The 127,095-nt window shown below is 48.1% G+C and overlaps 1 protein-coding gene across 3 annotated transcripts; it reads right to left on the bottom strand.

Moving 5' to 3' along the window:
• Positions 1–19,418: 19,418 nt before the first annotated feature.
• Positions 19,419–121,604, bottom strand: alpk3a (alpha-kinase 3a). Of its 3 annotated transcripts, XM_072553154.1 has the most exons (13): positions 121,322–121,604; positions 111,471–111,592; positions 96,974–97,091; positions 75,148–76,687; positions 50,504–52,598; positions 46,202–46,349; positions 44,557–44,684; positions 43,558–43,593; positions 43,189–43,463; positions 41,395–41,483; positions 41,085–41,293; positions 24,507–24,555; positions 19,419–20,034 (listed from the first exon to the last, which is right to left on the bottom strand). In XM_072553154.1, exons 1-13 carry the CDS (start codon positions 121,453–121,455, stop codon positions 19,632–19,634), a joined length of 5,346 nt encoding a protein of 1,781 aa, XP_072409255.1. In that variant the 5' UTR covers positions 121,456–121,604; the 3' UTR covers positions 19,419–19,631. The 3 variants fall into 3 exon arrangements, with proteins under 3 accessions (XP_072409255.1, XP_072409258.1, XP_072409256.1); XM_072553157.1 differs by lacking the exons at positions 96,974–97,091; positions 111,471–111,592; positions 121,322–121,604 and adding an exon at positions 79,750–80,522; XM_072553155.1 differs by lacking the exons at positions 96,974–97,091; positions 111,471–111,592; positions 121,322–121,604 and adding an exon at positions 76,828–76,893.
• Positions 121,605–127,095: the final 5,491 nt, after the last annotated feature.

The following is a 127,095-nucleotide window of genomic DNA, read 5'->3' on the forward strand; positions in this document are numbered from 1 at the left end:
GATGCCTCCTTTATTTTCAGAGGTGCTGAAGTTGTATGCTATTGAGCATACATATTAATTAATGTTAATTAATTAATACATGCATGTTAATTATATTGAGACAGTAATTGATTCTCAGCTATTCCAGTTGAATCTTTCATAGTTTGTGACTTTCAAGATTATCATAAATTTAGCTCCAGGTTTTTCTGATTTAAAACATAGATGTCTTAAACACTTGCTGTGTGGGTGGGAACATTAGGGATTCCTGAGAATAAAGGTCGAATTTTACCCTGACCAAGGCCTACAGTTAGTGGTCTCTGACTCTCTAGAGATGGAAGAGCCAACTGCTCTGACAGTGCAATGTCCCGGTGCAGAACTGCATTGAAAAGACGCCTAACTTGTCATATTCTTCCCTTGATGAAAATGGTGGAGAATATTGGAGGAGGGACAAGAGGGCAGAAGAGGGGGTCGCCCGCAGTCAGCTAACAAAGAACCTGGCTGCTTCAGAAGTGAGGTAATAGGATATTCTGGACATCTGAAAGCCTGACACACAGGCAATTGGAAACAGTAGCCCCATTATAAACTGAACATCTCTGCTGATCTGTCCCCTCCAGCTAATCGCTGCAGGTTTGGTTTCGGCTGGTGCAGGAACAATATCCCATTTTGTTTTTTTTCTTGTCTAGGTAGACAATTCTTGGAGAAATCCCAGCAGCCATTAATCCGTGAGCAACCAGCCAGAAAAATGAGACAGACGTTCAAACAGAGAGTGCCGGAGAGACTGAGCACGTCTGGCAGTCTCTGTGGAGATGTCTCCAGTCTGGTATGACTCACCTTGAGTAGACAGGCAGGAGGCTGGGAGAACACATCAAGCCAGGCAGCATCAGGAGGTGGAGAAGTCAATTAGATTAGATTAGATTACTTACAGTGTGGAAACAGGCCCTTCGGCCCAACAAGTCCACACCGCCCCGCCGAAGCGCAACCCACCCATACCCCTACATCTACCCCTTACCTAACACTACGGGCAATTTAGCATGGCCAATTCACCTAACCTGCACATCTTTGGACTGTGGGAGGAAACTGGAGCACCCGGAGGAAACCCACGCAGACACGGGGAGAACGTGCAAACTCCACACAGAGTCAATATTTCAGGTGTAACCCTCCTTCAGGACTCACCTTCACAACCCATTGTCTTTCAGACCTGCAGCGCCCGTCATATTTTGCTTTTCTTTATTAAAGACATGTCAGGAATGAACTGAGATGATAGTGAATTTTTTCAGACAGTGGTTACTCTGTGGATCATTGCCACAGAGGGGCTATGGAGGTCACATCATTGAGTGTCATTGACAGTGCTAAATAGGTTCTGTATTGGAGAGGGGATCAAGGGTTACGGGGAGAAGGCAAGAGAATGGGGTTGAGAAACACATCGGCCATGACCTAATGGCAGGGCAGACTCGATGGGCCGAATGGCATCATTCTGTTTCTATACCTTATGGTCAATGGGGAAATTAGCAACTGGATCATCGTGGTCAGTAAGGTGAGTGCAATCCTAAGGGGCCAAGTTGTTTGTGAAAGCTTGGCTGTGCTTCAGCCAATTGTCCCTACCCCACACATCCTTGGTCTGTCAGCCACAGCCACCGTCCGAACAGCCCTCCATCTCACTGGGATCAGCTTCCTCACTAGCTGATACTGTACCATGACTCACCAGTGCTGTGTGGTCAGGCTTGTGTCTGACTGACTCAGGATAAGTGTCCCCAGCGCTAGCTGCTTGACATGATTTACCTCATTGCTCTCAGTCTAAAGTACCGAGTGACCTATCAAACCAGACAGAACCCACACAAATCCCGAACCTTAGGGCTTTGAGTCAGAAAAGTCCTGAGACTCCATTCATGAGAAAAATTGCAAACAGCTCGATTAAAATTAATACAGTAATTATTACACAGTTGGTGGCACTCTCGCGACTGAGTGTGGATATTCTGTTTCACAACCTGGAACAACAGTAGGCCACTCAGCCCTTCGAACCTGCCCTGCTAGCTTAATACAATCATGGCAGATCTCACCCTGAGCCACAATTTCCAATTTACAGCCCACTTCCCCAGAAACCTGAGCACAAAGTCCGAGGCTGACCTTCCAGTGTGGGGTACTGAGGAAGAGCTGCTCTGTTGGAGACACCAACCTGCAGGTAAATAGCCTACTCTCGCAGGTGGAGAGGAAAAAAAATCCCACAGCACAGTTTTTAGATTAGATTCCCTACAGTATTGAAACAGGCCCTTCAGCCCAAAACAACCCCCCCGAAGAGTAATCCACCCAGTCCCATTCCCCTGGACACTTTTGGACAATTTAGCATGGCTAATTCACCTAACCTGCACGTCTTTGGATTGTGGGAGGAAACCCACACAGACATGGGGAGAATGCACAAACTCCACACAGATAGGAATCGAACCCAGACCCTTGCACTTTGAGGCAACAGTGCTAACCACTTAGCCATCATGCCGCCTCGTTTGGAAGAGCAGGGTTCTCCCCAGGGCTCTGGTCTCTCTATCAACATGAATAGTTCCCACTGCTAGAGCACCCACAGAAGTTGCCTGTCACATTTTGAGTCTGCACCAACTCTCTGGAGAGCATCTCACCCTAACCCCACATTTACCAAGGCATGGCTAGTCCACCTAAGCCGCAGGTCTTCGGACTGAGGGAGGGAACTCATGCAGACACGGGGAGAATGTGCAAATGCCACCTGGTCGCCTGAGGGTGGAATTGAACCCGAGTCCCTGATGCTGTGAGGCAGCAGTGCTAACCACGCCACCCTCTAGTCCAAAGATGTGCAGGTTAGGGTGTGGATTAGCCTTGTGGAATTGACCCGAGCATCCCGGGAAGTGCTCTTTGGAGGGTTGCTGTGGACTCAATGGGCTGAGTGGCCTGCTTCCACACTGTGGGGTGTTCTTAAAGTAATTTGAGGAGGGGGTCTGGTCTGGTTTGTTGTAAAGCACAGTGCAAGCAAGCATCTTCCTACTCCCAGTACATTAGAGAACAGCAATTTGGACCAACACTGATTTCCTTTGAATGCAGAGGAAAAATCCAGTCGATTGCAAATTCAGTTGGACAATATTTTATTTCTTTACTCTTACAGTTTAATACACAGTGAGGTGAATTTAAAAAGACTTGAGTTTCAGGGATGGTCACATTAAACTCAGTACCATAATTATTAACACAGTCGATGCAATGAAAATCAAACTTGTCAGAATGAAATGGTTACAGCGAAACGCCCTTTATAATGAATCTTTCTTTAGAACTTTACAGTAAAAGTCTCATTAGAATAAAGTTTCGTTTGTAGTATCAGATTGCTTGACAATTAAGCTCCCAAAGAGAGAAATATTTCAGAAGTCCCGGTGAAATGGATTAGTCATTTGATTAATTTCATGAAAGTGCTCTTAATAAGTCAGTGTTACAGTAATTGCGATATATAAAGGGAGTTCCGGTGTATTATACTTGCAGTTGAGCAGGAAGTGTTGAAACAGCATTAATGTACCATTCAGTTGTCTTATTCAGACAGCAGTCTACCTGTAATCAGCCCAATACGAACTGTTTTCTCTTGTTCCTGATTTTTAAACATTCTCAAACAATTTCAGAGTGACGGGAAACACAGGATTTTACCGGAGGAGGCCATTCAGCCCATCATGGCTGTGCCAGCTGTTTTGCAAGAGATGTCCAAGTTAGCCTGACTTTTAGCCCCTCACCTGGCAAATTTGTTCTTTCGAGCTCACAACTTGAGAGAATTCCAATGGAATCTGATCCCACCGTCCTTCCGGGTCGCGTTTTCTAAGTTGTCATAATCCTCTGTGTGAAGCCATCCCTGCTCTGGCTATTTTGCCGTTTGTTCCAAACCGATGAAGCTCCAGTCACCGGCCCGCTTTCCAGAGAAAACAGTTTCTTTCTTGATGTCTTTTTAAATCCGACCCCCTCCCCTCCGACCCCACTTCCACATGGTTCCGAGTGACTCCACTGGGTCTCCCCATGACCCCCCCCCTCTGCAACGAAAGCTCGAGGAAAATCAGGCCGAAAGTGTCCATGAGCTCATGGTGGAACCGAAAGCAGGGTTTTTTCTGAGCTTGGTTATGCTGGAGTGAACCATTTCCCACGAGATGGAGGAAAAGCTGAGTGTAATGTGCTTTTGTGTCTGGGTTCCTCCAACATGGAGGGGGAGGTGGAAGGGGGATGAGGTGATGGGGTGTGAGGGGCAAGGCTGGGGTAGGTTTTGGGAGGCAGTTGGGGGTTGGGAAGGCAATGCCTGATGTGTCCAGTCCACCAGAGGTTCCTCTTTTGAATTAGAACAAAGCTCAACAGTGGGGTTCCCCCTAGGTCTGTGACCGAGAATACAACAACGTGGTCTCACTCTCCCCTCTCTCCCTCCCATCAGTCAGCCTTTCGCCTGGCAACATCTTTCCTGTTGCCCTCAGCCCCACTCCTTCCCCCCTCAGAAGGATGTTATGAAACCTGAAAGGGTTCAGAAAAGACTTACAAGGATGTTGCCAGGGTTGGAGGGTTTGAACTATGGGGAGAGGCTGAATAGGCTGGGGCTGTTTTCCCTGGAGCGTCAGAGGCTGAGGGGTGACCTTTATAGAAATTTATAAAATCATGAGGGGCATGGATAGGATAAATAGACAGGGTCTTTTCCCTGGGGTCAGGGAGTCCAGAACTAGAGGGCATAGATTTAGGGTGAGAGGGGAAAGATACCAAAGGGACCTAAGGGGCAACTTTTTCATTCAGAGGGTGGTGTGTGTATGGAGTGAGCTGCCAGAGGAAGTGGTGGAGGCTGGTACAATTACAACATTTAAAAGGCATCTCGGTGGGTATATGAATAGGAAGGGTTTAGAGAGATATGGGTCAAGTGCTGGCAGTTGGGACTAGATTAGGTTGGGATATCTGGTCAGCATGGACAAGTTGGACCAAAGGGTCTGTTTCCATGCTGTACGTCTCTATGACTCTAAGTCTCATAGGAGTGCGATCTGACTCAACTCATCCCAGCAGCCCCCGTTACCCATCTTGTCCCTTCCAAAATGTCCGACCTCCAGATAAGCCTCTCACTGGCTTGTACTCTTCTCTCAGTAATTATGAATTAGATTTTTTTTATTCATTCACAGGATGAGGGCAGCACTAGTGAGATCATCATTTGTGACCTACCCTTAATTGCCCAGAGGGTATTTAAGAATCATCCATATTGCTGTGGGTCTGGAGTCACATAGGCCAGCACCAGGTGAGGATGGCAGCTTCTCTCTCTATAAAGGCATTAGTGAACCAGACGGGTTTTTGTCCCGACAACGGATTCACGGTCATTATTAGACCCTTAATTCCAGACTTCTCTATTGAATTCAAATTTCACCATCTGCCATGGCGGGATTTGAACCCGGGTCCCCAGAACTTTACCTGGGTCTCTGAATTAACAGTCCAATGATAATACCACTAGACCATCACCTTTTCTGTTTCTGAGCACAAAACACAAGCACTGATCTGCTGCTCTAAAGCAGTGTCCCCTCCTCCATAAAACAGAAACAAAGAGTGCTGGAGAAACTCAGTAGATCCGTCAGCGTCTGTGAAGAGAGAAACAGAGTTAATGTTTCGAGTTTAATATGACTCTTCTTCTGAATCTTCTTATTCTCCAGTTGTCAGTCTTCCCCTCCCAGCTTCCATGCTGAGCTTCGATTAATTCCAATCTTAACTTTCTCCCTCCTTCCCCGCAGATGTTTGGTCTCAGCCTTTAGAAACCCCTCGCGGGTGAATATTCCCATTTCCCAGTCTGATGGGCAGCAGCTGATTTTATACAATGTGAATAAAAATTGGCACATTCTCTGCCATACCATCACCTCCATTGAAACAAAACACAAGGGGAACTGCAAATAGACTGAGGCAGGTTACTGAGAAAAGAGAGACACAGGGACAGACAGAGGGGAGAAGCAAACCGCAGAAGAGAGATGGACTCACAATCAAAAGACTGGGCAGACACCCAGGACACAACATGTACACCAGGCCTCAGTGTGGACTCAAACTCCTCGTATACCTGACCGTGAGGTGAAGCCCAGCGTGGTCTGGGTTGGAAGGACTGCTATTTCTCTACTTTTCTAATTTATTCCTGAGCTTTTTAATCTCTTCATTTTTCTAATTTCTTTCCCCCGAAGAACTTGTATTTAAGAATCTGTACCTGGTTACCTTGGTACCTAAGATGGCACCATAAGGTGGAAACTTGTTAACTTTTCGCTGTACAGGTACACAATCCTTTATCCGAAATCCTTGCGGCCAGTTTTTTTTTGTAATTTGGAATTTTTCAGATTTTGGAATCAATGATATTTTCACAGTGAAATTTAAAACAAAACCTAACAGCAGACCTGTGTGGGAATAGTACACGCGCTGAGGCAGAATTGATGCCTGCTATAGTGCTGGGCCACACTGTCATGTCACCTGTTCGCACACCAAAATGACACTCCACACTCCACGATACATATTCGGTTTTCGGAGCTTTTCGGATTTCAGATAAAGGATTGTGTACCTGGACTCATGTGACAATGAAGCTAATTCTGATTCTAATGTACAGGCTCTAACACCTTGAAGGAGACACAGGGACACCACCCAAATGCAAGCTCTCCTCCAAACCCCCACACCATCCTGACTTGGATATATATCACTGTCCCTTCACTGTCACTGGGTCAAAATCCTGGAATTCCCTTCCAAACAGTGTTCAGGATGTCCTTAGACCCCAAGGACTGTCATGGTTCAAAATGGCAGCTCACTATCAGCTTCTCCAATGAAATGAGGGAATGGGTGTCAAATACTGGACGAGCCAGTGACTCCCACTTCCCATGAATAAACAGGAAAGCTGAGAAGGACAACTGATCCTCTGGGTATGCGAGAAAGACACTAGCCTGTCCTGGATCAGATGTCACACCTCAATGGACACACTCTACAGGTGACTGTACACCTTTGTGTCACTCGTGTCATTGAGTCATACAGCACAGAAACAGACGCCTTGGTCTAACCAGTCCACGCCGAACATAATCCCAAACTAAACTAGTCCCACCTGCCTGCACTCGGTCCATATCCTTCCAAACATTTGTTGTTCATGAGCTAACCCAAATGTCTTTTAAACATTGTAAGTGTACCCACGTCATCCACACACAAACCACTGTCTATAAAAAAAGTTGCTTCTCATGTCTTTTCAAAATCTTTCTCCTCTCACCTTAAAAATATGCACTGAATCGTGAAATCTCCAACCCTCGGGAAAAGACACCCGCCATTCACCTGATCCATACCCCTTGTGATTTTATAAACTTCAATAAGATCACCCCTTCAACCTCCTGTGCTCCAGTGTAAACTGCCCCAGTCTATCCAGCCTCTCCTTATCACTCAAACCCTCCAGCCCTGGCAACATCCTGGCGAATCTTTTCTGAACCGTCTCCAGTTTAATAATGTCCTTCCTATAACTGGACACAGTACTGGGCGGCATAGTGGCTCAGTGTTGGGTGGCTCAGTGGTTAGCGGTGGTGCTTCACAGCGCCAGGGATCCAGGTTCGATTCCAGCTTCAGGCAACTGTCTGTGTGCAGTTTGCACGCTCTCCCTGTGTCTGTGTGAGTTTCCTCGTACAGGTTAGGGTGAATTGCCCATGCTAAAGTGCCCTTAGTGTTCAGGGATGTGTAGGTTAGGTGCCTTAGTCAGGGGCAAATGTAGAGTAATAGGGTAGGGGGAATGGGTCTGAGTGGGCTACTCTTTGGAGGGTCGGTGTGGACTTGTTGGGCCAAAATGGCCTGTTTCCGCACTGTAAAGATTCTATGATACTCCAGAAGAAGTCTTACCAACATCCTGTACAACCTCAACATGACATCCCAACTCCCATACTCAAAAAGGTCCAGGCAAGGATGCTAAACGCCTTCTTAACCATCCTGTCCACATGCAATGCAAACTTCAAAGATGGACCACCTAGGTCTCTTTGTTCTACAGCACTACCCTACTTTTAATTGAATAGGTCCTGCCCTGGTTTGTTTTACCAAAATGCAATACCTGGCAGTTATCCAAAGTAAACTTCATCTGCCACTCCTCAGCCCACTGATCCACTTGCACTCAGGAAAGCGAGAGTCACAAAACAATGACACCTATCATAAACCAACAGGATTGGAACCTGCCATTCACTCCGGTAAAGACAGGGTCAGCTGGAAGTCAGTAATAACGGGGCAATCAATTAACGAGACCCGAATACCCTTCCAGTCAATATGGCTGGTGAACAGAGCACTGAGGTACAGTTTCTAACAACATTGGATAATGCCACAGGACTGGCTCTCTCTGAGGGATCCAGCACTCTACTGTCCACAAAGCTTTCCCTTTTCCAATCAGCCTGTTCAGAGATTGTCAATACAGAGGAGATGGGATCTGAACCCCGCTCTCCTGACCCAGAGGTAGGGACACTACCACTGTGCCACAAGATCCTTTAGCTGTCACTTTTGTTGGAGGGGTAACAAGGGACAGCAATCATGACTCATATAAACAGTGAACTTGCTCCAAAAGGGTGATTAATCAATTGCAGCTCTTAAACTGAATTGATCCACCGTGACCTCTGCCCCCTTTTTTTTAATGGTGTGAATGCTATTTTTGTAAGCGACCACTTACAAACTTTTCACTGAACTCATTTGAGTCCATGTGACAATAAAGCTAATTGAACTCAATTCAATTCAACTAATCGTCTCTAATACATGAATGTAAATGTTCTGCAAACAATTCACTGAGAAACTCCGGAATTCTTTGAGATTAGCCATTCGCAGTCATAGCAAAGCACACAGACTGTCAGCACTGAGAGACAGGAAGCAACGAGATGGTGGTTTAACATTATCAGGAATTTATCTTTACAAAACAGGCTGAAATCATGAACTTTGAACTTTACCTAAAATGAGGTGAGGTAACTTGGATAGGAAAAGCAATATAAGTAACTGCTGTCTGTTCAGTAGGTTGTTTACTTAGCAAGTACTGAAGGTTGCTCCTCGTAAATCAAAGTTCTCTGTGTATGCAAAAATCACACAACACCAGGTTAATAGTCCAACAGGTTTATTTGGAAGCACTAGCTTTCAGAGCACTCCTCCTTCATCAGGTGGTTGTGGAGTATAAGATTGTAAACCACAGAATTCATAGCAAAAGTTTACAGTTTGATGTAACTGAAAATGACCTGGATTGTTTGTTAAGTCTTTCATCTTTTAGAATGACAATTTTTAGAATAACCATGATTTGGAGATGCCGGTGTTGGACTGGGACGTACAAAGTTAAAAATCACACAACACCAGGTTATAGTCCAACAGGTTTAATTGGAAACACTAGCTTTCAGAGTGCCGCTCCTTAATCAGGTGGTACTACCATCTGATGAAGGAGCAGTGCTCTGAAAGCTAGTGCTTCCAATTAAACCTGTTGGACTATAACCTGGTGTTGTGTGATTTTTAACTTAGAATAACCATGACAGATCAAGTCTGTCTGTCTTAACCTCACACCTTGAATGCATTGTCTGAGCTGAGATGGCACCTATTGTTAGAAAAGCTGAAGCTATCCTGAGAATTTAACTTAAAAGACATTCTGGGGTTTACATATTAAAGAACTGAAACTAGCAAACCCCATTCTAAAAGATGAAAGGCTTAATCTAAAGTTGCTTAATATATCATTACAGCTCCATGACACCGTAGCCCTTTCGCTATACATTCTGTGTTCTATGGTCCTATACTCCATAACTACCTGATAAAGGAGCAGCGCTCCGAAAGCTAGTGCTGCCAAATAAACCTGCTTGACTATAACCTGGTGTTGTGTGATTTTTAACTTTGTCCACCTCAGTCCAACACCGGCACCACCAAATATCTGTAGATAGACACACTGACTCCTAGCTCCCCAAACACTTGATTTAAACTCCTCATTCACCTGTTCATATCGTACCAAGACCTCTCCCAAGCCTCAACCTCTGTAACCTACCTGCCCACAACCTTCTGCAACACTACCTTTCTCCATCGTAGAGACATCTTAACAGTCCTGAAAGGGTTCAGAGGAAACTTACTAGGATGTTGCTTGGTATGAAGGGAAGGCCTAATGAGGAAGGGCTGAGGTATTTGAGGCTGTTTTCATTACAGAAGAAGGTTGAGGGGTGACTTATTGTTACGTATAAGATAATCAGAGGGTTAGATAGGGTGGACAGTGAGAGCCTCTTTCCTTGGATGGTGATGGCTAGCACAAGGGGGCATAGCTTTAAATTGAGGGATGATAGATATAGGACAGATGTTAGAGGTAGTTTCTTTACTCAGTGAGTAGTAGGGGTGTGGAACGCACTGCCTGAAACAGTAGTAGACTCGCCAACTTTAAGGGCATTCAAATGGTCATTGGATAGACATATGGATGAAAATGGAATAGCGCAGGATGGATGGGCTTCAGATTGGTTCCACAGGTCAGCACAATATCGAGGGCCAAAGGGCCTGTACTGCGGTAATGTTCTATGTCCCTCCAGCCCTGTGGCTTCTTCCCAAATACCTCAGCAACATTACCTTTTTGTCCTCCATTTAGAAGCTGCTTACAGCCTGCCTCATTGGTCAACTTTGATTTATTTGCCCTGAAATGTACTCTTCGGCACTGTATCATCTTTGGTCTGCTTTACTTCTTATAAGTAACTGGATGTACCTCGCTACATTAAGAAGATTGTATTATTTGGTATTTGTTTGACTTAAGAGTTACTGACATTTATTGCCCAGCCCAGGGGGCAGTTAAGAGTCAGCCTCATTGGTGTGGGTTTGGAGTCACATGTAGGCCAGCCCAGCTAACACTGGCAGAGAACTCAGGGACAAAGAGCAGGAAGGAAGGAAATGATGACAGAATTATATCAAAATTCAAATACTGAACCAAAACTTTGCACTTATTTAAGCAGATTCCTTTGGCAACAGTAAGTACTATCACAAAGATGTTTCATGAAGGAAAAAAAACTAGTTTAATTTTAATAAAGAAAAGGTCACAACCCCCCGGCTGTGGAACAAAGGGGTTTCCAAACCCAAACAGGCCTTATCTGTGAAAATACTTAATTGCAGCTGGTAAATGGATGAGAATCGCTACAATGTGGACAAAGGCCATTAGGCCCAACAAGTCCACACCAACCCTCCGAAGAGAATCCCACCCAAATCCATTCCCCTAACCTACTACTCTACATTTACCTCCGACTAATGCCCCTAACCCACACATCCCTGAACACTACGGGCAATTTAGCATGGCCATTCACCTAACCTACACATTTTTGGATCGTGGGAGGAAACTGGAGCACCTGAAGGGAACCCACCCAGACACGGGGAGAATGTGCAAGCTCCACACAGACAGTCACCCGAGGCAGGAATCGAACCTGGGACCCTGGTGCTGTGAGGTAGCAGTAAGAACAATCTTCTGTTCTTACCTGGTCTGAACTACACGTGACTCCAGACCCACAACAATGTTGTGAACTCTTAACTGTCCCCTGAAATGGTCTCACAAGCCACTCAGATCAAGAGCAATTAGGGACTGGGTACAAATAGTCACCTTGATAGTGACACCCATGCATCAGGGAAGAATTTTTAAAAGTATTCTGGGTGGACTAACTAATTATTTAAATTGCAGAATAGTTGTAAAACATATTTTTATTGAAGTTCAATTTCCATCATATAGTAACTTTTTTCTCTATTATTTACTCATACTTAATTTTTTCAATAAGTGAGCAACGTCCCCAAAAATAAATTCCTATTGAATCTTCTACGTGGTGTATTTGATCCTTGCTTTCATTTTTCTTGGTCCACAAGTACTTCTGCTTTCACTAGATTATATTGGTTTGTTCAGTAATATCTGAAGTCATAAATCGTTCTCGTCAGCCTCACACGCTAATAAAGGGTTAAAGTTGTGTTTTGAGGAATTGAGTGGAGAGAGTTTTCATCCAGTTGATGATCAGCAGGAATACTGGAACTGAGAAATGACAGTGCAGCACAAACTCTCATCCTCTCTCTTCATTCAGAAAGAGTTTAGACTGACCGGGTTCCCCATTCTGATGGCTCACGGGGTTCGGGCTGATATATGATTGGCCAGTCTCCACTCGGTTTCAGTTGGGCCTGCGATTTGGCAGTATCGGTTCCAAATGGCTCAAGGAGATGGGACATAGGAAAGGTTCCCCATCCAAGGTGTTATTCAGTCACTAAGGCCCCAAACCCAGAGATCATCTGCTGCTGGACAACATTGTATATCTCCCTCAGCACCCTGTTCAGAGATGGTATGACATGTGTCTGGAGCAGGTGGGACTTGAACTGGCTTAGAGGTAGGGACACTACCATGCACCAGAACAGCCCTTCAGCGACATTGCAAATGCTTTTCCACAGAGGACTTGCTCAAGGGATTTTTGTTTTATTCAATCACGGGATGAGGGTGTCGCTAACATTTATTGCCCCACCCCAGACAGCAGTTAAGATTCAACCCCATTGTTGTGGGTTTGGAGTCACAAATAGGCCAGACCAGGTAAGGATGGCAGATTTCCTTCCCAACATGGCATGATATGGGTTTTTCCAAACAATTGACAAACGCCAGATTTTTATCGAATCCAAATTCCACCAAGTGCCATGGTTTCTGGAATATTATCCTGGATCCACTGATAATACCACTGGGCAATGTCCTGTCCTAATACAGTGCAGATAACAGTCACAAAGCACACATTTAAATGCTGGTCTCTGGCCCTACCCCATCTCCTTCACCTTCTGTTGGTCTGCTTTATGCCTAAATTATTCAGTTAGAGAATCATAGGATCTATACAGTGCGGAAGCAGGCCACTTGGCCCATCGAGTCCACACTGATCCACTGAAGAACTTCCCACCCAGACTCTCTTGCCCTACTGTCCCTGTAACCCTGGATTCTCCATGGCTAACCCACCCAGCCTGCACATCCCTGGACACTATGATTCATATTAGCATGGTCAGTCCACCCTAACCTGCACATCGATGGACTGTGGGAGGAAACCGGAGCACCCAGAGGAAACCCACGCAGACACGGGGAGAATGTGCAAACTCCACATAGACAGTCGCCCGAGGCTAGAATCGAACCTGGGTCCCTGGTGCTGTGAGGCAGCAGTGCTAACCAGTGAAATGGGTAACTAACTGGTGGTGATTAATAGATAAAATAAATGTCATGGTGGATTTGTAGATAGAAACAAAACATTCAGTTGTAAGAGTAATTCTGTTTAAAGGAAGGGCTGGTTTTCTTAACATTTGTGCCGGATGTCCTTACAGAGGGAGCACACCATGTCTACCAATACCCTCAATGTATTTGAGAAAGGGCGAAGGGACGCTCCAACTCCATTTTAACTTACTCTTCTTCCTCTCTCTCTCTCCCTTTCCATTTTGTTGTTGCTCTACCTCTGTTAGGATGAGCTTGTAAATGTCTTGTTTAATCAGAAACATGGGCGTTTTGGCTGGGTAAAGATAAACCATTCAGAGGTGTGTTATAGCCAGGCTGGAGGTAAAACGACACAGGAAAAGGCTGGTTTACCAAGTGGGCACTCTTAGAGTGCGCATTATTTATCCAGCTCCAACTCCATTTTAATTTAGACACCTCCTTCTCATCCTGCCCTCCCCTGGATTTGTTACTGATGCACTGCCTGTTCATGCCCATTGCTGGGTGTTTAACTGTATTAATTAATTAATTCAGTGGCAGGTGTACAGAAACAAAAAGGGAGTGCCTTACTGTGCAGTGGGAGTGTCCCTATCTTTGAGCCAGGAGAGCCAGGATCAAGTCCCACCTGCTCCAGCTGCAATAACATTGCTCAACGGGTTGTTTAAATAACAAATTACCAAAAATACAAGCTGATGTTTGTTCCACCCCCCCCAACCCAGGAAGGGGTTTTGGCTAACAAGAGGAGACAGCAGACTGGAGTTTGTACTGAACTGTGAAATGAAAAGAGATGGTTGTCAAGAATAGACTCACTCCTGTGTTTCCATGTTTGGGAAACGGATGATAAGAGTTTAACACTGCCTGTCCAGAACACCACTAACGTCCAGACAGAATGAACAGATCTAGAAACTACGAGAGGAAGTTGGAAAAAAATGGAACACAGACTTTGAAATGACAATCCAGCCATTATTACTGAGATCAGAAAGCACTTCATAGAGTTGAAGTGTTCGCTGTAAGGCTACTGATCTATGCTCTCTGTGCTTGATTCGCAGAGCCTGGGTGTGGACTCAGAGCCAAGCAGCCAAGAGCTAAGCTGTAAACATGAGTGCAGACATGAGTGTGACTGCAGGGGCATTTTAACACTTGCGAATAAACCTGTCGCACACGTGGGCACTAACGTCATCTCTGCATTTCATTGACACATGTAAAGTGTAAAAGATTGTCACACAATGGGCAGCAGAAACGTACTCCCTCAAATGTTCGCAAACGTTGGAACAATGAAAATGTTCGGGATTAAGATTGATGGATTCTCATTAGTTTCTAGTATCACAGGACGTGGAACAAAGTGTAGAGCTAGGATAGAGATCAGGCACGTGCTGACAGTATAAGAGAATGCCCTTGAGGGGCTGAATGGCCTCAAGCTGCAGAACTGTTTGATTTAGTGCAATGTCTGTGCCTGAAGCCCATGATGGATACAGAAGGTAACAGGCTAACACTTAAAGCTGTTTTACAAGTGAAATAGTTCAGGATTATAATGTTTACCAGTGTCTGTCACAGGGAGCTGAGTGTAGTTCATGTACAGCAGGGAATCACCTTAAATGAAAATGTGTGGGAAAATCAAACAGTCCAGCTACACAATCAGCAATTACCAGAGTATTCAGAATCTGTTTGGCTTTGCCTAACGCTGTGCTTGAGCAGTCAGTGTGATGGTGCAGACCAGGTTCATGAGGCAGTGGCACAATTCAGGAGGAGAGTGGTCCATCCACCTCGACACTGCAGTCAAGAAAACACATCTTCAGGAGGCTAAAGAAATTCAGCAAGTCCACAATGACTCTTATCAATTTTTATAGATGCCCTGTAGGAAGTATCCTATCAAGATGTATCACAGCTTGGTTCAGCAACTGCTCTGCCCGAGATCACGAGAAACTACAGAGAGTTGTGAACACATCCCAGTCCATCACACAAACCAACCTTCCATCCATCGACTCCATTTACACTTCCAGCTGCCTCAGGAAAGCAGCCGACATCATCAAAGACCCCTCCCACCCCAGTGATACTCTCTTCCACCCTCTTCCATTGGGCAGTAGATACAAAAGTTTGAAAAAGCATACCAACAGATTCAAGAACAGCTTCTTCCCTGTTGTTATCGGACTTATGAATGGACCTTTCTTATATTAGAGTTGATCTTTCTCTGCACCTCCTCTGTAGCTGTAGCACTATACTCTACATGCATGTTATATTATCTTGATGTATTTACATAAGGTATGATTTGTCTGGTTAGCACGCAAAACAATACTTTTCACTATATCTCAGTACATGACAATAATCAAATCAAAGTGGTTCCCAATCTGGGTTAATTACGATGGTGTTCACTTTGCCCACCTTCACCCACTTCTGATCTCTGTGGGTCTCACACCCAATCCATATCAGCGCCAGGCCAAACATTTCTAGGGAGCAATTTGCAGACTGACTGATAACCAAATCATGTCAGTCCAGACAGAGTACACCATGAGGGTATCCCAAATCCAAATTGGTAGGTGGCAATTTGCAATGCTTTGTTTCTTTAGGGAGAAATAAAAACCATTATCCTTGAGTAAACCTGCTGATTAAATAAACAAAGTTAATGTTTCATCCAGTATGTCTCTACTTCAGAACTATTAACTGCTATTGAAACGTTACCTCTCTCTCTCCACAGATGCTGCCAGAACTTGCTGAGTTTCTCCAGCATTCTCTGGACTTGTTTCAGATTTCCAGCATCCACGGTGTTTTGCTTTGGTAATGCGAGCTAAACACATCATGCAAGTAGACCGAACACAACATGACGTCATGATGCCCCTGGGTAGTAATGCCAATTCACCAGCAACCTGTCTGAATACTTAATGCACTCGTGTTAACTTCCTGTGTGTTAACATTACTTCGGCAAGAGTTAACCTGTGAACTTTGCCCGTCAGTACTCCTGCCTGCCTAATGACTTGGTCAGAATCACAGATTTGCTTTGGCACAGACGGAGGCCATTTTCCCATCATGCTATGTTCTCTCATGCCAATCTCCTCCACACTCCTATCTAAATAACCATCCATTGCCTCTGGAAGGCCTCACTTGAGTCCAGGCAGAACATTCCATACACTAACTACTCCCTGAGTCAAAAACTTTATTCTCACACCGATCCTTGCACATTAATTTAAGCCATTTGATGAGTTTCTTCCAATCGACTCAGCCTGCTCGTAATTTTGAAAACCTCTATCAAATTTCCTCTCGGCCTTCTCTCCAAGGAGAACGGTCCCAACGTCTTCCTTCTGTCCTCATCACTGAGGTTCCTCATGCCTGGAACTAGTTGAGCAAACCACTTCTGCACTCTCTCCAATGTGCTCACACCCCTCCTGTAATGTGGTGCACCGCAGTGCACACAGTACCCCAGCTGAGTCTAACTAATGTCTTGTACAAGGTCAACCTCGCTCAGTCCTGTTTCCATTGAGGTATTTTTTTCCGCTCAAATCCTTTGTTGCTGAGACGTGGAAGGTTTCCCAGCAGGGTTCCCTCTTCCCATGTGATGTCACACATCTTCCCAGCTCCTGAACCACATTGGCGTGGGTGAGGAATTATGGGAGAGGCGGGAGAGATCAGCAGTGAGCAGCCCCTCACTATCGAGAGTGAAGGAGCCCCATTTTCCAGTAGGAGCCAGGAATGGCGAGGTGAGGTTCCTGCCAGCGAGTGGTGAGACCCGTTGGCATGTGTGAATATCTCAGTCCGCCTCACTGACAACGTAGCACCCCGCTCTCCCAGACAGTCGTAGTGTCCTGTGTGAAACTCAGGGTGAGTGACTCCAGCTCACCGTCTGGCTCCTCCATCACCTCATGGGCACACAGTGCCAAGCAAATCTGTCCCTTTGTTGTCAGGCCCAAGCCCTGGACTCAGGACCAGCTGCAAGTGAAGGATTCATCAGGAACGTTGATCGTTGACGAACTCGAGTGAGAAATTGGCGTTGACATCTGCTGTGAAGTTGCTACATAACCCCTTCGGCTTCCAAAATGGCCTCCATGTTCCCTTACTGGGCTGGTCAGGACAGGCCTCTCACCAGTGAGGGTTTTAGCCGTGGGCAGGGACTGCGCACAGTTCTCCACCTCCCCCACCCCACCATCCTCCACATCCTCCTTGGCACAGTGAGTGCTAATCAACCTCTTTCTGAGATGTCATTTCCAATGAGATTGCCAGCTCATGCTCCCATGTCACAGCAACTCTCCGACTGCAACTCGAACCAGTGTTAGAAGCAACAAATACCTGCAGAGTGTAATACTCCACCTCTGGAGCTGGCGGGACTTGATCTTCTGATCCAGAGATGCAGACACTACCACAAAAACCCTATCAAATACTTGCAGAGTCAGGATAAGGGAAGTCGGAGCAAATTGATCAGCAATTGTCCAATTAGCAGTTGATGATCCCTTCAGGTTGTGTTGGTGGGGGATCTATTCTGTGGTTCGATGCAGCGCGAGTGGGTATTGGCTGCAGCACTGAGCTTCAAAGTGGCAACTGTGACAGCCAACGGGCACCACTCCCTAATGAGCTTCATAATCTGCCCAGTTTCCATGGCAGACACTCAATACTCACTGCTCTAACCCTCACTGGTGAGAGGCCTGGCTTGACCAGCCCAGTAAGGGAACATGGGCGCCATTTTGGAGGCCGAAGGTGTTATGTAGCCGCTTCACAGCAGACGTCAATTTCTCACCCGAGTTCATCAACGACCAACTTTCGTGATGAACCCTTCACTCCCAGCTGGTCCAGAGTGCAGGGCTTGGGCCTGACAACAAAGGGACAGATTTGATTGACACTGGATTCCTGAGCAGCAATGCCAAGAGGGGAAACTAACTGGACGGCAACACGGCCTGGTGGGCACAGCTTTCCTGATGGATCCCTCCTGATCTTCCTCATTTAAACATGGCTGCCGGTCAAGAGGGATCCACCACTCTATGGTGTACCTCCCCGGTTGAACTGCGCCTGGCAGCAAAATGGTGAAATCTGTTTGCATCACAAAGGATGGCAACATTACATCGAAACTTTAGGCCATTCAGCCCATCAAGCCTGTGCCATCATTTGATACGATCATGGCTGATCATCTATGATCAGAGAAAAGATGGGATTACTCATGTACATGTCCTGAAGTTTTTCAGTGTTGATTTTCTCGCAACCACGGACAGTAGAGAGTAATAGTCAGCTGGAATTTCACCACGACCAGTCTCGGTAAATTTCTTTGATACTTACACTTCAATTACTTGCTGAGGGCCATCTCTCAAGACAGCTGAGAGTTCCTCAGTCATTGCAAGCACAAACCAAACATACCCCAGCATTGCAAAGTGTCATCCTTAAAACGGTACAAAACTTGTGTCAATCTCCCAATAATGGTCCCAGCTAATGCTCCATCTAGCTAATTATAATACATACCGAATACAGGTAGAAGATCCTTTGTCCGAAATGCTCGGGACCAGTTGTTTCTCGGAATTCGGAATCTTTCAGTTTTCAGAATAAGTGACAGTCTGATGGTGAAATTGTTTTTTAAAAACTTACTGGAGGAGCAGCTATCTAAGTAAGAACTCATTTGGCCACGCCGGTATGTCACACCTGAGTGACACGCATCGAGTGGGTGTTGACTTAGGTTAGCTTTACTCGTCAAACAACCTTGTTAATGAGAAAACAACTTCACACAAAAAAAACTTTCAGATTTCGGAGCTTTTCGGCTTTTGGATATTCGGATAAGGGATCTTCGACCTGCAGTTTACTTACCCGTAAATCTGCTACCAGAAAGTACTTATAAAGTACCAAAGTACCTTTCATGAAACGCAATGTGCCTTTATAAGGTCTGAGTCACTGTTTTCTCTAGCCCCCCCTCAACATGCCTTCAGCAGAGCCCAATCCTTGCCACAATCTCAAAAGCTAACTGTTAAAAAGAAACACACACGCGCACACACACAAATAAACCATACGATAGGGTCTAGAATTCTGTCTCGGCTGCTGGGCTTCTTGGTATTTAATCCCACTGATTGCAGTGGGATTGAATATGAAGTGCTGATTTACAATCTGTGTTACACCACTACCTGGGACAAACTGCTACCCAAAATAAACTCGAGAGAACAGTCAGAAAAGCAAGGCCGCACGTCCGAGAGCAAACCTCAGGGCTTCCCCCCGACGCACATTGAATCACTTCAGGTTCACCGCACTCAAGTGATGCTTCTAACCCAGTGTCGCCCACCCTCCTCCCCTCCCCTCCCTCCCTTCCCTCTCTCCCCCCTTCCCATGTTTGACTCATCATTTCAAACCTACAAAGCTTCTTGCAGACATAAAGCACCCAGTGGACATTATTGCCAGTGACACTTCACTTCCATCGGGTTTATCGTATCCCTCATTTGACTCAAATCTTTTCCATGTTAAAAACAACCGCTCGCTGACATTTTAAAGAAAGTGCTTGGTAACCCCGTGATGATCCGACTGTTCCCACGCCATTTTACCGCAGTTTGACCGACTTGGGGATCTCCACAGTTTTGTGCCTCACTGCTGGTTCGTGACTGTCCTCGGTGTTGCCTGCTCTGCGAGAAACGCCGGGGCTGGTGGTGGTCTTCCGAGATGGCTGCGGGCTGGACGGGACTTTCCGTTGGGCCCGTGGACTGGACTGGGGGTCCTTCCTTTGGACCTGAGGGCTAGACTGACCCTTCCGCTGGATTTGAGGGCTTGACTGAGCAGAGTGCACCTTCCGAGTCGTCAGTGGGCTCTTGGATCCTTTTGGCTTGGCAGGCTGAAGGCTATCAATGGATTTTAGTCCCAGTGCCTCACAGTAATGGTTACACTGATGGGCGGTGACAAACTCTTCAATAGCCGACAAAGGACTGTTTCCTGTCAGACCCTGATACCTGCAAACAAACAAAGACAACTTCATTTTTTTAATCTCCAAAACTAGCAACATGAGGAATTCGGGCGGAAATTCCCAGAGCGGTGAACTCGGGAATGACGGGAGGTTGGCGCAGATCAATGAAACTGCTCAAAGGTGGAAGTCAAAACCAGGAATCATGGGAAGAGAAGTCACTAATCACCCAACAGGGAATTCAGACAAGATTCCCCAAACCAGAGAGTGCGCCATTTCACTCCCTAATCGCTCTGCCACTTCAGTTGGGGAGTCAGTCACGTTGCTGTGGTTCTGGATTCTCAGAATTCAGCAAGACATATGGTAAGATCCCGCATGGGAGACTGTTAATGAAGGTAAGGGTTCACGGGATACAAGGAAATTTGACAAATTGGATCCAGAATTAGCTGAGAGGCAAGAAGCAGAGGGTGATGGTTGAGGGGTGTTTTTCCGACTGGAAACAGTCGGATTCCATACGGATCATTGATGGGGCTTTTGCTGCCTCTGGTTTATGTACATTATTTAGACTTGAATGGAGCAGAGTTGATCAGAAAGCCCACAATTGATACAACAATTGGTGGAGTGGTAAGCAGTGTGTAGGACAACCTTACATTGCAGGAAGATATAGATGGGCTGGTCACTGGCAAATGGAATTCAATCCAAATAAGTGTGAGGGCAGGACAAACAAGGCAAGGGGACACATGCTGAACAGAAGCACCAAGGATCTGAGGGAACTTGATGTGTATGTTAACTGGTCCCTTAAGGCAGCAGGTGTAAGGTAGATAAAGTGGCTAAGAAGTAGATACTTAGATTAAATTAGACTTTCAGTGTGGAAACAGGCCCTTCGGCCCAACAAGTCCACACCGACCCGCCGAAGCGCAGCCCACCCATTCCCCTACATTTACCCCTTACCTAACACTACGGGAAATTTAGCATGGCCAATTCACCTGACCCTGCACATCTTTGGACTTTGGGAGGAAACCGGAGCACCTGGAGGAAACCCACGCAGACACGGGGAAAACGTGCAAACTCCACATAGTCATTCGCCCGAGGCGGGAACTGAACCCGGGTCTCTGACGCTGTGAGGCAGCAGTGCTAACCACTGTGCCACTTAGGAGGGGTGTAACAGCACCAGAGAGGGTGCAGAGATTTACCAGACTGTTTCCTGGGCCGGAGAGTTTCAGTTATGAATTGAGATTGAGCAGACTGGGATTGTTTTCCTTTGAGCAGAGGAGATTGAGAGGGAACATGATTGAGATGTAGAAAATTATGAGGCATAGACAGGATTAGACAGGAAGGAACCTTTCCCCTTGATGGAGGGAACAATGACCAGGGGGCATCAATTTAAGGAAAGGGGCAGAAAGTTTAGAGGAGGTATGAAGAATAGACCTTTTTCCCCCAGGGGATTCTGGAACACACCGACTGTGCGGGTGGGAGAGGCAGAAACCCTCATAACATTGAAGAAGCATTTAGACGAGCACTTGCAATGCTTAGGTTATTGGCCAAGTGCTGGGAAATGGGATTGGGATAGTGAGACGGTTGTTTTACACTAGCACAGACTCAATGGACTGTGGTGCCTTTTCTGTACCATCGACCTCCATGACCATATGGAGTCGCATGTAGGCCAGAGGAGATAAGGACAGCAGGTTGGAAAGGGCGTCAGCGAACCAGATGGATTCTTACAATCGATGATAATTTCATGATCACCATCACTGAGACATTTCTTTTTAGATTGGATTCCCCACAGTGTGGAAACAGGCCACTTGGCCCAACAAGTCCACACTGACCCTCCGCATAGTAACCCACCCAGACCCATTTGCCTACCCCTACAGTTACACCTGACTCATGCAACTAACACTCTGGGCAATTTAGCACAGCCAATTCACCAGGCCTCAGTTCCTGATGAAGGGCTTTTGCCCGAAACGTCAATTGTCCTGCTTTTCGGAAGCTGCCTGACCTGCAGTGCTTTTCCAGCACCGCTCTAATCTTGACTCTAATCTCCAGCATCTGCAGGACCCACTTCTGCCTAATTCGCCCTGACCTGCACATCTTTGGACTGTGGGAGGAAACCGGAGCACCTGGAGGAAACCCACGCCGACACAGGGAGAACGTGCAAACTCCACATAGACAGTCACCCAAGGGTAGAATCGAGCCTGGGTCCCAGGCACTGTGAGGCAGCAGTGCTAACCACTGAGCCACCATGTTTTCTTGCATTAGTGTCCCTATATCTGGGTCAGGAGGCTTGGGTTCAAGGTCCCATTTGCTCCAAAGCTGTGCCGTAGGAACCACTTTCCTTCTCAACCTGTCCCCTCACCTGAGGCAAGGTGACCCTCAGGTTAAACCACCCCCAGTCATCTCTCTCCCTAAAGAGGAAGCAGAGTTTATGGTCTGGTAGGAATATAGCAACGCTACCATTGTAATAGTCCCCTGAGCAGGTTAATTATCTACAGTTAATGAATCATCTCCATCAGCTGCTTTGCTGGGAGTTACTCGAAATCTCTGGACCATGCAGCTGGATGCTGGGATTACCATCCAATGGCAATCCCACAGGAACACCAAATCCTGTATCCACAATCCACTCACTGTCCAGTAACCGGGACACATTCACCACAGTCTGCCTCCAGGTACCCTCACACTAACCTCACCCTCACTACCTCACACTAACCTCACCCTCACTACCTCACACTAACCTCCCCCCCACTACCTCACACTAACCTCACCCTCACTATCTCACACTAACCCGTCCCTCACTACCTCACACTAACCTCCCCCCCACTACCTCACACTAACCTCACCCTCACTATCTCACACTAACCCGTCCCTCACTACCTCACACTAACCTCCCCCTCACTACCTCACACTAACCTCCCCTCACTACCTCACACTAACCTCCCCCTCACTACCTCACACTAACCTCCCCTCACTACCTCACACTAACCCCCCCTCACTACCTCACACTAACCTCCCCCTCACTACCTCACACTAACCACCCTCACTGCCTCACACTAACCTCCCCCTCACTACCTCACACTAACCTCCCCTCACTACCTCACACTAACCCCCCCTCACTACCTCACACTAACCTCCCCCTCACTACCTCACACTAACCTCCCCCTCACTACCTCACACTAACCACCCTTCACTCCCTCACACTAACCTCCCTCACTACCTCACACTAACCTCCCCCTCACTCCCTCACACTAACCACCCTCACTTCCTCACACTAACCACCCTCACTAACTCACACTAACCACCCTCACTACCTCACACTAACCCGCCCCTCACTACATCACACTAACCTCCCCCTCACTACCTCACACTAACCCCCCCTCACTACCTCACACTAACCCTCCCCTCACTACCTCACACTAACCCCCCCTCACTACCTCACACTAACCCACCCCTCACTACCTCACACTAACCTCCCCCTCACTACCTCACACTAACCCTCCCCTCACTACCTCACACTAACCTCCCCCTCACTACCTCACACTAACCCACCCCTCACTACCTCACACTAACCCACCCCTCACTACCTCACACTAACTCCCCCTCACTACCTCACACTAACCCTCCCCTCACTACCTCACACTAACCCACCCCTCACTACCTCACACTAACCTCCCCCTCACTACCTCACACTAACCCCCCTCACTACCTCACACTAACCTCACCCTCACTATCTCACACTAACTTCCCCTCACTACCTCACACTAACCTCCTTCTCACTACCTCACACTAACCTCCCACTCACTACCTCACACTAACCTCACCCTCACTACCTCACACTAATCTCCCCTCACTACCTCACACTAAACCCCCTCACTACCTCACACTAACCACCCTCACTACCTCACACTAACCCGCCCCTCACAACCTCACACTAACCTCCCCCTCACTACCTCACACTAACCTCCTCCTCACTACCTCACACTAACCTCCCCCTCACTACCTCACACTAACCCACCCCTCACTACCTCACACTAACCTCCCCCTCACTACCTCACACTAACCCACCCCTCACTACCTCACACTAACCCACCCCTCACTACCTCACACTAATCTCCCCCTCACTACCTCACACTAACCTGTCCCTTCCCCGCACTATCACACACTAACCTCCCTTTCACTCGGTCACAGTAAGGTACCTTTCACTACCCCACACTAACCTCCCTCTCAACACTAACCTCCTCCTCTCTACCTCAGCCTTACTCCTCGCCCCCCCCTCACTACCTCAACCTTATCTCCAGCCCCTTTGTGTGGCAGTCCCCTATTTCACTTTGTTTCTGATAATCCACAGCTGCTCCTATCTCTTTATCTGGCTCGCTCACAAACTCTAGGTGAAACTCTGTGAGACAATCCATGGTATTGAAGCCACCACCAAAGTTCAAGTTGTTGTTGTAGAGAGAGCACATTTTATACATTTTCACTCTGGTCTGGATTGCGATAGCATTTCCACAGATGCTCCCAAGGTTGACTTACCCTTTGGGAGTTGTTGCAATCTGCACATCGGTAAGATTCAGCCCCACTCCTGTACAGAGAAGCAGACAGAGAGAGAACACAAGGTGTATTTAGAGCTGTAACCTCTGCTGTAATAGAGACAGACCCACCCCCTCCCCCATCGCAATCCAGGCACCTTCACTGGGATCAACCTCCTCTGGCATGGTTATTACCACGGCGACCATCCCATTCACCGGGTCATGTTGGAATGGCATCACCAGATGGGTGCACCTCAATCGGCTCACCCTCACCCCCCCACAAAAATCAGCGACCACTGACAGAGCCCCATTAACTCCCTGAGTTGGGCAGGAAGGGACCTGCTGTGGAACCCCTTTCATCTCGCACTCATCAGGACAGATGCAAGAATGCCACAATTCAAAGGGAATAATAATTTACACTGCACAACGCAAGGGTACAGAATGATCGGCAAGTGAGCTGTACCGGTTAGAGGTGTTACCACGGAGATTGCACCAATTACTCCCCCTCCCCCGGTTTTATTTAATTCACAAAAGACTCAGTGTCAGGTCATGTTCTGTCAGTTCGCAGAAGGTGGCCCCTGTGTGTGAATATATTCAGCTTCGGGTTAGTGTAAGGGAGCCACACTGTGAGCCTGATCAATAACACTAACCTCCCCCACACTACCTCACACTAACCTCCCCTCACTACCTCACACTAACCTCCCCTCACTATCTCACACTAACCCGTCCCTCACTACCTCACACTAACCTCCCCTCACTACCTCACACTAACCTCCCCTCACTACCTCACACTAACCCGCCCCTCACTACCTCACACTAACCTCCCCCACACTACCGCACACTAACCTCCCCTCACTACCTCACACTAACCTCCCCTCACTACCTCACACTAACCTCCCCCTCACTACCTCACACTAACCTCCCCTCACTACCTCACACTAACCTCCCCTCACTACCTCACACTAACCTCCCCCTCAATACCTCACACTAACCTCCCCCTCACTTTCTCACACTAACCCCCCTCACTACCTCACACTAACCTCCCCCTCACTATCTCACACTAACCTCCCCTCACTACCTCACACTAACCCTCCCCTCACTACCTCACACTAACCTCCTTCACACTACCTCACACTAACCTCCCCCTCAGTAACTTACATTAACCTCCCCCTCACTACCTCACACGAACCCCCTCACTACCTCACACGAACCTCCCCCTCACTATCTCACACAAACCTCCCCCTCACTATCTCACACTAACCTCACCCTCACTATCTCACACTAACCTCCCCCTCACTACCTCACACTAACCTCACCCTCACTATCTCACACTAACCTCCCCCACACTACCTCACACTAACCTCCCCCTCACTACCTCACACTAACCTCACCCTCACTATCTCACACTAACCTCCCCCTCACTACCTCACACTAACCTCCCCCTCATTACCTCACACTAACCTCACCCTCACTATCTCACACTAACCTCCCCCTCACTACCTCACACTAACCTCACCCTCACTATCTCACACTAACCTCCCCCTCACTACCTCACACTAACCTCACCCTCACTATCTCACACTAACCCTCCCCTCACTACCTCACACGAACCCCCTCACTACCTCACACTAACCTCCCCCTCACTACCTCACACTAACCTCCCCCTCACTACCTCACACTAACCTCACCCTCACTATCTCACACTAACCCTCCCCTCACTACCTCACACTAACCTCCCCTCACTACCTCACACGAACCTTCCCCTCACTAACTTACACTAACCCCCTCACTACCTCACACTAACCCCTCACTACCTCACACTAACCCGCCCCTCACTACCTCACACTAACTCACGCTGGTCGACCACACACTAACCTCCCCCTCACTAGGGCACATAAAGTCTCCTCACTACCACACAATAACCTCCCCCTCACCTCCTCACACTAACTTGCCCCTCACTACCACACACTAACCTCCCCCTCACTGACTCACAATAACCACCCTCACTACCTCACTCTAACCTCTCGCTCATTACCTCACACTAACCTCACCTCACGAAGTCACACTAACCTCCCCCTCACTACTTAACACTAACCCCACTCATTACCTCACACTAACTTCCCTCACTACCTGACACTAACCCGTCTCTCACTACCTCACACTAACCTCCCCATCACTACCTCACACTAACCACACTCACTACCTCACTCTAACCTCTCGCTCATTACCTCACACTAACCTCACCTCACTACCTCACACTAACCCACCCTTCACTCCCTCACACTAAACCCCCACACTACCTCACACTAACCCCCCTCACTACCTCACACTAACCCCCCTCTACCTCACACTAACCCCCCTCACTACCTCACACTAATCACCCACACTACTTCACAATAATCCCCCTCACTACCTCACACTAACCCCCCTCACTACCTCACACTAACCTCCCCCTCACTACCTCACACTAATCCCCCTCACTACCTCACACTAACCCCCCTCACTACCTCACACTAACCCCCCTCTACCTCACACTAACCCCCCTCACTACCTCACACTAATCACCCACACTACCTCACACTAATCCCCCTCACTACCTCACACTAACCTCCCCCTCACTACCACACACTAACCTCCCCCTCACTATCTCACACTAACCTTCCCCTCACTTCCTCACACTAACCTCCTCACTGCCTCACACTAATCCCCCTCACTACCTCACACTAACCCCCCTCACTACCTCACACTAACCCCCCTCACTACCTCACACTAATCACCCACACTACCTCACACTAATCCCCCTCACTACCTCACACTAACCTCCCCCTCACTACCACACACTAACCTCCCCCTCACTTCCTCACACTAACCTCCTCACTGCCTCACACGAACCCCCTCACTGCCTCACACTAACCCCCCTCACTTCCTCACACTAACCTCTCCCTCACTACCTCACACTAACCTCCCCCTCACTACCTCACACTAACCTCACCCTCACTACCTCACACTAACCTCCCCTCACTACCTCACACTAACCCTCCCCTCACTACCTCACACTAACCCTCCCCTCACTACCTCACACTAACCTCCCCCTCACTACCTCACACTAACCTCCCCCTCACTGACTCACAATAACCACCCTCACTACCTCACTCTAACCTCTCGCTCATTACCTCACACTAACCTCACCTCACGAAGTCACACTAACCTCCCCCTCACTACTTAACACTAACCCCACTCATTACCTCACACTAACTTCCCTCACTACCTGACACTAACCCGTCTCTCACTACCTCACACTAACCTCCCCATCACTACCTCACACTAACCACACTCACTACCTCACTCTAACCTCTCGCTCATTACCTCACACTAACCTCACCTCACTACCTCACACTAACCCACCCTTCACTCCCTCACACTAAACCCCCACACTACCTCACACTAACCCCCCTCACTAACTCACACTAACCCCCCTCTACCTCACACTAACCCCCCTCACTACCTCACACTAATCACCCACACTACTTCACACTAATCCCCCTCACTACCTCACACTAACCCCCCTCACTACCTCACACTAACCTCCCCCTCACTACCTCACACTAATCCCCCTCACTACCTCACACTAACCCCCCTCACTACCTCACACTAACCCCCCTCTACCTCACACTAACCCCCCTCACTACCTCACACTAATCACCCACACTACCTCACACTAATCCCCCTCACTACCTCACACTAACCTCCCCCTCACTACCACACACTAACCTCCCCCTCACTACCTCACACTAACCTTCCCCTCACTACCTCACACTAACCTCCCCCTCACTACCACACACTAACCTCCCCCTCACTACCTCACACTAACCCTCCCCTCACTACCTCACACTAACCCTCCCCTCACTACCTCACACTAACCCTCCCCTCACTACCTCACACTAACCCTCCCCTCACTACCTCACACTAACCTCCCCCTCACTACCTCACACTAACCCTACCCTCACTACCTCACACTAACCCTCCCCTCACTACCTCACACTAACCTCCCCCTCACTACCACACACTAACCTCCCCCTCACGAGCGCACATAAACTCCCCTCACTACCACACAATAACCTCCCCCTCACTACCTCACACTAACTTGCCCCTCACTACCATAAACTAACCTCCCCTCACTACCTCACACTAACCTCCCTCACTACATCACATTAACCCGTCCCTCACGACCTCACACTAAACCCCCACTACCTCAAACGAACCTCCCCTCACTACCTCACACTCACCTCCCCTCATGAACTCACACTAACCTCCCCCTCACTGCCTCACACAAAACTCCCCTCACGAACTCACACTAACCTCCCCCTCACTACCTCACACTAACCTCACCCTCACTACCTCACACTAACCTCCCCTCACTACCTCACACTAACCTCCCCTCACGAAGTCACACTAACCTCCCCCTCACTACCTCACACTAAACCCCCTCACTACCTCACACTAACCCACCCTTCACTCCCTCACACTAAACCCTCACACTAACCCGCCCCTCACTACCTCACACTAAACCCCCACACTATCTCACACTAACCCGCCCCTCACTACCATACACTAACCTCCCCCTCACTACCTCACACTAACCTCACCCTCACTACCTCACACTAACCTCACCCTCACTACCTCACACTAACCAGCCCCCTCTACCTCACACTAACCCCCCTCACTACCTCACACTAACCCGCCCTTCTCTACCTCACACTAACCAGCCCCCACTACCTCACACTAAATCCCCTCACTATCTCACACTAACCCGCCCCTCACTACCTCACATTAACCTCCCCCTCACTACCTCACACTAAATCCCCTCACTATCTCACACTAACCCGCCCCTCACTACCTCGCACTAACCCGCCCCTCACTACCTCACACTAACCTCCCCCTCACTACCTCACACTAACCTCCCCCTCACTACCTCACACTGACCTGCCCCTCACTACCTCACACGAACCTCTCCCTCACTAACTCACACTAACCCGCCCCTCACTACCTCACACTAACCTGCCTCCACTACCTCACACTAACCTCCCCCTCACGACCTCACACTAACCCGCCCTTCAGTACCTCACACTAACCTCCCCCTCACGACCTCACACTAACCCCTCACACTAACCCGCCCCTCACTACCTCACACTCACCTCCCACTCATTACTCACACTAACCCGCCCCTCACTATCACACACCAACCTCCACCTCACTATCCCACATTAACCCCATCACTATCTCACACTAACCTTCCCCTCACTTCCTCACACTAACCTCCTCACTGCCTCACACGAACCCCCTCACTGCCTCACACTAACCCCCCTCACTTCCTCACACTAACCTCTCCCTCACTACCTCACACTAACCTCCCCCTCACTACCTCACACTAACCTCACCCTCACTACCTCACACTAACCTCCCCTCACTACCTCACACTAACCCTCCCCTCACTACCTCACACTAACCCTCCCCTCACTACCTCACACTAACCTCCCCCTCACTACCTCACACTAACCTCCCCTCACTACCTCACACTAACCCTCCCCTCACTACCTCACACTAACCCTCCCCTCACTACCTCACACTAACCTCCCCCTCACTACCTCACACTAACCTCCCCCTCACTACCTCACACTAACCTGCCCCTCACTACCTCACACTAACCTGCCCCTCACTACCTCACACTAACCTCCCCCTCACTACCTCACACTAACCTCCCCCTCACTACCTCACACTAACCTCCCCCTCACTACCTCACACGAACCCCCTCACTACCTCACACTAATCTCCCCATCACTAAATCACACTAACCCGCCCTCATTACCTCACATTAACCTCACCCTCACTACAGCAAACTAACCTCCCTCACTACCTCACACTAACCACCCTCACTACCTCACACTAACCTCCCTCACTACCTCACACTAACCACCCTCACTACCTCACACTAACCACCCTCACTACCTCACACTAACCTGCCCCTCACTACCTCACACTAACCTTCCCCTCACTACCTCACACTAACCTCCCCTTACAAACTCACACTAACCTCCCGCTCACTACCTCACAATAACCCGCCCCTCACTACCTCACACTTACCCTCCCCTCACTACCTCACACTAACCACCCCTCATGACCTCACACTAACCCGCCCCTCACTACCTCACACTAACCCGCCCCTCACTACCTCACACTAACCCACCCCTCACTACCTCACACTAAAGTCCCCCACACTAACCCCCCCCTCACGACCTCACACTAACCCGCCCCTCACTACCTCACAATAAATCCCCTCACTACCTCGCACTAACCTCCCCCTCACTACCTCACACTGAGCTCCTCCTCACTATCCCACATTAACCCCCCTCACTACCTCACACGAACTTCTCCCTCACTACCTCACACTATCCCACCCCTCACTACCTCACACTAACCTCCCCCTCACTACCTCACATTACCCGTCCCTCACTACCTCACATTAACCACCCTCACTACCTCACACTATCCCACCCCTCACTATCTCACACTAACCTCCCCCTCACTACCTCACACTAACCCCCCTCACTACCTCACACTAACCTCCCCCTCACGACTTCACATTACCAGTCCCTCACTACCTCACACTAACCTACCCCTCACTACCTCACACGAAACCCCCTCACTACCTCACACTAACCTCCCCCTCACTGCCTCACACGAACCACCCTCACTGCCTCACACGAACCACCCTCACTACCTCACACTAACCCCCCTCACTACTAAACACTAATCCACCCTCACTACCTCACACTAATCTCCCCCTCACTACCTTACACTAACCTCCCCTCACTACCTCACAATAACCCGCCCCTCACTACCTCACACTAATCTCCCCCTCACTAAATCACACTAACCCGAACTCATTACCTCAAACTAACCTCCCCCTCACTACCTCAAACTAACCTCCCTCACTACTTCACACTAACCACCCTCACTACCTCACACTAACCCACCCCTCACTACTACACACTAATCCACCCTCACTACCTCACACTAACGACCCCCGCACTACCTCACACTAACCTCCCCCTCACTACCTCACACTAACCCGCCTCTCACTACCTCACACTAATCCCCATCACTACTTCACACTAATCCACCCTCACTACTTCACATTAACTTCCCCCTCACTACCTCACACGAACCTCTCCTCACTCCCTCACACTAACCCACGCTGGTTTACCTCACACTAACCTCCCCCTCACTAGCGCACAATAACCTCTCCTCTCAACCACACACTAACCTCCCCCTCACTACCTCACACTAACCTCCCCCTCACTAGCGCACAATAACCTCTCCTCACTACCACACACTAACCTCCCCTCACAAACTCACACTAACCTCACCCTTACTACCTCACACTAACCTCCCCTCACAAACTTACACTAACCTCCCCGTCACTACCTCACAATACCCCGCCCCTCCCTACCTCACACGAACCTGCCCCTCACTACCTCAGCACTCACCTCCCCCTCCTCTTTATTGATTGTGAGTGTAATCTCAGCGCTCTCTGAGTTGTTTGGAACGTGTTGTCCAGTTGCAGAATGGGATTTATCATTATGTGTTACGTTCTGAGCTTCTTAGCGCAGTTTGCTTGATATTTCACAGAATCCCTCCAGTGTGGAAACAGGCCATTTGGCCCAAAAGGTCCATACTGACCTTCCAAAGAGTATCCCACCCAGACCAATTCCCGTACCCCATTGCTCTCCATTTGCCATGACCCAGTGCACCTAACCTACATATTCCCGTACACTACGGGTAATTTAGCATCTCTGGACTGTGGGAGGAAACCGGAGCACCCGGAAGGAACCCACACATACACGGGGAGAATGTGCAAACTCCACACAGACAGTCACCCGAGTCTGGAATCGAACCTGGGTACCTGGCACTGTGAGGCAGCAGTGCGAACTACTGAGCCATTTTGCCCCCCCCCCTTTTTCAGTAGCCCGCTGCCTGTGTGGAAAGATTCAAACAGCAGGGTTCTTTTAGTGCAGCCAGGGGATCCCCTTACTGTTTGAGAATTGCAACAAATAAGAGAGACGGGCTGTGGAGGTCAGGACAAATGTCACTGCCGCTAAAGGCCCTGTCCCTCCCTCATCCAATCTCGTTGACTCCAAAGTTAGGAAATCTCTGGCACAGGGAGCCCGTGCCCCATTTACCTTCAAATGGACAGATTCTGAAAATAAACCAGAAGGTGCTGGAAGAAACACAGCAAGTTCCTCCAGTGCTCCCAGCAGGAGGCGCAGGAGGCGCAGTGACCTGGCAGAAACAAATGGAAGGAAATTCAGCCCCGGGCAGCACACAACCAGGTTAATCTGGGCCAAGTTCGTAAGTAAAATCCAGGCAATAGCTGCAATTGATGTTGCTGATTCCTGGTGGGAACACCAGAAGAAGGTGGGGGCTTTGATCAGCCAAATCCTGTGGCTAATCAGACACCCCATGTCAGCACAGAAAGTGCCAGGGAAAGATCAAACAGGTATCCACGTTCATCACAAAACACTCAGGGCGTTCTGTCCATGTCAGTCCTTTGAAGGATTAGTTTCTCTCAATCCCCATCTCTTTTCCCCCTTGGTTCCTGGAAATATTTGCTGCTTCGGGTGTAAATCCTTTCGAGACTCATGCCAAAGCGTTCTCCCGTTGCCCTTGACTGCGGGATATTCAAGGCATTCAGTGAGGACTGAGACAAGGAGGGGGTTGCCAATGTCAGACAGGAGATGAGGAGGAATTTCTTCTCTCAAGAGCGGAGTGAATCTGTGGGACCTTTCACCACAGGGGCTGGGGGGTCATTAAGAGTACTCAAGGCTGAGACAGATTTTTAACCAATAATGGCACCAAGGGGTGTAGGGAAAAGGCAGGAAAGTGGAGTTGAGGATTATCAGATCAGCCATGATCTCATTGAATGATAGAACAGATGTGATGGGCTGAATGGCCTACTTCTGCTCCTAGCTAATAAATTACGAGATAAACATTTCTCATCAGGTTCATTTGTCAATAACATTAAAGCTACATAACTATCAATTTAGTGTAATCTTGTGCAAGGCTACTTCCCAATGCACTGTGTAAATATTGGCCAACAAACACTTCACACCATTTACACTGGTGGGCGGGCTCTGGCGCAATAAATTTGAAGTCTATAAATAGAGTATTCACACGTTCCCTGTTTATATTCAACTCACTGCTTCCTGGCCTTTCCTGAACCGGGCTCCGGTGGATTCAGTGAGTTCCCAGATATCATCATTGGGACTCACGGCACCGGGATCATGGCCACAGGTATATGGACACCACACTGTGAGGGAGGTCAGAGACCAGGTGTCCACAGACACAGCACGGATGCAGAAACCAGACACACGGCCATTGAAGACGGATGAACAAGCTACCAATAGTTTAATGCATGCCTCCAAAGACATTAAGATTGTCCATGCCTTAGAAAACATCAAGCTACTCTGGGACTTCATGAGGTGGGATACCGTGCACAGTTAATGGTCGGGTCCTGGGGAGTGTTACTGAACAAAGAGACCTTGGAGTGTAGGTGCATAGTCCCTTGAAAGTGGAGTTGCAGGTAGACAGGGTGGTGAAGAAGGCATTTGGCACACTTGTCTTTGTTGGTCAGGACACTGAGTTGGGAGGTCACGTTACGGCTGTGTAGGACATTGATAAGGCCACTGTTGCAACTTTGTGGACAATTCTGGTCGCCCTATTATAGGAAGGATGTTGTTAAACTTGAGAGGATGCAGAAAAGATTTACAAGGATGTTGGAGGGTTTGAGTTAGAGGGAGAGGCTGAATAGCTGGGGGCTGTTTTCCCTGGAGCATCGGAGGCTGAGGGGTGACCTTATAAAGGTTTATAAAATCATGACAGGCATAGATTGGGTGAATAGACAAAGTTGTTTCCCTGGGGTGGGGGAGTCCAGAACGAGAGGGCATAGGTTTAGGGTGAGAGGGGACAGATATAAAAGGGACCTGAAGGGTAATTTTTTCACGCAGTGGGTGGCACGTGTATGGAATGAGCTGCCAGAGGAAATGGTGGAATATAGTACAATTACAGCACTTAACAGGCACCTGGATGGGTACATGAATAGGAAGGGGTTACAGGGAGATGGGTCAAATGCTGGCAAATGGGACTAGGTCAGATTGGGATGTCTGGTCGGCACGGATGAATTGCAGTGAAAGGTCTGTTTCCATGCTGCACACCTCTATGACGCGAAGATATGGGAACAGAATTTGGCCATTTGGCCCATCGAAAATGGACTGCCATTCCATCAGGCTGATGTGTTTTTCAATCCCATTCTCCTGCCTTCCCTTGTCCCCCTTTACTAATCAAAAACCTCTCGACCACTGTCTTCAATACATTCAATGACTCCGCGGCAATGAGCTTCCCAGGGTCACCACCCTCTGGCTGAAGGAGCCCCACCCCATCTCAGTTCTCAAGGGTTGTCCCTTCACTCTGAACGTAACTCAAATCATAGCCTGCAATCACAAATGAATAGAAGTGGACTCAATAAAACACCAAACATTGTAGGGGAGTCTGAGGCAGTTCCAACTCCTTCAAACACCATCTTCCCTCAGATGGACAAGTGCATGATATCGTTACAGTAACAAGGTCAACCATCGAATATGAGTTCCCTGATTGGGGCCAATCAGGGAGCCCTGGCTGACAGATATAAACAAACAGGAGGGTCAGACATCCTGTTCACTCTGAGAGTTGGCTCTGGGGGAGGCTCAGTGTCAAGGACTCTTCACATGTAAATAAAGGGGGGCTTGGGGACACACATTACATCTATACCATCCAATACAGTCCAAAGATGTGCAGGTTAGGTGAATTGGCCATGCTAAATTGTTCAGGGATGTGTGGGTTAGGTGCATTAGTCAGGGGAAATGTAGAGTAATAGGGTAGGGGAATGGGTGGGTTACTCTTCAGAGGGCCATGTGGGGACTTGTTGAGCCAAGTGGGCCTGTTTCCACACTGTAGGGATTCTGTGATTGTATGAATACAGTCGATGGTCAGTGAGCTGAGAAATCCTTTGGGCATCCATTAAGGCCCAGGCATTTGAAATGGAACTTGACAATTTCCTACGACACACCAGTAAACGAAAGGATTGCTAAAGATGCAAAAGATCTGAAACTGAAACAGAAACTGCTGGAGAAACCAAATCTGAAGAAGGGTCAGAGGGGTGGAAACGTCCATTCTGCTCTCTCTCCATCAGTGCCACCAGACCTACTGAGTCTCTCCAACAATTTCTGTTTTTGTTCCAGTAGCCGGGTACGCTATCCCTTTGAACACTGTGTTGGTTGTATCACAGCCCAGACTGACAGGCATCTGCTAAGATTAGTTTAACAAGTATGCATGAGATATGTCAGAGAAACAAGAATACTCACTGTACACAGGATAGCTGTCAATATCCATCTCAGCTTGGTCTATTTCGGGGATCTGCTGTGTTCAGTTTGCTCTCAGAAATTCCCACAGATCATCAGTTTGCTCCACAGTTTCTCAAGGTGACTGTTCAGAAGCTAATCTGAGCTTTATTTCCCATCCTATCACTGTGGTGATGACAGCTTTACCCTACATCAGATAAAACAACCCAGGGCAGCAAGATTCCAAACTGAGGAACAATTTCATCTCCCTTACTTTGTCGAGAGAGATCTCTATCACTGCCAGTGATGGCAGGTACATTGTTATTTACAACGAGTGAGGGTTGTTCATGAATCAATAATTCCACCCATTGTTTAGTATCAATGGGAAACAGCAGTGAGATGTTACTCAGCATGGGATGTAGGCATCACTGGCTTGGCAAACATTTATCTCCAGTCCCTAACTGTCCTTGAGAAGGCTGCCTTCTTGAATCATTGCAGACAGTGCGCTGTAGGTGTGCTGTCTCACAGCGCCAGGGGCCTGGGTTCGATTCCTGCCTCGGGTCACTGTCTGTGTGGAGTTTGCACATTCTCCTCGTGTCTGCGTGGGTTTCCTCCGGGTGCTCCAGTTTCCTCCCACAATCCAAAGATGGGCAGGTCAGGTGGCTTGACCTTGCTAAATTGTCAACAGACTTCGGTGCATTAGTCAGGGGTAAATATAGGGGAATGGGTCTGGGTGGATTACTTTTCGGAGGGTCGGTGTGGACTTGTTGGGCCGAAGGGCCTGTTTCCATACTGTAGGGAATCTGATCTAATCTAGGTATTTCCCCAATGCAGTTAGGGAGATATCTCCAGGGCTATGAACCATTAACAGTGGAAGAACGGCAATATATTACCAAGTCAGGATGATTTATTGCTTGGAGGGGAACTTGCAGGGGGTGGTGTTCCTGGCCATATAGGGTCTTGATCTCTGTAGATGGGAGACATTGCAGCTTTGGAAGGTGCTGTCAAAGCAGCTTTGTCATTGTATATCTTACAGAGAGGACACACAACTGTTACTTGGTGAAAGTGAGGACTGCAGATGCTGGAGCTCGGAGTTAAGACTAGTGTGGTGCTGGAAAAGCACAGCAGGTCAGGCAGCATCCGAGGAGCAGGAAAATCGACATTTCAGGCAGGAGCCCTTCATCAGGAATGAGGCTGGGAGCCTCGGGGGATGGAGAGATAAATGGGGCTGGGGGAAGGTAGTTGGGAGTGCAATAGGTGGATGGAGGAAGGGGTAAAGGTGATAGGTCAGAGAGGAGGGTGGAGCGGATGGGTGGTAAGGAAGATTGACAGGTGGGACAGGTCATGAGGATGGTGCTGAGCTGGAAGTTTGGAACCGGGTAAGGTGGGGGGATGGGAGATGAGGAAACTGGTGAAATCCACATTGATGCCTGACTGTGACCGTGCATTAGTGGATGCTTGGGGATGCGGTGCCAATCAAGCAGGCTGCTTTGTCCTGAATGGTATTGAGCCTCTGGAGAGTTGTTGGAGTTACACCCATCCAGGCAAGCAGGGACATGAGGTCATCACAACGAGGTCAGCTATCTGGACCTCGTAGAATATGAGTTCTCTGGTTGGGGTTCTTAACCCGATCCAACAGGGAGCCCTTGCTGACAAGAGGCGTGTCAGATGTTCTGACACTGTGGGTGCTGGCTCTGAGGGAGACGGACTACTACCAAGGTCTTTCCAGGTGTAGATAATGGGTGACTTGGTGACAAGATACTGGCCTCTGTGGCATTATTTCAAACAAAGAACAAAGTAAATTACAGCCCAGGAACAGGCCCTTCGGCCCTCCAAGCCTGTGCTGATCTCTACCACACGGCTGTAAACCCTTATGCTGATTAAACCAAACACTCAGAAAAGTTCACCTCGTCTCGAAATCTGTTAAAATATGAGTGACAGAGAACTCCCCAAATTCTTCTATTGAAAGAAAAAATATCTACTCTTTAACTCTAAAAGTGAACATTAAGTAACAACTATTTACAACTCTAAACTCCCTTTCCCTTAAATGCTTGTAATCTATCTTTCACTCTATAACAATACACTGATCCAATAAATGTCCCTATTAAAACTACATCAACTTAATTTTCCAAAACCAGGCAGCAGCTCTCATTGTGGCTGTTGGTTTTCTGCTGTAGATCTCCCTGGGTCATCTTTGGTCTTTTGCTGCAAAGATGTTTCATATGAAAAAGGTCCCTTTGATAGAGTGGTTTTTGGGCAGTCTCTCAATGGCAGTTGGTGCGCATCCTCTGTGTCTCTCTCTGTCTCTCTCTCTCTCTCTCTGTCTCTCTTTGTTCTCTCTCTCTTTGCTCAGCTAAGATCCTTCTCTCCCTTCCTTTTAGATCCAGTCTAAACCTGTCGCCTATTTTCTAAGGATCTGTATCGTGCTGTTCCTTGCCGATTCACGTATCTGTCTAGATACATCTTAAATGACGCTATCGTGCCTGCCTCTACCATCTCCGCTAGCAACGTGTTCCAGGCACCCACCACCCTCTGCATAAAGAACTTTCCACGCATATCTCCCTTAAACCTTTCCCCTCTCACTTTGAACTCATGACTCCTAGTAACTGAGTTCCCCACTCTGGGAAAAAGCCTATTACTATCAGCCCTGTCTATACCTCTCATGATTGTGTCGACCTCAATCAGGTTCCCCCCTCAACTTCTGTCTTTCTAATGAAAATAATCCTAATCTGCTCACCGTCTCTTCATAGCTAGCACCCTCCATACCAGGCAACATCCTGGTGACTCTCCTCTGCACCCTCTCCAAAGCGCCCACATCCTTTTAGTAATATGGCAACCAGAAGTGCCCACAGTATTCCAAATGTGGCCCAACCAAAGTCCTATACAACTATAACATGACCTGCCAACTCCTGTACTCAATACACTGTCTGATGAAGGAGAGCATGCTGTATGCCTTCTGGACCACTCTACTGACCTGCATTGCCACCTTCAGGGAACAATGGAACTGAACACTCACATCTCTCTGTACATCAATTTTCCCCAGGACTTTTCCATTTATTATATAGTTCACTCTAGAATTGGATCTTCCAAAATGCATCACCTCACATTTGCCCGGATTGAACTCCATCTGCCATTTCTCCGCCCAACTCTCCAATCTGTCTATATTCTGCTGCATTCTCTGACAGTCCCCTTCACTATCTGCTACTCCACCAATCTTAGTGTCATCTGCAAACTTGCTAATCAGACCACCTATATCTTCCTCCAGATCATTTATATATACTTCAGGGAGTATTCCATCACACGCCTGATTTGTGCTTTGTAGATGTTGGACAAACTATGGGGAGTCAGGAGGTGACTTACTCACTGCAGGATTCCTACCCTCTGAGCTGCTCTTGTTGCCATTGTGTTTAAATGGCCAGTCCAGTTTAACATTTGATCAACGGTAATCCCCAGGATGTTGATAATGGGGGATTCAGTGATGCTAACAGTACTGAAGGCCAAGGGGCAGATTGTCTCTTGGTGGATATGGTTATTCCCTGGAAGTTATATGGTGCATTTGTTACTTGGCACATGTCAACCCAAGCCTGGATACTGTCTAGATCTTGTTGCATTTGGGCACAGACTGCTTCAGTATCTGAGGGGTTGTGAATGGGGCTGAACATTGAGCAATCATTGGTGAACATCCCCACTTATGATGGAGGGAAAGTCATTGATGAAGCAGCTGAAGATGGTTGGGCCTAGGACACTCCCCAGTGGAACTCTTGCAGAGATGTCCTGGAGCTGAGATGACTGACCTTCAACAACCACAACCATCTTCTGAAGAGTCCATCTGGACTTGGAATGTTAACTCTGTTCCACTTTCCACAGATGGTACCAGATCTACGGAGTTTCTCCAGAATCCCCTGTTTTTATCACATCCACCTTTCTTTGTGCTTGGTCAGATCCTAATCAGTGCAGAATTGTTTCCCTGATGCTCATTGATTCCAGTTGTGCCAGGGCTCCTTGATGCCACACTCGGTCGAATGCAGCCTTGACACCAAGGGCTGTCACTCTCTCCTCCCCTCTGGAATTCAGCTCTTTTGTCCATGCTTGAACTAAAGGTGCAGTGAGGTCAGGAGCTGAGAGACCCTAGCAGAATCCAAACTGGACGTCACTAAGCAGGTTATTGCTGAGTAGGTGCTGCTTGAGAGCACTGTTGATGACACCTTCCATCACTTTACTGATGACTGTGAGTAGATTGATGTGTGATTTTTATGGCACAGTATGGGCTGCCTCATTAATTAAGTCTATTTATACACTGTTGTAAAGCAGAAAGCAGTGATGACTGGTATTGTCCCTGCATCATGCAGATGTATGAATGATGAGACCAGATTTATATTTGTTGCATAACAGATGGCATGTAAATTACTTTGGATTTACACCATGGTACAGTAACAGTGTGTGATTACAGACCTTACACCTCGTTAGAAATTGGTCTGCGTGCATGTTTTCACCCGGTGAAGAGCTCAGACTGAGGTGAGGAAATATTTCTTCATTCGGAGGGTAATGAACAGGGGAATTCTCCACCACAGAAGGATATCGGTGAATTCAAGATGGCGACAGATAAATGTTTATAAAAGTATGCGTGGGTATGGGAAGTGGGAATATAGCATTGAGACAAAGGAACTGCCATAATCCTATTGAATAGCAGCACAGGTTTGACGGCCAATTGGCCTTACTCCTGCTTTCAACAGCTCTACCGTCAAGGAATCTAGTTAGCTTTGTATTTCCCGAGTTAGTGAATGCTGTCAAATCCAGGTTACTGGATAAGAGTATCATAGAATGGTAGAATCCCGACAGTGTGACGCAGACCATTTAGCCCATTGAGTCCATACCAATCCTTCAAAGAGTATCCCACCCAGACCCCAAACCCCTACCCTTTTCCTGTCACCCTGCATATCCCATGGTCAATCCACCTAGGCTGCACACTATGGGGCAATTCAGCATTGCCAATTCACCTAACCTGCACATCGTTGGACTATGGGAGGGTACCACAGCATGGGGAGAATGTACAAACTTCACACAGGCCCAAGGGTGGAATCAAACCTGGGTCCCTGGTGCTGTGAAGCAGCTGTGCTAACCACTGAGCCACTTGCACTCTATAACCATACCTTGTAAGTCAGTTATGAGCAAATTGCCGTTTGTCCACTGGTAGATCCAGTGTTGAAAGGTGTGACACTTCTGCCCAATCTCGGACTCTGAAAGGTTCTTGCCCTTGTCTTCCATGGAGTACCTCGTGAATTGTCCATTCAGATCTTTCTCGATGGTCGCATAAGGGATATTGTTGGCAGGGCGATACAATAGGTACAATGGAATTACCCTGGAAATGGAAAGCTGAGTGAAGGATGACTGACTGACAGGAAATCTTGCGTGAACAGCAAAAAGCAAATGCTGGAATGAACTGTGTAGTGTAACACTCACTCTGGTACTGGGCCAAAGGTTTCAACTGCACGAGTCTCAGCCGCAAATATTTTACTGTATTCTCTCGCTGTGTTCTGAAGCTTACATGCCTGAAGATTAGAAAGAAAAACCATCAGTCTCACAACTAACTGCATCAGCACATTCTTCACGGTTGCCATGGTAACAGCAATGAAGACCCACAACCAATGGCTAGTATCACATCACGGAGAATCAAAATGGATGGCCACCGTACCGGAACATTTCTTAAGTAATTGTTTACAAACTGCAAACAGGGGAAGATTGCATGCATTGTTAATGTGGTCATGGGCTTGTAGTCATGGGAGGATAGATCAAGGAAGTAGTCAGTGTGAGTGACTGGGGATAGTGAGGAAGGGGATTCTGGATTCGAGTGGTGCTGGAAATGCACAGCAGTTCAGACAGCATCCAAGGAGCAGGAAAATCGACGTTACGGGCAAAAGCCCTTCATCAGGAATGGCAATAGTGAGGAAGCTAAATTCAATAGTCACCCAGGAGTTTCACTAGGGTCTTCTTAACCACCAACGTAGCTATAGTTCCAGAGGAGCACACCAGTGTCATCTCATTAGACAGAGACAGTCTTATGTGAGAGTCACCCCACCTGAAGCAAGGGGAGAGGGTGAGATGGAGAGTCCTCCTCAGCCAGTGATGGGCACTGTACCCAACCTCCATCGCAATCCAGCCAACTGAACTAAGCTATGTCCTGTGAAACTTGAGAGGGTTCGGAAAAGATTTACAAGGATGTTGCCAGGGTTGGAGGGTTTGAGCTATAGGGAGAGGCTGAATAGGCTGGGACTGTTTTCCCTGGAGTGTTGGAGGCTGAGGGGTGACCTTATAGAAGTTTATATGAGGAGCATGGATAGGGTTAATCATAGTATTCCCTACAGGGTGAAAACAGACCATTAGGCCCAACAAGTCCGTTCTGGACCTCCAAACAGTAACCCAGCCATTCCCTAACTCTATTACTCTATATTTACCCCTAACTAATGCACCTAACCTATACGTCCCTGAACACTATGGGCAATTTCCCATGCCAATCCACCTAACCTGCACATCTCCGGACTGTGGGAGGAAACCGGAGCACCCAGAGGAAATCCACACAGACACGGGGAGAATGTGCAAACTCCACACAGACAGTCACTTGAATTTGGAATCAAACCTGGGTCCCTGACGCTGTGAGGCAGCAGTGCTAACCACTGAGCCACCATGCCACCCATAAGTAGACAAGGAATTTTCCCTGTGGTGGGAGTCCTAAACTGGAGGGCACAGGTTTAGGATGAAAGGGAAAAGAGTCAAAAGAGACCTAAAGGGCAACATTTTCACACAGAGAGTGGTGTGTATATGGAATGAGCTGCCAGAGGAAGTGGTGGAGGCTGGTACAATTACAACATTTAAAAGGCAGCTGGATGGGTATATGAATAGGAAGGGTTTGGAGGGATATGGGCCAAATGCTAACAAATGGGGCTAGATTGGGTTATGATATCTGGTTGGTATGGACGAGTTGGGCTGAAGGGTCTGTTTCCATCTGTACATCTCTATGACTCTATAAGTAAGTTGGAACTAGTGAAATCTCTGGGGACTCGTGCTAACTCGGAGTCAGAGACTTTTGCAGGAGAGTGGGGTATTTAAATGTGCCAATTCGCACATGGGTTGGGTTTGCCCATGGAATCCTGCCAATGACCGTGGGTCATCCACCCAGTGTCCAACAAACTGGAGGTGACAATTCCCACAGGAATTCCCAGACGCAGTTAACCGTTGTCACGGAGTGGGACTCCTTACCTGCATCGTGATGTCATGGTTTCTGGCAATAAGGCTGTTTTCCTTTTTGGTCCCATAAGAAATGCATTTCTGAACTTTGATAATGCACGTGGCACCGGACTCGAATATTGGCTCCAACCCGTAGATGACCTTCACCTGGTTGGCTTTATAGTGTACTCCACTGCCAAAGTGTGGCTCCTTCATCATAATTCTGCCAAAGAGCTTGTTGCCCAAGAACCCTGCATCAGTGAGACCCTTGGTGATCAACATAGGCGTCATCTCAATCTCTTCGCCCACTGTAAGAGAGAACCAGCCATATGGCATTATACACGATCACCGGGATCATGTTTATTGGCGAAATGTCACCAATTGAGGGGGTTTCTTCCTTACCTTCAATTTCCTCTCTTGGATTAAATCCCGACAACACTGCGGGGATAAACAAACCAGTTAGTTTTCACTCAAAACGCAGCAATACTTTACACAACAGGCACAGATAAACGAAACAAGACCCTCCTGTCATGTTCCCCAATCCCTGCCGGAAAAATGCCTGAGGGACAAGTCGATCACAGGAACACAGCAGCCCGATTTGCACACGGCAAGCTCCAGGTGGCCAAATAGCCTGGGCTCGTCGCTGTTTGGGAGCTGAGGATGCTGGGGCGAATTCCACTACTTTCTTGTGAAATAGATCTGAGGGTCATCTCATACCCCACCTGACTCCACAAACCCGCCTTTGTCCCACGTCCCCAAACACGTCCCCTTAGAAGAAGCTTGAGGAAGTGAGGCCTGGAGTTGAAAAGAATGACAGTTGACCTTATTAAGACACGAGATTCTTGGGGAGCTTGACAGGGTTAGGTGCTTCTGGGAGCGTCTAGGACCAGAGGGGCATCATCACAGAATAAAAGATCACCCATTCCAAACCGAGGTGAGGAGGAATAACTTCTCTCAGAAGGTTGTGAATCTGTGGAATTCTTTACCTCAGAGGGCCTTTGAAGATTTTTTTTTTAATAATAATTTGCAATAGTTTTGGGTCATTTGGCATATTCAAGGCTGAGAGAGATTTTTAATCAGTAAGGGGACCAAGGTTTTGGGGATAAGGCAGAAAGGTGGGGTTGAGGATTATCGAATCAGCCACGGTCGCATTGAGCAGACTCGACAGGCTGAATGGCCATCTTCTGCACCGCCATCAGAAATCTATCAGCGACGGATTTAAAATAAACAACTGATGGATAGAGTGCTCCAGCACCCTTCGTGGGCCCTGCAGCTGCGAAGCTCTGAGGGACGGTTTCAGAAGGCTGGTCCTCCCTCCCCCACCTCTCTCCCTGTTTCTGACGGTTCAGCAGGTGTCTCCCCACACCCCACCCACCCCCCCCCCCCACCCCCCTCACTCACCCTCACTGCTGAGGAGGAAATCAGTGGCGTCGGAGCCGTACTCGTTCTCCACGGCACACCTGTACAGCCCGTGGTCCTTCACTGAGGCCTGTACAATCGCCAGCGACACCTGGCTCTCATCCCCCGCACTGAAAAATACGTCATGAGCAAACCATGAGACAGCCCGGGCTGCAACTAGAAAGCAAGATCACTCACTAAAGCGGAGAAATTCTAGCCTAACTTTCTCTAGGACCCAACAAACTGCAAAGCGACTAAAAGCTTCAAGCTCCTCGTCCCTCAGTGGCGATCTTTTCATTAGGCCTCAACAGCTTGGAGGCTCCGCCCTTCTGAAGTCTTCAAAGCACCGACAACATGACCGAACCTGCAGCTCCACGTGAGGGCACAATGTGCGCATTATTGAGAGAACAAGCTGAGCTCGAAGGCCTTCCCCCACTCCCTCCTTTTCCAGAACTGTGAATGACTGTGCTACTGTAGAGGAGGGGGAGAGGCTCCCAATCACACAATCAGGAAGCTGGCTTTTCGGCCCATCAAGGCCACACCAACCCTCTGAAGAGCATCCCAATCCCGACCCTATCTCTGTAATTCCCATGGCCAATCCACCCTAACCTGCACATCTTTGGGACTGTAGGAGGAAACTGGATTCTAGATTAGAGTGGTGCTGGAAAAGTGCTCAGCACTGTCCCCATGACCTGTCCTACCTGCCTATCTTCCTTCATACCTATCCACTCCACCCTCCTCTCTGAGCTATCACCTCCATCCCCACCCCCATTCACCTATTGTACTCTATGCTACTTTCTCCCCAGCCCCCACCCCCCTCTCATTTATCTCTCCACCCTTCAGGCTCTCTGCCTCTATTCCTGATGAAGGGCTTTTGCCCGAAACGTTGATTTTCCTGCTCCTCGGATGCTGCCTGACCTGCTGTGCTTTTCCAGCACCACTCTAGAATCTGGTTTCCAGCGTCTGCAGTCATTGTTTTTACCCTGTGGGAGGAAACTGGACCACCCAGAGGAAACCCACTGGAAGAATGTGTAAACTCCACACAGACAGCTGCCTGAGGCTGGAATCGAACCCAGGTCTCTGGCGCTGGAGACAATAGTGCTAACCACTGAGCCACTGTCTTGCCCCACAGGATCAGATCAGTCCCCTTCTATTAAAATGTAGCCTCAGAATGGCAGGAAGCATTAATTACGAGATTTCCCCCTGTCTGCTGAGGCAAAGTATAGATGTAATATGGAGCTTGGCTGGCACTACATCTACAAGGACCCTCCACCACTGATGGTCAGTAGCTGCAGTGTGTACTACCTACAATATGCACTGCAGAAATTCACCAAAGATCCTCAGACAGCATCTTCCAAACCTCCGATCTTTGCTATTAGGACAAGGGCAGCAGGGTTCATGGGAAAAGTTCCCCTCCGAGCCACTCACCATCCTGACTTGGAAACATATCGCCGTTCTGTCGCTGGGTCAAAATCCCGGAATTCCCTCCCTAAGGGCATTGTGGGTCAACTCACAGCACATGGACTGCAGCGGTTCAAGAAGGCAGCTTACCCTGACCTTCTCAAGGGGCAACTAGGGACAGACTTTAAGCCTCTGCCTCCCTGCCACATTCTCCTAGACAATAGCAGCATCAGCTGATGGCTGTTACCTTTGATTCAGCTTGTCCAAGTGAACTCCATCTTTTTGCCACATTATGGTGGACTCACTCAAAATGTTAAAGAATTGGCACCAGAGTTTGAGATTCCCAGTGGCGTCAGAGTATTGCTCCACTCTGATCTTCCGGATCACCTGGGGAGCTACGGAAGACAAAATGCCTGGTCACTGACAGCCCTGACAAACAGGCCTTAGGAATACATGTCAATAACATTTAAGACTTTTTTGGCCAAGTGCTGGCAAATGGAGATGGGTAGAAGCAGGAGGGACGGACTGCTTCTTCTGCGCTGTACGACTCTTTCCATGAACCAGTGTTCATCGCAACGACAGGTCTGACAGTTCCGAGCTGAAAGAAAAACAGGGGGTGCTGGATAAACCCAGCTTCTGTGGTGAGAGAAACAGAGTAAACATTTTGAGTCCAGTATGGCTCTTCTGCAACTCGGAGGCTTTGAAACACTGTGTCTGCTGAGTTTCTCCAGTGTGTTACACAGCAAGGATCAATGCTGGGTCCACTGCTTTTCATCAATTATATAAATGATTTGGATGAGAATATAGGAGGTATAGTTAGTAAGATTGCAGACCACACCAAAATAGGCAGTGCAGTGGACAGCAAAGATGGCCAATGGGCTGAGGAGTGGCGGATTGGGCTCAATTTAGATAAATGTGCATTGCTGCATTTTGAAAAAGCAAATCAGGGCAGGACTTATGGACTTAACGGTAAGGTCCTAGGGAGTGTTGCTGAACAAAGAGACCTTGGAGTGCAGGTTCATAGCTCCTTGAAAGTGGAGTCGCAGGTAGATAGGATAGTGAAGAAGGCGTTTGGTATGCTTTCCTTTATTGGTCAGAGTATTGAGTACAGGAGTTGGGAGGTCATGTTGCGGCTGTACAGGACATTGGTTAGGCCACGTTTGGAATATAACATACAATTCTGGTCGCCCTTCGATAGGAAGGATATTGAGACAGTGCATAAAAGATTTACAAGCGTTGCCAGGATTGGAGGATTAGAGCTAAAGGGAGAGGTTGAACAGGCTGGGGCTGTTTTCCCTGGAGCGTTGGAGGTTGGAGGGGTGACCTTATAGAGGTTTATAAAACCATGAGGGGCATGGATAGGGTAAATAGACAAAGTCTTTTCCCTGGGGTGGGAAAGTCCAGAGCTAGACGGCATAGGGCATAAAACAGACTTAAGGGGCAACATTTTCATGCAGAGGGTGGTGTGTGTATGGATTGAGCTGCCAGAGGAAGTGGTGGAGGCTGGTACAATTTCAATATGTAAAAGACACTGGAAGGGTTTAGCAGGATATGGGCCAAATGCTGGCAAACGAGACTAGGTTATAGAACATAGAACAGCACAGTACAGGCCCTTCGGTCCTGGATGTGTGCTGGCCTTCTATCCTACTCCAAGATGAAACTAACCTACATACCCTACATTTTACTATCATCCATGTGCCGATCCAAGAGTCACTTAAATGTCCCTAATGTATCTGACTCTACTACCACCGCTGGAAGTGCATTCCACACACCCACCACTCTCTGTGTAAATAACCTACCTCTGACATCTCCCCTAAACCTTCCTCCAATCACCTTAAAATTATGCCCCCTTGTGATAGCCATTTCTGCCCTGGGAAATAGTCTTCTATCTCTGCCTCTCATCGCCTTGTACATCTCTATCTAGTCACCTCTCATCCTTCTTCACTCCAATGAGAAAAGCCCTAGCTCCCCCAAACTTTCGACATAAGACACACCCTCCAGTCCAGGCAGCATCCTGGTAAATCTCCTTTGCACCCTCTCTAAAGCTTCCACATCCTTCCTATAATGAGGCGACCAGAACTGAACACAATATTCCAAGTATGGTCTAATCGGGGCTTTATAGAGCTGCAGCATAACCTCATGGTTCTTAAACTCAATCCTGCTGCTAATAAAAGCCAACACACTATATGCCTTCTTAACAACCCTTTCAACTTGGGTGGCAATGTTTGAGGGATCTATGGACATGGACCCCAAGATCCCTCTGTTCCTCCACACTGCCAAGAATCCTGTCTTTAACCCTGTAATCTGCATTCAAATTCAACCTTTCAAAATGAATCACTTCACACTTTTCCAGGTTGAACTCCATCTGCTACTTCTCAGCCCAGCTCTGCATCCTGTCAATGTCCCGCTGCAACCTACAACAGCCCTCCAACACTATCCACAACTCCACCAACCTTCTGGTCATCGGCAAGCCCTTCCACTTCCTCATCCAAGTCATTTATAAAAATCACAAAGAGCAGAGGTGCTAGAACAGATCCCTGTAGAACACCGCTGGTCACCGAGCCCCAGGCTAAATACTTTCCATTTACCACCACCCTCTGTCTTCTGTGGGCCAGCCAATTCCGTATCCAGACAGTCAACTATCCCGTACCTCCTTATTTTCTGAATGAGCATACCAAGGGGAACCTTATTAAAAGCCTTGTTAAAATCCATGTACATCACACCCACTGCTCTCCTTCACCAATGTGTTTTGTCACATCCCCAATTCAATAAAGTTTGTGAGGCATGATCAGCCCCTCACAAAGCCGTGCGGACTATCTCTAACCAAACTATGGTTTTCCAAATAATCATAATCCTGTCTCTCAGAATCCTCTCCAATATTTTGACCCCCACCGATGTAAGACTGACTGGTCTGTAATTTCCAGGATTATCCCTATTCCCTTTCTTAAACAAGGGAATAACATTTACCACCCTCTGATCATCCAGTACTGCTCCAGTGGACAGTGAAGATGCAAAGATCATCACCAAAGGCAAAGCAATCTCTTCCCTCGCTTCCCATAGTAATCTTGGGTATATCCTGTCTGACCCAGGGGACTTATCTATCTTCATGTTTTTCAAAATTTCCAGCACATCCTCCTTAACGCCAACCTGTTCGAGTGTATCAACCTGTTTCACGCTGTCCTCATAAATGACAAGGTCCCTCTCACTAGTGAATACTGATGCAAAGTATTCATTAAGGACCTCCCCTACCTCCACGATTCCAGGCACAAGTTCTCTCCACTATCCCTGATCGGCCCTACCCTCTCTCTGATCATTCTCTTGATCCACACATAAGTGTAGAATGCCTTTGGGCTTTCCTTAATCCTTCCGGCCAAGGCTTTTTCATGCCCCCTTCTAGCTCTCCTAAGTCCGTTCTTCAGTTCCTTCCTGGCTAACTTGTAACCCTCTAGCGCCCTGTCTGACCCTTGCCTCCTCAACCTTAAGTAAGCTTCCTTCTTCCCCTTGACTAGATGTTCCACATGGCTCCTCCCTACCTTTTATCTTCGCCTGCTTGGCACACCCTCCTCATTCCTGAAGAAGGGCTTATGCCCAAAACGTCGATTCTCCTTCTCCTTTGATGCTGCCTGACCTGCTGCGCTTTTCCAGCAACACATTTTTAAGCTCTGATCCCCAGCATCTGCAGACTTCACTTTCTCCTAGATGTTCCACATCCCTTGTCACCCAAGGTTCCTTCACCCTACCATCCCTTCCTTGCCTCAGTGGGACAAACCTATCCAGCACTCGCAGCAAGTGCTCCCTAACAACCTCCACATTTCTGTCATGCATTGCCTAAGAATATCTGCTCCCAGTTTATGCTCCACAGTTCCTGCCTAATAGCATTGTAATTCTCCCTCCCCCAATTAAATAATTTCCCATACTGTATGCTCCTATCCCTCTCCATGACTATAGTAAAGGTCTGGGAGTTGTGATCACTATCACCGAAATGCTCTCCCACCGAAAGATCTGACACCTGACCTGGTTTGTTGCCAAGCACCAAATCCAATATGGCCTCCCCTCTCATCGGCCTGTCTGCATGTTGAATCAGGAATTCTTCCTGGACACATCTGACAAAATCTGCTCCAATCAAACTATTTGCACTAAGGAGGTTCCAAACAATATTAGGGAAGTTGAAGTCACCCATGACAGCAACCCTGTTAACATTTGCACCTTTTTAAGGTTAGTGTTAGGTTCAGGTTTAGGGTTAAGGTTAGCATTAGGATGAAGGTCAAGGTTAGTGTTAGGGTTAGTGTAATGCGTGAGTTCAGTCCCATTTGAAGATGCAGTCAAAGGAAGTGGAGGATTGTCAGATCAGCCATCATCTCATTGAATGGCAGAGCAGACTTGATGGGCTGAATGGCCTACCTCTGTTCCTATATCTTATGGTTTTATGGGAAATAAAGTCTGCTAACCCCCATAACACAGTCACTTCAGTTCATCAACCCAAACTCACTGACCACAGGTCCTTGTTACACACACCAAATTAATCTGGAGGTTTAATTCACCTCCTTACCTTTGAAGAGATTCTTTGTCAGTTTGCTCTCTTCGGTTTTCACTTCAGTTTTAACTGGGCCAGCTTTGGCATCTTTGGTCGTCACTCCTCTGGGCGTTGGGGAGCTTCCACTTTGATCCTCGGCTTCCCTGTGAGGCCTGGGCACCTCGAGGGTGGCCATCCTGCGCGGTGTGGTTGGCGATCGCCGCTCTGTCAGTGCTGCCTGCTGGGGGGCAGCAGGGGCCTGCAGGAGAGGCCCGCTCCTCCTGGGCGTCAGCAGGAACGGGCTGGGCCCTTCGTCCGGGTGGTCGGTGCCCGCCTGCTGGATTCTCTTCACCCCCTCCTCCTTCTTCGGCTGCGCTGGAGGAGTCAGAAGCGGAGTAGGGCCTCCCCCTTCAGCCTCTTCAGGCAGCCTGGAGCGGGGCAGGAAGATTTTGCGACGGGCACCAGCAGCTAGCTCTGCCGGAGTGGCTGATGGGATAGCGGGGGTGCTATCACTGACCGTCACCCGGGAACCCGAGGCTAGGAGAGGGGCCGCTGAGGTCATATCCTTCTGAAGGGCCTCCTCATCCTCAATCTTCGCTGCCACTACCTCGTCCTTAAACACCTTAGTGTCCACTACGATGGATGGCACTTGGCTAACCTCCGGCCCATGGGTAAGGGAGATGCTCTTTGGGACTTGTGAGTTGCTGGTTGATGGTATACCATCAGTCCTCGGTGTTACTGGTTCTGGAACGGGCATCACTTCACTATCCGGCGTGTGCAGCACTTCCAGAATATTATTCCCATGGCTGGGATCCCCCTCCACCACGCTCCTCTCTCCTGCCATCCCCTCCAGACATGGGGCTGTGTTCTTGGCCGGTTCACCTTCAGTGGATGATAAATCCGCCATGCCCTGACCTTCCCCAGCGTCGTGGAGTCTACTGACGTCTGGAAGAGCCGGCGTACCTGGGACTTCCGGCCCCTCGGTTAAATTCAGCTCCGTACGGAAAAGGCACGGGTCTTCCAGAGGCTCCTCTGCTGCTCCTCTACTTGGAGGTAGAGACAATGGTGTGCCCGGGGGGTGGTTGGATTCGGGAGTGCTTGGCGGGAGGACGGCAGCTAGGGCAGGACTAATGCCCGTCTCCAAGGACGACTCCACAGGGAGAGTTGATCCCGGACTGAAGTCTCCCTCAGTGCTGGGTACGGTGTGGCCACCATCTGCCTGAGGGGCAGCAGACAGCGGCCCTTCAGAAACCAGGCAACCCTCAGGTCCGACTGGCAGAGAACTGGCAAGGTCCTCCTCTAATGATGGCTGGGCCTTCTTTGAGGGGGTAACCCCCAGGGTTGCAAGGCCTTCTGCCTGTGAGCTGGGTTCCACAATCTCTGAGGCATTTGGCGTTGCCTCTGCTTTCCCAGCATCACCGGGAGGGGTCCTGTCGCCCAGCAGGAAGCTGGGAATCTTTAAATAGGAGAGGAATTTTTCCACCAAGTGGGCACCGAAACTGTCAGAGGGAACACTGCGTTGCGCGCGCTCCTCAGCTCCCGCTTCCTCTGCACGGTCAACCTTCAGAAACTCATCGTCACCCTCGGCAACGGTTTCCTCAGACACCTTACTGTCTGTAGACAAGATGGTATCCACAGCACTAGCCTGGACTAAAGGCAAGGCTAAATCGCTTAACATTCGTCCCATCAGTGCTGCAGGGATGTCTGGTTGGTTCTCTTCAGGGCTCACACTACCTTCAGGACTGGTAGGCTCAGACACATCCAGCACTGGGAGCTGATCACCTGCACGGCCAGCACCAGTGACCTCCATTGCCTCCGTTCCTGTCTCAAGGGCCAGAACGTCCTGGCAGATGGGCTGAAACAGCTGGTTTCTCCTCTCTGCGGTCAACTGGGTTTCCATGTTGCTCGGGGGCAGGAGCACATCCTCGTCGGTGGAATCTCTCAGCTCTGGCTGCGTGCCTTCCGACGTCGTGGTCTCGGGTGTACGGGGCTCGTCCGAGATATCTGTGGGCTCAGAGGTGCTCAGGAAATCTAATTTCTCCCACTCACTGTTCAAGGAACAAACACTGTTACCGGTACTCTCTGAGACGGGCGAGATGTCATATTGCGTCTGGTTCTTACCCTCCACAGCCTGAAGAAGGAAGAAAAAGGGATGAAATTCTAAACCAGGAACATTATTGCCACCATAACACTTACTAATACAGGATTAGGTAACTGAGGATACTCTCAGAGTAGGCCATTCAGCCTGCTGCATCCATTCTGTCCATGTCTGATCTACTATCTCATTGCTGCACTCCCACATTCTCCCCATACCCCTTGATGCCTTTAATATCGCGAAGCTATTAATCTCTTTCTCGAATACACTCAGTGACTGAGCCTCTCAGCTCTCTGGGGTAGGGAACCCCACAGGTTAACTCAACAATGGCAGCACTTACACAATTCGTGGTAGGGCTTTGGGTAGTGTTGTAGAATCTAGGGGCTCAGGTACATAATTCTCTGACGTTTGTGTCACAGGTAGACAGGGGGGTTAAGAGGGCGTTTAGCACGCTTGCCTTCATTGCTCAGACCTTTTGAGTATCGGAGTTGGGACGTCATGTTGAGATTGTTCAGGGCGCTGGTGAGGCGTCCTCTGGAGTGGGTTAACCACGTGGCGACAACCAGGGCAAAGGTTCAGATGAGAGTGAATCTCCCTCAGGTGTCAGGTGCCACGTCGAACAGCACAGCCAACACAGCGTTTTCCCTCAGCCTGCTCTAAATACCAGCACCACTGCTCCTCAACCAAACTCAGCATCTGCCACACAAATGTTGTTACGTATCCAGCTCTGAGAAAATATGAGGATTACGCCTGGGATACTGAGGCTGGCACAGTCCAAGTGACTTCCTGTGCTAGCACACATCGAACTTCCTCATGTGGGCAGCACTACACTCTGTTCTGATATTTGATTAGATTCCCTACAGTGTGAAAACAGGCCCTTCAGCCCAACAAGTCCACACCGACCCTCCAAAGAGCAACCCACCCCTCCCTACATTTACCTCTGACTAATGCATCTAACACGATCAGCAATTTACCATGGCCAATTGACCTGACCTGCACATCTTTGGACTGTGGGACGAAACCCACGCAGACACAGGGAGAATGTGCAAACTCCACACAGACAGTTGCCCGAGGCAGGAGTTGAACCCAGGTCCCTGGTGCTGTGAGGCAGCAGTGCTAACCACTGAGCCTTCACCATAGTGCTGTTCCCAGGCAATCCCATGTTATAAGAAAATTGGGAATTAGCAGCACCATTTAAACTGATGGGGTTCGAATCAGGTTCTAGCCAATACTGGTAAGGCAGGTTCACGCTCTACAAATAACAGTCTTCAATCGCGTTACAGCCAATTTGCATTAAAGATAAATGTGTTATAGCAGAGTCGACTGTAATTAGTTAATGGAGAAAGTACCCTTATCTTACCATACCGCCCGACCGGGCTTGACATGGAGAATTTTTGATAGGGAAACCTGTTCAGGTTTCTGTTGCATCCGGCTCACTACTTGTCCGCGGAGATCGCCATATTGGATACAGGGCACCAGTATCTCAGACCACACTCCATGGGAGAAAGTGAGGACTGCAGATGCTGGAGATCAAGAGTCAAGAGTGCTGTGCTGGAAAAGCACAGCAGGTCAGGCAGCATCCGAGGAGCAGGAGAATAGACATTTCGGGCATAAGTTTCTCCTGCTCCTCGGATGCTGCCTGACCGGCTGAGCTTTTCCAGCACCACACTCTCGACTCACACTTCATGGGCACCAGCCACACACACCCCACATCCATGGATACTGGTACCTTTCTGTACTTTAGTGTGTCGGATGCTTACTAAGTAATGTTGAGTCAATGTTGGATTTGGTTTGCTTGTTACAGGATAAGACTGTGAAATCTGGTGTGATTAATTCTTTGTGACACTGGGAAAAATCAGTCCTCTTTTTAAATAAAAATTCATGGCCTCTGAGGGACGGGTAACGAGGTTAAGGAGGGGTGGGGTTAGATTCTTCCTTTGTTGGACACGGTACCTAATGTGACATGAATCTGTTCAGCACTGAGTGGGTCAAACCTGGAGCTGACACAGGTCTGCTGCAGAGACAGCATGGTGGCACAGTGGTTAGCACTGCTGCCTCACAGCACCAGAGACCCGGGTTCAATTCCCGCCTCAGGCGAGTGACTGTGTGGAGTTTGCACATTCTCCCCGTGTCTGCGTGGGTTACCTCCGGGTGCTCCGGTTTCCTCCCACAGTCCAAAGATGTGCAGGTCAGGTGAATTGGCAATGCTAAGTTGCCCGCAGTGTTAGGTAAGGGGTAGATGTAGATGTAGGGGTATGGGTGGGTTACGCTTCGGCGGGGCGGTGTGGACTTGTTGGGCCGAAGGGCCTGTTTCCACACTGTAAGTAATCTAATAAGACAATGCAAGTCAGGGATGCTGCTAGCATCCAGGTAGGCTCAGTGTGAGTGAGATCAAGCAAACGGCTTGAGGGCTGTAGTCCCTGAGCTGGATGTGTGCTCCTGAGCACACAGTCTCCATCACAACGGGAGTGTCCAGGACAGCCTGAGGGGTAGCACTGAAGTGAAGACGCCGGACTGTAACTGGATTGGAAAAGTGCACTGAGGTCTCTTAAAGGTTGTCCCAGTCAGGTGCCAGCGTCCATGGATGTGAGGTGTGTGTGCCTGGAGCCTATGGAGTGTGCTCTGAGATACTGGTGCCCTGTATCCAAGATGGCGGACAAGCAGTGAGCTGAATACAACAGCAGTCTGTTCCAGTTTCCACACCGAGAATTCTCCATGTCAAGCCCCGGTCGAGCCACTTGCTAAGAAAAGGAAGTTAAATATTAACGAGTTGAGTCGGGTCATCAACACACAGTAACCCCCATGACCTGGCAGCTGCCCAGTGAGAAACACCTCCACAAACATGAAAGATGCAGCAAGATGGCACTGAGCTCAAGATGGGCCACACCAGGAGTTCTTGTTTAATTATGCCACAAATCTCAGCGTAGCCCACATCCTGACCAACCCCCCAACCATCTCCCCGACTCCAACGATTCTCCGACACCACCCCGAGCAGCGCTGCAATGATTCCTGGCCAATATTTATCCCTCAACCAACACCACAAAGACAGATGGTCAGTCGGTTCTTGCCTCGCTGCCTGTGTCTGAATTGGCCGCTGTGTTTTATTCATGACGGCAAGGAATTCATCAGGACACTAAAGCTCTTTGAGGGTGGTTGTGAAAATGGCCAAACGAATGGAAGGATTTATTTTAAAAACTGTTTGGTTTAGGATGATGGCAGAATGATCCGATTGGGTGTGGAGAGGTTTCCTCAAACCCAAACTGACTGCAACTTTTGCCTGTCAGTAAACGAGCAGGAGGCTGGGAGAACACACCAAGCCAGGCAGCATCAGGAGGTGGAGAGGTCAACGTTTCAGGTGTAACCCTTCTTCAGGATTGGGGGGTGGGTGTGGGGGGAGTTGCAGATAAAACACGGAGGTGGTCGAAGTGGTGAGGTAGGGATAGGTGAACACAGTGAGGTAAAAACAATGACTGCAGATGCTGGAAACCAGATTCTGGATTAGTGGTGCTGGAAGAGCACAGCAGTTGAGGCAGTATCCAAGTAGCTTCGAAATCGACGTTTTGGGCAAAAGCCCTTCATCAGGAATAAAGGCAGTGAGCCTGAAGCGTGGAGAGATTAGCTAGAGGAGGGTGGGGGTGGGGAGAGAGTAGCATAGAGTACCTGGGAGTTGCAGTGGGAGAGAGGGCACAGCCTGATTGGTCAATGGGAGGGATGAATCCAGTTGGAAGCTGGAAGGAAGGGTTGATCAGAGGAATGGAAGGGAGTGGGAGGGGCTTGGAAGGGAGTAAGGGGATGGGAAGGGAGGCTATTGGAAATCGGAGAACTCAATGTTGACTCCTCCGGCCTGTGGGGGAAGTTAAGGTGTTGTTCCTCCAATTTGTGGTCTGATTTGCTGTGGTAATGGAGGAAGCCAATGATGTTCATGTTGGAAAGGATGTGGGAAGGGGAATTAAAATGGGTGATGACTGAGAGATCCGGTTCAGATCTGCAAGACCAGCTGAGATGCCCGGCGAAACATGCCCTGAGGTTACTTTGCCAGGGGCTCTCTCTGGGGCACTGCACTCGATGTCCAATCCTACTTTGAAGTCCAGGGGTAGCTCCTTCACGCCTCACTTTTGCAATTCGGCTCAAATCCACGTCTGGACTAAAGCAGCTGAGTGCTTTAAACTAAATGCAAACTGAGCGTCAGTCAATAGCTTACAGAATCACGGAACAGCACAGCCATTCAGCCAATCATCACTGTGCTAACTCATTGGAAAGACCAATGAATTAGTCTCAATCTTGTGCTCTCCCTACAGCCTGCCTTTTCCCTTAAAGCAAGCATCTACTTTCCTTTTGAAAGTTACCATTGAATCTGCTTCCTTTAGAATTTCAGCCAGATGGGTCCAGGTGGTAGGAAAGTGCATTGGTAGCACTGTAACACACTCCTTTCATCACTGAGCTGACAATGAGAGAAGGCTTACAGGATGTGAATTGATTTAAGTTGGATTTATTTGGCCTCAGTGCACAAAACATACCTGGCAATTTCCCCAATTGTTGGGTAGATGCCAGTATTGCAGCTGTCCTGAAACAGTTTACATTGGGAGGTGCAGATAGTGCTGGAGCACAAGTCTTCATTGCAACTACTGGAGTGTAGTTAGGACTTTGTCTATCTATAATATCAGAAGATATAGGAGCAGAAGTAGGCACACAGCCGCTTAGCAGAGAAACAGACCCTTCAGTCCAACTAGTCCACGCCATTCATGTTCCTAAACTAAACTAGTCCCACCCTCCTGCACTTGGCCCATTCCCGCTAAACATTTCCTATTCACGTACTCTACTCATCCAAATGTCTTTTAAACGTTGTAACTGTGTCCACATCCACCACTTCCTCTGGAAGTTCATATCCACACAGGAACCAATCTCTGTGTAAAAAAAGTTGCCCCTCTTGTCCTTTTCAAATCTTTCTCCCCTCACCTTAAACCTAAGCCCTCCAATTTTGAACTCTCCCACCCCAGGGAAAAGACTTTTGCCATTCACCTGACCCATGTCCCTCATGATTTTATAGACCTCTATAAGGTCACCCCTCAACCTCCTACCCTCTAGTGAAAACAGTCCCAGCCTATCCAGCCTCGCTTTATAACTCAAACCCTCCATTCCCGACAACATCTTGGTAAATCCTTTCTGAACATTCCTTATTTTAAGAACATCCTTCCTACAGCAGGGTGACCCCATCGAGTCTGTTCCACCATTCAATCATTAGATTAGATTAGATTACTTACAGTGTGGAAACAGGCCCTTCGGCCCAACAAGTCCACACCGACCCGCCGAAGTGCACCCACCCATACCCATTCCCCTACATTTAACACCATGGGCAATTTAGCGTGGCCAATTCACCTAACCTGCACATTTTTGGACTGTGGGAGGAAACCGGAGCACCCGGAGGAAACCCACGCAGAACGTGCAAACTCCACACAGTCAGTCGCCTGAGGCGGGAACTGAACCCGGGTCTCTGGCGCTGTGAGGCAGCAGTGCTAACCACTGTGCCACGGTGCCGCCCCTTTTTTTTTAACAGTAGTTTATTTACAGTTGGTAAACTTCATAATCAACCCAGGACAATTAACTGTTTCCACAGCAACAGTGCTTCACTCTAGATCACATACAAAAATAATTTTCTCCCTGCCATCAGTTCAGTCATGGCTGATGTGTTTCTCAATGCAGATCTCCTGCCTTCTCCCTGTAACCCTTCATCTCTTTACACTCCAGGCCATTCCTTGACAATCCAATGGAGCACATCAAATCGGCTGAAGGCTGGGACCGAGAGGCTGCAAGGGAAGGATCGTATATTCTACACTCGGAGCTAAGAGGCTTTCAAATCCTTGGAGCATATCATAACCTGGAGGAGAAAGTGAGGACTGCAGATACTGGAGATCAGAGCTGAAAATGTGTTGCTGGAAAAGCGCAGCAGGTCAGGCAGCATCCAAGGAGCAGGAGAATCGACGTTTCGGGCATCAGCCCTTCTTCAGGAATGAGGAAAGTGTGTCCAGCAGGCTAAGATAAAAGGTAGGGAGGAGGGACTTGGGGGAGGGGTGTTGGGAATGCGATAGGTGGAGGGAGGTCAAGGTGAGGGTGATAGGCCGGAGTGGGGGTGGGGGCGGAGAGGTCAGGAAGAAGATTGCAGGTTAGGAAGGCGGTGCTGAGTTCGAGGGATTTGACTGAGACAAGGTGGGGGGAGGGGAAATGAGGAAGACAAGATGGGGGGGAGGGGAACCTGGACTCTGCCATCTCTGGGGATGGGGGTGTGGATCGAGGTTCCTCCACGTGATGGGATGGGCCTGCAGCGTTTCGATTGGGTCTATTGGCTGTGGGATTGTTTAGCTCTAGGTGCATCATGCAGCTTCCTCTGTTTGGAATGCACATAATCCTACACTGTCACTTCACCAGGATGGGCCCTCATCATCAGATATGAATGGCCGACTGAAGCAGAGCGGTTTTCTATTCTGATAGTGATACAGGGATGGGAATACCCAAGGCCAGCCGGTTACAGATGGGACTCAGATACAATTCACCCGCTGCTTACACTATTCACCTGCGGTCGAGACCCGGTTTTGATCTGCCAGGTCTGTTCCGAATCTGTATCGTTGAGCATGGTGGTAGTGCCACACGACACAACGGAGGGTGTCTTCGATGTGATGACAGAAGTTGGTCTCCACAAGGATGAGGAAATGTGAAAGCTTTCCAAGGGGCCACTGCTTCCCAACCTTGCCCAGCTCTGTATCAGCTCCTCTCATCGTTCTGACCTGCCAGTGGCTAGGCTGGGAGTCTCCACTAGAGGGAGCTCCCCCTGGTGTTGGCACATGGTTAATAGAACATAGAAAAGTACAGCACAGAACAGGCCCTTCGGCCCACGATGTTGTGCCGAGGATTATTCCTAATCTAAAATAAAAGAACTTAACCTACGCACCCCTCAACTCACTGCTGTCCATATGTATGTCCAACAGTCGCTTAAATGTCCCCAATAACTCTGCTTCCACCACCACCGCTGGCCACGAATTCCATACATTCACAGCTCTCTGTGTAAAGAATCTACCTCTGACGTCCCCTCTATACCTTCCTCCTAATATCTTAAAACTATAACCCCTCATGCCAGCCAATCCTGCCCTGGGGAAAGGTCTCGGACTTCAGGGTTAATGGGGCTGGCGAATGCCTTCATTATGCTTAGATAATCGATGCATGATGTATTCAGGCTTAGATATCTTTAATCAAGACGTGCACCGCTGGTGTAGGTGGGACGTGAACCTGGAGCTCTTAGTTCAGAGGTAGGGGCACTACCACTGCACCAGAAGAGCCCTTTCAGCTTTATGCTTATCATACCCAGCCACTTCTACAAATGAGGGGCTTTTAACACTATCTCAGCGGGTTGTTAATTCTCCACTAAAATGCTGTGGGACTAGAGTGAAATATAGTGCTGGGTATTAAAACCATTTGGATTTTTTACAAGAATGCAACTGGTTTATGATGATTAATTGGCACTGACTTTTTTTTAATTTCCGGATCTATTTTCAGTCTTTTTTTGTGAAAACTGAATTAAAACTCAAGAGACTGCCCAGGGTCAGATGTGAACTCAGATTCTCGGAATAATTCATCCAAGCCTCAGAGGCATAGACCGTAGGGAAATAGTTGGTGATAGCTTGAAAAATTTCCTTATTACAGAGGAGGAAGTGCTCGAGTCTTGAAATGCATAAAGGCGGATAAATCCCCAGGACCTGATCAGGTGTACCCTAGAACTCTGTGGGAAGCCAGGGAAGTGATTGCTGGGCCTCTTGCTGAGATATTTGTATCATCGATAGTCACAGGTGAGGTGCTGGAAGACTGGAGGTTGGCAAACGTGGTGCCACTGTTTAAGAAGGGTGGTAAGGACAAGCCAGGGAACTATAGACCAGTGAGCCTGACCTCAGTGGTGGGCAAGTTGTTGGAGGGAATCCTGAGGGACAGGATGTACAAGTATTTGGAAAGGCAAGGACTGATTAGGGATAGTCACAATGGCTTTGTGCGTGGGAAATCATGTCTCACAAACTTGATTGAGTTTTTTGAAGAAGTAACAAAGAGAATTGATGAGGGCAGAGCAGTAGATGTGATCTATATGGACTTCAGTAAGGTGGTTGACAAGGTTCCCCATGGGAGACTGATTAGCAAGGTTAGATCTCATGGAATACAGGGAGAACTAGCCACTTGGATATAGAACTGGCTCAAAGGTAGAAGAGAGAAGTTGGTGGCGGAGGGTTGTTTTTCAGACTGGAGGCCTTTGACCAGTGGAGTGCCACAAGGATCGGTGCTGGGTCCTCTACTTTTCGTCATTTATATAAATGATTTGGATGTGCGCATAAGAGGAACAGTTATTAAGTTTGCATATGTCAGCAAAATTGGAGGTGTAGTGGACAGCGAGGGAGGTTACCTCAGATTATAATGGGATCTTGATCAGATGGGCAGAGGAGTGGCAGATAAAGTTTAATTTAGATAAATGCGAGGTGCTGAATTTTGGGAAAGCAAATCTTAGCAGGACTTATACACTTAATGGTAAGGTCCTAGAACAAAGAGACCTTGGAGTGCAGGTTCATAGCTCCTTGAAAGTGGAGTCTCAGGTAGATAGGATAGTGAAGAAGGCGTTTGGTATGCTTTCCTTTATTGGTCAGAATATTGAGTACAGGAGTTGGGAGGTCATGGTGCAGCTGTACAGGACATTGGTTAGGCCACTGTTGGAATATTGTGTGCAACCCTGGTCTCCTTCCTATTGGAAGGATGTTGTGAAACTTGAAAGGATTCAGAAAAGATTTACAAGGGTGTTGCCAGGGTTGGAGGATCTGAGCTACAGGGAGAGGCTGAACAGGCTGGGACTGTTTTCCCTGGAGCATCGGAGGTTGACGTGTGATGTTATAGGGTTTTATAAAATCATGAGGGGCATGGATAGGGTAAATAGGCAAAGTCTTTTCCCTGGGGTCAGGGATTCCAGAACTAGAGGGCATAGGTTTAGGGTGAGAGGGGAAAGATATAAAAGAGACCTAAGGGGCAACTTTTTCACGCAGAGGGTGGTACGTGTATGGAATGAGCTGCCAGAGGATGTGGTGGAGGCTGGTACAATTGCAACATTTAAGAGGCATTTGGATGGGTATATGAATAGGAAGGGTTTGGAGGGATATGGGCCGGGTGCTGTAGGTGGGACTAGATTGGGTTGGGATATCTGGTCAGCATGGACGGGTTGGACTGAAGGGTCTGTTTCCGTGCTGTACATCTCTATGACTCTATAAGTAAATTGTGATGAAGCTCACGCAGTGTCGATGTTCGGTCAGACCTCTGCATTGTCTTACCGAACATTTTATCAGTTACACAGCCAGAAAGCTGCTCTTAATTCCAACAGCATGTGCTGGAGAAACTCAGCCGATCTGACAGCCCCTGTGCAAAAAGGAAACCGAGTTAACGTTTTGAGTCCAGTTTGATGTTTCTTCAGAACAGAAGCTGAAACGTTGACTCTGATTCTCTCACCACTGATATCGCCAGACCTGCTGAGTTTCTCCACCACATTCTGCTTCTATTTCCAATTCCCGGCATTCTCCAGTAATATGCTTTTATTTGTGTGGCTTTTAACTATTTTGCCTCATTTCTCAATCCATGGATGTTGTGTTTTGACCGTGCAGAAAGCTTAAATAGTGTAAAAATAATATAAAGTTATCAACGTTTGTTAGGGAAATGTGGTCGACCATTCAGCACAGATGAATTAAAAGCATGATTTGGAGATGCCGGTGTTGGACTGGGGTGCACAAAGTTAAAAATCACACAACACCAGGTTATAGTCCGACAGGTTTAATTGGAAGCACTAGCTTTCGGAGCGCTGCTCCTTCATCAGGTAGTTAGGGTCATAGAGTCACGGAGATATACAGCATGAAAACAGACCCTTCGGTCCAACCTATCCATGCCGACCAGATATCCCAACCCAATCTTAGTCCCACCTGCCAGCACCCGGTCCATATCCCTCCAAACCCTTCCTATTCATATACCCATCTAAATGCCTCTGAAATGTTGCAATTGTACCAGCCTCCACCACATCCTCTGGCAGCTCATTCCATACTAAAAGCAGACAGACCTGCAATCTCTGGTCTAGGCAGTGGTACAGCCACGCCAAAGCTGAAACTTATGTTGCTTGAGTTTAGATTGGATAGCAGATAAGAAACACGAGTCACAGTTCAGAAATTAAAATACTGCATTCGCTAATTCTTGGTGAGATGAAACATTCCTGACATTTGGCCACTTGACCTCAATATTTGGATCTTGTCATTAGAATACATGCCTGCAGCTGGAACAATAAATCCCAAAGTGCTTACAAATGTCTATTCTTAGCTGCAGTTTAATTTTTCACCCTTCCTCTTGCGAGTTATTCTTATTTGAATGATTACGGTTGTTTGTCAAATGTCTGGAAAGACAACTGTTATCTCTCTATTATAGAAACCAGAGTCGCTTCTTGTGAAATTCCTTATTTAATACCAATGGATGGTAAGGCTGACAGGATCAGCTATCTTTGTGATACTTGATGAATGATTCCTCATTAGCTATCTGTGTTTGAAACTTCTCGTATTGTCATTGGGAAAGCACTCAGCATACCTGGTGACAGACAGATTGCAATGCTCGTGCTCTCTCTCTCTCTCTCTCTCACCCCCAGCCTCGGACCTTTCACCACAGGGAGGCGATAGCCTGGTATCGCTAGACTATTAATCCAGGAAACTTGGCTAATGTTCCGGGGCTTATGCTCGAAAGGTCGAATCTCCTGCTCCTCAGATGCTGCCTGACCTGCTGTGCTTTTACAGCCCCACACTCTCAACTCTGATCTACGGTCCTCACTTTCCCCTGATGCGTGACATGGTGACTCAGTGGTCAGCACTGCTGCTGCATAGCGCCAGGGACCCAGGTTCCATTCCAGCCTCGGGTGACTGACTGTGTGGAGTTTGCACATTCTCCCCGTGTCTGCGTGGGTTTGCTCCGGTTTCCTCCCACAGTCCAAAGGTGCGCAGGTCAGGGTGAAATAGCCACGCTAAATTGCCCATAGTGTCCAGGGATGTGTAGGTTATATGCATTAGTCAGGGGAAAATATAGGGGAATGGGTCTGGGTGGGTCACTCTTCGAAGAGCCGGTGTGGACTTATTGGGCCGAAGGGCCTGTTTCCATACTGTAGGGATTCTATAAGCTAATGTTCTGGGGAACCTGTGTTCAAATCCTGCCATGGCAGAATTGGAATTCAATTTTAAAAATTCTGGAATTAAGAATCCACTGATAACCATGAATCCATTGTTGGAAAAATCCAGCTGATCCACTATGACCTTCCTTTACAGAAGGAGATCTGCCATCCTTACCTGGTCTGGCCTACATGTGACTCCAGACCCACAGAAATGGGGTTGACTCTCAAGTTCTCTGGGCAATTAGCGATGGGCAATAAATGCCAGTCTTGCCAATGGCACCCTCATCCCATGAGTGATTAAGGAGTAAAAGAACATTAAACACTGTCAAAGCTCTGCTGTCCCTTCTCACACCAGGTTCCAGCCACTCCTGTGCTCACTGACCTACAACGGTGTCTGGTCCAGTAACAGTTCATTTTAAAACTCTCATCCTTGTTTTAGAAATCCCTTCCCACATACCTCCCTACCATAATCACCTCCATAGCCCCACATCCTTCCAAGACATTCTGGGGTCCTTCAGTCCCACTTTAGTGTCTGTTTAATGAATTGTAAACTTTCTTAATGCCTTTGTGTAAGGTTATGAAGGACTGTGTGCTGGCTATTAATTTTGCTTTAGTCATTCGTGGGATGTGGGCATTTATTGCCCGTCCCTAGTCACCCCTTGAGAAGGTGAGGGTGACCTGCCATCTTGAACCGCTGCAGTCCACCTGCTGTGGGTAGACCCACAAAGCTATTCGGGAGGGAATTCCAGGAATTTTGACCCAGCGACAGTGAAAGAACGGCCATATATTTCCAAGGTCCGATGGTGAGTAGTTTGGAGGGGAACTGGAAAGTGGTGATGTTCCCGTGTATCTGCTGCCCTTGTACATTCGAGATGGAAGTGGTTGTGGGTTTGGTAGATGCTGTCTGAGGATCTTTGGTGAATTATCTGAACATGGCACAGGAGGTCAGAGTCCTGTATCTCCCCTTCCAATTCCATTATGATTTTGCTCCCTTTCCCTCCCAATCTCCCCCTCACCTTTGACGGTCTGCATTGTTCTTAGTGGACAGTGCATATAAATTAATTATTAGAAAAACACGTATAATTGGTGGTTAACAGATAAGTAGAAAAAACACAGATAATTTGGTAATGTGGAATAAAAATGTTCAGTTGTACATAAGCTGCATGGTAGCACAGTGGTTAGCACTGCTGCCTCACAGCACCAGAGATCCGGGTTCAATTCCCGCCTCAGGTGACTCTGTGTGTGGAGTTTGCACGTTCTCCCTGTGTCTGCGTGGGTTTCCTCCGGGTGCTCCGGTTTCCTCCCACACTCCAAAGGTGTGCAGGTCAGGTGAATTGGCCATGCTAAATTGCCCGTAGTGTTAGGTAAGGGGTAGATGTAGGGGTATGGGTTGCGCTTCGGCGGGTGCGGTGTGGACTTGTTGGGCCGAAGGGCCTGTTTCAACACTGTAAGTAATCTAATCTAATAACCGCCCTCTGATATGAAAATGAATTATATATCGGATAGCTCATGTGAAGCAGTCCCTATCTCTGTGTCAGAAGGCTTGGATTCAAATTCCATCTGCTCCAGAGGTGTATAACAGGTTGATTAGTAAATATCTATATGGTGGGCACCATGTGACACTGGGTACAATGTGAGGGAGTTAAGACTGAGCAAGTCGATAAACTCTCTACATGTAGTTTGATTTCAAACTCTCTGACCAGTATGGAATCTGTTAACAGTGGCAGCAGCAAATGTTTGCCTGAAGATGGAGGGAGGGAACTGAGATTCCTTTTACACAGAAGATTGTAACTGGAGTTACTGTGCAGAGGAACGGCTGAATTTGAGTGCAACGTGTTAGTTTATGATTTCCCGCCAGTATTTTACGAAGCTGAACATCACGCAGTGAATGGATAAGAGAGGTTGACTTGTGGGTATGGGTAACAACTTTACCAAGAAGACAGTGAGGGGTGACCTTGGCACTGCTATTTCCTATGAGAAGTAAGATCAGAGTCAAGTATTATTGGAACTAGAGGCTCAGCAATTGAGAACTTGAAAAAGATTTGAAAATGCTGATAAATTTTACAGACAAAATTTATAAGAAAAATGATCTATATGAGGCACAGTCAGGCTTCAATAAGTATAGAAAGCAGGATGGGTTTTCTATAGAGGAATACATAATGGAATTTAACACATTATGTTATGATATTCGTCCATGTGGACTGTCAAATTTCATCGGATTGATACACTTGGGTGTTGGAACATAGGCATGTTAGCAATGTTTTAAGGCATATTTTGATAAGACACAAGAACATGAAGCAACAGAGTCACAGAGTCATAGAGATGTACAGCACGGAAACAGACTCTTCGGTCCAACCCGTCCATGCCAACCAGATATCCCAACCCAATCTAGTCCCACCTGCCAGCACCCGGCCCATATCCCTCCAAACCCTTCCTATTCATATACCCATCCAAATGCCTCTTAAATGTTGCAATTGTACCAGCCTCCACCACATCCTCTGGCAGCTCATTCCATACACGTACCACCCTCTGCGTGAAAAAGTTGCCCCTTAGGTCTCTTTTATATCTTTCCCCTCTCACCCTAAACCTATGCCCTCTAGTTCTGGACTCCCCGACCCCAGGGAAAAGACTTTGCCTATTTATCCTATCCGTGCCCCTCATAATTTTATAAACCTCTATAAGGTCACCCCTCAGCCTCTGACTCTCCAGGGAAAACAGCCCCAGCCTGTTCAGCCTCTCCCTACAGCTCAAATCCTCCAACCCTGGCAACATCCTTGTAAATCTTTTCTGAACCCTTTTACGTTTCACAACATCTTTCCAATAGGAAGGAGTCCAGATTTGCATGCAATATTCCAACAGTGGCCTAACCAATGTTCTGTACAGCCGTAACATGACCTCCCAACGCTGACTCAATACTCTGACGAATAAAGGAAAGCATACCAAATGCCTTCTTCACTATCCTATCCACCTGCGACTCCACTTTCAATGAGCTATGAACCTGCACTCCAAGATCTCTTTGTTCAGCAACACTCCTCAGGACCTTACCATTAAGTGTATAAGTCCTGCTAAGATTTACTTTCCCAAAATGCAGCGCCTCACATTTATCTGAATTAAACTCCATCTGCCACTTCTCAGCCCATTGGCCCATCTGGTCAAGATCCCGACATCTAGCAGGTCTAAGTAAGGACTAGGAATTGGCGCAGGCTTGGTGGGCCGAAGGGCCTGTTCTTCTGCTCTATTGCATTGTATAGTGTGGATAGTAAACAAGTTAGGTTATTCTCTAAATGCTGCATCAAAGGTGTGGTCTTTCTCAGTGTGGTTGCCCTGCTGAACGTGGACTGTATTCAGTTAAAAGTAGACCCAGTTATGTTTCATTAATATCACAAAAATAAACTAGTAGGCATATTTATGATGTACACTCATGACTGCTTTGGGGGAAGGTTCTGCAGAATTCGAGCAACTTGTGAGAAATAAAATAAAGGAATTGAAAGATTCAGGGGCCTCTAAGTATACAGGATTATATATCAAGCAGAACAAGTCGTGAATGACTTTGGATTAACAATCTTGTTTAGAATTAGCCAGCTTGAGAAATAAGGCCCCACACCTCAGAGAATGGGGGTCCTGAAGCCAAGATACAACCAGAGCAGTTGGATTGATCGGTTAAATTTGCTGTGCTCTCAGAGCAGGTCAGTCATGGCTGATTGGAACTGAGGAAAATGTCAAAACGTTCCAGAGTCAAAAAAGATCTGGGACCAAATAAAGGGTTCAAGAAATTAAATTCAGGGAGGTGTGCATGATCCAGGAGATATGGAGCTAGTTATTTTGAGCAATCCTTCACAGGCCAACCTCCCAGATAGATATTTTACTCTGTCAGAGTTTGACTTATCCATGGTGGGAGAAGCAGAATAAGTGTTGTCCATTGGCCTGCAAACTCAAGAAGATGAAAAAGGCAACAAAAAGCACCTTAGTTGCAGAAACAATGACAATGGACAATAGATAATAGACAATAGGTGCAGGAGTAGGCCATTCTGCCCTTCGAGCCTGCACCACCATTCAATATGATCATGGCTGATCATCCTTAATCAGTATCCTGTTCCTGCCTTATCTCCATAACCCTTGATTCCACTATCCTTGAGAGCTCTATCCAACTCTCTCTTAAATGAATCCAGAGACTGGGCCTCCACTGCCCTCTGGGGCAGAGCATTCCACACAGCCACAACTCTCTGGGTGAAGAAGTTTCTCCTCATCTTTGTCCTAAATGGTCTACCCCGTATTTTTAAGCTGTGTCCTCTGGTTCAGCACTCAACCATCAGCGGAAACATGTTTCCTGCCTCCTTTAATAATCTTATATGTCTCAATCAGATCCCCTCTCAGTCTTCTAAACTCAAGGGTATACAAGCCCAGTCACTCCAGTCTTTCAGTGTAAGGTAGTCCCGCCATTCCAGGAATTGACCTTGTGAACCTACACTGCACTCCCTCAATAGCCAGAATGTCTTTCCTCAAATTTGGAGACCAGAACTACACACAGTACTCCAGGTGTGGTCTCACCAGGGCCCTGTACAGCTGCAGAAGAACCTCTGTATTTCTATACCCAATCCCTCTTGTTATGAAGGCCAGCATGCTATTAGCCTTCTTCACTACCTGCTGTACCTGCATACTTACCTTCATTGACTGGTGTACAAGAACACCCAGATCTCTCTGTACTGCCCCTTTACCTAAATTGATTCCATTGAGGTAGTAATCTGCCTTCCTGTTCTTGCCACCAAAATGGATAACCATACATTTATCCACATTAAACTGCATCTGCCATGCATTTGACCACTCAGCTAACCTGACCAGGTCACCCTGTAATCTCCTAACATCCTCATCACATTTCACCCTGCCACCCAGCTTTGTATCATCAGCAAATTTGCTAATGTTATTGCTAATACCATCTTCTATATCATTCACATATATTATAAAAAGCTGCAGTCCCAGTACTGATTCCTGCGGTACCCCACTGGTCACAGCCTGCCATTCTGAAATGGAGCTGTTTATTTCCTTTGTTTCCTATCTCTTTGTTTCCTGTCAGCCAACCAACTTTCAATCCAAGTTAGTACTTTGCCCCCAATACCATGTGCCCTAATTTTGTTGACTAACCTCCTATGGGGACTTTATCAAAAGCTTTCTGAAAGTCCAGGTACACCACATTTACTGGATCTCCCTCGTCCATCTTCAGAGTTACATCCTCAAAGTAATTCCAGAAGATTAGTCAAGCATGATTTCCCGTTCATAAATCCATGCTGACTCTGACCTATCCTGTTACTACTATCCAGATGTGTCATAATTTCATCCTTTATAATAGACTTCAGCATCTTTCCCAACACTGAGGTCAGACTAACTGGTCTATAATTTCCTGCTTTCTCTCTCCCACCTTTCTTAAAAAGTGGTGCAACATTATCCACCCTCCAATCCGCAGGAAATGATCCCGAATCTATCGAACTCTGGAAAATAATAACCACGATTTCTCGAGCCACCTCCTTCAGTACCCTGGGATGTAGACCATCAGGCCCCGGGGACTTATCAACCTTCAGACCTAACAGTCTCTCCAACACCAATTCCTGGCAAATATAAATTCCCTTAAGTTCAGGTCCTTCAGCCACTGTCACCTCAGGGAGATTGCTTGTGTCTTCCCCAGTGAACACAGATCTGAAGTACCAATTCAATTCTTCTGCCATTTCTTTGTTCCCCGTAATATATTCCCGTTTCTGTCTTCAAGGGCCCAATTTTAGTCTTAACCATTTTTTTGCCTTTCACATACCTAAAAAAGCTTTTACTATCCTCCTTTATATTATTGACCAGTTTACCTTCGTACCTCATTTTTTCTCTGCGTTTTTCCTTCTTAGTAATCCTCTGTTGTTCTTTAAAAGCTTCCCAGTCCTCCGTTTTCCCACTTATCTTTGCTATGTTATACTTTTTCTCTTTTAACTTTATATGTTTCTTAACTTCCCTCGTCAGCCATGGCCACCCCTGCCTCCTCCTAGGATCTTTCTTCCTTTTTGGAATGAACTGATCCTGCATCTTCTGCATTATACCCAGAAATATCCACCATTGTTCCTCCACGGTCATCCCTGTTAAGGTATTGCACCAATGAACTTTGGCCAGCTCCTCCCTCATAGCTCCATAGTTTCCTTTATTCAACAGAAATATTGTCACTACCGATTGTACCCTCTCCCTCTCAAATTGCAGATTGAAGCTTATGGTATTATGGTCACTACTTCCTAATGGCTCCTTCACTTCGAGGTCCCTGATCAATTCTGGTTTGTTGCACAATACCAGATCCAGAATTGCCTTCTCCCTGGTCGTCTCCAGCACCAGCTGTTCTAAGAATCCATCTCAGAGGCACTCCACAAAGTCTCTTTCTTAAGGTCCAATACCATCCTGATTCTCCCAGTCTACCTGCATGTTGAAATCCCCCATAACAACTGTAGTAACATCTTTGCGACAGGCCAATTTCAGCTCCTGATTCAACTTACATCCAACATGCAGACTACTGTTTGGGGGCCTGTAGATAACTCCCAAGAGAGTCTTTTTACCCTTAGTATTTCTCAGCTCTATCCACACTGACTCTACATCCCCTGATTCTAGGTCCCCCCACGCAAGGGACTGAATATCATCCTTTACCAACAGGGCCACCCCACCCCCTCTACCCGTCAGTCTGTCCTTACGATAGCACATGTAGCCTTGAATATTCATTTCCCAGGCCCTGTCCACTCGAAGCCACATCTGAGTTATTCCCACAATATCGTATCTACCAATTTCCAAAAGAGCCTCAAGCTCATCCATCTTATGTCTAATGCTTCGTGCATTCATGGAAAATATTTTTAATTTGTTACTGCCCTCACCCTTCCCATCAACTCCTATTTCACTCAACCTTACAGCATGATCCCTTTCTGAGTTTTCTGTTGCATTGATACAGTTGTCTTTCTTGACTTCCCTTGTTCTAACTTTCCCTTCAATTTCCTTCTTAAACATCCAGTTTGTCCCCTCCCCCCCCCGCTACTTAGTTTAAACGTAGCTGTGTTGCAGTAACAAACCTGCCTGCCAGAATGCTGGTCCCTAACCTATTAAGGTGCAAACCGTCTCTCTTGTATAATTTATACTTACCACAAAACATACCCCAGTGATCCAAGAATTTAAATCCTTGCTTCCGGCACCAGTTCCCCAGCCACACGTTCAAGTCCATTATCTCCCTGTTTCTGGCCTCACCAGTCCAAGGAACTGGAAGCAAACCGGAGATAACCACCTTGGATGTCCTGCTTTTCAGCCGTCTTCCTAGTTCTCCGAAGTCCCGCTGTAGTATGTTCCTCCTCTTCTTCCCGACATCATTTGTGCCGACATGTACCACCACCTCTGGCTCTTCACCCTCGTCCTTGAGGATTTCCTGCACTCTGTCTGTGATGTCTTTAACCCTGGCACCAGGAAGGCAACACACCAACCTTAAGTCCCGTCTGCTACCACAAAAACCCCAGTCAGTTCCTCTCACTATGGAGTCCCCTATTACCACAGCTCTGTGCGATGTCAGAGTCTTCCGCTCTGCCTCCACGCCAACTTTTGATTGACAGACCTGGCCGCCTCGCGGACTGGCAGTGTCATCTGTCTCTACTGTTTCCAAAAGATTCAACTTGTTCCTGACAGGTACTTCCCTCGGGGTCTCTTGCACCTGTCTCCTCTCTGCCTTCCTCATCGTCTGCTCTCTTCTGGTACGATTGGTGTAATAACCTCGCTGAAGGTCTTGTCCAGAAAGATCTCGTTCTCTCGGATGAGCCTAAGGTCCTCGAGTTCTTTCATCAGTGCTGCAATATGCTCTGAATTGTAGCTGAACGTGCACACACTTTCCACACTTATATGAGCCAGACACAGCAGAGTCGTTGACCTCCCACATCAAGCACGTAGCACACTGAACCAGCTTGGCAGTCATGTCTTCACCCTCTTCAACTGTGGTGTAATCACTTCACTCAACACACCCACTCAAATAACAATCACTTACCTTTCCGACCAGCTTTGCACTCTGCCTTCACTTCCGCCCAGCTCCCGCTGCTCTCTGATGCAGTGGAAGCATTTTAATTGAGGAGTGTACTTGTCTGATATTCTGAGGGGACTCCTATACAAGGAGGAATCTGAGAAAACCTGCCCAGAGATCGTTGTGTGGATAGTCCTCACCTTTGGAAGAATGTTCCTTCGACAAGAGGCAAAAAAACCCAGCAAGAATTGGCTTTGCTATTGCTATTGGCTTGTTTGACGACATGGCGCATTTAACTGGAGGGTGCGCAGGGGGCGAGATTGATGGCCTTCCCATTCAGACAGTCAAGTAAGAAATTAATGTCCATTTTAGGGGTCCATCTCACTGCCAGGGCGATCCCTCACTGAAAGGCACTCAGTGCCTGACTGAAGGGCCCAATATTGGAAAGCTACCCTTTTGCCAAAGTACTCCTCCCTGACCCCCTCCTCTGTGACCCCACTCTGTGACCCTCACTCCATGACCCGACTGTGTGACCCTACTCTGTGACCCCTAATCCATGACCCCCACTCTGTGACCCCTAAACCTTGGCCCCTACCTCTGTGATCCTCACTCTGTGAGCCCCACTCCGTGACCCCCACTGTGACCCCGACTCCATAACCCTCACTCCATGAACCCTAATCCGTGACCCCCACCTCCATGACCCCTACTCCTTGACTGCTACTCTGTGACCCCTACTCCGTGACCCCTAATCTGTGAAACCCATTGTGACTCCCGCACTGTAACCTCTCATCCGTGACCCCTACTCCGTGACCCCAGCATCACCCACAGAGATCTAGTGGCAATCCGAGTTAAGGGACTGAGCAAACTCACTGTGATGAAGAGCTGCTGGTCTCTGATTGGTTGGCAGGTGTCAATGGGACAGGGCGTCTCCTGGGGGGAAGACCCAGGATTGGCCTGTCAAGTGACTGAGTGGCACATGATTGGCTCTCACTTCGTTTCTCCTCAATGACAGCAGAATGTGAGGGGTAGACTTAACTGGAGAAGAGAATAAACTAAACTGTCCCTTGCTCCAGGTCTTTATGTCTGAAATGGAAGCAATCCTCTGTTTTCTGTCTCTTCGTAAGAACTCAATGAACCTTTTAAATGGATGAGTGAAAAAGGAACAATCACCTACACTGACATCTAAAGACAGCATTAGCCCATAAGACCACAAAGTGAAGGAACAGCCGTTCAGCCCATCGAGTCTGCTTCACCATTCAATGAGATCACTGCTGATCTAATAATCCTCAACTCCATTTTGTTGCCCTGTCTCCATAAACCTTGATCCTTTCACTGATGAAGCAATTATCTCAGCCTTGACTAAACTTAACGACCCAGCCACGACAGCCCTCTGAGGTAAAGAATTCCACAGCTTCATTCCCCTCTGAAAGAAGCAATTCTTCTCATCTGTGTGGCCCTTATTCTGAGATGCTGCCCCCCTGGCCCTAGACTCTCCAGCGAGGGGAGACAACCTCTCCACACTAACCCTGTCAAGTCCCCGAAGAACCTTATATGTTTCAATACAGTCACCTCTCATTCTTCTAAACTCCAAGAGAATGGGCCTAACCTACTCAACCTCACCTCATAAGCCAGTCCCTCCATATCTGGTCCCAGCCTCGAATGCCAGTCTACCTCTCCTTAGATAAGGGGATTAAACGGTATTCCAGCTGTAGACTGACTCGTGCCTTGTATAGTTTTAGTAAAACCTTTGATACTCCGTTCCAATTAAGAGGGCCAACATTGAATTGCTTTCACATATCCTTTGCAGCTTTCTTCATCACCTTTGTAGGTGACACTAAGGTGAGTGGAAGAGCAAACTGTGCAGAGGAGGCTGGAGGTCTGCAGAGGTATATGGGTAGGTTTAGTGAGTGGGCAAGGATCCGGCAGATGTTGGGAAATGTGAGGTTATCCACTTCGGTTGGAATAACAGCAAAATGGACTATTATTAAACAGTGAAACACTGCAGCATCTGCTGTGCAGAGGGACCTGTCTTTGCGCATGAATCACAAAAAGTTGGTTTGCAGGTGCAGTAGGTAATTGGAAGCCAATGGAATATTGTCCTTCACTGTTAGACGGATGGGGTTTAAAAACAGAGATTAGGTCAGAGTGGTGCTGGAAAAGCACAGCTGGTCAGGCAGCATCCGAGCAGCACGAACATCGACGATTCGGGCAAAAGCCCTTCATCAGGAATAGAGCTGTGCTTTTCCAGCACCACTCTGATCTAAACTCTGGTTTCCAGCATCTGCAGTCCTCACTTTTGCCTAGTTTAAAACAGTGAGATAATGCTACAGCTGCTTAGGGTGCTGGTGAGGCCATACCTGGAATACCGTGCATAGTTTTGGTCTCCTTACTTGAGAAAGGATGTACTGACACTGGAGGGGGTGCATAGGAAGTACTAGGTTGAATCCAGAATTCAGAGGGTTGGCTTATGAGGAGAGATTGAGTAGACTGGGATTATATTCATTGGAATTTAGAAAATTGAGGGTGGGCGGATCTTGTAGAAACATATAAAACTATGAAGGGAATAGACAAGACAGAAGCCAGAAGATTGTTTCCACTGGTAGATGAAACGAGAACGAGGGGGCAAGGTCTCAAATTAAAGGGGGAGCGGATTTAGGACTGAGTTGAGGAGGAACCTTTTCGCCCAATGGGTTATGAATCCGTGGAACTCCCCGCCCAGTGAAGCAGACAAAGCGAACTCGTTAAATGTTTTTAAGGCAAAGATTGATCAATGTTTGAACAGTAAAGAAGTTAAGGGTTACAGTGAGCGGGCGGGTACGTGGAGTCCATGAAAAGATCAGCCATGATCTTACTGAGTGGCAGAGCAGGCTCGAAGGGCCAGACGGCCTACTCCTGCTCCTGGTTCCTATGTTCTTTGTGCTTCGTCCCTGCAGGTACAGGAGACAATGATTTTTTTGGCGAAACAGAAAGCGTACAGCCCAGCTAGTTTATTTACGACCCTCTCAGTAAATGAGGAGCCATTACAAACTCCTTCGCTGCACCATGCCTTCTTGCATAATTCCACAGTTGCAAACGACAGTGTTGAGGAGAGTGTCTATTTTATCTCTAACTAGCTGATATTTTCCTGGCAGTTGTGTTCCCTTCCATATGTTTATGTTATCATGTTGTACCCTCCATGTGCTGTGGTCTCTCCTTCTGGAGGTGACCCATCACGGCTATCAAAAGCACCGACCAGAACAGATGTCATCATATTCCACTCCTGTCAAACAGTACATACTTCACGTTACCATAAATAGCCCTGAAGTGCCTCTTGCATTACCCTCCTACCCGACTGGGACACTATCTTACATGCGGTCATCCTGGACGCAGTTGGTGCTTACCTCAGCCAGCGTGCCAGTTGCCAGCTGTTGCCGTGGCGATGCAGGTCTCAGGCCTTCGGCTACGGGTTCGGCCTGCACCGGTGGAGGTGGAGATGAAGCCTTCACCTCAGGGCGAACCACGTCCGCCAACAGACATGGGGTCTGGACAGCAGGTGGCGGCTTTGCCTCCGAAATGCAGGGGGGAGAAGGGGAGCCATCTTGAGCCTTGGATATGTCCGTGTGAGGTGGACCGGCCTCTAGGGAGTCCCCACTATTGCCGAGTCCTATATCTTCGGAGGACTGCTGTGCAGTGCTGGATATGTCACTGTCAGGTGCGCCTTTATTTTGGATTTCAGAAAGGACAGAGGGTATCACAATATCCATCTCAATCCTCGATGTTCCCATGTCCTTAGATTCCTGGGTTTGATTGGGGTCACCTCTCAGTGTCACATCAATTAAGGGAAAAGGGTCAACACTCTGAGCTGGACATACTTCCAGAGGGTTAACGTGCTCCTGGGTACTAGTTTGGGCCACAGTCTCCATGGGCTGAGGTAACTGTGACTGCCTCTCAGGTTCCTGAGTAGTTTCAAAGAACATATCTTTCACGGAGAAATACATATCTCTGACAGGAGTCTGGAGACTGGGATACACTGGCTCTTGGTCAATGGAGAATGTTGTGTCATTGGTGGAATGAGTTGCCTCAGTGTCCTCAGCAGTTGGACCTGAAGTCCCGGTTGAGGGTTGCCAATGGCCTGGAGTCACCGATGAAGCCTGCTCATCGATCTCCATGCGATCCCTCGATTTAATGGGTTTTCCGTCACCACAAAACTCATTCCCTCCCAAAGTTCCCAGGAGGCCCTCGTTCCCATTAACACCATTCCAGTCATTTTCATCTCTCCATTGGCCTTCCTCAGTTTTTCCAACTGACAACACTTCGCCCTCTTCCCTGGAGAGCCTCCTCTTCTTCTTGCTCGCTGCAAACTCCTTCCCTCTAGGTTGTGGGACAACATGCTCGCTGGCTTGATAGGGATAACTGAGGGAGAAGATGCCATTTCCTACCGGCTCTTCTGCTGAATTATTCTCTGGCGGTTTCCCTTGGGGACCCACCAAGTAGCCGTTCTGAATCTCAGGCGCCAAGGGCGGTGGGGGTTTGCTCACTGCACCCCGCCTCGCCATGTCCGCCATCTTGGCTTGCGGAGCCCCTTCGCTGTCAGGGATGCGGACTTTGACCACATCTTCGCCGTTCCTCAGGGAGTCGAAGGAGTTGGCGCCGCCCGGCCCCTGTGATTTCCGCTTCCGCTGCGCCCTCTCTGGACTCACCATCCTCAGGAGGTCGTGGCGTGGAGCGTTGGCCACCAACGCCACATTCTCCTTGCCCCTGGTCCATGTCTCTTCTAGCTCGCGCTTCTTGCTGTCCGCTTTCTGCTTCAGCCGGGCGAACCATCGCTGGTGGATCTTGTATTCGTTCATTTGGCCGACCTCCAGGAGGCCAGAGCACGAGACGATGCCCTTGCTGTTGCGGGCTGAAGCTTGGTAAATGGCTGCGTCATCTTCTGTACACCTGTCGGCACAAACATCGCCTGGTTACACCTGGCCCCTCTCACCATAAACCTGCTCAGCTCACTGAAGACAGCCCGCACTGACGTGGGAAATACAGTGTAAAGTGTGGACTGATTACTCTGAGAGACACGTCCAACTCACCAGGCCATTCAGTCCCTCAAGCCTATTCTGCCAATCCCGTGAGATGTTCTCTGTCTTCTCCCACCCTTGGTTCCTTGATACGTCAAAACAGCAAATGACCACAGCCTCAATGGCTCCTTTCACAGAATCCCTACAGTGTGGAAGCAGGCCATTCAGCCCATTGAGTCCACAACAGCCCTGTAAAGAGCATCCCATCAAAACCCTACCACTCCACCCTATCCCTGCAACTCTGCATTTCCCACTTTTGGGACACAGTGTTCCAGATTTTCACTATCTGTCCTGTTTTCCCCCGTAATTTAGCTCTAGAATGAAGGTTCATACAACCTCTACAATGTGGAAAGAGGCCATTCGGCCCACAGAGTCTGCCCCTCTGAATGGCTTCCAGCCCAGACCACACACCCCTGTAGCCGTACATTTCCCATGGCTCATCCAACTGGCCTGCACATCCCTGCACACTGCAGCCCATGTACCATAACCAATCTACCTATCTGGCACATCTTTGGACTGTGGGAGGAAACCAGAGCTCCCAGAGGAATCCCACCCAGACACGGGGAGAATGTGCTAACTCCAGGCAGACAGTCACCTGAGGCTGGAATCGAACCCGGGTCCCTGGCGTTGTGAGGCAGTGGTGCTAACCACTGAGCCATCGTGGAGCAGGAAGAGGATGCTCAGTCCCTTAAGCTTTCACATATATCCCTGATAACCCTCGATTCTCCTGCTGTACAGGAACCTTTCCACCTCTACCTTAAACTTATTCAGTCACCCTTCTCCACTGTCTTCGAAGGCAGAGAACCCCAAAATCCCATCGGACTCAAAGACAACTGACTCCCCCTCATCTTTCTCCTGAAAGGGTGACCCCAAATCTAAAAGAGTGCCCCATTGGCTCTAGATTGACCCACAGGAGGAAACATCATTTCCACATCCCCCTCGTCAAGACCATTTAGGACCTTATACATCTCAATCGAATCAGCCTTCAGTCTTCCAATCTCCAGTGGAAACGAGCACCAGTCTGTTCCTCATCAGACAAACCACCCATTCCATAGATCAATCTGGTAAACTTCCTCTGAACAACCTCCATTGTATTTGCATCCTCCCGTAGATAAGGATACCAAAATGGTGGCACAGTGGTTAGCACTGCTGCCTCACAGCGCTAGGGAACTGGATTCGATTCCAGCCTCGGGCGACTGTCTGTGTAGAGTTTGCAAGTTCTCTCCGTGTCTGCGTGGGTTTTCCCCAGGTGCTTTGGCTTCCTCCCACAGTCCAAAGATGTGCAGGTCAGGGTGAATTGGCTGTGCTCAATTGCCCGTACTGTTCAGGGATGTGTAGGTTAGGTGCATTAGTCAGGGGAAATATAGAATAAACGGGTAGGGGAATGGGTTGGTGTGGACTTGTTGGGCCAAATGACCTGTTTCCACACTGTAGAGATTTTATGATTTCTATGAAAACTGCACACAGTATTCAAGATCTAGTCTCACCGAATGCTGTGTCTAACTGAAGCATGAGATCTGAACCTTCAGGTTTAATTCCCCTTGTGCCAAATGACAGGATCCCATTAACCTTTTTTAAGAGTCTATTATCTAAGGGGGCATAGTTTTAAGGTGAAACACTGGGGGCTCAGAGGGGATTTGAGGAAACCATTCCCCCACCCCAGAGGGTTGGGGTGGGGGTCTGGAATGTACTTCCTAGGAGAGCCATTGAGCCGGGAAACCTCAAAGTCTTAAAAAGCACTTGGATGAGCAGTTGTAACATCGAGGCGATGGATAAAGCTGGAACCGGGACGAGTGTAGGTTTGCAGCAAAGTCGAGAGTGTGTTGCTGGAAAAGCACAGCCGGTCTGGCAGCGTCCAAGAAGCAGGAGAATCAACATTTCAGATTTAGAGCTGTTTTTGTCAGTGCAGCCTCAATGGGCCAAAGGGCCTGTTGTGTATTCCAGAATGCGCTCTACCTTCACACCAACACAGTGAGTCACACATGGCTGCCAGAGGTAGTGGTAGAGGCTGGTACAGTTACAGCATTTCAAAGGCATCCGGATGGATACATGAATAGAAAGGGTTTAGTGAGATATGGGCCAAGTGCTGGCAAATGGGACTGGATTAGTTTACGATAGTTGGTCAGCATGGACAAGTTGGACCGAAGGGTCTGTTTCCATGCTGTACGTCTCTGTGACCTGGATCACCTTGGAACTGTGCAATCAATCTCCAGGTAAGTAATCCAGTGCTCTCTTAATCTTCCTAGCAACAAGAACTTCGCATTTTCCCACGTAATATTCCAGCTGCCGGGTTTTATTCCCACTCAGCACTATCTGTCTCCGTCTGAGAGCTCCTCGCACTTACTGCGGGAAAAGACAGCTGCTGTCTTCATCAGGAATGTCACGTGGAGGGGGTGACCCTATGGAGGCTAAACAGACAATGAAGTGAACTCCCTTCATATGTACGCTACCAAAGCCACAGCACTAAAGGCTGATCTGAGTGCCATCTCTCAGAGAGAGAGAGAGAGAGAGAGAGAGAGAGGTTTGCAGAGGCAACAGCAGAATGGAGAGGGTTAAACTGTCAGGAAAGAGTGAACAGGATGTGGGTCTGCTCTCCAGAAAGGTCATCATTATAAGACAGTCCTCAGTTGGGCCAAAGGGCTGAGGAGTGGCAGGCGGAGCTTAATTTGTTTTGATTTATTGTTGTCACATGTACCCAAGTACAGTGAAGAGTTTTGTTTTACATGCAGTACAGGTGGGTCATAGCAAACAAGGACGCACAGATCAAGAGGTGAACAGAACAAGGTAAACAAACAAGGGTGCGACTTATATAATCAAACGTAGGGCCTTGGGCAGTGTTGTACAACAGGGAGACCGAGGGGTTCAGGTACATAATTCTTTGAAGTTTGCATCCCATGTAGGCAAGGTTGTTAGGAAGGTGTTTGGCACGATTACCTTCATTGCTCAGATCTTTGAGTATAGGAGTTGGGACGTCATGTTGAGGCCTCTTCTGGAGTATTGTGTCCAGTTCTGGTCACTCTGCTATAGGAAGGATATTATTAAACTGGAGGGGGTTCAGAAAAGAGTTACCAGGATGTTGCCCGGAAGGCTGGAGTTCTAAATAGAGGCTGGATATGCAGGGACCTTTTTTCAATGGAGCGACGGAGGTTGTGGGGTGACCTTATAAAGGTTTATATAATCTTGAGGGGTATAGATAAGGTGAATAGCAGGTGTCTTTTCCCTGGGGTGGGAATTTTCAAGACTAAGGGACATTTTGTTTTACACAGAGTGTGGCTCACGTGTGGAATGAACTTAACAGAGGAAGTGGTGGGTGCAGGTACAGTTACAACATGTATAGGCCTTTGGATAAGCACATGAATTGGAAAGACTTGGACGCATATAAGTCAAACACAGGCAGGTGGGATTAGTTTATTTTGGGAACATTGTCAGCATGGACTGGTTGGACCGACGGATCTGTTTCCATGCTATATGACGCTGTAATAAATTGGACAGGGCAGTCAGGAGGAATTTCTCAACCCTGGGAGTGGTGAGAATGTGAGTCCTCATTGTTGAAGGGATTGGGTTGAATGCTAAAGGGAAGCTAGATGGTTAAGTGAGCAGAGCTGGGGTTAGATAAGAAGGACGAAAAGAGCTTCATAAGGAACATCAAAACCAGAACACAGCCAATGGGCCGAATGGTCAACCGTTGTACTGTAAAATCCTGAATCCATGACTATGCAGCAAGAGTAAATTAACGATGGGCTTGATTACAAATTGATTAAACAAGGAGCCTAAAAATGAAACAGGTTCCTGTCAAATCAACCTTCTGGTTTCACCATCATTGACAGACACATTAAATGGTTTCTCAAAATGATCACAAGGTTATAAATGGAATCCTGAGCTTATCAAGGTGAGAAGATCAGGGTGATCAAGGTGAGAAGATAGTTAAATATGAAGTACGTATGGAAACTGGAATGAATTGAAGAATCTGGATGGTCATTTTATACCGTGTACAACAGTACAGCACAAAAAACAAGCCTTTCGGCCCACCAATCCTGTGCTGACACAACGCCTTTCTAAACTAAAATCTTCCTGCCTCTGTGTGGTCCATAACCCTCTATTCCCTGTCTATATTTATCTGTCTCAATGCCTCTTTAACATTGCTATTGTACCCGGCTCCACCACCTACCCTGGCAGCACCTTCCAGACATAAACCACCCTCGGTGTGAAAAAACCTGCCTCTCACATCTCCTTTAAACTTTACCCCTTTTACCCTAAACCTACGTCCCCTAGTAACTGACGTTTATACTCTCTGGAAAAGACTCCCAACTATCCATTCCATCCATGCCTCCTGTAATTTTGGAAACGTCTACCAGGTCACCCCTGATCCTTCAACATTCAAGTGAAAACAAACTAAGTTTGTCCAATCTCTCCTCATAGCTAATTTCTGTACCCTCTCCAAAGCCTCTGGTAGTATGATGACCAGAACTGTATACAATATTTGAAATGTGGCAGAACTTAAGTTCTTTACAGTTGTAACATATCTTGCCAATTTTTATACACTATTACCCAAGTGATGAAGGTAAGTATGCTATGTGCCTTCTTGACCATCTTATTCACTTTCAGTGAAATGGGGAACTGTACACCCAGATCCCTCTGTACGTTGATGCTACTGAGGATTCTACCAGTTACTGTATACTTCCCTCCTTCATTATACCTTCCAAAATGCATCACCTCGCATTTGTCTGGATTAATTTCCGTCTGCCACTTCTACATCTGAGCCCACTGCCGATCTATATCCTGGTGTATCCTCTGTCGATCCTCTTTACTCTCTGGAGCTCCCACAGTCCTTGTGTCATCTGCAAACTTACTGTCCAGGCCACCTGCACACTCCTCCAAATCATTTACACAGACAACCTCTGGATCAGCTGACCATGAGGGATCTTGTTCAAAGGCCTTGCTAAAGACCATACAGATAAGACCTTCCACTCTGCCCTCATGAATCTTTGTCACTCCCTCAAAAAACTCAATTATGTTCGTGAGACAAGACCTTCCCTGCACAAAGCCATTCTGCCGGCCACTAATAGGCCCATTGTTTTTCCCCAAATGTGAATAAATTCCTTCCCTAAGAACCTTCTCCAGTAGTTTCCTTATCACTGTCACCCCACCCCACCCAATTATCCCTGTTGCCCTTCCTACGCTGAGCTATTCTCCAGTCCTCTGATCAAACAGGATACAAATATTTCATACAAGGCCCGAGCAATCTCCTCCCTCAGCATTCTGGGATATACCTCAAACCCCCCCCCCCCCCCACTCCGCTCCTCCCCCCTCCCCCTCTTCCCCACCCCCCCACCCCCACCGGGGACTTGTCTACCTTAAGGCTTTTTCAAAACATCCAACACCACCTATTTTTTTATACGGACGTGCCCCAGAATATCTTCTCTAGACTCTCCATCCACCAGGTCCTCCTCCTTCTGAATACTCATGCAGAGTATTTGTTAAGGATCTCACCCACTTTGTCCAGCTCCAAGTATACTGATGAAGGGCTCTGGCCTGAAACGTCGAATCTCCTGCTCCTCAGATGCTGCCCGACCTGTCGTGCTTTTCCAGCACCACACTCTCGACCTCACTTTCCTCGACTACCCTCTTGCTCCTGATATATGTATAAAAAGCTTGGGATTTCCCATGATCCCTTTCAACTTGCTAACTCCTTGTTTAAGTTCTTATCTCCTAGCCCCTAGTTTTTTAACATGCAGTTACCACTATCATCATGGGGTGTCCATTATCCAAATGGGGAGACAGTATGTGTGTGACAGAGAGAGAGAATATGTGTGTGTGTGTGAGAGAGAGAGAGAGAGAGAGAGAGAGAGAGAGAGAGAAAGACAAAGAGAGAGAATATGATTAGATTCCCTATAGTGTGGAAACAGGCCCTTCGGCCCAACAAATCCACACCGACCCTCCGAAGAGCAACCCACCCAGACCCATTTCCCTACATTTACCCCTGACTAATGCACCTACCACTACGGGCAATTTAGCACGGCCAATCCACCCTGACCTGCACATCTTTGGACTGTGGGAGGAAACCAGAGCACCCGGAGGAAACCCACACAGACACGGGGAGAATGTGCAAACTCTACACAGACAGTTGCCCGAGTGGGTGGGATGTGTGTGTGTGAAACAGAGAGAGAGAGAGAGAGAGAGAGAGAGAGAGAGTGTGTGTGTATGTGTTTAACCAGAACTGACCAAACAGGTTTCTTGATGGGGCCATTTAAAGGAGTCTGTAGGGAACCTGGGATATCAAGCTAAGCTGGAAAGCAGTCAAAATGTGTGGTGCTGGAAAAACACAGCAGTCAGGCAGCATCCGAGGAGCAGGAGAATCAACATTTCGAGCATAAAGCTCTTCATGGAGTGTGGGGGAGGGGCAATGGGGCTGAGAGATAAATGGGGGGGGGGGGGGGGGGGGCGAGTCTGGGGGGTAAGGTAGCTGGGAATGGGACAGGTGGATGGAGGTGGGGTTGATGGTGATAGGTCAAAGTAGAGGGAGGAGTGGATAGGTGGGAAGGGAGATGGACACATGGGACAGTTGAAGAGGGCAGTGCTGAGTTGGAGGGCTGGATCTGGGGTAAGGTGTGGGGGGGGAGGGGAGATAAGGGAACTGGTGAAATCAACATTGATGCCTTGTGGTCGGTCGGGTTCCTGATGGAAGAGCTCATCCTTGATACGCCGATTCTCCTGCTCCTCAGATGCTGCCTGACCGGCTGTGCTTTTCCAGCGCCACAGTCGCGACTCTGATCTCCAGCATCTGCCGTCCTCACTGTCTCCTCAGTTGAAAAGCAGTGGATCTGCTCTGTGTTGTTGGGGAGGTGATATGGTGTCTGCAGTTGTTAAAATAAATTTGTGTTATATTGATCACCTAAAGTAAAACTTACTTTTAAATATGGAGTGAACCCTGCATGTTAATTCATGTTTAATTTGCATTGGTTCTGATTTCTAGGGAATAAAATGTCAGTTGTGGAACCTTGGAGACAATTTCTTCAACGGGGGAATTGATCAGTAAATATGGGTCTTTGGTTACATTGATTGACGATGGCCCATTGGGACTGTAACATGACCATGTATTATTTTTCATAATGTTAACACTAACCACACCTATCACACTTCCATTAGCCAGTTCGGGAGAGACAATTATTTAAGGGATCCAAGAAGATTATTTTATGATGCACTGTTGTAATATTTACCCAGACATTGAATGGAAGGACAATACACCACACGAGGTGACCATTCGACACACTGAACCCTCCACCAGTCCAGTCAACCCCACACGTGCCTGCGTTCCTACAAATTTATTTCCCCTCCCAGTACTTATCCCATCTCTCTTTGTGAGTTTTTTTTTAAGATTAGATCCCCTACAGTGTGGAAACAGCCCTTCGGCCCAACCAGTCCACACCGACCCCCCAAAGAGTAACCCACCCAGACCCATTTCCCTCTGACTAATGCACCTAACACAACGGGCAATTTAGCCTGGCCAATTCACCCTGACCTGCACATCTTTGGACTGTCCTGTATCTACCCCATTTAAAGCAACACATTACAAATCCTAACCACTTGCTGCAGATCAGAGTATTGTTGCTGGTTTATTTTTTATTCAATCACATTAATTCCAGGTCATTTGGATATTGACAAAGCCAGCCATTCAGAATGGCATCTCTTTATTTATTCCCCTTAATTTCAGAACTTTTTAAAATATTATCTGATTGCTGTCTGCACTAAGCTCTGCAAAACCTAATCACAGACCCTGAGACTCAGGTCCAATCCGAGATTGACATCAATTGAATGGACACAGCTGGAGACACGGTTTTCAAATTGCACTGTGTCCATTCAACTGATGTCAATCTAGGATTGGACCTGAGTCTCAGGGTCTGTGACTGTGACAACATTCGTCAATTTTCAGATAAACCCATCCGGTTCACTAATGCCCTGTGGGGTGGGAAACCCGTTGTCCTTACCCAGTCTGGGTCACTGCTCTCACTAACCCTGTGCAGCCCACTGTAAGGTCCCACACTACCTGCGAGCTGACACATTGATTTCTGGGTTCACTACTTCGCACGGACCTCGCAGACCCGCACACCAAAGGAGTACCGGCCCTCTGAAATATCCCCAGCAAGCTGTTCAGTTCCTCAGAACGGCAGGGACCCAGAATCAATCCCAGTCTCGGGTGCCTGTCCATGCGGCGCTTGCATATTCTCCCCGCGGGTTTCCTCCGGGTGCCCCGGTTTCCTCCCACAGTCCAAAGAAGTGGAGGCTAGGGTGGACAGGCCGTGCTAAACTGCCTCATAGTGTCCAGGGAGGTGCATGCTCAGTGGATTCACTCAAGGTCAATGTGCAATTATGGGATATGTTAGGGATCTGGGTGGGATGCTTTTCGAAGGGTTGGTGAAGATCCAACGGGCCAAATGGCCACTTTGCGTACTGATTCTATGTAGAGGAAATCAGGAACAGCCGCCCAATTCTGGACCTGCCAGTGACACTCACATCCCGTCTTAGAATAAAGACAAAGGAGGGGAAAAAATAACCAAAACTTAAAACACATTTTACACCGCACAAAGCCTTTCTTATAATGGAATGTCATATTTATTCCACTCATTCACTCACTCACTCAGAATGAATCCTGACTAAACAAAATGTATGTGGAATCCCTCACCATCATTAATGTAGCTTCATCAAAGTAAATTGGCATTGGTACCAGTGAGAGGTAGAAGGTATGGGTGCAGGTAAACTCAGGTAAATACTGACGGAGCTCTGCACCGCTCAGCTGGGAGCTACAGGTGAGCAGGGCCTGGATACTGTGGGTCAGTGATCACGGGCTGGATACTGTGGGTCAGTGATCCGGCCTGGATACTGTGGGTCAGTAATCCCAGCCTGGATACTGTGGGTCAGTGATCACGGGCTGGATACTGTGGGTCAGTGACCCCGGCCTGGATACTGTGGGTCAGTAATCCCAGCCTGGATACTGTGGGTCAGTGATCACGGGCTGGATACTGTGGGTCAGTGATCCCGGGCTGGATACTGTGGGTCAGTAATCCCAGCCTGGATACTGTGGGTCAGTGATCACGGGCTGGATACTGTGGGTCAGTGATCCCGGGCTGGATACTGTGGGTCAGTGATCCCGGGCTGGATACTGTGGGTCAGTGATCCCGGGCTGGATACTGTGGGTCAGTGATCCCGGCCTGGGTACTGTGGGTCAGTGATCACAGGCTGGATACTGTGGGTCAGTGATCACAGACTGGATACTGTGGGTCAGTGATCCCAGACTGGATACTGTGGGTCAGTGATCCCAGACTGGATACTGTGGGTCAGTGATCCCAGGCTGGATACTGTGGAGTGATCCCGGGCTGGATACTGTGGGTCAGTGATCCCGGCCTGGATACTGTGGGTCAGTGATCCCAGACTGGATACTGTGGGTCAGTGATCCCGGCCTGGATACTGTGGGTCAGTGATCACAGGCTGGATACTGTGGGTCAGTGATCCCGGCCTGGATACTGTGGGTCAGTGATCCCGGGCTGGATACTGTGGGTCAGTGATCCCGGGCTGGATACTGTGGAGTGATCCCGGGCTGGATACTATGGGTCAGTGATCCCGGCCTGGATACTGTGGGTCAGTGATCCCGGGCTGGAAACTGTGGGTCAGTGATCCCGGGCTGGATACTGTGGGTCAGTGATCACGGGCTGGATACTGTGGGTCAGTGACCCCGGGCTGGATACTGTGGGTCAGTGATCCCGGGCTGGATACTGTGGGTCAGTGATCCCGGGCTGGATACTGTGGGTCAGTGATTACAGGCTGGATACTGTGGGTCAGTGATCCCGGGCTGGATACTGTGGGTCAGTGACCCCGGGCTGGATACTGTGGGTCAGTGATCCCGGGCTGGATACTGTGGGTCAGTGATCACAGGCTGGATACTGTGGGTCAGTGATCCCGGCCTGGATACTGTGGGTCAGTGATCCCGGGCTGGATACTGTGGGTCAGTGATCCCGGCCTGGATACTGTGGGTCAGTGATCCCGGGTTGGATACTGTGGGTCAGTGATCACGGGCTGGATACTGTGGGTCAGTGATCCCGGGCTGGATACTGTGGGTCAGTGATCCCGGGCTGGATACTGTGGGTCAGTGATCCCGGGCTGGATACTGTGGGTCAGTGATCACGGGCTGGATACTGTGGGTCAGTGACCCCGGGCTGGATACTGTGGGTCAGTGACCCCGGGCTGGATACTGTGGGTCAGTGATCCCAGGCTGGATACTGTGGGTCAGTGATCCCGGGCTGGATACTGTGGGTCAGTGATCACGGGCTGGATACTGTGGGTCAGTGATCCCGGCCTGGATACTGTGGGTCAGTGATCCCAGGCTGGATACTGTGGAGTGATCCCGGGCTGGATACTGTGGGTCAGTGATCACAGGCTGGATACTGTGGGCCAGTAATCCCGGGCTGGATACTGTGGGTCAGTGATCCCGGGCTGGATACTGTGGGTCAGTGACCCCGGGCTGGATACTGTGGGTCAGTGACCCCGGGCTGGATACTGTGGGTCAGTGATCCGGGCTGGATACTGTGGGTCAGTGATCACGGGCTGGATACTGTGGGTCAGTGATCACGGGCTGGATACTGTGGGTCAGTGATCACCGGCTGGATACTGTGGGTCAGTGATCACAGGCTGGATACTGTGGGTCAGTGATCCCGGGCTGGATACTGTGGGTCAGTGATCCCGGGCTGGATACTGTGGGTCAGTGACCCCGGGCTGGATACTGTGGGTCAGTGACCCCGGGCTGGATACTGTGGGTCAGTGATCCGGGCTGGATACTGTGGGTCAGTGATCACAGGCTGGATACTGTGGGTCAGTGATCACAGGCTGGATACTGTGGGTCAGTGACCCCGGGCTGGATACTGTGGGTCAGTGATCCTGGGCTGGATACTGTGGGTCAGTGATCCCGGGCTGGATACTGTGGGTCAGTGATCACAGGCTGGATACTGTGGGTCAGTGATCCTAGGCTGGATACTGTGGGTCAGTGATCACAGGCTGGACACTGTGGGTCAGTGATCCCGGCCTGGATACTGTGGGTCAGTGATCCCGGGCTGGATACTGTGGGTCAGTGATCCCGGGCTGGATACTGTGGGTCAGTGATCCCGGGCTGGATACTGTGGGTCAGTGATCACGGGCTGGATACTGTGGGTCAGTGATCCCGGGCTGGATACTGTGGGTCAGTGATCCCGGCCTGGATACTGTGGGTCAGTGATCACGGGCTGGATACTGTGGGTCAGTGATCCCAGACTGGATACTGTGGGTCAGTGACCCCGGGCTGGATACTGTGGGTCAGTGACCCCGGGCTGGATACTGTGGGTCAGTGATCATGGGCTGGATACTGTGGGTCAGTGATCATGGGCTGGATACTGTGGGTCAGTGATCCCGGCCTGGATACTGTGGGTCAGTGATCCCAGGCTGGATACTGTGGGTCATTGATCACGGGCTGGATACTCTGGGTCAGTGATCACAGGCTGGATACTGTGGGTCAGTGATCACAGGCTGGATACTGTGGGTCAGTGACCCCGGGCTGGATACTGTGGGTCAGTGATCATGGGCTGGATACTGTGGGTCAGTGATCATGGGCTGGATACTGTGGGTCAGTGATCACAGGCTGGATACTGTGGGTCATTGATCCCGGGCTGGATACTGTGGGTCAGTGATCCCGGGTTGGATACTGTGGGTCAGTGATCCCGGGCTGGATACTGTGGGTCAGTGATCACAGGCTGGATACTGTGGGTCAGTGATCCCGGCCTGGATACTGTGGGTCAGTGATCCCGGGTTGGATACTGTGGGTCAGTGATCACGGGCTGGATACTGTGGGTCAGTGACCCCGGGCTGGATACTGTGGGTCAGTGACCCCGGGCTGGATACTGTGGGTCAGTGATCCCGGGCTGGATACTGTGGGTCAGTGATCACAGGCTGGATACTGTGGGTCAGTGATCACGGGTTGGATACTGTGGGTCAGTGATCCCAGCTGGATACTGTGGGTCAGTGATCACAGGCTGGATACTGTGGGTCAGTGATCCCGGGCTGGTCACTGTGGGTCAGTGATCACAGGCTGGATACTGTGGGTCAGTGATCCCGGGCTGGACACTGTGGGTCAGTGATCACAGGCTGGATACTGTGGGTCAGTTATCCCGGGCTGGACACTGTGGGTCAGTGATCACAGGCTGGATACTGTGGGTCAGTGATCCCGGGCTGGATACTGTGGGTCAGTGATCCCGGGTTGGATACTGTGGGTCAGTGATCACGGGCTGGATACTGTGGGTCAGTGACCCCGGGCTGGATACTGTGGGTCAGTGACCCCGGGCTGGATACTGTGGGTCAGTGATCCCGGGCTGGATACTGTGGGTCAGTGATCACAGGCTGGATACTGTGGGTCAGTGATCACGGGTTGGATACTGTGGGTCAGTGATCCCAGCTGGATACTGTGGGTCAGTGATCACAGGCTGGATACTGTGGGTCAGTGATCCCGGGCTGGTCACTGTGGGTCAGTGATCACAGGCTGGATACTGTGGGTCAGTGATCCCGGGCTGGACACTGTGGGTCAGTGATCACAGGCTGGATACTGTGGGTCAGTGATCCCGGGCTGGACACTGTGGGTCAGTGATCACAGGCTGGATACTGTGGGTCAGTGATCCCGGGCTGGATACTGTGGGTCAGTGATCACAGGCTGGATACTGTGGGTCAGTGATCACGGGCTGGATACTGTGGGTCAGTGATCCCGGGCTGGATACTGTGGGTCAGTGATCCCGGGCTGGATACTGTGGGTCAGTGATCCCGGGCTGGATACTGTGGGTCAGTGATCCCGGGCTGGATACTGTGGGTCAGTGATCACAGGCTGGATACTGTGGGTCAGTGATCACGGGCTGGATACTGTGGGTCAGTGATCACAGGCTGGACACTGTGGGTCAGTGATCACAGGCTGGATACTGTGGGTCAGTGATCACGGGTTGGATACTGTGGGTCAGTGATCCCAGCCTGGATACTGTGGGTCAGTGATCACGGGCTGGAAACTGTGGGTCAGTGATCACAGGCTGGATACTGTGGGTCAGTGATCACGGGCTGGATACTGTGGGTCAGTGATCACAGGCTGGATACTGTGGGTCAGTGATCCCAGACTGGATACTGTGGGTCAGTGATCACGGGCTGGATACTGTGGGTCAGTGATCACAGGCTGGATACTGTGGGTCAGTGATCCCAGACTGGATACTGTGGGTCAGTGATCACGGGTTGGATACTGTGGGTCAGTGATCACGGGCTGGACACTGTGGGTCAGTGATCACGGGCTGGATACTGTGGGTCAGTGATCCCAGACTGGATACTGTGGGTCAGTGATCACGGGCTGGATACTGTGGGTCAGTGATCACGGGCTGGAGACAGTGGGTCAGTGATCACAGGCTGGATGCTGTGGGTCAGTGATCCCGGGCTGGACACTGTGGGTCAGTGATCCTGGCCTGGATACTGTGGGTCAGTGATCACGGGCTGGATACTGTGGGTCAGTGATCACAGGCTGGACACTGTGGGTCAGTGATCACGGGCTGGATACTGTGGGTCAGTGATCCCGGGCTGGATACTGTGGGTCAGTGATCACAGGCTGGACACTGTGGGTCAGTGATCACAGGCTGGATACTGTGGGTCAGTGATCACGGGTTGGATACTGTGGGTCAGTGATCCCAGCCTGGATACTGTGGGTCAGTGATCACGGGCTGGATACTGTGGGTCAGTGATCACAGGCTGGATACTGTGGGTCAGTGATCACGGGCTGGATACTGTGGGTCAGTGATCACAGGCTGGATACTGTGGGTCAGTGATCCCAGACTGGATACTGTGGGTCAGTGATCACGGGCTGGATACTGTGGGTCAGTGATCACAGGCTGGATACTGTGGGTCAGTGATCACGGGCTGGATACTGTGGGTCAGTGATCCCAGACTGGATACTGTGGGTCAGTGATCACGGGCTGGATACTGTGGGTCAGTGATCACGGGCTGGAGACAGTGGGTCAGTGATCACAGGCTGGATACTGTGGGTCAGTGATCCCGGGCTGGACACTGTGGGTCAGTGATCCTGGCCTGGATACTGTGGGTCAGTGATCCTGGCCTGGATACTGTGGGTCAGTGATCCCGGGCTGGATACTGTGGGTCAGTGATCCCGGGCTGGATACTGTGGGTCAGTGATCCCGGGCTGGATACTGTGGGTCAGTGATCCCGGGCTGGATACTGTGGGTCAGTGATCCCGGGCTGGATACTGTGGGTCAGTGATCCCGGGCTGGATACTGTGGGTCAGTGATCACTGGCTGGATGCTGTGTGTGATCCCGGGCTGGATACTGTGGGTCAGTGATCCCGGGCTGGATACTGTGGGTCAGTGATCACTGGCTGGATGCTGTGTGTGATCTTGGGCTGGATACTGTGGGTCAGTGATCCCGGGCTGGATGCTGTGTGTGATCCCGGGCTGGATTCTGGGCATCCTTGGGACTTTTGAGTTCTGGGTTCTGCCAGCCTGACAGTGCAATGCTTGGTCTTTCCTCTGTTTCACTCAGATTCCCTTCACAGTGCGGAGTAGAGAGAGCGAGAGAGGAACTTCACTTTGATATTATGAAGCTGGGATTCTGACTGAGTGTTAGCTGAGGGAATTGTAGCTACAAATGTTTCTTACTGAGTTTTGAAACGGCTGCACACAGTATATACATTTATAAAGCAGTTACACCGTGCTCGCAGGAACAAGAGGTGTACCCTGTACTCACACGGTTTGGTGCAATCTGCTGTTGCTATGGAGATTTGTCCTCAGTGGATGGTTGAGGGAGTACATAGTTGGGGTATGGAATGCACTGTCTGGAAGTGTGATGGAGGCTGGTTCAACTGAGGCATTCAAAAGGATTGATTATTTGGAAAGAAATGGGGTGCAGGTACATGAGGAAAGGGCATGAGGTTGGCACTGGGGGATAGAACACATCACAATGGGCCAAATGGCCTCATTCTGCACTGTGTGGGCTGTCTAGTTGAAGTTTGTCAATCTACAGGAAGCTAATCTGTGATATATCTTGATAAATACCTCTCTATCAACCTGCTCAGACACGTTTTAACACACTGATGCAGTTCTGATGAAGAGTCATCGAGACCTGAAACATAAGCTTGCTCTCTCTCTCTCTCCCTCTCTCTCTCCCTCTCTCGCTTTCTCTCTCTCTTGCTCTCTCCCTCTCTCTCCCTCTCCCTCTCCCTCTCCCTCTCCCTCTCCCTCTTTCTCTCGCTCTCTCTCTCCCTCTCTCTCTCTCCCTCTCTCGCTTTGTGTCTCTGTCTCTCTCTGTCTCTCCCTACAGATGCCACCTGACCCTCTCTCGCTTGCTCTCTCTCTTGCTCTCTCCCTCTCTCCCTCTCGCTCTCCCTCTCCCTCTCTCTCGCTCTCTCTCTCGCTCTCTCCCTCTCTCCCTCTGTGTCTCTCTCTCTCTCTCTCTCTGTCTCTCCCTACAGATGCCACCTGACCCACAGTGACATGCAGCATTTTTGGTTTTGTTTTCAGTCACGTGATAATGCACGTCTGGGGCAGCTGGAATTGAAGCTGGGCTGCAGAGTTCTGAAGAAAAGTGACCTCAGACTCGAAAAGTTAACTCTGGTCCTCCGTGCACAGACCTGCTGAGTTCCACTTTCAGTGTTCGTTTCAGATTTCCAGCATCCACAGGATTTTGCTTTTAATTCAGGAAGTAGATCTGAGTGCCCTGTTTTAAAATTAGGGTTGACCCTGTGGGTAAGGAGAAAGTGAGGACTGCAGATGCTGGAGATCAGAGCTTAAAATGTGTTGCTGGAAAAGCGCAGCAGGTCAGGCAGCATCCAAGGAGCAGGAAAATCGACGTTTCGGGCATCAGCCCTTCTTCAGGATTGAGGCCTCATTCCTGAAGAAGGCCTCCAGCCCGAAACATCGATTCTCCCGTTCCTTGGATGCTGCCTGACCTGCTGCGCTTTTCCAGCAACACATTTTCAGCTCTGTGGTTAAGGAGACTATTTCTTTCTTCTGAAATTTGGAACTCTGTGTCAGAAGGTAGGGGAGGGTCGGCACTGAGTACTTTTTTCTTTAATGCTGATTCTTGCTAAGTAACGCAATCAGAGATTATTAGGGGAAATGTCCAGGACTCTGGGCCTCTCACAAACAGACTGAATGGTGAAGCCAAACAGCCTTATTCCATTCCGACAGTGTATGTTCTTGTTGAGGTGACACAATGCAATCAGGCAATGATCCAGACCCTCCAATATGAATTGACCATATTACAGAGCGCACCAAGAGGAATACTGACCCCTCAAAATCTGGGAGACAAGAACAAGCAACATGCTTCTCTACTGGCTGATCAACTAAGGTAGCATCACCAAGCTGGGAGACGTCACAGTGTCTACATCCTGTGCCAGGTGGGTAAAGCAATGCAGGCCGTCTATCCGACAGGGAAACCAGGAGCAACACTACCACCGTCCACCCCCGATGCATGGGGAGAACTTACCACCAAGGAGGAGAAGGTGAGGTCTGCAGAGGCTGGAGATCTGCATCAAGAGTGTGGCGCTGGAAAAGCGCAGCAGGTCAGGCAGCATCCGAGGAGCAGGAGAATCGACGTTTCGGGCATAAGCTCTTCATCAGGAAAGAACTTACCACCAAGAGACAGATGGGCAGCCACATTTAAAAGGGGAATTGGATACATTCAGGGCAAGGAATAGACAGGAAGGCTGCTAACAGGAGATGCCTCATGTGGAGGATGAACACCAGCATCAAGCAGATGGGCCAAAGGGTCTGCTCAGTACTGTATGTTCTTGATGCAGTGAAGACCTGGGGATTAAGAGTCATTGAGAACCTCCCAAACCATGATATTTGCAGTGGACAGAGCAGGCTCCCTCCCACAGGCAGTATGAGGTGTACCAGCAGCACACGGCACTGGAAAAGTATGGCTTCCTTCTGTATTTCTTTTAAACTTGAGGATCAGCAAAGATTAGACTCAAGCGAAAAGATATTTCATGCAGGTAAGTAAACTGGTGGAAGGTGGAAATGTGAACGGCAGGACGGGATTGCAACTCCTTCACCTGACTTTCCGTTCTCAAGAATATTTTTAACCACATTCTTTCACAGGAAGCGTGTGTCACTGACATTGGCACACCCGGCCTGTCCTCAGACTGAGTGGCTTCCTATAGCCATTTCAGGGTGCAATTCAGAAATCAACTACACTGGTGTGGGTCTGGAGTCCCGTGTAAAGTAAGGACGGCAGGTTCCTTCCCAAAAGGACATTACTGAACCAGATGGGTTTTGACAACAATCAACTATAGTTTCCGGGTCACCGTCACTGAGATCAGCTGACAATTCTAGATATAGCAGACTTTGTTCTAACTGGCACCTTAATCAACCAGTACTCTTGATAAACCAGTAAAAACTATCAACTTCATGTACTGCGATCTACTGAGATATCTGAGTATTTGTGCTATGAATAAAATAAAACCATGATGGTTAAACCTCCTGAAAGATTAGGGCCAATCAAGGACAGTAGTGGGAAGTTGTGCGTGGAGTCCAAGGAGATAGGGGAAGCGTTAAATGAATACTTTTTGTCAGTATTCAGTATTCACACTGGAAAAAGACAATGTTGTTGAAGAGAATACAGGCTACTAGACTCGATGGGATTGAAGTTCACATGGAGGAGGTGTTAAACAATTCTAGCAAGTGTGAAAATAGATAAGTCCCCTGGGCTGGAGGGGGTTTACCCTGGGATTCTCTGGGAAGCCAGGGAGGAGATTGCAGAGCCTTTGGCTTTGATCTTTATGTCGTCCTTGTCTACAGGAATAGTGCCAGAAGACTGGAGGATCGCAAATTCAAGAAGGGGAGTAGAGACAACCCTGGTAATTTTAGGCCAAGTTAAAAGTCACACAACACCAGGTTATAGTCCAACAGGTTTAATTGGAAGCACACTAGCTTTCGGAGCGTCGCTCCTTCATCAGGTGATAGTGGAGGGCTCAATCCTAACACACAGAATTTATAGCAAACATTTACAGTGTGATGTAACTGAAATTATACAATGAGAAATTGATTGTCTGTTAAGCCTTTTATCTGTTAGAATACCGTGATAGTTTCACTTCTTTCATGTGTAAATCACAAAACCTTTTTTTAAAAAGTTACATTGTCAGGTTAGCTGTTAACAATGGTGATAGCTAAATAATATGTTGAAGGTGTTAGCCCCCACAGGTGAATAAGGGTAAAGTGGTTTATGTGGTGTATATGGATTTCAGTCAGGCATTTGATAAGGTTCCCCATGGTAGGCTATTGTAGAAAATACGGAGCTGAAAATGTATTGCTGGAAAAGCACAGCAGGTCAGGCAGCATCCAAGGAACAGGAGAATCGACGTTTCGGGCATGAGCCCTTCTTCAGGAATGAGGAAAGTGTGTCCAGCAGGCTAAGATAAAAGGTAGGGAGGAGGGACTTGGGGGAGGGGCGTTGGAAATGCGATAGGTGGAGGGAGGTCAAGGTGAGGGTGATAGGCCAGAGAGGGGGTGGGAGCGGAGATTGCAGGTTAGGAAGGTGGTGTTGAGCTCAAGAGTTGGGACTGAGACAAGGTGGGGGGAGGGGAAATGAGGAAACTGGAGAAATCTGAGTTCATCCCTTGTGGTTGGAGGGTTCCTAGGCGGAAGATGAGGCGCTCTTCCTCCAACTGTCGTGTTGCAATGGTCTGGAGATGGAGGAGTCCAAGGACCTGCATGTCCTTGGTGGAGTGGGAGGGAGAGTTGAAGTGTTGAGCCACGGGGTAGTTGGGTTGGTTGGTCCGGGTGTCCCAGAGGTGTTCTCTGAAACGTTTCGCAAGTGGCTCAACACTTTAACTCCCCCTCCCACTCCACCAAGGACATGCAGGTCCTTGGACTCCTCCATCTCCAGACCATAGCAACACGACGTGAGGTGACTTAATTGAGACGTATAAGATAATCAGAGGGTTAGATAGGGTGGACAGTGAGAGCCTTTTTCCTTTGATGGTGATGGCTAACACGGGGCGACATAAATTGAGGGGATGATAGATATAGGACAGATGTCTGAGGTAGGTTCTTTACTCAGAGAGTAGTAGGGGCATGGAATGCCCTGCCTGCAACAATAGTGGACTCACCAACTTTAAGGGCATTTAAATGGTCATTGGATAAACATATGGGTGATAATGGAACAGTGTAGGATAGATGGGCTTCAGATTGGTTCCACAGGTCAGCTCAACATCGAGGGCCGAAGGGCCTGTACTGCGCTGGAATGTTCTATGTTCTAATTACATTTCTATTACTAACTGTGTATTTGTACATTGGTTTTAGCAGTGTTTTTACACAGGATTTTTTGAGGGATGTTGATATCTCAAAGTTAAAGATCACACAACACTATCTTATAGTCCAACAGGTGTATCTGGAAGAACAAGCTTTCAGAGCGCTACTAATCCATCAGGTAGCGAGTGGGGCAGGATCATAGGACAAAGAATTTATTGTAAAAGATCAAAGTGTCATACACCTGATGTGATGTATTGAACAAATCCTAGATTGTTGTTAAATCTTTAATCAGTTAGAATGAGGATGCAGGTTTCAGTTGATGAATATGTCAATCCCAGAACGTCTTTCAAGTTACAGCCCCGAGATCACTCAAGGTTTTATAAAAAGTGACATCTCCGCTCATACAATACATTAAAGGTGTGAGGTTAGAGTCTGCCTGAATCCCAATCTTGAGTCAGACTGGTTCTATTTCCAAGATAGGAATTTATAAAATGTCACATGGACTGACTTTGATCTTTTATTATAAATTCTGTGTCCTATGATCCTGCCCCCATCCTACACGATGAAGGAGCAGCGTTCCAAACGCTAGTGTGCTTCCAAATAAACCTGTTGGGCTATAACCTGGTGTTGTGTGATTTTTAACTTTGCTTGGTCAGGGCTTACTGCGGTGATGCGTACCTCTCGATTATCTGGAATATTTGATCACCTGGCATGCTCCTGGTCCCTTAGGGGCTGGTTAATATAAGGTTTGCGGTATAACTAGCTAAATCTGAATCCCACCAGTTGCGATGGATTTGAAACCACCCTGAAGTTCCAGTCTAGGCCCTGGGCAGTGATATCACCGCTCCCCCACTTACTTATACAGGTGAAGAGAGTGCTTCTTCCCGTAGCGGAATATCTGGTATTTGGGAAGGCCGCAGTATCGGTCCATCTCCTTGTCGTCTTTGTACCAAGTGATCTCTGGTGCTGGGTGACCTGGAAATGGAACACATCCAGTTCAGACCCCGTGTCGTATAAACAAACCACCGCCAGGCATATCGTGTTACAACATTGTGGAGGAAAGTAAACGTGTACAAAAGGGTAGAGGGAGCTTGCGTTCCATTAGAACCTTTCCACACCCATACTACTCTCTGAGTAAAGAAACTAACTCTAACATCTGTCCTATATCTATCACCCCTCAATTTATGTCTCCTCATGCTAGCCATCACCATCTGAGGAAAAAGGCTCTCACTGTCCACCCTATCTAACCCTCTGATTATCTTGTGTGTTTCAGTTAAGTCGCCTCTCAACCTCAGGGCACCCCCCCCCCCCCCCTCTCAAACGGTACTGAATCTCAGTGAGATATCAAGAACCTCATGTTTTACTCCCCACTGAACGATAATGGAGTTACAGAGGAGTGACTCACAGCTAGCTAGTTTGAACTGAAATGGTGACAGAGTCACCAGAATCCGCAAATGTCGCCAAAGCAGCAATGAGAGAAAGCAACGTGGACGGATGACAGCAAGGATACTGGGAGCTCTCCTTTCTCAGTCTCAAACCCCAAACGCCAGTGACCAGTGAAAAAGCAACTTGGGAAAATCACTGAAAATTCGATATCTACAAACTGCCAACGAAACAGAACAACAACTCAACAGTTTGACTCAGGTCGTTTCATCCCCACAATCCAGCAGGGGCCCTTAAGATGTGCCAGTGCAGTTGCCTTTGCATCCCCATCTGTGCAGATACCCCTCCTATCACCCCTTGTGAGCTCTCAGTGTGAGGGAGCTCCACGATGTGCTTTATCGCTGTTGGTGGGGTAGTAATAAATAATTAAACACCACACACTCTCTCACTAGAAAGGCCTGGAGTGGGTTCCCCATCATTTTTGATCTGTCTACTTACATTTAAGTGAAGGGCAAGGCTGTAACATTAGAAACATTGGTCCACTGACTGACTTTGTAGACTGCAAAGAGGGGAGTGGGGAGCCCTCCCCAGCTGACTCTAATAGGAGGGGCTCTCTGGCGGGCTCAGCAACTAAGGTCACTGACTCTCATGGGTGAGGAGATCTGTCATGGAGGCTGAGCCAACTCCCATCATTCCACAGGGCAAGAGGCTGCATTTTACTGGGGGAGGCAGAGTAGGGGCTAGACTGCCTTTGAGAATGGCCTGGGTACTCTGGTCTGACTACAGTCATGGTCTGAAGTTCTGTCAAGTCCTGGGAGTATTCACATGTCACAGCAATGTGACAGTAAAGTGAGTGCCCTACTCTGAGTGAGCTGAGCACAGGTACAACAGATCAGTGTAAGGCGCAGGGCTCCAGCAGCCTCTTCATAACCCAGTCATCCTGAGCCAGGATACGGAACACCGTGTCACACCGAATGGTCAGCTCATGCTTTCCGGCAGTTGCCCCAAGTTCTCCACTTCCAACGTCTGGGGGGGAAGGTCCCACTTCCTGGAAACGTGCCACACGCCTCATCGCTGAGGTGCCTCTTTTGGGTGTCATGGCACCAGCAGAGGACTGCCCGGGTTACCAAACCTGTCACAAGCCGAACTGACCCGTCCCTGGATTTATTTAAGATGCGGTGAGTGGACAACCCACTGCCACCCTGAGGAATTATGGGAGTGAGCTCGGTGATAGGTGGGAAGGTGGTCTGACTTATAGAGTCACAGAGATGTACAGCATGGAAGCAGACCCGTTCGGTCCAACCTGTCCGACTTAATACCCAATCTGTTTGGTGTGCCCTTTGCCCCCCACCCCATCCTTACTGAAAACACGCCCAGCGAGAGATGGGAGCACCATAAGACATGTGAGCAGAAGTAAGCCGTTCAGCCCACTGAGTCTGCTCCCCCCACTCAATGAGATCATGGAAGATCTGATCATCCTCAATTCTACTTTCCTGCCTTTTCCGTTTAACCCTTGACTCCCCTCAGTGATTAGAAACCTGTCTAAATCAGCCTTGAATATACTTAATGACCCAGCCTCTGCGGTAAAGAATTCTACAGACTCAGTCCACTCTGGGAGAAGAAATTCCTCCTCATTTCTATCCCAACTTGGTGACTCCTTACTATGAGATGATAGCCTGTGGTCCTAGACTCTCCCAGAAGGGAAAACCGCCTCTCTGCATCGACCCAGTCAAATCGATAAGAACCTTGTAATGTTTACCTCTCATTCTTCAAAACTCCCTTGAATACAGGCCCAATCTACTCTATCTCTCCTCATAAGACAGTCCACCAATCACTGGGATCACCCAAGTGAACCTTCTCTGTGTGAGGCCCAGTCTCAATCTACAAACTGGTGGGGGGTGGGGAGGGGGGGGGTTCATCTGGGATAGCATGAAGGAGGCTGCATGGCCTCAGCTGGGAAACGTCTGCACACAGCTGGACAACCATGTCCTCCCCAGACCTACCCCGTTCTCTTAGGGCTTTGGGGAGAGAGTGTCAAAAGGGCAGCCTCCTGCACTGAGACCTCTCCCCTGAAGGGGGCGATGCTTCCTTGCTGTGCAATACACACTCCACTCAAACACAAATGAAAGCTTTTCCCAAGCATCTGGCCAAAGGACAAGCAGAAATGGAAGAATGTGGAAGCATTGGAAAAAGTGCAGAGGAGATTTACCAGGATGTCGCCTGGTCTGGAGGGAAGGTCTTCTGAGGAAAGGCTGAGGGACTTGGGTCTGTTCTCATTGGAGAGAAAAAGGCTAAGAGGGGATTTAATAGGGATATACAAAATGATCAGAGGATTAGATAGGGTGGACAGTGAGAGTCTCTTTCCTCGGATAATGATATCGGCTCATATGAGAGGACATAGCTGCAAGTTGAGGGGTGATAGTTTAAGACAGATGTCAGAGGCAGGTTCTTTACTCAGAGAGTGGTAAGGGTGTGGAATGCCCTGCCCACCAATGTCGTTAACTCAGACACATTAGGGAGATTTAAACAGTCCGTGGATAAGCACATGGATGATGATGGGATAGTGTAGGGGGCTGGGCTCAGATTAGTTCACAGGTCAGCGCAACATCGAGGGCCGAAGGGCCTGTTCTGCACTGTACTGTTCCATGTTTTATGGCGTGCTCTTAGATTGGATCCCACAGCGTGAGATCAAAACATGCTCTTTATTCCCTTTTGCAGTTTGAAATGCTTTTGGAAATGGAAATGTAACCATCACATTTTAATTTTATGTTTATCCTGAGCCAGATCCATTGAACTGTAAAGGTGCAGCAATAGTCATTTACAATTTTTGGAGGGTCTACATATAAATTCTATTCCTCCCTCTGCTGGGAGCACTTTGGGGCCAGTGACCATCATTCTATTCGTTTTAAAATAGTGATGGAAAATGATAGACCAAATCTAAAAGTTAAAGTTCTAAATTGGAGGAAGGCCAATTTTGATGGTATTCGGCAAGCATTTTCAAACGTTGATTGGGGGCAGATGTTCGCAGGTTAAGGGAGGGCTGGAAAATGGGAAGCCTTCAGAAATGAGATAACAAGAGTCCAGAGAAAGTATATTCCTATCAGGGTGAAAGGGAAGGCTGGTAGATATAGGGAATACTGGATGACAAGAAAAAATGACAGTTTGGTTAAGAAAAAGAAGGAAGCATATGTCAGGTATAGACAGGATAGATCGAGTGAATCCTTAGAAGAGTATAAAGGCAGTAGGAGTATACTAAAGAGGGAAATCAGGAGGGCAAAAAGGGGACATGAGATAGCTTTGGCAAATAGAATTAATGAGAATCCAAAGGGTTTTTACAAATACATTAAGGACAAAAGGGTAACTAGGAAGAGAATAGGGCCCCTCAAAGATCAGCAAGGCGGCCTTTGTGTGGAACAACAGGAGATGGGGGAGATACTAAATGAGTATTTTGCATCAGTATTTACTGTGGAAAAGGACATGGAAGATATAGAATGTGGGGAAACAGATGGTGACACCTTGGAAAATGTCCGATTACAGAGGAGGAAGTGCTGGATGTCTTAAGGCTTAAACATCTTAAAAGTGGATAAATCCCCAGGACCTGATCAGGTGTACCCTGGAACTCTGTGGGAAGCTAGAAAAGTGATTGCTGGGCCTCTTACTAAGATATTTGTATCATCGATAGTCACAGGTGAGGTGCTGGAAGACTGGGGGTTGGCTAACGTGGTGCCACTGTTTAAGAAGGGCAGTAAAGACAAGCCAGGGAACTATAGACCGGTGAGCCTGACCTCAGTGGTGGGCAAGTTGTTGGAGGGAATCCTGAGGGACAGGATGTACAAGTATTTGGAAAGGCAAGGACTGATTAAGGACAGTCAACATGGCTTTGTGCGTGGGAAATCATGTCTCACAAACTTGAATGAGTTTTTTGAGGATGTAACAAAGAGGATTGATGAGGCCAGAGCGGTAGATGTGATCTATATGGACTTCAGTAAGGCATTCGACAAGGTTCCCCATGGGTTAGCAAGGTTAGATCTCGTGGAATACAGGGAGAACTAGCCATTTGGATACTGGACTGGCTCAAAGACAGAGGAAAGGGGAAAATGGAGGTTCACAGGAGGGATAAGAGTGCAGAAGGAGACCATTCCGCCCATTGTGTGTGTGTTAGCTCTCTGATTCACCGAGAGTCAATCCCACCACCATAACCTCGCAGCTTCTCCCTGTTCAGATTGGGGGTGACAATAGGTGGCTCTCCCTGAGCGACCTTCTATCCCATGTGACTGTGCTCCAGGCAGAGATCAGAAATACTTCCCCTCTGCTGTGTGGGGGCTGCTTTATCACACTGACTGTTCATTTTCCTGATACACACATTCCAGAAGGTTCTCTAATCCAAGTGATCTGACAAACGACAATAACAACAACTTGTACCAGCTGACAGGCCACTGCCTGTTTTGTCCCTGTGCACACATGTCATATGGTTTGTTCCAAAAATATCACTGTACCAAAGTGGAACTGCATTTTAACTGTTGTACCAAACTGTAAACTGAGACCGGGGACATCACAGGGTCTCACAAACAGCTCCAGCTGTTTAACGGAGCCACATTCTTGCTCGGACTAATCTTTCAGACGCAAATAATACTCCATGGCTCCTGAGCTTAACAACACTTTCTGAGCCCATTCCAGAGCCGCTCACCAGAAACACACCCATTTATCAAATAATATAGTATCTGACTAACCATCCTCCCTGACACTTATTTTATAAATCAGGTCCCAGTTAAACTTCAATGCTCCCTTTGTCAACCATCTCCATTGTGCTCTGTGTCTCCCTCTTGGAGGAAAGATGTCGGGAACCTTGAGAGGGTTCAGAAAAGTTTTACAAGGATGTTGCCAAGGGTTGGAGTGATAGGGAGAGGCTGAATAGGCTTGAGCTATCTTGCCCAGAGCATCGAGGCTGAGGTTATAGAGATTTATAAAATCATGGGGAGCAATGGAGAGGTTAAATAGACAAGACATTTTCCCCAGTGGAGGGGAGTCCTCAGCTAAAGGCTTTAGTTTAAGATGAGAGGGAAAAAATTTAAAAGGGGCAATGTTTTCACACAGAGGGTGGTACGTGTATGGAATGAGCCGCCAGGGGAAGTGATGGAGGCTGGTACAATTGCAACATTTAAAAGGCATTTGGATGGGTATATGAAATCCTGAAGAAGGACTCTTGCCCGAAACGTCGATTCTCCTGCTCCTTAGATGCTGCCTGACCTGCTGCGCTTTTCCAGCAACACATTTTCAGCTGGGTATATGAATAGGAAGGGTTTGGAGGGATATGGGCCGGGTGCTGGTAGGTGGGACTAGATTGGGTTGGGATATCTGGTCAGCATGGACAGGTTGGACTGAAGGGTCTGTTTCCATGCTGTACATCTCTATGACTCTATGACAATGATCTTAAGCAAAGCTTTTTTTCACTGAACTAACCCCATTTTATTTCCCAAACACATTCTGATTGATCCCTGGTGGATCTCTGTCTCTGTATGTCAGAGGGGCTGTTTGCTCACACCAGGGACCAAACCGATCACTTAGGCAGCACTGTCAGAAATAGGAGCTTTTAGGAGAGGCCGAGATCCCTGCATGGTAAGATTCCATGGCCCTATTTCAGAGAAGCACAGGGGGAGTCCTACTTGGTGATCCAGTCAATATTCCAACAGAATGGACCAGGAGGTTCTGCAAAGTCATAGATCAACAGCCATCTTGTGAACCTGGGCAGCAAAGACTGACGAGGTGTTTGTTTTCCACCTTTCCCTCCTGGATCCTTACCCTGCCCAGAGGTCAGCCCCACTGCGAAATAAGCACGTTCTTTCATTCTCCATTAATAAAGCTGGCTGTGTCATTTTGTTGGGCCGAAGGGCCTGTTTCCACACTGTAAGTAATCTATTCTAATCTGGTCAAAAACCAATCACCCAGTTATAAACACTAGCACATACTGAACATCTCTAAAGGGGAGGAAGCAGAGAGGGGGGATAAATCAGAATGGATTTGGAACAGGAGATAAGGCACTCCAGCCTCTGTGGTACCTATTCCTTAAGGATACTGATGGACACCGAGTATTCCCTCACACACAGATGGACACCGTGTATTCCCTCACACACGGACGGACACCGTGTATTCCCTCACAGACGGACGGACACCGTGTATTCCCTCACACACGGACGGACACCGTGTATTCCCTCACACACGGACGGACACCGTGTATTCCCTCACACACGGACGGACACCGTGTATTCCCTCACACACGGACGGACACCGTGTATTCCCTCACACACGGACGGACACCGTGTATTCCCTCACACACGGACGGACACTGTGTATTCCCTCACACACTGACGGACACCGTGTATTCCCTCACACACGGACGGACACCGTGTATTCCCTCACACACGGACGGACACCGTGTATTCCCTCACACACGGACGGACACCGTGTATTCCCTCACACACGGATGGACACCGTATATTCCCTCACACACGGATGGACACCGTGTATTCCCTCACACACGGATGTGAATGCAGCCCGTCCACCGCTCACTGCCTAAACCTATTACTGAACACGAGAGAAAGGACCCAGCTCCTTCCGTTTTCAATAAAACTAGCTCTGAATCACCCCATCACTAAACCAACTAACCCATCCCTGTCATTGAACCAGCTAACTCACCCCTGTCACTAAACCAACTGACTCACCCCAGTCATTAAATCAACTAACTCACCCTGGTCACTAAACCAACTAACCCAACCCCGTCATTAAACCAACGAACCCATCCCCGTTACTAAACCAACTAATCCATCCCCGTCAATAAACCAACTAACTCACCCCTGTCTTTAAACCAACTAACCCATCCCCGTCACTAAACCAACTATCTCACCTTGGCCATTGAACCAACTAACCCATCCCCGTCATTAAACAAATTAATAAATTACAGGTCCGGCTCACCAGGGGTCAGTGCAACAATAACAGAAGGGAAGGGAGCAAGGGAGGATTTTGATGGGATTCCAGGTGGACAGAACGCACTCCAACCCCCAGGAGCCCACCCCATTGCGATGGGGTTGGTGGAGGAACCAGCTTTCCCCTTACCTCACAGAGTATCGTTCTATTTGAGCGTGGTCCTGGCCTGGTTCAGATTTTATTTTCTAGTCATCCTATTCGTTGATGATATGATACATCAGGATTCGAATGCAGGCCTCCTAGCTCAGAGACGGGGGCGCTACAAACTCCATCTGTTTTCGTTTTCTTATTTTTTAATTAACCTGCTAATACCAAATCCAATCAACATCACCTTCTGGCACCATGAAATACAGTGGTAGTGTCCCTCTCCCTGAGCTAGGAGACCTAGGTTAAAGTCCCACCTATCCCAGATGTGTGTATTAGCATCACGGTATTGGCTGACTCAAAGATATTTTCGAGTTTAGCTGTGACAGAGATCTGCCTTTCTAACACGGATGGGTACGTGCTAAGGTTACGAAAGATTCTGAGAACGATAATTACATCTTTGTACAAACAGCTGTTAAAACCTCAAAGTTGTTAATGCAGTGAGACATCTACTGGTTGAAGAGGCTTGCTGTGTGCAAATTGGTTGCTGTTTCATTACATTGATGCAGCTAAAAGTGTTTCATTGGCTATCATGTAGTTTGGGATGTCTTAAAGTGGCTTATGGCGCTATACAAATTAAAGTTCTTTACTCATGAACTTATCTTCTGTGAGCCTCATAAGAGTGAAGAGGCAGATTGGAGTGTGTGTTCAGCACTTACACAGCTACAGAGAGACTCTGACAGAGTGCCACGGGGACAGAGAGAGACACAGACACAGACACAGAGAGAGAGAGACACACAGACACACAGAGACATTGACACAGAGAGAGACAGATAGAGAGACATGGACACACAGAGAGAGACACAGATAGAGAGTCACGGACATAGATACAGAGAGAGACACAGACACAGAGAGGCACAGACACAGAGAGTGACACAGACTGAGAGAGAGGCACAGATAGAGAGAGACGCTGACACAGAGAGAGACACACCAACAGACAGAAATGAAGATAGAGAGATTTTGACTCAGACAGAGACTGACACACAGAGACACAGACACAGAGAGAGACAGACACAGAGAGAGACAATGACACACAGAGAGAGACACTAACACAAAGAGACGCCACACAGAGAGACATGAAGACCAAGAGATACAGACACAGAGACAGACACAGACACAGAGAGACACAGACACTGAGAGAAACACAGAGAGGCATACTGACACAGGGACAGAGAGAGAGACGCGAAGCTCGAGAGACTGTGACATAGAGAGACTGGCACAGAGAGAAACTGACACAATGAGACACACAGTCACTGAGAGAGAGACACAGACACAGAGAGACACAGACACAGAGAGACACAAAGATAGAGAGACTGACACAGAAACTCTAACACAGAGAGATACGGACACAGAGAGAGAGACACTGACACAGAGAGACTGAGAGACATTTACACTGAGAGATACTGACAGAGGAAGACACTGACACAGACAGTAACTTTGCATGAGGAACAATTTCAAATTTCTAACAGGAATGGACTTCCATCTCCAAAACAGGAGCAGCCAAAACTCAATTGGAGTGAAATATATAAAAGAACAAAGTGCATTGTGGGTAATACTGTATACAGTGTTGGCCATTTTCAGGAATATTTATGGAATCTAAAGGCCCTGGTTTTACCTTCTCGTTAGAAATAGGAATAGCCCATTGCCCAACAGGATAGCAATTGAATATCATAATAATTATAACAGTCTTTTTGTTCACAGTCCAGAAGGTGAATGACAGAGTGGCTACACTGAAACATTCACATTCAGTCACCAAGGTCTGACTGGACCATCGAGCTGCTCTTTCATTAGAGAGAGAGAGGTGACCGGGTGTGGTTTAACCGGTGGGTCACTGTATACCTCAGGTGAGGGGAGAGGTTAAGAAGGAGAGGCTTTTGTAGTAACCTCAGCTGGTGCAGGAGCCTGCTGTTGGATGGTACAGTACATGGCAGACCACTGTCCAGCCCGTCCATTCCCGACGAAGGGTTGATGCCTCAAACGTCGATTTTCCTACTCCTCGGATGCTGCCAGACCGGCTGTGCTTTTCCAGCACCACACTCTCGACTCTGACTCCCCAGCATCTGCAGTCCCCACATTCTCCTGTCCACTGTCCAGCAAACCGAGCTAACTGACACCCCCCCCCCAAAGCATTTGTATACTACCTCAGTAATCACATTAGAAATATATTCATATAACAATTATTTAGAACCAAAATAACGTACAAACAAATTCAAGAAGAAAGCGGCAGCCCAGATATGACAGAACCAAGTGGAGTATGGGATGAGCTGCCAGAGGAAGTGGTGGAGGCTAGTACATTGAAACATTTAAAAGGCACCTGGATGGGGACATGAATAGGAAGGGTTTGGAGGGATATGGGCCGGGTGCTGGCAGGCGGGACTAGATTGGGTTGGGATATCTGGTCGGCATGGACGGGTTGGACCGAAGGGTCTGTTTCTGTGCTGTACATCTCTATGACTCTATAAGTGCACCATTCCTGTATTACAGCCAGCGGTAAATATATTGTTCATCACATGAATTCATCACATACATTCTTCACTGTGGAATTGAACCACGTGGCAACTAGGGCTAGGAGACAGATAGAGGATATAACCTGGGGCCCAGGGCTCTGCGGGGAGGAGGGTGGTCAAGGGTCTCCTCAGATTGGCAGCCCAGATCCAGAGGAACACCACAGCCTGCGATTTCGGTCCCTGTCTCAGGCTGGACCTAGACATGACCTGAACAGAAGTCTCCGGCCACAGGGGCAGCATCTCTCCCATGGAGTCAAACCATTTGGGTTGAGGACTCACTCCAGGCCCTGATGGTCAAGGGGGCTGTGTCCAGCATGGAGCCAAACTGGTTGAGTACCAACATGCAAAGCCTACCAACACATACCCATGGCGGGCAGTAAAAGTGGGAGAGATGCCTGGTCAGGAATGTGATGGAAATGACCCTCCTGGGAAGTGTGCCCGTTGCTACAGCAACCTGGCCTTCCTGACTAGGTTGCATATGACTTCAGCTGAAGCCAAGTGCAATTATTTAATTCTTCTTGTACAATCAGGTGAGAGCAAGCAGTAGGACTGGGCAGAAAAGAATGTGCAACAGATTCTGCACACTTCCCAATCCACTTCAAACCAAATCACAACTTGACTTGCAAAAATTGGTTATTATATTTTGGTGATGTCACACAAATATGAGGGAATTGATTGCTTAGTTAGTGAATAAGATCTCACCTCAGTATTTGTCCCAGAGCAACCCCAAGGCTGTCCTAAGCAGCGTCCAGCTGCCTTAAGGGGTTCACTGAATAATTACATGAGCTCCACTGAGTCGTGTGGTACACTAGGTCGTGTTCCTACTGCGGGGGGCATGTGTTCTGGTTCAGCTCCCACCTTACAAAGTGGTCAACCAATGAGACTCCCAATTTGTAAATCCATCAGATGCTCTTCTGTCAGCCAATCAGAGTAAGAGAGTTTCCGAGTCTGTTACATGAGCGGAAGCGGAAATCTCCCCCACATTAAATGCCCAGTTTCTTGGTATGAGCAAGCATACCCTTCTTCTGGGAGAGTATAGCACACAGCTGCCCTGCTCACACTCCCACTCCCACTCCCATACACGTCCTCACACAAACCCACACTCCCTCACACACACCCACTCCCTCACACAAACCCACACTCCCTCACACACACCCACTCCCTCACACAAACCCACACTCCCTCACACAAACCCACACTCCCTCACACACACCCAGACTCCCTCACACAAACCCACACTCCCTCACACACACCCAGACTCCCTCACACAAACCCACACTTCCTCACACACTCCCTCACACATTCCCACCCACTCCCTCACACATTCCCACCCACTCCCTCACACACACCCAGACTCCCTCACACACACCCACACTCCCTCACACACACCCAGACTCCCTCACACACACCCACACTCCCTCACACACACCCACACTCCCCCACACACACCCACACTCCCTCACACACTCCCACTCCCACACACGTCCTCACACACACCCACATTCCCTCACACACTCCCACTCCCACACACGTCCTCACACACACCCACATTCCCTCATACACTCCCACTCCCACACACGTCCTCACACACACCCACATTCCCTCACACACATCCACTCCCTCACACACACCCACACTCCCTCACACACACCCATATGCCCTCACACACACACCCACACACACCCACTCCCACACACACCCACACTCCCTCACACATTCCCACACACATCTTCACACACACCCAGACTCCCTCACACACCCACACACCCCTCACACACTTCCTCAAACATTCCCACCCATTCCCTCACACACACCCACTCCCTCACGCACACCCAGACTCCCTCACACACCCACTCCCTCACACTCACCCACACTCCCTCACACACACCTAGACTCCCTCACACACACCCACACTCCCCCACATACACACCCACACATACCCACTCCCACACACACACCCACTCCCTCACACACACCCAGACTCCCTCACACATCTTCACACACACCCAGACTCCCTCACACACCCACACAGCCCTCACACACTCCCTCACACACACCCACACTCCCTCACACACACACACACCCTCACACACACCCACTCCCACACACACACCCACTCCCACACACACACCCACTCCCTCACACACACCCACACTCCCTCACACACACCCACACTCCCTCACACATACACACACCCTCACACATACATACACCCTCACACATACACACACCCTCACACACACCCACTCCCACACACACACCCACACTCCCTCACACACTCCCTCACACTCCTGCGCTCCCTGACACCCTCACACCTACACTCCCTCACATGCTCCCATACACACACTCACACTCTCTCACATGCTCGCACCCTCACTCCCTCACACACTTCAAGAACAATACAGCACAGAAATAGGCCCTTTGGCCCTCCAGGCCTGCACCACCACATTTTGACCTTCCATATTAAAACTGTTTACATGTACAGGATCCATATCCCCCTATTCCCTTTCTGCTCACATACTTGTCCAGGTGCTTCTTGAATGCTGCTATTGTGTCTGCTTCCACCACCCCCTCTGGCAGTGTGTACCAGGCACTCACCGCCCTTTGTGGGAAAAACGAGCCTTGCAGAGCTCTTTTAAAACTCCTTCCTCGCACCTCGAGCCTGTGTCCCCGAGTAACTGACTCCTCCTGGGAAAAAGACTTCATACTTCCCACTGTATCCACACCATTCACAATCTTATAAACCTCTATCAGGTCGCCCCTCAACCTCCTGCGTTCCAGTGAAAAAAAACCCAGTCTATCCAACCTTTCTTCATAGCTAAATTCCCTCCGTACCAGGCAACATCCTGGCAATCCTTTCCTGCACCCTCTCCAAAGTATCCACATCCTTCTGGTAGTGTGGTGACCAGAATGTACACAATATTCCAAGTGTGGCCTAACTAAAAGCTATAAAGCTTCAGCATAACATATCTATCCTGATACTCAATGCCCCCTCCAATGAAGACCACACACACACACACACACACATGCAAACAGACACACACACATGCACACACACACACATGCACACACACACACACGCACACACACACACGCACACACACGCACATACACACACACACACATGCACGCACACACACACACATATGCACACACACGCACACACACGCACACACACACACACACACACACACACAATAACACACCTATTGTGTTTGCATTTGGAATTATTTAAACCGAAAATTAGAGCTGACCAAACTGGGATTGACAAGGTATTCCTATCTGGTTCCGGCTGGATACAGGCCCAAATGTTTCATTTTATTCACTAATGGGATGTGGGCATCACTGACAATACCAGGATTTACTGCCCAATGCAAACTGATCTTGAACTGAGCAGCTTACTCGGGCCATTTTGGGAGCAGTTAAGAGTTGACTCTGTTTACCGAAGACTGGGGTGTTGTGGTAACGTCTTTAAGCCGGTAATCCAAAGGCCCAGGCTGACACTCAGCAGGCACGGGTTCAAATCCCATTGCAGCAGCTGGTGCATTTAGATTCTATGAATTAAAAACCTGGAACTGGAAACAAGTCACTGCGACTGGAACTATTGCCGATTATGATTAAAAACCCATCTAATTCACCTGGGTCTCTGGATTAAATTGCCCAGTGTTAATAGCACAAGGCCATCACCTCCCCTATGAACTATCTACAAAAGATTGCCCTTCTTCGTGTTGTGCACATGTATCTTACACTGAGAACTGGAAAACAATGGTGAGTTTCTGATGATTTGTACAGTCCCATCCTAATCACTCATCACTATAAACCTGGAGCCTCAATCACGCTGAGCCTTCTTGCCAAGTTATAAAATATTGCCAGGACCAGGCAATGTGCACAAAATCCAAAATATACTGGAATGTGGGGTATTTGTCATCCAATGTCGTCAAGCCAAAGCCAACCTGGGTCCTTTGAGCAAAGCTAATAATTAGTATTTGAGTTTCTACTTGGGATTCCAGTCGGCCATTCCATGAGGTTTCATGGTTATAAACACAAACCAAAAACTCAAACAATTGACCTCCAAATGTGTGGAGACTACGATTCCATAGACTCGTAATGGAGGATTTTAGCCTTTGCTCACTGCTGAGATTCAAACTAGGATCGTCCTCTGGAGTACTGCAGGCTAACGCCTTCCGAACAGGCTGGCTTTTGTCCTGGGGAGACTCACTCTCGAGATTGGCATCAACCCTGTGACTCCATGTCTCTATGCTACATGAGTAACGTTTCTGGTCATTGGGCACACAAAATCATTTGGTCATCACATCACTTGAGAAAAGAATGGATTCACCTGTAACAATGCAGGTAAACTTGACATCAGTGTCCTCGGACACTGCATGAGACTTCAATGTGGTTTCGAATCCTGGCTGGGTCTCTTCGGTTATCTGAGCAATGATGTTGCAAAACGTTTGTCTGAAAGAAAAGATAACCAATAGCGTTCAAGGTATCAGGCCAAAACCATATTTAACACTATTCTGTACAGTTAAAATCCTAACCAAAATTTGTCATAACTGAAAATGGTGATGTTGTTACCACTGATCGATAATACACAAGGACAATTCCTGTCACTATGAAGTTGTAATCAAGACATAACAATATTTCATACATCAGTGAAAACTGTAACAAGGATTCCACACTTATCGTCACTTATGGATTCTAAGTACCGAATGCCATCCAGGATAAAGCAGCCCATTTGACTGGCACCTCTTTCACCATCTCACCATTCACTCCCTCCACCACCGATACACAGGGCCTACAGGATGGACCATCTGCAAGGTGCACTACAGCAACTCATCACGGTTCCTTCAACAACATCTTCCAATCCTGTGACCTCTGGAAATGCAAGGGCAGCAGGTACAACCCACTTGCGGGGTCCTCTCCAAGCCTCTCACCAAATACGTCGCCGTTCCTTCAGTGTCTCGGGTCAAATCCCTGGAATCCCTTTGCAAAGGGCATTGTGGGTCTACCTACAGCACAGGGAACGCAGTGGTTCAAGAAGGCAGCTCACCCCCACCTTCTCAAGGGGCAACTAGGGACACTGCCTTTATTCCTGATGAAGGGCTTTTGCCCGAAACGTCGATTTCGCTGCTCGTTGGATGCTGCCTGAACTGCTGTGCTCTTCCAGCACCACTAATCCAGTACATTCTATAAATGTCAAGACTGTGGTGCTGGGAAAGCACAGCAGGTCAGGCAGCATCCGAGGAGCAGTAGAATCAATGTTTCAGGCATAAGCTCTTCATCAGGAAAATTCTCGACTCTGATCTCCAGCATCTGCAGTCCTCACTTTCTCAGAGTCAATAAATGGCTCATTAATGCCCTTTAGAGATGGAAATCTGTCAACCTTACCCAATCTAGTCACATGCAACTCCAGACCCACGGCTATTTGGCCAACTCTTAACTAACTAGAGATAGGCGATAAATGCAGGCCCAGCCGGTGATGGCCACATCTCATGGGAGAATCAAAGCAGGTCAATTCAAATTGCGGAACAGATGAAAAATAATAACAGGTTGCAATTTAATCATATTGTGAGGAACAATGGAGATCTGAGTGATCATGTTGATGGGGTGTGGTGGTTTCTGTAAAGATTAATTGACTCTTTGGCACCTTCACCAAACAGTACTTACATTGTGTTGTTCATAAGCAGCAGACATCTCGAGTTATCCAAATCAATGAAGTACTTGTGACGTGTAGCCTCTGATGTAATGTAGGAGCACAGTGGCCAGCAGGGAAGGTGGTGGTGTAGTGTAGCAATCCAAAAACCCCAGGTTAATCCCACCTCGATAGATGGTGATGTTCAAATTCAATTGCAAATAAAAAGATGGCCTAGTGACAATTATATAACCGCTGTCAATTCTGGAGAAAGGGAGGATTGCAGATTCTGGAGATCAGGCCAAACCCATATTTAACACTTTTCTGTACAGTTAAAGTCCTAACCAAAATTCACCACAACTGAAAATGGTGATGTTGCTACCACTGGCCAAGAATACACAGGAGCAATTCCTGTCACTGTGAGGTTGTAATCAAGACATAACAATATTTCATCTGTCAGTGAAAACAAGAATTCCATACTTATCGTCACTTACGGGTTCTAAATACCCAACAGCATCCAGGATAAAGCAGCCCACTTGATTAGCACCCCATTCACCATCTCACCATTCACTCTGTCCTGATGCTGGAAAAGCACAGCAGGTCAGGCAGCATCCAAGGAGCAGGAGAATCAGCGTTTCGGATCAGGAAAATTCTGGTCCATTAAAAGGTGGGGAATCTGTCACCCTTACCCAGTCTGGTCTATACGTAACTCCAGACTCACAGCAATGCGGCTCACTCTTGTCTAGTTAGGGATGGGCAATGAATGCTGACCCAGCCAGAGAGTAAATAGGGCGGCACGGTGGCTCAATGGTTAGCACTGCTGCCTCACAGCGCCAGAGACCCGGGTTCAATTCCCAATTCAGGCGACTGACTGTGTGGAGTTTGCACATTCTCCCCGTGTCTGCGTGGGTTTCCTCCAGGTGCTCCGGTTTCCTTCCACAGTCCAAAGATGTGCAGGTCAGGTGAAGTGGCCATGCTAAATTGCCCGTAGTGTTAGGTAAAAGGGGTAAATGTAGGGGAATGGGTGGGTTGCGCTTCGGCGGGGCAGTGTGGACTTGTTGGGCCGAAGGGCCTGTTTCCACACTGTAAGTAATCTAATCTAATCTAATCTAAAACTTTCATCACTTTGATCCTGTACAGAGTTGTGCTAGTACGCAGATAATATTAAGGTGTAACTATTAGTCAATAACTGCCTCTTCTCTTCTTCAAAATGATGCCAAGGGATCTCTTACAAACCCCCGAGAGGTCTCAGTCTCACACCCAATCCATAAGAGGGCACCTCAGGGAGTGCCGCACTGCCTCAGTACTGCACTGGAGCATTAACCTAGATTGATATGCTCACGCCTGAGAGTGGGATTTGAACCCCAAACCTTGTGAACCCAAAGCAATAGCATCACCAGAGAGACAGCACTGACAGCAAACATAGCTGATCAGTATTACTGTGAAATTACAGCTCACACCCAGCCACACCGACACTCACATGCGCACACACACAGATGCACAAGATATACACAAAGACAGGCAGACACAAATACACACCCACCCAGATACACACAAAGACAGATACACATTGATATACACACACAAATGTGCACACACAGATTCACATGTAAAGACACATACACAAACGCTCACACACAGCCTCACATACACAGGCTCTCACACTCACACACACAGACACAGTCTCACACACGCACTCATACACACAGACTCAAACACACAGACTTATACATACACACACACACACACACATAGACTTATACACACACACACATAAACTTATACACACACACACATGCACTCAAATCTCTCACACTGAAAGTAGATCAAAAGAAATGGAATCCAAAGCAAAGATGTTGAAGAGGAAATTATATCATTTTCTAATTCGGAACAAACTTGGATTAACTGGCTGGGAAAGTGGCTGATGAAATATCGAACCAGCAGTGGAAGCATGCAAAATACAAGACCTTCTATCTCAAATACAACAAAGAGAAAATGCAGGTGAAGCATGTACCAGACAAGATTACAGAAGTTATATCTAAACCTTCAGGGTTTCACAGATAGACTGCACGATTAAATGGCTTTTGTCAAATGCAGAGACTGCAAGGGAGAGGTAAAGTGAGTGCAGAAAGAGAGATTAAGGAGTGAGGGAATCAATATAAGCAAAGACTGTGAATACAAAAGCAAGTATTGACAACATTTATACTTCGAGGAGAAAGTGAAGATGCTGGAGATCAGAGCTGAAAATGTGTTGCTGGAAAAGCACAGCAGGTCAGGCAGTATCCAAGGAGCAGGAGAATCGACGTTTCGGGCATCAGCCCTTCTTCAGGAAAAGGGCTGAAGAAGGGCTGATGCCCGAAACGTCGATTCTCCTGCTCCTTTGATGCTGCCTGACCTGCTGCGCTTTTCCAGCAACGCATTTTCAACATTTATACTTCGCCAGGGAACTTGGATAAAAACCAAAAGAACTGTGAATGCTGTAAATCAGAAACAAAAACAAAAATTGCTGGAAAAGCTCAGAGGGTCTGGCAGCATCTGTGAAGAGAAATCAGAGTTAACAAGAGAGTTGGAGGATTTGAGGCTGAATAGGCTGGGGCTGTTTTCCCTGGAGTGTCGGAGGCTGAGGGGTGACCTTACAGAGGTTTATAAAATAATAAAGGGTATGGATGGGGTAAACAGACAAGGTATTTTCCCTGGGGTCGGGGAGTGCAGAACTAGAGGGCATAGGTTTAGGGTGAGAGGGGAAAGATATAAAAGAGAGGCAGAGTCTATCAAACCTTTCACCATAGGAATTCATTCCAGCAATCAATTGAGTTAACCTCCTCTGTTCCAATTCTATTGTAACTATATACTTTATCAATAAGGCGACCAAAACTGTACACATTCCTCCAAATTCGGTCTCTAGTAACAAGGTTCCCTACTTTTAGATTCCGTTCTCTTTGCAATGAATGGCAACACACCACGTACTTCCCTGATCACACTTGCTGCAACTGCATACTAATCCTCTTGTGATTCACATCCCAGGCCCTCCAGACCCTTCAGTGTCACAAGATTCTGCCACAAATGAGAGTCATTTATTCTCCCATGGGGTGTGGGTGCCACAGGCAAGGCCAGCATTGGGTGCCTATCTCTAACTGCCTTCGAACAGTGAGGACACTTCACAGAGCAGGTAAGGGTCAACCACAGTGCTGTGGGCCTGGAGTCACGTGGGCCTGACCAAGTAAACACACAGATTTCACTCCCCATGGGTATTAGTGAACCTGATGGTTATTAATAACAAGCAGCAGTGGTTACCTCATTATGAGTGGACTAGCTTTTATCCCCCAGCTTATTAATTAGATTCAGATTTCACTATGAACCATGTCAGAGTCTAAACCCATAGCAATCCCATGATCCTGGGATCACTAGTTCTAGTACATTACCCATCTGCTACCTTCTCTCTTAAGTCATTATAAAGGGAAGTCAATTATGTTGATTTGGTGTGGGACAAGATTTTTTTTAACTGTTGAAATATTACCCGAGACTTGGGACACCCATTATAGGGAAATATCTTAAAGCCACGGAAAGTTTACACAAGAAGAATGCTGAGAGATGCGGGGGTGGGGGGGAGGTTACAAAAAGCTGCAAGCTCTTTATAAAACAGAGGAGGGCAATCCAGTTGAGATTTTCAATGGCTGAAAGGTTTCAAGATGATAAATAGTGAAAGAATCAGCTGGTGAACCAGTAAGAAGAGGGTAAAAGGGATAGAATTATCAAGAGCAATGGAAATAGAGAGACAGAGAGAGAGAGACAGAGAGAGAGAGAGAGAGAGAGACAGAGAGAGACAGAGAGAGAGACAGAGGTAGAGAGAGAGATATACAGAGAGAGAGAGAGAGAGAGAGAGAGACAGAGAGAGAGATAGATAGAGATAGAGAGAGAGATAGACAGAGACAGAGAGAGAGAGAGAGAGAGAGAGAGAGAGACAGAGAGAGAGATAGAGAGAGACAGACAGATAAACAGACAGAGTGAGTGAGAGAGGGAGGCAGAAAGGGAGAGAGACAGAGACAGAGAGAGAGAGATAGACAGAGATAGAGAGAGACAGACAAAAAGAGAGAGAGAAACAGAGAGAGAGAGAGATAGACAGAGAGAGAGAGAGACAGAGACAAAAAGAGAGAGAGAGAAACAGAGAGAGAGAGAGACAGAGACAGAGACTGAGATAGACAGAGATAGAGAGAGACAGAGACAAAGAGAGAGAGAGAAACAGAGATAGAGAGAGAAAGACAGACAGAGTGAGTGAGAGAAAGAGACGCAGAGAGGGAGAGAGACAGTGAGAAATAGAGACAGAGAAAGAGATAGAGAGAGAGAGAGAGAGAGAGACAGACAGACAGACAGACAGACAGAGTGAGAGAGAGAGCCTTACTTTGTCCCAGTAGCCTCTTGTGAATTGTGAGTAGTCAAAAATGTGGGAAAGACATATCAATGTGTTTACACACCTGAACCCCCGAGTCTCTTTGTTCTACAACACTACCTAAGGTTCTATTTTTAACTGTGTAAGTCCTGTCCTTGTTTGTTTTACCAAAATGCAATATCTTGCATTTATTCAACTTACACTCCACCAGTCACTCAGCCCATTGACCCAATTTGTGGTTTAGTCAGTACAACAGAATTTGCTTGCAGCCAGCTAATCAAACCCTGCCGAGGTCTACTGAGGTGAAAGAATTTTCTTGCACATAGCCTACGTCAAGTCCTGCTGAGGTTAACAATACTTTGACCTTTGTTAACTTGTGTTGCATTACAACCAGGGGTTGGCTAGTTTTCCCATCATGCAACTATCTGTTTCATACAATTTCACAAACTGATCAAGATCCCTTTGTAATCTTAGATAACCTTCCTCACTACCCACTGCACCACCAAGTTTGGGGTCATCTGCAAACCGACTAACCATGCCTCTTATATTCTCATCCAAATCGTTTATTTAAATGACAAACAAAAGTGGACCCAGCATCGATTGCATGGGCATCATTGGTGAGGTAGTATTGGTGCTTAAAAATGTGTTGCTGGAAAAGCGCAGCAGGTCAGGCAGCATCAAAGGAGCAGGAGAATCAACGTTTCGGGCATAAGCCCTTCTTCAGGAATGAGGAGGGTGTGCCAAGCGGGCTGAGATAAAAGATAGGGAGGTAGTATTGGTGCCTGTCCCTAGATGCCTTTGAACTGAGTGGCTACCTCAGCTATTTCATACAGCAGTCAACAGAACATTACTGTGGGTCAGCAACATAGAAAGTAAGAACAGGAGAAGGCCATTCGACCCTTCAAGCCTGCTTCACTATTTAATACGATCATGGTCGATCCTACATCTCAATGCCATATTCCTATTTTCTCTTTTAAATGCTGTATTTGTACCAGCCTCCACCACTTCCTCTGGCAACTCATTCCATACACGTACCACCCTCTGTGTGAAAACGTTGTCCCTTAGGTCTCTTTTATATCTTTCCCCTCTTACCCTAAACCTATGCCCTCTAGTTCTACCGTGGCAAGATTTGAGCCCATGTGCATTTAACCTGGGTCTCTGGATTACACTACACTACTAGCGCCCCAGCTGTAGGGCTAACTCTAGTACAATCGGCTGAGTGGTCTCCTGCTGTACTATGACTTCAATGATTCTGTGGAAGTAGAGTGTCTCTTTAAGGGTATTCTGTCACACTCCTGACTTGTGCCCTGTCGATGGTGGATAGGACCTGCTCATGGGTCAGGATGGACAGGAATGGGGCCATCTGTCAAAATGTGTGCCAAACTGCCCCCACCTTCCCACACTCTGCACCCCCCCACCCCCCGGCCAGGATCCCTGTACTCCCACATGGTGGCTGCCCCTCTCCCTCCTCTCCAAAATGCAACAACGGGATTTGGCGCCCAGTTTTCCCATTGGTAGTCTGTCATCCTGACAGTGTCATAGAGTCATAACCGTCATATAGCACAGAAACAGAGCTTTTGGTCCAACATTCCTGATGAAGGGCTTATGCCCGAAACTTCAATTCTCCCACTATTTGGATGCTGCATGACTAGCTGTGCTTTTCCAGCATCACACTTTTCGACCCCAACTCATCCATGCTGACTAGATATCCCAAGCTAATCTCATCCATTTGGCCCATATCCCTCTAAACCCTTCCTATTCATATACCCATCCAGATGCCTTTTAAATGTTGTAATTGTACCAACCTCCACCACTTCTTCTGGCAGCTCATTCCATACACGTACCACCCTCTGTGTGAAAGAATTGCCTCTTAGGTCCCTTTTATATCTTTTCCCTCTCACCCTAAACCTACGCTCTCTAGTTCTGGACTCCCCCACCCCGGGGAAAACACCTTGTCTATTTACCTTATCCATACCCCTCATGATTTTATAAACTTCTATGAGGTCAACCCCAGCCTCCGACGCTCCAAGGAAAAAAACTGAAAAAAGCAACTCTACACACCCCCCACACAACTGAGTTCAGGGGTAGATCCAGCTTCACAGAGTCATAGAGTCAGCGAACAATTTGTTATGGTGAGGAATTCGGCCCATCATGTGCGAACTGACTCTCTGACCTTGTGCCAATTCCCCTGCCTTTTCCCCACAACACCGCATTGTTTCTTGCGTTTTTTCACAGATTCAGGGCCACTGCCTGCAACTTACCCCCTAACTCCCTCAACCATCACTGCCCTAGACTGGCAAGGCTAACAACTCTCCACCCCCACCCTCCATACCCACTGTACCCTCGAGTTCAGGCAGAGAATGGAAGCACTGCTATGGGGTGATTGCCTTGACAACAGGACTACACGTGCAGTGGAATACTCCCCACTCGCCTGGATGCAACACTCAAGAAGCTTGACACCATCCAGGACAAAGCAGCCGCTTGACTGGCACCGCATTCACAAACATCCACTCCCTCCACCAGCGACGCTCTGTCATAGCATCAGTGTGTACTCTCAACAAGATGTGCTGCAGAAACTCACCAAAAATCCTTTTGACAGCATCTTCCAAACCCATGGCCACTTCCATCTAAAAGGTCAAGGGCAGCAAATTCACGGGAACACCACCTACTGCAGGTTCCCCTCCAAGTCACTCCCCATTCTGACTTGCAAATACTGTATATCGCTGTTCCTGGGAGAAAATCCTGGAACTCCCCCCCTGAAGGAAATTATGACTTGTTTTTATTAATTAATGGGATGTGGGCATCGTTTGCTGGGCCAGCTTTTATTACCTGTCACATGAAGGCCAGACCAGCTAAGGATGGCAGATTTCCTTCCCTAAAGGACATGAGTAAACTAGGTGGGGTTTTTTTCCCAAGAATTGATGGTTTCATTGTCACCATTAGACTCTTAATCCCAGATTATTTTGTTTAATTCAAATTCCACCATCTGCCCTGGTGAGATTCGAACCCAGATTCCCAGAACATTGGATGTAAGTTTGTTCGCTGAGCTGGAAGGTTTGTTTTCAGACGTTTCGTCACTATACTAGGTAACATCATCAGTGAGCCTCCGGATGAAGCACAGGTGGCATGGCCTGCTTTCTTTTGATGTTTTTAGGTTTCCTAGGTGACCACATTTCCAACTTGGATCCCATCTACCATACTCCTGAGAAAAAGAACAGGAACTGACATTACCATAGGAAATGACATCATCAACCCAAGGAAACCTAAATACGTAAATAGAAAGTGGGCTACATCACCAGCGCTTCATCTGGAGGCTCACTGATGATGTTACCTAGTATGGTGATGAAACATCTGAAAACGAACCTTCCAGCTCAGTGAGCAAGCTTACATCCAGAGCCTCAACCTGAGCTACAAATCTTCTCAAAACTCATTCCCAGAACATTGCCTGGGTCTCTGGATTCACAGTCCAGCGATAGTACCACTCAGCCATCACCTCCCCTAGCATCAATTGTGTGGCCTGCCGTGGTTCAGGAAGGCAGCTCACCCCCACCTTCTCAAACGTGACTAGGGACAGGCTATAAATGCTGGCCCAGACGGTGATGTCCACTTAGAGTGAACGAATAAACGAAACTACCTCTAATCGCCCAGTCCTTTCCCCCCCCCCCCCGCCGGAATGACTGAAGGTGGGAAGCAGAGTGTCATTGAACTTTTCCAAGCAGATATTGTTGTGAAACAGGAAAGTAATGGTGGAGCGAGGGGTCATGATGGGTCCAGGGAGTGAAAACACAGATGAACCATCAGAGAAGGAATGGACTCGGCCCCGGCTGTGGAGCTGGCCCTAACGCCCGGACTGCCCACCCCTCTTTCACAGTTACATCCACACAAGACGGCGCACCCAGCTGGCACCCTGGAGACCAGTGGGTACCACAGCATCTGGGGATCACCATCAAGGGCATCGTCTCAATTGGAAAAATGTCAATTCTCCACGTTTTCCATTGACCCTTTCCAACTTCTACTCGGGTTCCCCCCCAGGGAGGGTGGTTTAACCCCTTCCAATTTGCTATTTCAGGAGTTGGAAGTGGATGGGGGAGGTGGGGGCTAGGTTAGAGGGGCTGAGTAGCCTCCTGAGTTGAGCTAGCAGCTTGATTTTAACTTTCTTTCTCACCTGCTCTCCGGTCGAACATTGAGGATGTAGTTACGACTGGCCTCTCCCCTGGACGGAGGCTCATCTTCCTCCTTGATGTCCAAGGAATAGCGGCCGTTGGCGGAATAGGAGCGGACCGTCCGCTTGGAACTCATTCTGCTGCTGGTCTGTTAGGGTCAGACACCCTCTCTGTCTCTCTCCCTCTGTCTCCCGTTGCCTTCCAAAGCTCGGGTCCCGAAACTGTCTCACGCAGCCCCAACCCTGGGGAGGGTCTTCAATCCAACGCCGCTCTCTCCGGGGGGGGGGGGGGGGTCAAACCACCAAGTCCACTCCCTGGGCAGCTGTCAAAGCAAGTTTCCAAACATTAAAGTGACATTACTTCCTGCCAATCTCGATTTAAGTTACGTTAACAGACCACGCCAGGGTGTTAACACTGCAATTGTGAATCGCAACTCCTCGTTAGAAATCATTGCCTTTTGCAAATATTGGGAATCTTTGCAAATTATCTCCCCGTCAAAAAGTAGATCAGCTGTAAAGTCGTGGCAGGGCGAAATGCGTTTAAAAATAGACCAGCGACGGTTTCAGAAGGCTATCTCTCTCTGATGTGCCGTCTTGCCTTTTAAATAAAAAGACTAGCTTACCTTTTGCCTCTCTCTGTGTTTTTTATATAACACAATGGAGCCCCGGTCTACACGTCTCTAATATACAAAAATAATGGCTCTAATACAATGGAGGCAAATCTGCCCTCACCATTCCATCTTCTCAGAGACTAGCCTGCAGACCCTTTTGCTCGAATGGCTGTAGCTGTCAATCAACACCCACCCTCCCTATTCCCAGGACTATTTAAGGAACCCTGCGGTCTGCAAAATGCGAGTGGCGCTTTGCAACGGTTTACAAGTTGCATCTGGACATAAATCAATTACACACACATAAAAGGGGATGGGAGGGAAGGTAAAATGGAGGTGCTGGCTCTCTTGGTTTTGAGAGTGTGCTTTGTTGACTTCTCTTTGTAAATGTTATTTCTGGTGTCTGTTGGGGCGTTGTGCCCCTGTCTGTGTGTGTGTGTGTGTGTGTGTGTGTGAGGCTGACTCACTAGCACATGCCAACGGGAGCTTAGCCAAGCTTGGGAGAGTCAGTCAACTCAGCCGGAGCTGTCGATCAAATGGGGCAGGACAATGCAGGAGCCATGCTCTGAAATGAAACAATACAGTCCCCAATTACCACCCCCCCCCAACCCCCAACTCCTCTTTGTCCGTTAAATGTAAAAGGAAAGAGGATGGAGGTAAGTAACCCTTAGCTACAAATTAGATTAGATTCCCTATAGTGTGGAAACAGGCCCAAGTCCACACCGAGCCTCCGAAGAGTAACCCACCCAGACCCATTTCCCTCTGACTAATGTACCTAACACGATGGGCAATTTAGCATGGTCAATCTTTGGATTGTGGGAGGAAACCGGAGCACCCGGAGGAAACCCACACAGACACGAGGAGAATGTGCAAACTCCACACAGAGAGCCGCTCGAGGCTGGAATCAAACCTGGGACCCTGGTGCTGTGAGGCAGTGGTGCTAACCACTGAGCCACCGTGCCACCCTATCATTGGCAGTTTAAACTCAGATTTCCCGACATCCCTGGATTCCCTTGCAGTCTTCCAGGAATTCAAGATTAATCTGCATGGACACCGATCAATCCTACAGAAAACTGCTCCATTTCGAAGAAAAATGTTGCCCTCCCATCTTCGTTGAGCGTTTGGAAGCTACACAGGGAGAATTATCCAGTCCCTGACAGTGAAAAATTGCAAAACTCTCTGGTAAAGCAATCATCTGTGCAAGGAGGAAGGCAGATGGACCAAGAACTGTGCACCACGATACCAACAGTCCGACTTCAATTTCTGTACTGGCTGACATAATTCTTGGCATCATCCCCTCCCCTCACCTCCCCCATCGTGATATCATGGCATAGCTATGATTGGGAACACCCAGTCAACTGCAGCAACCAGTGAAAACCAGAAATGATCACGCAACTAAACGGTGCAGACGGAGAGGATTCATCTCAGTCCCGCTCCCTGAGATTGTGTGAAAACAGCCAAACATTGCCCTAGGTTTGTTTGCTGGATAGAGTCAAAATCCAATGTTTGTTTCAAAACCAAAAGAACTGCAGACGCAGTAAACCAGGAACAAACACAGAAGTTGCTAGGAAAGCTCAGCAGATCTGGCAGCATCTGTGGAGAGAAATCAGAGTTAACATTTCAGCTCAAGTGACCCTTAGTAAGTAACCACAGATGCTTTCAGAGTCTAGATTAGAGTGGTGCTGGGAAAGCACAGCAGGTTAGGCAGCATCCGAGGAGCAGGAAAATCGACATTTCGGGCAAACGTCCTTCATCAGGAATAGAGGCAGGAAGCCTCCAGGGCGGAGAGATGCTTTCAGACCTGCTGAGCTTTTCTAGCAATTTTGTTTCCAAAATTTGTTTGTTTCTTCATATGTTCCTGTACAGAACATAGAACATTACAGCGCAGTACAGGCCCTTCGGCCCTCAATGTTGCACTGACCAGTCATACCAATCTGAAGCCCATCCCACCTACACTATTCCATGTACGTCCATAGGCCTGTCCAATAACGACTTAAATGCACTTAAACTTGGCGAATTTACTACCGTTGCAGGCAAAGTATTCCATACCTTTACTACTCTCTGAGTAAAGAAACTACCTCTGAAATCTGTCCTATATCTATCACCCCTCAATTTAAAGCTATGCTCCCTCGTGCTCGCCGTCACCATACTTGGAAAAAGGCTCTCCCTGTCCACCCTATCTAACCCTCTGATTATCTTAACTGTCTCTAATAAGTCACCTCTCAACCTTCTTCTCCAACGAAAACAGTCTCAAGTCCCTCAGCCTTTCCTCGTAAGACCTTCCCTCCATACCAGGCAACATCCCAGTAAATCTCCTCTGCACCCTTTCCAAAGCTTCCACATCCTTCTTATAACGTGGTGACCAGAACTGTACACAATACTCCAAGTGCGGCCGCACCAAAGTTTTGTACAGCTGTAGCATAGCCTCATGGTTCCAGAGCTCGATCCCTCTATTAATAAAAGCTAAAACACTGCATGCCTTCTTAACAACCCTGTCAACCTGAGTGGCAACTTTCAAGTATCTGTGTACCTGGACACCGAGATCTCTCTGCTCATCTACACTACCAAGAATCTTACCATTAGCCCAGTACTATGCATTCCAGTTACACTGACCAAAGTAAATCACCTCACACTTGTCCGCATTAAACTCCATTTTCCACCTCTCAGCCCAGCTCTGCAGCTTATCTATGTCTCTCTGTAACCTACAACATCCTTCGTCACTATCTACAACTCCACCGACCTTAATGTCATCTGCAAATTTACCAACCCACTCTTCTACGCCCTCATCCAGGTCATATATAAAAATGACGAACAGCAGTGGACCCAACACTGACCCTTACGGTACACCACTGGTAACTGGACTCCAGGATGAACATTTCCCATCAACCACCACCCTCTGTCTTCTTTCAGCAAGCCAATTACTGTTCAGCAAGCCACCAAGAACCTAACTGCTTTGGTCACTATGTATGTATATAAAGATATTTTTATGGATAAAGTGTACTTTGCAAATTAAAATAAAGAAGCCAGCCAAACAAGTGAAGTGTAGCTCTATAAACAAACTCCCTTGCATAGCTTTAGCTGTTATGGTCCAGACTCGGCCCGACCTTCTCTATGTTTTTTAAAAGGTATGTGTTTCAGATATCATTCAATTGCTCCATCACTAATCTTTAATCATTTAAGACGGGCACAGGGATGGGATAGGTATGGTGAGATATGGACTAAAGTCAGGCAAATGGAACTCGTTTAATTGTGAAACTGGCTGGCATGGGCAAGCTGGGCTGAAGGGCCTGTTCCCATGCTGTAAGACTCTATGACTGTTTGTCTCTAAATCACCTTTATTCTTACAACACAGTTAAAATACAACAAAAAGAAGAATTGGCATGACTGTTTTGAAATACTTAACAAGATAATGTATTATTTAACCAGTCAGAACTGACAGCCAGACTACTGCGACCACTAGGACTCATAACAGCACACAAACCAACAGCCACTCTCAGACAACAACTCACCAGAACGAAGGACCCGATACCCAACATGAGCAAAACCAATGTAGTGTACAAAATCCCATGCAAGGGCTGCACAAAACACTACATAGGACAAACAGGAAGACAGCTAACGATCCGCCTCCATGAACACCAACTAGCCACGAAATGACATGACCAGCTATCCTTAGTAGCCACACACACAGATGACAAGCAACATGAATTCGACTGGGACAACACTACTATTATAGGACAAGCTAAACAGAGAACAGCCAGGGAATTCCGAGAGGCATGGCACTCATCCACAGATTCAATCAATAAGCACATCGACCTGGACCCAATATACCGACCACTGCAGCGGACAGCTGGAACTGACAACCGGAAGCGGCAGATTCAAACCAGTACAAATGCCAGAGGAAAGATCACAGAAGCGCTTCACAGGAGGCTCCCAAGCACTGAGATGTCGCCTAGACAGGGGACGAAACGTCTGCAACACAAATTCCCAGTTCAGCGAACAGAACCACAACAACGAGCACCCGAGCTACAAATCTTCTCACAAACTTTGAATTATTTAACCACTAGTCATCAATTGTTCCAATAGATGCAGCATCCGATAAACACACCCTTGGCAAAGGCAAATTCAGCAACAGAGTTGTTATTCTGACATGCTTCTTTCTCCACTCCAGTCAAAAGAAACATTGAAAGAAACAATCTTCCCCTTTTGATTTTTAAGAGGAAGCCTCTCTGCCTAAGACTTCACTCTAGAGAACTCAAACATTCAGCTCTAATTGAAAGCAAAACCAGAATCTCTGTCTCTGTGAGCCTGACCCTGCCCCACTCATGATACGTTTGATTTAAAAGAAGAAACCCAGGAAGGACCCAAAGCTGTTCACCAACTGGGCTGACTGAAGGAGACATTTCATCACCACTGTGACAACACCTCTCCACAAGTGAAACAGGACAGAACACCATCTCTCAAAGGCACAATCACATCACTCTGTGAGTAGTATGAGCTTTGAAATAGCTTACAGCTGGGACATCCAAGGATGTTGATTGTATCCCATCACTCTCCTGTCTTGGGCTTTGGGGAGTCGGGAGGTGAGTTATATTCTACAGAATGCTTCGTCTCTGACATGCCCTTGTAGGCACAATATTTAGAAGGATGTTTCCAGTTGATTTTCTTTTTCAAAAGATATTCATTTTTTAACATTTGTAAAAAGAAATTACATAACATTTCAATTTAAATAAACACAGAAATTGCAATAAAGTTCAACTTGTCTCTGTAGTACATGTTTCACTCAATATGATTGCAATAATATTTACAACATACTGATTATAGAATCCCTGTGGTGTGGAAACAGGCCCTTCAGCCAACACCAACCCTACCAAGAGGAACCCACCCAGATCCATTCCCCTACCCTATGTTTATCCCTGACTAATGCACCTAATCTAAACATTGCTGAACACTATGGGCAATTTAGCATGGACAATTCACCTAACCTGCACAACTTTGAATTGGACGAGGAAACCTGAGCACTCGGAGGAAATCCACACAGACACGGGGAGAACGTGCAAACTCCACACAGACAGTCATCCAAGGTTGGGCTTGAACCTGGGTCCTTGGTGCTGTGAGGCAGCAGTGCTAACCACTGAGCCACCATGCCACATTAACTGCCTGAGGGCAAAA

The sequence above is a fragment of the Chiloscyllium punctatum genome, chromosome 33 (genome assembly GCF_047496795.1).
Source record: "Chiloscyllium punctatum isolate Juve2018m chromosome 33, sChiPun1.3, whole genome shotgun sequence".
Taxonomy (NCBI): domain Eukaryota; kingdom Metazoa; phylum Chordata; class Chondrichthyes; order Orectolobiformes; family Hemiscylliidae; genus Chiloscyllium; species Chiloscyllium punctatum.

What these genes read in the sequence shown, in the direction of transcription:
- alpk3a (XM_072553154.1), bottom strand. Translation starts at nt 121,455, where the DNA reads ATGAGTTCCAAGCGGACGGTCCGCTCCTATTCCGCCAACGGCCGCTAT. An exon ending in GTTTACCTGCATTGTTACAG is followed by an intron (nt 97,092 to 111,470) that starts GTGAATCCATTC and finishes TTCCATTTCCAG; the next exon opens with GTCACCCAGCACCAGAGATC. An exon ending in CAACTGGCACGCTGGCTGAG is followed by an intron (nt 52,599 to 75,147) that starts GTAAGCACCAAC and finishes TTCCTTCTTCAG; the next exon opens with GCTGTGGAGGGTAAGAACCA.